This window comes from Triticum urartu, chromosome 2 (genome assembly GCF_003073215.2).
Source record: "Triticum urartu cultivar G1812 chromosome 2, Tu2.1, whole genome shotgun sequence".
NCBI classification, from domain to species: domain Eukaryota; kingdom Viridiplantae; phylum Streptophyta; class Magnoliopsida; order Poales; family Poaceae; genus Triticum; species Triticum urartu.
The window spans coordinates 430,991,381-431,135,559 of record NC_053023.1 but is presented as its reverse complement, the minus strand read 5'-3'; positions in this window follow the sequence as shown (position 1 = coordinate 431,135,559).

The following is a 144,179-nucleotide window of genomic DNA, read 5'->3' as shown; positions in this document are numbered from 1 at the left end:
CAGAAAGGGGAGCAAAGGCGAGAGGGGAGGGACACGCGAGGACCTCACCGAGCAACCTCACGCCTGCCGATGCACGGACCCGGCGACACACCAGAGAGCGGCTCCTGATTCTCGAGATAAGTCACCACCCGGAAGCACCAGCTACCGTGGCACCATACCCGCACCTAATGCAATCCTGTGTTAGTGACGCCGCTCTCCTTTCTCACCGAACGACGGCTGCTTGAGCGCCAAAGGGGACCTCCTGAGCATCGCGACTCAGGGGCTCTTACGGACCCCGGGTCGCTCACCTCCTGGCCTTGACCACGGCATCGCGACCTAGCATACCAGCGACGGCTGAAGCCGCCTTGGGACTGGGACCTATCGGTGCAGAGCACCAAGCCCTCATGAGGTTCGAAAGGGAGAACTGAGCTAAGACAAAATGAGCAACTCGCACAATTCTACGACAAGGGTTATATTAACAAAACAGGATCACAGGCACCTTACAAGCCCCCATGGGACGTGTCTTTGATTCCTCACAGGGAACATATCCTAAAAGGATGCTAACTACATGCGCCCCTACAAAAGACGCCATCATCAACAGTGGGCCGTCAAGCACCGGCGCCAACCCCATCCAGATCAGAGTCGGCGACGGCCTGACGAGCCCGCCCTGCTCCAGGAGCGGCGCCGGCTCGGGGGCTCGTAGCTGTCGTCGCTCGTCTCCGGAGTCGCGAAGAGCTCGCCGGAGTCGCTGGAACCTCCGACGCCTCCGCCGCTTGAGGAGCCGCCAAGGGAGCGGTTGGCGGGCCCAGTCCTCGCCGTAGCACGGTCCTGACCACCTCTCCCGGGGTAGCACTCCAGCCGGCGCCCGTTAGCATCGAAGACCTTGAAGAACATCACCGAAGCACCGTCGTACTCCAAGTGGATCGCGAGGGCGCCTCTTGTCCTGCAAACCCGGGCGATTTCGCTCCAGCCTCGAGTCATGAAGACCTCGCCCGGGGCAACGACCATGACCTCTGCCTCAATCGCGAGGGTGCTGCAGCCAGTGTGCTGCAGCCAAAGCTTCAGGAGTTCTCCCTGCGGGATGATGGAGGCGAAGAAGGGAGGAAGGCGAATCCAAGACTGAGGAGGCATGGCGGCATGGAGCACGAACTCTCGGGAGGAGCCCTCGGTGTGGACCCCAGGGGGGACGACCCACACCTTCGTGACCTATCGGCGCCGACGGCGGCGCCGCCCGTGGCGATCGGCATCGACTCCTTCAGAGCCCTCGATGTGGGCGTACAAGGGAAGCGGGAACCCCGGCGGTGGCCGCTTGCACCAGGGCCTTGACACCACCTGATGGACCCCCTCGTCCCGGCTGCAGAGGGCGAGCCGTTTCTTCGGCGGGAGCGGGTCTGGTTTCTCTCGGGGAGCCTTTCCCTTCTCTGCCGCCGAGAACCGGTGGATCGGAGCCATCGTAGCAAGACGGAGCAAGGACCGGGAAGAAGGAGAAGCAAGAAAGGATGGACTGGAAGGGCGCGCGCCGTTCCGTACTTACGGCCGGCAAAGGCCAACCGCCGACCTTCACGATCGCAGGTAATCATGACCTGCTTTGCATGCAGGGACTTGTCCAGTCCGTGAAGTTGCCGAGGCACCGTGGGAAGTGGAGGCGCCCACGTCCAATCGACCGCCACATGGCGCCCAAGGCCGCAGACTGTTAGGGCCCACGGTGCTTCGCTCTTGCCCTTTCGCCTCCCTGCACGGCCAAGTCCGGGCGCGCCTTGGGCCCGGGGCCTACTGTCAGCGTTCAGGGAACGGGTTTCCCCAGACTTTCCTGCCTGCGGCCTGCGGCGTGGCTCGAGGAGGGGCCCAGCACGGCCCATCTTCATCAACACAGACCCAAGACCCTCGCGAGGGGCCAAGCCTCGCGGGGCGGGCGACACGGAGCTTCCTCAGGCACGGCCTCATCAGGCTGGCTCGCAAGGAGGCGGAGAGATCAAGGCGGGGTACCTCACGAGGTGCCTGTGACGCAAGCCATGACGACCAAGGGTGCCAGGTGGGCGCCAGCCCGCGCAGTGTCCTCCTTTCCTCTTTGGTGCAAAGGGAGCAAGCGCAGGCGAGAGCATCAAGCAAAGGCACCCGTTTCGATGCAACGAGACCAAGAGCGGCCCAATGGCAGGAAGGAAGTCATTGTGGAGCCCGAGCCAGCGTCACCACCAGAGCCTTTGGTAGGCGAGGACCAACTTTAGTCAGGATAAGTGTACCAGATGTTCCCCTTCAAAATGGCCAATTGTTGGCGCCCTTCCCGCTCAATATTTGGGAAGAGGCCCAGGGCCTTTGCCTATAAATAGGACTAGCCACCCATAGGAGAAAAGAGATCGGAGATCGGAGATCGGATCGAAATCGGAGGGAGAATCGAGATGGGAGAGTGAGAGAAGGGCGACTGAACTCCTCCTAGCAGTTCATCCCCCAAGCCAAGAACAGACCCTCGCGAGGCTGTTCTTCCTTGTATTGCTCATCATCATCAGCCCAAGAGGCAATCCACCACACCACACAATGGAGTAGGGTATTACACCACAACGGTGGCCCGAACCAGTATAAACCCTGTGTCTCTTGTGCTGTTCTTTCCATAGCTTACATCTTAGCGAGGCGGAGGGGTGCAGGTAGGTAGAAGGCGAAATCTCCGCGCGCACCCTAGTGTTCGAACCTCAAGGGTCTGCCGGTACCCGAAATCCGACATCATTCCTCGTCGTTGTTTTCTGTGGGTGTATCCACCATGTATATATCGTGGCTGTCCAGCGCCGTGTGGGCGGTGGTTCCTCTTTCTCTCCTGCATCGTCGTCCATACCGTCGATGTCTTCAGAGTCGAAATCAAGCATGTCGGTTAAGTCATTGACACTGGCTATTAAGTGGGTGGTGGGTGGGGAATGAATTCCTTCGTCGTCCGCTTCCCACTCGAGCCGGACATAGTGCGGCCGAGGGTCTCCTGATAAGGAGAGAGACCTCAATGAATCTAGCACATCGCCCAAGGGCGAGTGCTGAAAAATATCTGCAGAGGTAAACTCCATGATCGGCGCCCAATCAGATTGGATAGGCACGGACGCAGGTGGTTCGGAGCCCGTGGCCGGGGAAGAATCCAAGGGTCCGGTAACACATGTCTTATTGGAGGTGAAGTCAGTATTCGGCTCTATCGCCGCTGAGTGTGCGGCTTCCGTGGCGTGGTCCAACCACCCGTCCTGGGACGGCACGATCTGCTCTGGATTGAGGGCCAAATAGCCACAGCTGTGATCTCCCGAACACCGTCCGACAGCAGAGCTAAGTCATGCTCGTCGTGACTGTGCGACGCACCTAACCTGGGCTTGAATCCGCCAAAGATCAAGTCTCCGTGGATATCGGCAGTATAGTTCAAGCGTCCAAACCTGACCTGATGGCTAGGGGCGTAGCTCTCGATCTGCTCCATATGGCCAAGCGAGTTGGCCCGCAGTACGAAGCCGCCGAATACGAAGATCTGTCCGGGGAGAAAAACCTCACCCTGGGTCGCATCGTTGCCGATGATCGAAGGAGCCATCAAGCCTTTATCGTGACGGCATAGTGGAACTCTCAATGAAAGCACCAATGTCGGTGTCAAAACCAGCAGATCTCGGGTAGGGGGTCCCGAACTGTGTGTCTAAGGCTGATGGTAACAGGAGGCGGGGGACACAATGTTTACCCAGGTTCAGGCCCTCTCGATGGAGGTAATACCCTACTTCCTTCTTGATTGATCTTGATGATATGAGTATTACGAGAGCTGATCTACCACGAGATTGTAGAGGCTAAACCCTAGAAGCTAGCCTATGATTATGATTGTTCTTGTCCTATGGACTAAACCCATCGGTTTATATAGACGTCGGGGGGGGGGGGGGGGGGGGGGGGGCTAGGGTTACACAGAGTCGGTTACAAGGGAGGAGGTCTACATGTCCGAATTGCCAAGCTTGCTGTCCACGCAAAGGAGAGTCCCACCTGGACACGGGACGAAGTCTTCAATCTTGTATCTTCATAGTCCAACAGTCCGGCCAATGTAAATAGTCCGGCTGTCCGAGGACCCCCTAATCCAGGAATCCCTCAATAGCCCCGCCCTGACATGTGGCTTGCACGGTAGGGCTAGACGAGGTGTGTCAGGGCACTCGTGAGCCAGCGCGGGACTCACGAGGCCCTACCTCAAGGCGGGTTGCGCCTGGTCTTGGTTCTTCATGGCTGTGGAGTTCCTGCAAGATGGTTAGGAAACATGCGCCGAATGAATTTCCTGAGGTTATCGCACGAGAAGGCCAAGCACCAACAACCCTAGGAGGTGACGTGAACGGGGCCGGCCCGCCAGACAGAGCTCAGTCGTTGGATTTATCGACGCTGCAGGGACGGGCCAGAGCACAGACGCCGTGCCTAGCCTTCTTATGTGAAGGATCCTAAAGAAAGATGATCGGCGCGCGGCTCCCATGGTGGGTGACTATCGAGAAGGTGATAATCGTAGATAGATTATGCATGAAAAATGAACTAGCTTAGGTAAATGCAAGAATGATACATGCCACTGGGTCGGACCCGAGCGGTCTGGGGATGATGCAGCCCGAGGGGCGCCCCCAGCTGGGTGAACTAAAGATGCAAGTGGATACATTCCGCAGGGACAAACCCATGCGGCCTGGGAATGATGCAGCCCGGGGGGTGCTCCCAGCTAAATAAACTTGGAAAATGTCACCTAGTTTGGTTGTCGAAGGAGTGTTGGGGTAGCTGAAGACACTTGGCGAAGGGGTTGCTCCTCACAAGCCACCGAGACCCTGAGCCTCGGGAGGCCCTGAGGGTCCAGGTGGCTCCTCGAGGACCGTCTCTATCTCCACCAGGACTGCGTGATGCATGGCCTCCTGACCTGCCAGGATGCTCCACATGTTGCGCTGGAAGGAGGCTGCCACGCTCGGCAGGCCAAACGGCATGCGAACGTAGCTGTGAGGTGGACCATCACACCGCCCAGCACGCGAAGGCGAGTAGCGCTCCTGAGATGCGGCCCTGTTCAGCCCTAGGATGTCGATGCAGATGCGTAGCTCACCACCCTCGGTCGGGTGGGGAGCTACACCAGGTGGGCGGTGGTCGCCGTGTACTGCCCTTGCTTCCTGAAGCTCCTGAATGGTCTTGACGATGAACTCCTGAGCGCCGGGCGCTCCTCACTCGGTGCCCTCCTGAGGGAAACGTGTCGCGAAACACGCCTCCACGTGGTGCCCGAGCGCCTCCCTCGTGATGCTAGCTAGGTCTGAGCCCTCCAGAAGAGATCCCCCGAGCCTTGCCCGAGCAGAGCGCCGGGCGCGCCTCCCTATGCGAGGGAGGGAGGCGCCCCAGGCACGGGCGCCGATCCTAAGGTGGCACCGCTGGAGGCACCGCTCCCCTAAGGCCCAGTGTGGGGTAGCTGCTTCTTCTTCTTGTGGCTGGCCTCAGGAGGGTACTGCACATACGAGCTGCCAGGGTCTCCGATTGCTGCAGCTTGGATGGCGCGCTTGAGGGAGCAAACCACGTCTCTTTCTTCGCAGGGGACTGTGATGTTTCTGCCGCTTCCCGGCATCTTGGGGACATTGTAGCCATGGTGGGTGACTGCCATGAATTTGGGTAAGCTGGGTACCCGAGGATGGCATTGTACGGTAGGCGGATGTGGGCGACGTCAAAGTCGACGAACTCGGTGTGGTAGTTGTCGCACTGACCAAACGTGACAAGGAGACGAACTTGCCCTATCGGGGTGGTAGATCCGTCAGTCACTCCTCAGAAAGACTTGGTGGGCTGGAGCTGATCCTATGGCACTTGAAGGCTATCGAATGTCTCGACGGATAGGACACTGAGCCCTGCGCCGCAGTCGATGAGGGTCTTGGTGACTTGGACAATGCTGATGACGAGTGAACAAAGCATCGGGAGAATGTCGGCGGTTGCCATGCATTTGAGCTAGTCCGCCGAGCTAAAGGTTATGGTGTACTTGGACCATCTGAGCGGGCACGTGGCCTCAAGCTTGGGGAGGGCTGCATTCACCTTGCGAGTGAACTGCTTGAAGATGTGCTAGGAAGCTGGGGCCTGAGCGCCACCCAAGATGCAGGCGATGGCGTGTGGCTCCTGGAAGCCCCCAGCCCCTTCATCCTATTGGTGGTCGTCGTTCCTCCTTGGTGGTGGCGGCAACGGAAGGAGACCAGGATTTCCCTGAGGACGGTCCTCGCGAGGCTGGACCCTCTAGGCGTCCTCACAAGGCTGATCCTGCCAGCGGTCCTCGCGAGGTTGGTCGCACCACTCCTGGCGGGGCCTGTGGTCGTCCCAACATCCTCCAGCTCGTCCACCTCCTCGGCCGTAGCCCCGGTCGTTGCACTCGGGGTGTCGACCGAAGCATCCATCTCGGATGGCCCTGAGCTCTTGACAATCGTTGGTGTTGTGGCTGCGCACGTTGTGGAAGGCGCAGAACGTACGGCTGCCCTTGGACGACTAGGGAAGGTCTCGGCCGCGCTTTGCGTCTGGCTCTGCCGCGAGTACGGCCACCCCTTTGCGCTTCACGTCCTTGACCTTGGCCTTCTTCTCCTCTAGACCCACAGCAGGGAGCTCGAGAAGGGAGAGACGCTCGGGATCTTGCACACTTGGTTGCTATGTTGAACAGCTCCAAAGTCGTGCACAGCTCCTCATGGATGGCGAGCTCCTCCTTCATCTTGATGTTGTGGACGCCATCGGAAAACGCTGAGATGATGGCCTCGTCCATCACCTTGGGGATGTTGAGGCGCACGCTATTGAAGCGCTGGATGTACTTCTGCAGGGTGTCTCCCGGCTGTTGCTTGATGCATCGCAGGTCACCCGCGGTCGGGGGGCGGTCACGAGTGCCCTGGAAGTTGGCGACGAAGCGGTCGCGCATCTCACCCCAGGAGGAGATCGAGCCCGGGGGCAGGATCAGGAGCCATGAGCGGGCTCCGTCCATGAGAGCCATGGGGAACCAATTCGCCATGAACTCTTCGTTGCCATTGGCCGCCTCGATGCTCAGCTCATAGAGCTGCAAGAACTCCGCAGGGTCTTGGGTGTTGTTGTAGCGAGGAGGCAGATCTGGCTTGAACTTGCCCGGCCAGAAGACGCTATGCAGCTCAGGAGTGAAGGCGGGGCTACCTGTTGTGGCCACCGAGGCCCGTTGTGGAGGCGGAGCTTGATCTTGGTGTCCTCGCGCCGCCACGGCAAGTGGCGCATGGCCCTGCTGTGGCAAGCGATCCTGACGTGGCGGAGTTGGGAGCAGTGGAGCGTTTTCTTGTGGCCGGGGAACCTCTTGACAGCTCCCTTGTTCGTTCGCGGGTACACAGCACGGTGGATCACGCTGCGGGACCGCACATCTTGGAGCCAGGATGCTGTCTTGACGCGGAGGGGGTGGAGGCACTCGATGAGACGTGCGTCTCGACGTGAGGGCGCCGTATTGATGCAGACAGGGCGGAGGCGCTCCGTGACCCACGTCTCCTACAGCCGGGGGCGGGCGAGGCAGCGAGAGGGATGGTGCAAGAGAGCCCCCGACGGCGCTGACGAGCTGGGTGATGCGGTCCAACCAGTCCTCGTAGAGGTCGTCGACCGGGTGGTAACGCAGGAGCTCGCGTGCCATGAGCAGCGCGGCTAGCACATCTGTGGGTGCACGGTGGGCGTGAGACGATGAGCCGGCCGGAGTCATCGACGGGGTGGCGGTACGGCCGTCTCGCCGCACGTACGGGTCAGTGAGGAAGCTTGTTGCTCGTTTGCCGCCAGGCTGGTAACGGCATTGACGGCGGGTGACAGAGAACGGCGGGGAGGCCCGCCGACAGGGGCTGTCTGAGTGACATGGGTGGCGAGAGCGGCCCGGCGCTCAGTGCGGGCCCGACGAGCTTCAGCCATGAACTCGGTGGAGTGGCGAAGCGCGGGTTGACAAAGGGGAAAGTTTCAGCGCACCCCTACATGGCGTGCCAAATGTCGGATTTCGGGTTTCGGCAAAACCCTTGAGGTTCAAACACTGGGGTGCGTACGAAGATCTCTTCCCCTCTAGCTCACACACATCATGATCTCACGGCCTAGCTCGACGAACCCAAACAACAAAAGACACAAGAATTTATACTGGTTCGGGCCACCGATGTGGTGTAATACCCTACTCGAGTGTGGTGTGGTGGATTGCCTCTCGGGTTGAGGATGAACAGTTACAAGGGAAGAACAGCCACCTGAGGAGAGGTGCCCTTGTGCTTGGTGAGCTTGTGTGGTTGAGGATGATCTGGATCCTGGATTCTGGTCTCGATCGGATGATCTCCCTCCACTATGGTGGTGGCTAGTCCTATTTATAGAGGCCCTGGTCCTCTTCCCAAATATTGAACGGGAAGGCATCCCACAATGGCTAAATTCGAAGGGAGACAACTAGTACAAGTTATCTTGAATAAAGGTGGTCTTCGCCTGCCAAAGGCTCTGGTGGTGACGCCGTCTTGGGCTCCACAGTGACCTCCATCCTGCCGTCCTGCTGGTCTTGGTCTTGTTGCACCGATATGGAAACCTTTGCCTGATGCCTCGGGACTCCTCGCCTGCGCTTGCCCCCTTTAGCACCAAAGAGGAAACGAGGACACTGTGCGCGTTGGCACCCGCTTGGCCTTGCTCGTCATGGCTTACGTCACAGGGACCTCGCGAGGTGTCCCTCGCCTTGATCTCTCCGCCCCTCGCGAGTCGGCCTGGTGAGGCCGCCCCTGAGGAGATCTTGCGTCGTCTGCCTCACGAGGCTTGGCCCCTCGCGAGGGTCTTGAGTGTTTGCTAGTGAAGATGGGCTGTACGGGGCCGCTGGTGGAGCCATGCCGCGGGCCGCAGGCAGGCAAATCTGGGTACCCCCGTTCCCAGGACGCCGACAAGTTCCAATAGGGACATGTCAATGTTGTTTCTTGCATTATCCTACTCATACTCTGAACAATGCTGATCTTACATTAACAATGCCTGTCCTTTTTTATATGATGTAGTGTCCCTACAGTTACTACCCTTTGTAATCACACCACCTTTGGCAAAAACAGGGAAGCACAACTAGTTCCTCACTCGATCAGACGATGGCAAAAGACAGATGATCATTCGCACACATGAACCAGAAAAGTTATATTGCAAAAAACCCACTGTGTACAAGCACCGTGAAATACGTGAGTATCTGGACAGTGTCTGTTACATCTATGAGCAGGATACCAGCTTGATGGGGCCTTCAGGATATTTGAGTTGGAGGCGGGTAAACTGCCTTGGTTCACACTCTCTGTTTCTTAGACTCAGTTATCCGATTAACCAGGAGATCACCATTGCCAAGGACCTTGATGGCAGACAGGCTCTATTTTCTATGGAAAACTATGTCTACACAGCGACACCTAGGAGTTCAGGAGCAAACTCCCCTGATTGTCAACGATACAACCTGCTGCCAAAAGAAGGTGAGAATGACAAAGGCATCTTGATTAACTTTGATCCTTGGTTGTGTCGAGTTCGATAGGCAGTGATGTGGTTCAAGACTATAGGTTGATAGGTAATTGGGCTATTTCATCGAAAGGGTGGAGTACTGGTGTCCCCGGATCACTGATGGCTGAAGCGGGGCTGCAAATTATGATGGTGTTGGATCATCCCTCTTCGAATGACTTGTCGTCTTTGTTGCTTGTTCTGGATGGGTAGTTCTGTCTTTTGTTATCCATATTCCTTGTCATTTGGTCATCCTCGTCTATGTCACTCTTATTATGTAATAGTTGCCTCTATTTAGAATGTCATTCTCGTCTGGATCACGAGAGTCTGAGCGATGCAGATGGGTGCGTTTTGGTGGTGTAGCAAGACTTCTTATGAACTATCATGTCTTGCTGTTTATGCCAGTAATAGCCACTAGTTAGTGTTTGAATGATGTATATATCGTTGTTTCGAACTATTTATTGTCTCGAACTGCTGGTGGGCTAAATGAGGGCATCACCATTCTACAGTGTTCATAGTATATCTCCTTTTTTCAAGTTATAATTTGAGCTTATTGTCTTTTCGATGATGTACACTTGTTTGGGCAAGTGAGGTGTCATTGAATATGGGCTGAGTAGTAATGGAATGCCAAACAGGTCAATTGTGACTCTCAGGTCGGGCTCTCAAAAGATCCACACACAAAAATGGTCGGGCTGTCAAAAAAAGAATATGGACTCTTTGGCCGAGATGTGGGCGCCACCGGTGTTTTCGTGAGATTGCACGCCGAGAGCATATTGGCGCGTGTTCAAAATTCATGCTACCTTTTCATCCCCAATCTCCCGCCCCTCCCCCACCTCTAGAATCTCCAGTTCCCCCAAATCCCCCTCCTGTACTCCTTGTACTCAAGCGCGGTATCATGTCACCGGTCCACGCAGATCTCTGAGTGGGAGATCCTGAGGTCCGTCCTGCCTTCGGGCGCTGTGTGCTGTCGCTCAACAGTGGCATGGCGGCACTTGGCGACCAATTTGCCGGGGCTACCTCTTGAGCATGTGTTGGTTTTCCCTTGAAGAGGAAAGGGTGATGCAACAAAGTAGCTTAAGTATTTCCCTCAGTTTTGAGAACCAAGGTATCAATCCAGTAGGAGACAACGCACAAGTCACCTAGTACCTGCACAAACAATCAAGAACCTTGCAACCAACGCGATAAAGGGGTTGTTAATCCCTTCACGGTCACTTGCAAAACTGAGATCTAATAGAGATATTAAAGTAAATATTTTTGGTATTTTTGTTATATAGATTGGAAAGTAAAGATTGAAAAATAGTAAACGAGATGCGATGTAAATAAAAGAGATGTGATATAATAGGGAAGAGACCCGGGGGCCATAGGTTTCACTAGTGGCTTCTCTCAAGATAGCATGTATTACGGTGGGTGAACAATTTACTGCCGAGCAATTGATAGAAAAGTGCATAGTTACTGAGGGGGTCCTGGATTAGGGGGTGTCCGTATAGCCGGACTATACCTTCGGCCAGACTCCTAGACTATGAAGATACAAGATTGAAGACTTCGTCCCATGTCCGGAAGGGACTTTCCTTGGCGTGGAAGGCAAGCTTGGCGATACGATATGTAGATCTCCTACCATTGTAACTGACTCTGTGTAACCCTAGCCCTCTCCGGTGTCTATATAAACTGGAGGGTTTTAGTCCATAGGACGAACAACAATCATACCATAGGCTAGCTTGTAGGGTTTAGCCTCTCTGATCTCATGGTAGATCTACTCTTGTACTACCCATATCATCAATATTAATTAAGCAGGACGTAGGGTTTTAACTCCATCAAGAGGGCCCAAACCTGGGTAAAACATCGTGTCCCCTGCCTCCTGTTACCATCCGGCCTAGACGCATAGTTCGGGACCCCCTACCCAAGATCCGCCGGTTTTGACACCGACATTGGTGCTTTCATTGAGAGTTCCTCTGTGTCGTCACTTTTAGGCCCGATGGCTTCTCCGATCATCAACAGCGATGCGATCCAGGGTGAAACTTTTCTCCCCGGACAGATCTTCGTATTCGGCGGCTTTGCACTGCGGGCCAATTCGCTTGGTCATCTGGAGTAGATCGAAAGCTACGCCCCTGGCCATCGGGTCAGATTTGGAAGTTTGAACTACACGGCCAATATCCGCGGAGACTTGATCTTCGACGGATTCGAGCCACAGCCGAGCGCGCCGCACTGTCACGATAGGCATGATTTAGCTCTCTCGCCGAACAGCACCCTGGAGGCCACACCTGTGTCCGCCTCGACCCCTAGCTCAGAGCCGATCACACCAATCGAGGATGGGTGGTTGGACACCGCCTAGGGGGCTGCAATCTCTACAACGATCTAGCCGAACACCAGCCCTATTCTCTGCGAAGCCCGTGACTCCAAGGAGCCGGACTCCTCTCCTGACTCCGAGCCCTCTGCGCCCCTACCGATCGAACCCGATTGGGCACCGATCATGGAGTTCACCGCCGCGGACATCTTTCAGCACCCGCCCTTCGGTGATATTCTGAATTCACTAAAGTCTCTCTCTTTATCAGGAGAGCCCTGGCCGGACTATGACCGGCAGGATTGGGATGTGGACGACGAAGAAATTCGATGCCCACCCACCACCCACTTCGTAGCCACTGTCGATAATTTAAATGACGTGCTCGACTTCGACTCCGAAGACATCGACGGTATGGACGACAACGTAGGAGACGAACATGAACCAACACCTATAAGGCGCTGGACAGCCACCTCATCTCATGATGTATACATGGTGGACACACCCAAAGGAAGCGACAACGAGGAACACAGGGATGCAACGAGGAATCATTCACTCGAAAAGCAATCAAAGCGGCAACTTAAGCGCCGGTCCAAGCCCTGCCTCGACAGAGACAGCAGCCATACAGATCCAGCCATAGAGCATGATGAGCCGGCGGACGACAAACATGCCTTCGAGCAAGCGTCCGAACAGGGCAACTTGGATAAACAAACCGAACGGCCCGTCCCCAGCGAAGACAACAGTCCGGACGACCTTACGCCGGATAAAGTCATGGAGCAGAAGAACCTCCACAAAAGGCTCATCGCCACTGCGCATAGCCTGAAAAAGCAGAAGCAGAAGCTAAAAACTACGGAAGATGCACTCAGAATCAGATGGAGAAAAGTACGCAACACCGCAGATAAATATGCCGGCAGTCGGTGCACAAAAAGCTATCCAAAGCGAAAGCTACTACCTGAATTTGAGGAAGAGGCCTTAGAGCCCCCGCAGTCAAAAAATATGAAAGGCATCCGGTCGAATGGACGACCGCATGGCCAGCATGGAGCGGCAAGCGGCGCCGCACACAAGCCAACACGCGATCCACCAAAGGATCCGCATCAAAAAGACGGCCCAGCCAGAGCTATATACGGGCCAAGAAAGCAAGCTCTAGTAAGCAATGCAACACAACAAATATACGAACATCACGGCACACCCAAATACAGGGGTGCCGCACACCCCCTATGTTTCACCGATGAGGTGCTGGACCATGAATTTCCAGCAGGATTCAAGCCCGTAAACATAGAGGCGTACGACGAAACAACAGACCCTAGGGTCTGGATCGAGGATTATATCCTCCACATACACATGGACGGAGGAGATGACCTCCACGACATAAAATACTTACCCCTCAAGCTTAAAGGGCCAGCCCGGCATTGGCTCAAAAGCCTTCACGAAAACACCATTGGAAGTTGGGAAGAGCTTGAGGATGCTTTCCGGGCAAATTTTCAAGGGACCTATGTCCGCCCTCCGGATGCAGACGATCTCAGTCACATAACTCAACAGCCCGGAGAGTCAGCCCGGAAATTCTGGAAGAGATTTCTTACCAAAAACAATCAGATAGTCGACTGTCCGGACGCTGAAGCCCTAGCAGCTTTTAAGCACAACGTTCGAGACGAATGGCTCGCCAGACACCTCGGCCAAGAAAAGCCAAGAACAATGGCCACATTAACAAGCCTCATGACCCGCTTTTGCGCAGGAGAGGATAGCTGGTTGGCAAGATGTAGCACCAGCGACCCAAGTACATCCGAAGTTAGGGATGGAAACGGAAAACCCCGATGCAGCAAGGACCAGCGCCGGAATAAGGGAAACAGCCCAAAGAGCACGGCGGTCAACGCCGGATTCAAAAGCTCGTAGAAGAATCAGAGAAAGCCGCCCCTCAAGGATAAGAGGGACGAGCTATCCAACTTAAACAAAATCTTGGACAAGATATGTCAAATACACAATACTCCCGGGAAGCCTGCGAACCATACCCACAGAGATTGTTGGGTTTTCAAGCAAGCCGGCAGGCTCAACGCCGAACACAAGGGGCTCGACACACCGAGCGAGGACGACGACGAACCCCACAAGCAGAGCACCAGGAAACAAAAGGATTTCCCACAAGAAGTCAAAACAGTAAACTAACTTCACATGACAAACAGAACGGCGCCACCAGAGATACGCGCCGTACGGCCTATCCCAAAGGGGTCTCGCCATTGGTTGTTAAAACCAATCACCTTCGACCATCAGGATTACTCTAGAAGTATCCGGAACGCAGGCTGGACTGCCTTGGTATTAGATCCAATAATAGGCGGACTCCGCTTTACAAATGTCCTGATGGACGGCGGCAGTGGTCTAAACCTGTTATACCAGGACACAATCCGCAACATGGGGATAGACCCAACAAAAATTTGCCATAGCAAAACCTCCTTTCAAGGGGTAACGCCAGGCCCGGATGCCCGCTGTATGGGTTCTCTCTGGCTAGAAGTTATGTTCAGCTCCACCGATAACTTCCGTCACGAACAGCTAACTTTCCACATCGCCCCATTCTCAAGTAGCTATCAAGCACTGCTGGGACGTGAAGCTTTCGCCCGCTTTAACGCAATACCGCGTTATGCATCTCTTATGCTTAAGATGCCCGGTCCATGAGGCATCATCTCGTTAAAGGGAAAACATTGAGTGTTTCCCCCACGCGGAAAATAGTGCGGCTGCCTTGCCAGCCCCACAATAAAGTGGCTTCACCAGCCAAAGCATCTAAACAGGTCGTCAAGACCACGGACACAGCTAGACGAGTCCGGCATAAACATACAATTGATAAAGGCTTAATAGCCGTGTACCCCTGTACTAGGGGCTCCCCGCATATAAAACAAGAGACAATAAAGCTCAATTTTACCCATTTCGATTTATACTTCGTTTATTTAGTATAACTTATGTTCGGCACAATCTTTCTTTAACTAAGTTCCTCTCTTTTACGGATGAACACCGTGCTACGCCCGTCCAGGCGCAGACGTGCAGCAGGGACCCGTTCCAAGGATTCTTTTCTAAGACCCTGCGTAAACCTTTTTTACTGTCTCTTGTTGATACACATCCCCCGGTTTCTTGATATAACCAATGGAGGAGGCTGGCGTTTTGGCATGTGGCCACGTCAGAATTTTGCGCGTACCTGGACACTAGGGGCTTATTACTAAGGGCGTTATCCCGCCCGCCCTCATAAAGACGAATACCTTAGGGAGTGTTCGGCGTCGCGAGTTTGGCCTTATATGCATCAGCTCCGAATCATGTCTTTGGTCAAATGTTGGGTTTGCCCGGCTCCTGTGTTTTGCTACCTTACGTTCTGCTCTATCGGCTAAGGCGACACCAGGAGAACTACTGCGATTGTGCCCCGGTTCGGCCAGGCGAGCACCTCAGTAGAGAAAGCCAAAAACTGACTGTCATGATATAGCGTGAGACTGGTCAACCACTCGATGACTTACCGGAATTTTTAGGATTCCTCCGCATTAACGAAGGACCGTTTCCCGGCCAGGCACATACGCGCCCCGAGTTCAGGCGAGCGCAGGCGCCACTAGGGGCTATATAAGTAGCCTCACTGTCAAACTCCTATGGCTAAGTGAAAGTGATAAAGCATCATGTCCGATTGCCTAGTTCGCTGCGCTATCACCTCCTTTGTAGGACCAAGACATTGGATCAAGTGTGAAAATGCGCCTTCTGCGAACACCCCCACATTATGTGCGTGGGGGCTGAAGCCGACGACTGCCATCTTTCAGATTATATATACATATATGTTAAACGGCCGCACAGGAGGTATATAATACTTGCAGGCACAAGTATAAAAAGCTTCTACAATTTATCAAAATATTGTTTTACAATAATATATGCTATTCGAATATAGTATCCTTCGAGCACTGCGTCTCTATTAAACGGCGCCTTGCAGAACTTCCTGAAAATAGTGCTCGGCAGGTACTCGGCTTCCATCCGAGTCTGGGGATGCAACATCGGTGGCTTCCATTTCCGCCCAGTATGTCTTGACACGGGCAAGAGCCATCCGCGCACCCTCTATGCACGCTGACCTCTTCATCGCATTGATATGCGGGCCGCACCAAGGAACTACTGCACCAAGTTGAAATAACTTTTCGGCTCTGGCCTCTCTGGCCACAGATGACTCATGACATACTTCATGGCGAGTCCGGACAACCTATTTAGCTCGGCCCATTCGGCCAAACGATCGGCTAATGACAGTGGACGCTCTGGATTGTGGAACTGCGACCAGAAGAGCTTTTCCACTTCGCGATCTTCTTGATCTCGGAAGTGTTCGGCCGCATCTGCGGCACTCGCTGCTAAATCCAGATAGGTGTCCGCCGTACTCCACATCTGGTCTAACGGAGCATGTTTAGGATCACAGAACTTCCTCCGCAGCATAAAGGGCTTTCCAGCCGCGATCTCTCCGGCCTGACGCAGCTCCTCCTTCATAGCTCTCATCGCAGAGCGAGCATCCTTGGCATCGGCACAGCCTTCTTCAGGTCCGTCTGTTCCGCCCGATCTTCTTTTTCAAGAAGCTTGCAACGGTCAGCAGCGTTCTTCAGCCTCACGGCCATCTCGGCCATTTCCTTCTTGCTTCGGCAGTGAGCAGCCTGTTCGGCTTTCAGCTCTTCAATTGCCTTTCCGGCAGCCGCATCACTTTTCCTGGCTTGCTCCTTGGCTCGGGCAAGTTCCGCCCTGAAGATTCTCCATGGCAGCAGCACCATCTGCATCAAGCGCACACATTGTAAGATACTGGCATAAAGCTCCTCTTACCAGGTGCCGCCAAGGAATTACATACCTTGTGCCTCGTCAAGCCGCTTGTTGACAAACGCGATGTCGGCATTTGCCACGTCAAGTTGCCGCTTTAGCTCGGCAAATCCGTCAGTCCGGCTGGCCGCCGGACACTTCGCCACCAACGTATAAAGGCGGCATATTATACCTGGGATTATGATCCTCTATGCGCCGTCACTTTTGACAACACACAGAGTCTCAGGGGCTACTATCTACACAGGGCGCATCTTAGTTATGCGCAACTATCCAAAAATGGTACATTATTTCGCGTACCTCAAAACTTGTCAGTAAACTCCTGACGGTCCTCGTGCAATCCGCTCTCCGCGGATGAAATCCTCTCAATCACCGTACCCATCAATGCACGGTGCTCTTCTGAGATAGATGCTTGCCCTAGCAGATCCTTCAGCTCCCCCGACCGCGCACCAGACGGTGCAGGACTCGTCCGATGGCCCTTTTCGAAGGCCGGACGCGGAGGGCTTTGAGGGGCCATATGACTACCTTCTGGCCCCGCCGGATTCGAAGAAACCCTCCGCGACCATACCTCAGGGTCGCCCGCCTCGCAAGGCGGTACGGCAGGGGGAGGCTTTCCGCTCTCCATCGTCTCCGAAAGAAGTTCCCTCGAAGACGAGCTCTGCTGAGAAGGGCTAAGGTCTAAGCTGCAAGGTAAGTTTCCGATTACTTTTCTCAGATACAAAGCAGGGATTCCTCTCGTTTCTTAAAAAGAAAACTCCTCTCTACTTATGGCTCGGTGGAGGGCTGATATCCTTGAGGGCATAATTCGGCCGAAGTTTCCCCCAGCACAGGACCCTCTGGCGAAGATTTCTTCCCCCTCTTTAAGGCCATGGTCTCCGGGTCTTCAGAGGCGGTCCTCTTCTTCCCCTGAGGAGAGGAATTTTCGATTCCTCCCTTCCGGACAACCTCCTTTGAGGAGGCTGTAGCTCCCTTCTCCCCTCCCTCGCTTCCCTTTGAAGGCATAGCCTCCAACATCCTGACTAGCACGGGACCCGGCGTGGTCTCGGGGAGGGGGGCCGGACACCTGATTAGCTTTGCTTTCGCTATCCACTCATGTTTAAGGGACAACTCTTTTAGGAGCAATTTTATGATAGATATACGGATAGCGAGTCCGGGCACAAGCTACTTACTTGAGTATCCGGACGATTGCAGCTCAGACCTGCGTCCTCCGTAGAATCCGGACACACTGCTTGTGGTCTGAAGAACAATTTGTACATCTCCACGGGCGTCATGCCAAGAAAATGTTGGAGAACTCGTGGTCCCTCCGGGTTGAACTCCCACAGGCAGAGGGGGCGATGTTTGCAGGGCAGAACTCGGTGAATTAACATAGCCTGCGTCACCACGACCAGACTGATGGCTCTTTCTAAGAGATCTCGGATGTGGCCCTGCAACAGGGGCACATCCTTTGCCGGCCCCTAGTCCAGCCCCGTATTGACCCACAATGCCAGTTGTGGCGGGGGACCCGAGCGAAAGGCAGGTGGCGCCACCCACTTAGGGGCCCTGGTAGTGGTGATATAAAACCACTCTCGTTGCCATAAGCTGGACTCCTCTTGAAAAGAGCCGTCGGGCCATGGAGTACCAGCATTCTTGCTTATAAGAGCACCTCCACACTCCGCGTGCCGTCCCTCGACCATCTTCGGCTCTACTTTGAAGGTCTTGAGCCATAGTCCGAAGTGAGGAGTGATACGGAGGTAGGCTTCACACACAATGATGAATGAGGAAATATGGAGGATGGACTACGGGGCTAAGTCGTGAAATTCCAGCCCATAATAATACATGAGCCCCCTCACGAAGGGATCCGTTGGGAAGCCTAGCCCCCGAAGGAAGTGAGACATGAACACCACACTCTCACCGGGCTTGGGAGTGGCAATGACCTGCCCTTGAGCAGGCAGCCTATGCGAGATTTCGCCCGTCAAGAACCTGGCCTCTCTCAACTTCAGCACGTCCTCCTCCGTGATGGAGGAGGGCATCCATCGGCCTCGAAGGTCGGAACCGGACATTGTCGAAGGTCCGAAGCGCCTGAAATCTGGAGCCTTGGGTGTTGGAACTCGAGGTGAAGGGTGAACTCGTTTGAGATTGAAAGAAAGGAGTAAGGCCTTGGTCTTTTTATAAGAGGTTGAATACCAAGGGCCTTCCCCGTGACCGTTTGGGACTCGCCTTTGATCGAGAAAATATACCAACGGGTATGGTTGGGTTAACCACGCCCGTATTGATGAGAATCCCGGAATAAGGGGACACGATCTCTGCTTTAACAAGACGTGCCAAGGAAACCGCCTCGCTAAACGCGCTGAGGTAGAACAATAAAACGATTCGAATAAAGACTTGGCCGTGGTGTCATGTCACGCTACGGAATACGTTAGCAGATTAGATTTGTGTAAATATTATTCTCTCTATGGCAATATGTGGAAACTTATTTTGCAGAGCCGGACACTACCTTTGTGTTCAAAATCTTCTATGAAGTACTTGGAGGAGGAACCCGCCTTGCAATGCCGAAGACAATCTGCGCGCCAGACTCATCGTCATTGAAGCCTGGTTCAGGGGCTACTGAAGGGAGTCCTGGATTAGGGGGTGTCCGGATAGCCGTACTATACCTTCGGCCGGACTCCTGGACTATGAAGATACAAGATTGAAGACTTCGTCCCGTGTCCGGAAGGGACTTTCCTTGGCGTGGAAGTCAAGCTTGGCGATACGATATGTAGATCTCCTACCATAGTAACCGACTCTGTGTAACCCTAGCCTTCTTCGGTGTCTATATAAACCGGAGGGTTTTAGTCCATAGGACGAACAACAATCATACCATAGACTAGCTTCTAGGGTTTAGCCTCTCTGATCTCGTGGTAGATCTACTCTTGTACTACCCATATCATCAATATTAATCAAGCAGGACGTAGGGTTTTACCTCCATCAAGAGGGCCCAAACATGGGTAAAACATTGTGTCCCCTGCCTCCTGTTACCATCCGGTCTAGACGCACAGTTTGGACCCCCTACCCGAGATTCGCCGGTTTTGACACCAACAGTTGCGAAGATATCTAAGGCAATGATCATGAATATAGGCATGCACATCCGTGTCAAGTAAAAGAACGATTCTGCGTCTACTAATGTTACTCCACACATCGACCGCTATCCTAGCATGCACTAGAGTATTAAGTTCATAAGAGCGGAGTAACGCATTAAGCAAGATGACATGATGTAGAGGGATAAACTCAAGCAATATGATATAAACCCCATCTTTTTATCCTCGAATGACAACAATACAATACGTGTCTTGCTGCCCCTACTGTCACTGGGAAAGGACACCGCAAGATTGAACCCAAAGCTAAGCACTTCCCCAATGCAAGAAAGATCAATCTAGTAGGCCAAACTAAACCAATAATTCGAAGAGACTTGCAAAGATATCAAATCATGCATATAAGAATTCAGAGAAGAACCAAATAATATTCATAGATAATCTTGTTCATAAGTCCACAATTCATCGAATCTCGGCAAACACACCGTAAAAGAGTATTACATCGAATAGATCTCCAAGAACATCGAGGAGAACTTTGTATTGAGAATCAAAGAGAGAGAAGAAGCCATCTAGCTAATAACTATGGACCCGAAGGTTTGCGGTAAACTACTCAATCTTCATTGGAGAGGCAACGGTGTTGATGTAGAAGCCATCCGTGATCGATTCCCCCTCCGGCAGATCACCGGAAAAGGCCCCAAGATGGGACCTCAGGGTACAGAAGGTTGCGGCGGTGGAAAAGTGGTTTCGTGGCTCTCCCTGATGTTTCTAGGGTATAAGAGTATATATAGGCGAAAGAAGTACGTCGGTGGAGCTACGAGGAGCCCACGAGGGTGGGGGCTCGCCTACCCCCCTGGACACTCCCTCCTGCCTCGTGGCTTCCTCGTGGAGTTCCAGACTTCGACTCCAAGTCTTCTGGATTGCTTTCGGTCCAAGAAAGATCATCGCGAAGGTTTCATTCCATTTGGACTCCGTTTGGTATTCCTTTTCTGCAAAATTCTAAAATAGGCAAAAAAAATAGAAACTCGCACTGGGCCTCCGATTAATAGGTTAGTCCCAAAAATAATATAAAAGAGCATATTAAAGCCCATTAAACATACAAAACAGATAATTTAATAGCATGGAACAATCAAAAATTATAGATACGTTGGAGACGTATCAAGCATCCCCAAGCTTAATTCCTGCTCGTCCTCGAGTAGGTAAATGATGAAAATAGAATTTTTGATGTGGAATTCTACCTAACATAATTATCAATGTAATTTTATTTATTGTGGCATGAATTTTCAGATCTGAAAGATTCAAGACAAAAGTTTAATATTGACATAAAAACAATATACTTCAAGAATACTAACAAAGCAATCATGTCTTCTTAAAATAACATGGCCAAAGAAAGCTATCCCTACAAAATCATATAGTCTGGCTATGCTCTATCTTCATCACACAAAATATTAAATCATGCACAACCCCAATGACAAGCCAAGCAATTGTTTCATACTTTTGAATGTTTCTCAAACTTTTTCAATCTTCACGCAATACATGAGCGTGAGCCATGGATATAGCACTATAGGTGGAATAGAGGGTGGTTGTGGAGAAGACAAAATGGAGAAGATAGTCTCACATCAACTAGGCGTATCAATACGGCTATGGAGATTGCCCATCAATAGATATCAATGTGAGTGAGTAGGGTATGCCATGCAACAGATGCACTAGAGCTATAAATGTATGAAATCTCAACAAAAGAAACTAAGTGGGTGTGCATCCAACTTGCTTGCTCACGAAGACCTAGGGCATTTTGAGGAAGCCCATCATTGGAATATACAAACTAAGTTCTATAATGAAAAATTCCCACTGGTATATGAAAGTGACAAAATAAAAGACTCTCTATCATGAAGATCATGGTGCTACTTTGAAGCACAAGTGTGGAAAAAGGATAGTAGCATTGTCCCTTCTCTCTTTTTCTCTCTTTTTTGGGCCCTCTCTTTTTTTGGCCTCTTTTTTTCCTCGTCCGGAGTCTCATCTGACTTGTGGGGGAATCATAGTCTCCATCATCCTTTCCTCACTAGGACAATGCTCTAATAATGATGATCATCACACTTTTATTTACTTACAACTCAAGAATTTTACAAAGAGATCTTATAGATCTGCAGACCACCTAAATTGTCTATCCATTATTTTGCTTTGGCAGTGATCACTTGCGCTTCATTTGGACATTATCACGTGTTCGTTGTGGTAAGCTCAACCATTCCATATTCTTTCGGATCGCATAGTTAGCTGCATGGAATCACTCGTAGATATATCATGTATGCCTAAACGCAATACGTGATACATGGTGGATTACCACAAATACTGCGCATGAGGAGCAATCATGGATGCGTGAGAATATATGTTAAATGAAGGTTCTAAGGTAATGTCTATTACGAAACGGTAATCGGTGTAGAAAATTTTTGCCTCTCAGCAATATGATCTCGGATATTGTCTGTATGGAAATGAGTAAACCTATAAATAGCGTATAGGCATATGGGTGGTGTTTGAGGAAGGTAAATAGGTGCAGTTACAACTTGGTTAAATATCAGAGGCATTGTGACAGATGAGGAAAGGATGATGGAAGACTATGGATTCGGCCACAAGTCAAGATGATAGGACATAAAAGGGCGAAAGTTTGCTCGCGGATAACTAAGAGGAGGCAGAGGGGGCTCCCAGATAAATAGGTGTAGCAAAACAAAGAGAGAAAAGAGAGCAGAGTGGAGGGAGTGCGTATAATAATGCATGTGAACTACTACACATTATTCTCTCGTAAGCATACTCACATTAGGGGTATTTCATAAAGTAAACCATGGATCTCATGATAGAGAGTTCTTATGTGCAATGATACTACTATTTATTATATCTCGGAAGACTCAGAAGTCTATGCGTCTACTGCTATCTATCAGAGAGCTGTGGGACTTTGATTAATTATTTCGCGTAGAAGATAAGAAGACCCATCAGCGCCTTTCCGCAATAAAATGCCCTAGGTCTCCGGCCAGGAAGCAACGCTCATGGACCACCATCACGCGTAAGGATCTGAATTCATCTAATTATAGTATCTTGCTAGCAGGGTACTTCATACACACATTTTAATAACGTCTTCTCTCTGTTGCAATCCGGTCATGACACTTGTCGCAATTCCCCTCTAAACGGGCCACAATTCAACTAAGAGACTCTATCTATATTGATGGGGACACAAGTATTATCCCGTAGCCGTTGATACGTCTACTAAGATGTATCGCATACGAGAAACTCATTCACTTTCTCACCATTTATTGCTTCATGTCTACCTGACAACCACCCTCTCTATTCCACAATACTTAATTATCACTCCATACTGCAGATACTTCTAACAACAGCATCATCCTATATTAAGATGTCGCAGAAGACTAGTCAATCAGATAAAGTAGTATTTTGTACCATCAAGCTACACTATATAACATTATTGGGAAGACTGTGTTTCATTGTGAGTTGTTATATGCATGACTCTAAATCATTTTGTCGTGATGATTAGGAATATTAGCCATCCAGCACCTAGACATACATGATAGAGTGACTTTGTGAATGTGATGATGCCTTGATTTAGGCGCAGTGTGGAGACATATTGTATCTTAGCCTCAAAAGACTTGAAATATATATTAGATTTGGTAAGTCTATTGGTAAAGTGTGATTTCAATAAATTTCTATTAGAGAATGACTGATAGAACCATCCTACTCCTCAGGTGGGCTAACTAATTCATGCCCAACAGATAAATGTAGATTAGAAGTTCACCATTGAAAGATTAGCTATAGTTAGGATCCGATTAATATCTCTCAACGCTACATGAAAGATAAATAATAGTCTTGAGATATTGCACTATCATAGATGTTATTGCTACTAATTAATCAGTTACCGAGGAAGTTCATAGGGCAATGTCATCTCCCACGAAGGTGTGTACAACAAGTATGATTGTGGTACTAAAAAGCGAAGAATCAAATAATACAAGATGCTCCAAGCAAAACACATATCATGTGGTGAATAAAAATAAAGCCTCAAGTAAAGTTGCCGATAGACGAAGACGAAAGAGGGGATGCCTACCGGGGCATCCCCAAGCTTAGGCTTTTGGTTGTCCTTGAATTTTACCTTGGGGTGCCTTGGGCATCCCCAAGCTTAGGCTCTTGCCACTCCTTATTCCAAAATCCATCAAACCTTTATCCAAAAACTTGAAAACTTCACAACACAAATCTTCAATAGAAAATCTCATGAGCTTCGTTAGTATAAGAAAATAGACCACCACTTTATGGTACTGTAATGAACTCATTCTTTATTTATATTGGTGTTAAACCTACTGTCTTCCAACTAATCTATGGTTCATACCCCCCGGTACTACTCATAGATTCATCAAAATAAGCAAACAACATACAAAAACAAAATCTGTCAAAAACAGAACAGTCTGTAGCAATCTGTAACTTTCGAATACTTCTATAACTCCAAAAATTCTGAAAAATTAGGACGGCTTGAGCAATTTGTACATTGATCTACTTTAAGTGGAGTAGGTATTTTATGGCTCTCTGGTAAAAAATGAAAATCAATTTCATGAGCGTAAAAGTTTATGTTTTTTCAGCAAGATCAAGCAACTATCACCCAAGAAGATCCTAAAGGCTTTACTTGGCACAAACACTAATTAAAACATAAAAACAGAATCATAACATAAGCTAGATGAATTATTTATTACTAAGCAGGAGCAAAAAGCAAAGAACGAAAATAAAATTGGGTTGCCTCCCAACAAGCGCTATCGTTTAACGCCCCTAGCTAGGCACAAAAAGAAGAATAGATCTAGGTGTTGCCATCTTTGGTATGCAATCCATAAGTGGCTCTCATAATAGATGCATAAGGCAATTTAATTTTCTTCCTAGGAAAGTGTTCCATGCCTTTCCTTAACGGAAATTGGAATCTAATATTTCCTTCTTTCATGTCAATAATAGCACCAATCGTTCTAAGGAAAGGTTTACCAAGAATAATAGGACATGTAGGATTGCAATCTATATCAAGAACAATGAAATCTACGGGCACCTAATTCCTATTTGCAACAATAAGAACATCATTAATCCTTCCCATAGATTTCTTAATGGTGGAATCTGCAAGATGCAAATTTAAAGAACAATCATCAAATTCACGGAAACCTAGCACAACACACAAGGTTTTTGGAATCGTGGAAACACTAGCACCCAAATCACACAAAGCATAGCATTCATAATCTATAATCTTAATTTTAATAGTAGGTTCCCACTCATCATAAAGTTTTGTAGGGATAGAAACTTCTAGTTCAAACTTTTCTTCATAGGATTGCATTAAAGCATCAACGATATGTTTAGCAAAATCTTTATTTTGATTATAAGCATGAGGAGAATTTAACATGGATTGCAACAAGGAAATACAATCTATCAAAGAGAAATTATCATATTTAAATTCCATGAAATCCAAAATAGTGGGTTCATTGCTATGTAAAGTTTTGATCTCTTCAATCCCACTTTTATTAATTTTTGCATCAAGATCTAAAAACTCCGAATCTATGGGACGCCTTTTAACTAAACTTGACTCATCTCCAGTCCCATCTTTATCAGGATTCATATTGGAAAACAAAGATTTAATAGGAGTCACATCAATCACTTTTAGATCTTCATCATTATTATCATCTAGATCTTCAGGTTTAGAGGCCATCTTATTAACTAAGGTGGCTTGCTTATCCGAAATTTGGCCTACTAAATTTCAAGATGAGCAAACTAAGATTTCAAACCATAAAATTCTTCAGACATATCATCGAGCTCTTTATTCATGTACTCCATAAAACTTTTTTGTTCTTTAAGCTCATTTCTGAAGAAATTATTATGCTCAAATTCCAAAGACATAAAGCTTCTAACGTTGGTTTTCAATTTCTTCCAACCTTCTAAGGTGAGTATCATCGTTTTTTGGCAGAGCCATCTAAGCAAACAGGCACACTAACACCCAAGAACACAAGAAGCAAGCAAAAAGAGACGAACGGAAGAGGGGTGAAGAAAAAGCAAAGGTTTTCGAAAATCGTTTTAGAAGTGGAGGTGAGGAAAACGTGAGGTGAATGGCAAATAATGTAATGCGAGGGAGAAGAGTTTATGGTGGTTACTTGGTATGTCTTGACTTGGCGTAGATCTCCCCGGCAATGGTGCCAGAAATCCTTCTTGCTACCTCTTGAGCTTGGGTTGGTTTTCCCTTGAAGAGGAAAGGGTGATGCAGCAACGTAGTGTAAGTATTTCCCTCAGTTTTGAGAACCAAGGTATCAAACCAGTAGGAGACAATGCACCAGTCACCTAGTACCTGCACAAACAATCAAGAACCTTGCAACCAACGCGATAAAGGGGTTGTCATTCCCTTCATGTTCACTCGCAAAAGTGAGATCTAATAGAGATGGTAAAGTAAATATTTTTGCTATTTTTGTTGTATAGATCGGGAAGTAAAGATTGCAAAATAGTAAACAAGATGTGATGTAAATAAAATAGATGTAATATAATAGGAAAGAGACCCGGGGGCCATAGGTTTCACTAGTGGCTTCTCTCAAGATAGCATGTATTACGGTGGGTGAACAAATTACTGCCGAGCAATTGATAGAGAAGTGCATAGTTATGAATATATCTAAGGCAATGATCATGAATATAGGCATCACATCCATGTCAAGTAGATCGAAACGATTCTGCAGCTACTACTATTACTCCACACATCGACCGCTATCCAGCATGCATCTAGAGTATTAAGTTCATAAGAGAGGAGTAACACATTAAGCAAGATGACATGATGTAGAGGGATAAACTCAAGAAATATGATATAAACCCCATCTTTTATCCTCGATGGAAACAGTACAATATGTGCCTTGCTGTCCCTACTATCACTGTGAAAGGACACGCAAGATTGAACCCAAAGCTAAGCACCTCTCCCATTGCCAGAAAGATCAATGTACTAGGCCAAACTAAACCGATAATTCGAAGAGACTTGCAAACATATCAAATCATGCATATAAGAATTTAGAGAAGAACCAAATATTATTCATAGATAATCTTGTTCATAAATCCACAATTCATCGGATCTCGACAAACACACCGCAAAAGAGTATTACATCGAATAGATCTCCAAGAACATCGAGGAGAACTTTGTATTGAGAATCAAAGAGAGAGAAGAAGCCATCTAGCTAATAACTATGGACCCGAAGGTCTGTGGTAAACTACTCACGCTTCTTCGAAGAGGCAATGGCGTTGATGTAGAAGCCCTCCGTGATCGATTCCCCCTCCGGCAGATCACCGGAAAAGGCCCCAAGATGGGATCTCATGGGTACAGAAGGTTGCGGCGGTGGAAAAGTAGTTTTGTGGCTCTCCCTGATGTTTCTAGTGTATAAGAGAATATATATAGGCGAAAGAAGTACGTCGGTGAAGCTATGAGGGGCCCAGGAGGGTGGGGGTGCACCTATCCCCCTGGGCGCGCTCTCCTACCTCGTGGCTTCCTTGTGGAGTTCCAGACTTAGATTCCAAGTCTTCTGGATTGGTTTCGGTCCAAGAAAGATCATCGAAGGTTTCATTCCGTTTGAACTCCATTTGGTATTCCTTTTCTGCAAAACTCTAAAATAGGCAGAAAAAACAGAAACTGGCACTCGGCCTCCGGTTAATTAGTTAGTCCGAAAAATAATATAACAGAGCATATTAAAGCCCATTAAACATCTAAAACAGATAATATAATAGCATGGAACAATCAAAAATTATAGATACGTTGGAGACGTATCAGCCGGCAAAGTGCTGATGGTAACCATCAACGGCGACCTTCCTCCCGTCTCGCCAGACAACCTTGTCAAAGCTCTTGGCATAGCGCACAGCATCCAAATAAGTGACTTGCTCGTCGAAGTCTGTCCTCCATCGGCTGATTTCTTCATCAGGTTCTAGACAACTTTCGAGTGCAGTCATGTGTTCGAATTTTCCTGGCGTTTGTTCTACGATGGCGCTCTAGTGAGCTTTGATCGGTGGCACTCAGGATGGGGCTCGGTGCCCTCTGAGCTTGAGTTTTTAACAAAGCTTACCTTCCATGGCATGCCTCGACGTGCTTGGAACAGTGAGTCCATGAATGAGCTTATCAACAACCTTGGAGGTGAGCTCTTAAGTATGTTTGTTCCTCCAGACAGCTGGGCTCTGACGGTTATGGCATGGATGAAGAATCCATCCACCGTACCGAAGGTGATTGGTGTTGAGATACTGGTGCAGGAACAGGGGTTGTACTATTCGTCACCACCAAGGCCACCGCGGACCATGTTAGGGACCTACCTGTATCGACTGTTCATGCATGTTGAAGAAGTGGTCCATCCATCAAACAAAGTCATGTCACCGCCGCTGGTGCCAGGGTCCGTCGACAACGTCGTCAACATCAGACTTTCCCCGTGTTGCTCGGAACGATGGATGGCACAGGGCCTACTCCATCACACGGCGGAGGCCACTGCTTCTTTGGGAGATGAGGCAGGGTTGGCTGCCTATTTGTGCTCTAATTTGAGGTAGCAACTGAATCTTGTCAGATACTAGTTAAATCCGAGCTATGGGTGTGAAGCACTGATGTGCGAGTACATTTGATTGTGACATGTTCTATTTTTGTACCTGAACGTTTTTTTGACAGGGTTGTACGTCAACTTAATGTGCTAGCAAAACTTATTGTGTTGTTTGTTTGTTTTCTTTGCACAACATTCAAGATATTTCCCCGTCATTGATAAAGACGATGAACCATTATGTACAGGTTCGTTGGTTTCAACATAGCCCTACTCGTTGCGATCCACTGCTTCCACCCTAATTCTGCCGCCTGCATTAAATTTTTGTGTGCAAGTTCAGTGTGCTAGTATGATGTTATATATGATTATGTCAACTATATAAGTTTTACTGAGCATCAGCAATGCATATGGCTGAATGATGTATTTCTAGCATCGACCAATGGGTCTCTCTCTCTCTCACACACACACACACACACAAGTGGGACCCGTTGAATTATTTTTTTCGCTCGTGACAACTTTTAATTAGGTTCGACTATACTCTAACTTTTTTCTTAAGTTATTAATTGAGCTCAGCGACTTCAAAAAGTTGTACAAAAGCCTTGTTTGGGCCTTTCTGGCGTCGCTGAATGTGGGCTGAGTAGCCATGTAAAGTTGTACTGTACTACACATGCCTTTTTTTGAACATCAGCAATGCAACAGGGTCGCCAGTTGTACACAATATCCAGGTCAATTTGTTATTCTCCGTCCCGCTGGGCTTCCAATCTTTCCTAGGAGGGATGCATTAGGCTTAACAATAAAATGGGTTTTAAGAAATAATAAATTGGATGTGATTATAAAACTGGGCAATAACTATATAAAAAAGCACCAAACACATAATTAGTTTTTTAAAAAAATATTATTTTTGGATATTGAAAATTTTAATTTCATTACTTGTTGCGTGCGCAATATTTCATTGGATTTTTACGTAATACAGATTTATTTTGAAATTATATTTAATCTGACTAGAAATTTCGGGATAAATATATTTCAGATCCAATCAAAATGTGGGAAGTTTTATTGAATTATGTTTTGAGCGGTTGGTTGAAATTATTAATTGTTGTCCTAGTTAGAAAATGGGTTGTACTTTTAACAAACTGTAAATGGGCTATCGTAAATTCCATTTGAATTCAAAAATGGGTTATACATTTTCTTACAAATCGCAACTGGGCTATATGTTCTCTGCCACACACTTGTGGGCCTACTAAGTTGACGCGTCCCCCAAAAAAACTAAGTTGACGCGTATGCAAGGCTTTGTCAACTTATGGTAAACACACGGTTCTAGCAGCACTGGCCGTTGGATGTCCATCCAACGGATGCGTGCTTCTTCTTCAATCCCAGATATTCTTGCTTCAGCCGCCCAAAAAATGATTCCTCTCGCTGGCATCTGGGATGCACCATTTCGAAGGCTGACCTGTGGTCCTACTAAGTTGACGCAAACCAAGGGCTTTGTCAACTTAGTCAATATAAACAATTCTAGCTTCAGTTACCATACGATGTGCATCCAACAGCCGTCGTGCTTCTTCAACCTCTGGTCTTCTTGCTCCAGCCGCCCAAACCAGCGCCGGCTGTGCTGCCTACTCCTGCTTCCCATGTCCGGCTGTGCAGCCACCGCTGGCCATGCCATTCCTCTATACTCACCCACAACTCCTATTATTCTCTGGCGACGGCAGCCTCACATCACAGCCGAAGCAGTCAACCCACATACTCCCCTCCACGTGGGCATCCACTGCCGCGTCTTCCCCGGCTCTGCATCGTTCCCTTCCTAGGCCTCGCCATCGTCCACCACCTTGGTGCTCTCGGCGCGGCGTGGTCAATGTGGTCAACGAAGGACAGCCATCGGAAGAGGACTTTAGGCGGTGAGGCTGACAGCTGGACCAACCAGCTACATCTTCAAACACAAGGAAGTGCCTCCTTATCACTCGCAAAATAAAAATGATTCCTTCCCCTGATAGCTGGGACCGACCAGCTATATCTTCACACGCAAGGAAGTGCGTCCTTATCCTCCCTGACCGCTGGGACGCACCCGGTCAGAGCATATGTAGCGTTGTCTATCTGGTCGCGAATGTGTACGCACATACTAGTCAATTGGTCTCTCTGCAAGTAAGAACCATGGCTGAGTAAGTAGCGGCACGTGTCATTGTAGAGCACCCGACATAACAGTTCACGCAGTCCCATCTAAGTCCTGTACACATACGTACAGCCACATGGCAAAAAATACGGCCATGTACATACATACGGGTGGGGTCTCGAGTGCGTACTCACTCATATATATGGGCTTGTGTACATGGAGAGGCAACGGACGATAGCAACGGCGTCCTGTTCATCGGGTAGCGAACCGGCTGGGTCGGAACGGAGAAACATCGTCCTGTTCATCGGGAGGCAACTGACTGGGTCGGAATGCGTCGGGTTCATAGGGAGCCAACCGGCTTGGACGGAACAACCATAACGGGGTCTGGCGTACCACATAAATGAGGAAACGGCCTTGTGTTCGACCGGCCATGGTCGAAACGGGATCCTGTTCATCGGGAGGGGTCTGGTGTACCATAAAACGGAGGAAACAGACTTCTCTTGGACCTCCTACGATCGAAACAGGGTCCTGCTGATCGGGAGGGGTGTGGCATACCGCAAAATGGAGGAAACGGACTTGTGTTGGAGCGCTACGGTCGAAACAGGAGTCTTGTTCATCGGGAGGGGTGCGGCGTACCGGAAAATGGGACTCCATGGGCTACCGTTCATCTCCATCGTCGACCTCCTCCAGCCTCCACGGGCTATTGTTCATCCACTGTCGACCTCCTCCAGCCTCCACATGCGATTGTTCTCCACGGGCTCCTGTTCCTCTAGCCTCCACCTGTGATTGTTCATCCACGGGCTCCTGTTCATCCAACCTCCACCGCTCCTCCACCGGCTACTCCTCCACAGGCCCTCTCCACAGGGTCATGTTCAACCACCCCTCCACAGGCTACTATTCATCCAACCCTCCAGGTTCTACTACTCAACCAGCCCTCCACGAGGTCCTGTTCATCCAGCCCTCCACGGGGTCCTGTTCATCCACCCCCAACCGGCTCGATCGTGGTCCTGTTCATCCAGCGGCAACGACCTCTACAACCACAGGGTCCTGTTCATCCAACCCCCCACTGGGAACTATTCATCCACCCCCCCAACAACGCTCACTATTCATCAAGAGGCAGCAGGTTTGATCAGCTTCAGTTAGCAGAAGTAGCGAAGGAATCGCTCAATCGGGTTCAGTTAACAGCCAGGGATCGATCGCTCGGGTTCAGTAACACATAGCATGTAGTGCAATCGATTGGGTTTAGTAGGCGAACGCCTCACTCAGGTTCAGTTAGAGCACAACGCCTCGCACACACACGCATACGTGTACGAGAGAAATGCGCAAACCTCCGTGCATCGCTTGGCCCCGACCACCCACCGCAACCGGGAACTCCCTGATATTCTCCTCGCCCTCGCTTCTACCATAGTTTTTCCGTCATGGGCGGCCCAAAGAATGTCATGCAGCTGTGTCTCCGGCCCGCCCAGGACGAAAAACCCATTTTTCTATCATGACTTTTTGTCATAGAAGTAGGATCCCACCACATCTATGATGATATCGGGTTTTGTCACAATTATCATCATAGAAGTGTCATAAGCATGACAGAAGTTTTCTTCGTTCGGCCAAAAATGTCATGGATGTGTCTTTTTTTTGTAGTGCAGAAAATGGTCCCTAGATGGGATCTCACATGTACAGAAGGTTGCGGCAGTGGAAAAGTGTTTTCATGGATGTCTCTGGTGGTTTGGGGATATATAGGAATATATAGGTGAAAGAATTCGTTCAGGAGGTGCACGGGGGGCCCGCAAGGGTGGGGGCACGCCCTACCCCCTGGGCGCGCCCTCCGTCCTTGTGGCAGCCTCGTGGCTCCTTCGACTTCATCTCCAAGTCTCCTGGTTGTCTTCTGGTCCAAGAAAAATCATAGCGAAGGTTTCATTCTATTTGGACTCTGTTTGGTATTCCTTTTCTACAAAACTCTAAAATAGGGAGAAAACAGGAACTGGTACTCTGCTCTAGGTTAATAGGTTAGTCGTAAAAATAATATAAAATAGCATATTAATGCATATAAAACATGCAAAATAGATAGCATAATACCATGGAACAATAAAAAATTATAGATACGTTGGAGACGTATCACAGCGCAGGCCCAAGTTGGTCCTGCCCGATGACAACTCGGACTCCACTAAGTGGTTCGAAGCTTCCGAAGAGGTTCCTCGGAGGAACCCCAGGGTGAAGCCCCTTCCCAAAGGTATGGATCTGAAGACTCTTCGGGTGTTCGTTTCATTAGTTTATAACTGATTGTAAGCATATGTTTCGTATCCTAGCCCGCCACACGACTTCCTCATTGATCAAGTATCAGAGGGGAACTCTCCGCCAGCAATCTCCACAACTTAATTGGAGGCTGCCAACAACATCTCGAAGCTTCACCACAATGGAATGTGGCTCTGAGGTGACGTCAACTGTCTAGGGTGCTCAAACACCAAACGGTAACAAGATCCGCAAGGGATTAGTGGGGGAATCAAATTTCTCTTGGTGGAAGTGTAGATCGGGGCCTTCTCAACCAACCCCTAGAAAATCAACAAGTTTGATTGGATAGGGAGAGAGATCGGGCGAAAATGAGCTTTGGATCAACAAAGGAGTTTGGGAGAGGAAGAGGTGCGTCTTCTCGAGGAAGAAGATCCCGTTTTATATGGGGGCAAATCCAATCGTTATCAACTTCTCAGCCCGCAACCAAGCGGTACTACGGCTCCCTACAGGATGCACATGAGAGAGTGGAGGAATAGGGGAGAACAGAGGAACAAGTGGTGGTAGGGGCGGTACTACCTCCTATAGGCGGTACTACCGCCTCTACTACCGCTCCTACTTCTGCCTATTCTCTATGGGCAAATAGGTAGCACGGTAGAGACCTGGAGGTACTACCGTAAAACCCCACACAAAAAACCGAGCCCCCAACCATGAGCAGTAGTATGAGCGGGACTAGCAGTGATACTACCGCTATTGCCCGCGGTACTACCGCTTGCAGCACTCCACTACTCCTACCGAACACAAGATGGACAACTCCAAAGAGGCGGAAAGTGGCGATGGTTGCAAGATGAAAGTGTACGTGTTGATTCCACCCAAACCTTTCCGAATTGGACCCTATCTTGATAGTATGGTTTTCCCTACAACACAAGTCCACCAAAAAGAAGCGCAGGAAAGAAAAAAACCGTCTTCACTTGAGACTTCGAGGGGCACGAATCGTCTTGTGCCATATGCTTGAAAGTCCGAAATGCTCAATGCACATGATTAGTCCGCAGACACATTGTCATTAATCACCAAAACCCCTTAGGGAGAAATATGCCCTAACAATATCCCTCTTTTTGGTGGATTGATGACAACGCGGGATTTGCACAAATGCTGTAGCAAAGTGGTGTGCAAACCCACAATCTACAAAATATAGACGGGCTCCCCCCAGATGTGGGCACTACTTCAGATATTCTTTGGGATGCAAGGTACACTCATATAGGATCCACACACCCCCTATATTTTATAGATCAAGCAATACTTGCTCAAACATAACAAGAAGATAGTAGGCAAGTAATATCATGTGAGCATACGTATAAGAGCATAATCATAGGATACATCTCACATGCGATTAATAACATATAGACTTGACATAAATTGATAGAGATAGGATAGCTCATATGTCTCACACCATATGGTCTCGAACACAAAGGACAACCACAAACCAAAGCAAACAAAAGAGTTCGAGCGAGGAAAGCAATAGCAAATAAGAGAAACACACTCGACTCACGACATACCGCAAATCCCTAAACTCTCTCCCCCTTTGGCATCGAGACGCCAAAAGGGCAGAGAGTACACCTCAGAACGAAGGTGGTGGAAACACTCCAAGACATCACCAACCGTGCTCCTCCTCCTCAGACTCCTCTGCAGTAGGTGTAGGGCCCCCAGTGCCCTCATCAGAATTGGTCCACGGATAGTGCACTCTGACCCAAGACTCCTCATCGGTGATCTTCTCCTCGGAGCCATTTGAAACAGTGAGGCCAACCAGCCCCATAATAGCCTTGTCACAACAAGAGGCCTTGTTTGCATCCACGTGAGCCTTGTACTTTCCCTTGGCCTGGAGGAAAAGCTGTTGGGGAACGTAGTACCCTCGTAAACCGAAAACGGAAGCTTTTAGTAACGCGGTTGATGTAGTCTAACGTCTTCACGATCCAAACGATCCAAGTACCAAATGTACGGCACCTCCGTGTTCAGCACACGTTCAGCACGATGACGTCCCTCGAGCTCTTGATCCAGTAGAGGGTCGATGGAGAGTTTCGTCAGCACGACGATGTGGTGACAGTGTTGATGATGTGATCTGTGCAGGGCTTCGCCTAAGCACTATGACAATATGACCGAGGTGGTAAACTGTGGATGGGGGAACCGCACTAGTCTATGACAATTGATGTTGTGCCTTTGGGGTGCCCTCTGCCCATGTATATAAAGGAGGGGGGAGGAGGAGGCCGGCCAAGGGGGAGGCGTGCCAAGGGGGGGGTCCTACTAGGACTCCAAACCTAGTAGGATTCGGCCCCCTCCTTTCTTTCCAACGGAGAGGGGGAAAGGAGGGAGAAGGAAAGAGGGGGGCTGCACCCCCTCCCCTTGTCCAATTCGTATTGGAGCAAGAGGGGCGCGCCCCGCCTCCTGAGGCCTGCCTCCTCTCCTCCACTATGACCCATTAGGCCCAATAAGTTTCCCGGGGGGTCCGGTAACCTCCTGGTACTCCGAAAAATAACCGATCTTCTTCGGAACCATTCTGGTATCCGTATGTAACCTTCCAATATATCAATCTTTACCTCTCGACCATTTCGAGACTCCTCGTCATGTCCATTAACTCATCCGGGACTCCGAACAAACTTCGTTCATCAAAACACATAACTCATAATACAAAACGTCATCAAACGTTAAGCGTGCGGACCCTACGGGTTTGAGAACTATGTAAACATGACCGAGACACATTTCCGGTCAATAACCAATAGCGGAACCTGGATGCATATATTGGCTCCTACATATTCTACGAAGATCTTTATCGGTCAAACCGCATAACAACATACGTCATTCCCTTTGTCATCGGTATGATACTTGCTCGAGATTCGATCGTCGGTATCATCATACCTAGTTCATGAAGGAAATATGCCCTAGAGGCAATAATAAAGTTATTATTTATTTCCTTATATCATGATAAATGTTTATTATTCATGCTAGAATTGTATTAACCGGAAACTTAGTACATGTGTGAATACATAGACAAATAGAGTGTCACTAGTATGCCTCTACTTGACTAGCTCGTTGAATCAAAGATGGTTAAGTTTCCTAACCATAGACATGAGTTGTCATTTGATTAATGGGATCACATCATTAGAGAATTATGTGATTGACTTGACCCATTCCGTTAGCTTAGCACTATGAGATCATGCAACTCCCGAATACCGGAGGAACACTTTGTGTGCTACCAAACGTCACAACGTAACTGGGTGATTATAAAGGTGCTCTATAGGTTTCTCCGATGGTGTTTGTTGAGTTGGCATTGATCAAGATTAGGATTTGTCACTCCGATTGTCGGAGAGGTATCTCTGGGCTCTCTCAGTAATGTACATCACAAAAAGCCTTGCAAGCAATGTAGCTAATGAATTAGTTACGGGATGTTGCATTACGGAACAAGTAAAGAGACTTGCCGGAAACGATATTGAACTAGGTATTGAGATACCGACGATCGAATCTCCGGAAAGTAACATACCGATGACAAAGGGAATAACGTATACCTTTATGCGGTTTGACCGATAAAGATCTTCATAGAATATGTAGGAGCCAATATGAGCATCCAGGTTCCTCTATTGGTTATTGACTGGAGACATGTCTCGGTCATGTCTACATAGTTCTCGAATCCGTAGCGTCCGCACGCTTAACGATCAGATCAGTATTATGAGTTAATGTGTTTTGATGTACCAAAGGTAGTTCGGAGTCCCGGATTTGATCACGGACATGACAAGGAGTCTCGGAATGGTCAATACGTAAAGATCGATATATTGGTAGCCTATATTTGGACAACAGAATGGTTCCGAGTGGTTCGGGCATTTTTCCGTAGTACCGGGAGGTTACCGGAACCCCCCGGGGAGTATATGGGCTTTAGTGGAATAGAGGAGAGGGAAGGGAAAATATGGAGGCACGCCCCCAAGCCCAATCCAAATTGGGAGGGGGGCTGCCCCCCTTTGCTTCCTCCCTCTCTCCTCGTTCCTTCCTCTCCTACTCCTACTTGGAAGGGGGGAATCCTACTCCCAGAGGGAATATGACTCCACTAGGGCGTGCCATAGAGAGGGTCGGCCCTCCCCCTCCTCCACTTCTTTATATACGGGGGAGGGGGCACCCCATGGACACACAAGTTGATCATTGATCTTTTAGCCGTGTGTGGTGCCCCCCTCCACCATAATCCACCTCGGTCATATCGTAGCAGTGCTTAGGCAAAGCCCTGTTCCGGTAGCATCATCATCATCATCGTCATCACGCCGTTGTGCTGATGAAACTCTACCTCGAAGCTCCACTGGATCGTGAGTTTGCGGAACGTCACCGAGCTGAACGTGTGCAGATTGCGGAGGTGCCGTACCTTTGGTGCTAGATCGGTCGATTATGAAGACGTACGACTACATCAACCGTGTTTTCATAACACTTCCTCTTATGGTCTACGAGGGTACGTAGACGATGCTCTCCCCTCTTGTTGCTATGCATAACCATGATCTTGCGTGTGTGTAGGATTTTTTTCGAAATTACTGCGTTCCCCAACAGTGGCATCCGAGCCAGGTTTATGCGTAGATGTTATATGCACGAGTAGAACACAAATGAGTTGTGGGCGTGGGTATATACATATTGTTTGCCGTCACTAGTTGATTCTTGATTCGATGGCATTGTTGGATGAAGCGGCCCAGACCGACATTACGCGTACGCTTACGCGAGTCTGGTTCTACCGACGTGCTTGGCACACAGGTGGCTAGTTAGTGTCTGTTTCTCCAGCTTTAGTTGAATCGGATTCAATGAACAGGGTTCTTTCTGAAGATCAAAAAGCAATCACTATACCGCATTGTGGTTTTTTGATGCGTAGGTAAGAACGGTTCTTTCTCAGCCCGTAGCAGCCACGTAAAACTTGCAGCAACAAAGTAGAGGACGTCTAACTTGTTTTTGCAGGGCTTGTTATGATGTGATATGGTCAAGACGTGATGAGATATAAGTTGTTGTATGAGATGATCATGTTTTTGTTGAAGTTATCAACAACTGGCAGAAGCCTTATGGTTGTCTCTTTATTTCATAAGATGCAAGCACCAAATAATTGCTTTACTTTATCGCTATGCGATAGCAATAATTGCAAGAGCAATAGTTGATGAGATGACCTTGTGATGACACGTTGATATAGATCAAGATGATGGAGATCATGGTGTCATGCCGGTGACGATAAAGATCATGACGGTACTTTGGAGATGGAGATCAAAGGCGCAAGATGATCATGGCCATATCATGTCACATATTTTGATTGCATGTGATCTTTATCCTTTATGCATCTTATTTTGCTTAGTTCGGCGGTAGCATTATAAGATGATCTCTCACTACATTTCAAGGTATAAGTGTTCTCCCTGAGTATGCACCATTGCGACAGTTCGTCGTGCCGAGACACCACGTGATGATCGGGTGTGATAAGCTCTACGTTCACATACAATGGGTGCAAGCTAGTTTTGCACACGCGGAATACTCAGGTTAAACTTGACGAGCCTGGCATATGCAGATATGGCCTCGGAACACTGGAGACTGAAAGGTTGAGCGTGAATCATATAGTAGATATGATCAACATAGTGATGTTCAGCATTGAAAACTACTCCATCTCACGTGATGATCGGACATGGTTTAGTTGATTTTGATCACGTGATCATTTAGATGACTAGAGGGATGTCTATCTAAGTGGGAGTTCTTAAGTAATATGATTAATTGAACTTTAATTTATCATGAACTTAGTCCTGATAGTATTTGCATAACTATCTTGTAGATCAATAGCTCGCGATGTAGCTCCCTATTTATTTTTGATATGTTCCTAGAGAAAAACTATGTTGAAAGATGATAGTAGCAATGATGCGGAATGGGTCCATGATCTGAGGATTAGCCTCGTTGCTGCACAGAAGAATTATGTTCTTGATGCACCGCTAGGTGACGGACCTATTGCAGGAGCATATGCAGACGTTATGAACGTTTGGCAAGCTCGGTATAGTAACTACTTGATAGTTTAGTGCGCCATGCTTTATGGCTTAGAACCAGGACTTCAAAATGTTTTGAATGGCACAAATCATATAAGATGTTCTAAGAGATGAAATTGGTATTTCAGACTCATGCCTGAGTTGAGAGGTATGAGACCTCTGACAAGTACTTTGCCTACAAGATGGGGGAGAATAGGTCAACCAATGAGAACGTACTCAGATTGTATGAGTACTACAATCACTTGAATAAATTGGGAGTTAATCTTTTCCAGATAAAATAGTGATTGACAGAGTTCTCTAGTCACTATCGCCAAGTTACTAGAACTTCGTTGAAATATTATATGCAAGGGATGGCGAAAACGGTTCTCGAGCTCTTTGTGATGCTGACATCGACGGAGGTAGAAATCAAGAAAAGCATCAAATGTTGATGGTTGACAAGACCACTAGTTTCAAGTAAAAGGGCAAGGGAAAGAAAGGGAACTTCAAGAAGAATGGCAAGCAAGTTGCGACTCCCATGAAGAAGCCCAATGCTAGACCCAAGCCTAGAACTAAGTGCTTCTACTGCAAAGGAAATGGTCACTGGAAGTGGAACTGCCCTAGATACTTGGTGAATAAGAAGGATGGCAAAGTGAACAAAAGTATATTTGATATACATGTTATTGATGTGTACTTTACTAGTGTTTATAGAAACCCCTCAGTATTTGATATTAGTTCAGTTGCCTAAGAGTAGTAACTCGAAACGGGAGTTGCAAAATAAACAGAGACTAGTTAAGGGCGAGGTGATGATGTGAGTTGGAAGTGATTCCAAGGTTGATAAGATCACCATCGCACACTCCCTTTACCTTCGGGATTAGTGTTGAACCTAAAATAAATGTTATTTGGTGTTTGCGTTGAGCATAAATATGATTGGATCATGTTTATTGCAATACAGTTATTCATTTAAGTCAAAGAATAATTGTTGTTCTATTTACATGAATAAAACCTTCTATGGTCATACACTTAATATAAATGGTTTATTGAATCTCGATCGTAGTGATACACATATTCATAATATTGATGCCAAAAGATGCAAAGTTGATAATGATAGTGCAACATACTTGTGGCACTGCCGTTTAGGTCATATTGGTGTAAAGCGCATGAAGAAACTCCATGCGGATGGACTTTTGGAATCACTTGATTATGAATCATTTGAGCTTGCGAACCATGCCTCATGGGCAAGATGACTAAGACTCCGTTATCCGGAACAATGGAGCGAGCCACTGACTTATTGGAAATAATACATACCGATGTATGCGGTTCGATGAGTGTTCAGGCTCGTGGTGGGTATTGTTATTTTCTGACCTTCACAGATGATTTGAGCAGATATGAGTATATCTACTTAATGAAACACAAGTCTGAAACGTTTCAAAAGTTCAAAGAATTTCAGAGTGAAGTGGAGAATCATCGTGACAAGAAAATAAAGTTTCTATTGTCTGATCATGGAGACGAATATTTGAGTTACGAGTTTGGTCTTCAATTAAAACAATGTGGAACAGTTTCACAAATTCGTGCCACCTAGAACACCACAACATAATGGTGTGTCCGAACATCATAACCGTACTTTATTGGATATAGTGCAATCTATGATGTCTCTTACTGATTTACCACTATCGTTTTTGGGGTTATGCATTAGAGACAGCTACATACACATTAAAAAGGGCACCATCTAAATCCGTTGAGACGACACCGTATGAACTTCGGTTTAGCAAGAAACCTAAGCTGTCGTTTCTTAAAATTTGGGATTGCGATGGTTATGTGAAAAAAATTCATCTTGATAAGCTCAAATGCAAATCGGAGAAGTGTGTCTTCATAGGATACCCAAAAGTAACTGTTGGGTACACCTTCTATCACAGATCCGAAGGCAAGATATTCGTTGCTAAGAATGGATCCTTTCTTGAGAAGGAGTTTCTCTCGAAAGAAGTGAGTAGGAGGAAAGTAGAACTTGATAAGGTAATTGTACCTTCTCCCGAGTTGAAAAGTAGTTCATCATAGAAATCAGTTCCAGTGATGCCTACACCGATTAGTGAGGAAGTTAATGATAATGAACATGAAACTTCAGATCAAGTCACTACCGAACCTCATAGGTCAACCAGAATACATTCCGCACCAAAGTGGTACGGTAATCCTGTTCTGGAAATCATGTTACTAGACCATGACAAACCTACAAACTATGAGGAAGCGATGATGAGCCCAGATTCTGCGAAATGGCTTGAGGCCATGAAATCTGAGATAGGATCCATGTATGAGAACAAAGTGTGGACTTTGGTTGACTTGCCCGATGATCAGCAAGCCATAGAGAATAAATGGATCTTCAAGAGGAATACGGACACTGATAGTAGTGTTACTATCTACAAAGCTCGAATTGTCAAAAAAAATTTGACAAGTTCAAGGTGTTGACTACAATGAGATTTTCTCACTTGTATCGATGCTTAAAAGTCTGTCTGAATCATGTTAGCAATTGCCGCATTTTATGAAATTTGGCAAATGCATGTCAAACCTGCATTCCTTAATGGATTTATTGAAGAAGAGTTGTATATGATGCAACCAGAAGGTTTTGTCAATCCAAAAGATGCTAACAAAGTGTGTGAGCACCAGTGATCCATTTATGGAGTGGTGCAAGCATCTCGGAGTTGGAATGTACGCTTTGATAGTGTGATCAAAGCATATAGATTTATACAGACTTGCGGTGAAGCCTGTATTTACAAGAAAGTGAGTGGGGGCACTACAGCCTTTCTGATAAGTATATGTGAATGACATATTGTCGATCGGAAATGATGTAGAATTTTTTGGAAAGCATAAAGGAGTGTTTGAAAGAAGTTTTTTCAAAGAAAGACCTCGGTGAAGCTGCTTACATATTAAGCATCAAGATCTATAGAGATAGATCAAGACGCTTGATAAGGTTTTTCAATGAGTACATACCTTGACAAGTTTTTGAAGTAGTTCAAAATGGAACAATAAAAGAAAGAGTTCTTGCCTGTGTTGCAAGGTGTGAAGTGGAGTAAGACTCAAAACCCGACCACGGTAGAAGATAGAGAGAGAATCAGAGTCATTCCCTATGCCTCAGCCATAGGTTCTATAAAGTATGCCATGCTGTGTACCAGACCTATTGTATACCCTGCCCTGAGTTTGGCAAGGGAGTACAATTTTGATCTAGGAGTAGATCATTGGACAACATTCAAAATTATCCTTAGAGGACTAAGGAAATATTTCTCGGTTATGGAGGTGATAAAGAGTTCGTCCTAAAGAGTTACGTTGATGCAAGCTTTGACACTGATCTAGATGACTCTAAGTCTCGATCTAGATACATATTGAAAGTGGGAGCAATTAGCTAGAGTAGCTCTATGCAGAGTATTGTAGACATAGAAATTTTTAAAATACATACGGATCTGAATGTTGCAGACCCATAGACAAAACTTCTCTCACAAGCAAAACATGATCACTCTTTGGGTGCTAATCACATAGCGATGTGAACTAGATTATTGACTCTAGTAAACCCTCTGGGTATTAGTCACATGGAGATGTGAACTAATCACATAAAGATGTGAACTATTTGTGTTAAATCACATGACGATGTGAACTAGATTATTGACTCTAGTGCAAGTGGGAGACTGAAGGAAATATGCCCTAGAGGCAATAATAAAGTTATTATTTATTTCCTTATATCATGATAAATGTTTATTATTCATGCTAGAATTGTATTAACCGGAAACTTAGTACATGTGTGAATACATAGACAAACAGAGTGTCACTAGTATGCCTCTACTTGACTAGCTCGTTGAATCAAAGATGGTTAAGTTTCCTAGCCATAGACATGAGTTGTCATTTGATTAACGGGATCACATCATTAGAGAATGATGTGATTGACTTGACCCATTCCGTTAGCTTAGCACGATGGATCGTTTAGTTTGTTGCTATTGCTTTCTCCATAAATTATACATGTTCGTATGACTATGAGATCATGCAACTCCCGAATACCAGAGGAACACTTTGTGTGGTCCCAAACGTCTCAACATAACTGGGTGATTATAAAGGTGCTCTATAGGTGCCTCTGATGGTGTTTGTTGAGTTGGCATGGATCAAGATTAGGATTTGTCACTCTGATTGTTAGAGAGGTATCTCTGGGCCCTCTCGGTAATGTACATCACAATAAGCCTTGCAAGCAATGTAGCTAATGAGCTAGTTACAGGATGTAGCATGACGGAACGCGTAAAGAGACTTGCCAGTAATGATATTGAACTAGGTATTGAGATACCGACGATCGAATCTCGGGCAAGTAACATACCGATGACAAAGGGAGCAACGTATACAGTTATGTGGTTTGACCAATAAAGATATTCGTAGAATATGTAGGAGCCAATATGAGCATCCAGGTTCCGCTATTGGTTATTGACCGGAGACATGTCTCGGTCATGTCTACATAGTTCTCGAACACGTAGGGTCCGCACGCTTAACGCTCGATGACGATTGGTATTATGAGTTTATGTGTTTTGATATACCGAAGGTCGTTTGGAGTCCCAGATTTATCACAGACATGACGAGGAGTCTCGGAATGGTCGAGAAATAAAGATCGATATATTGGAAGCCTATATTTGGACATCGGAATAGTTCCGAGTGGTTCGGGCATTTTTTCGGAGTACCGGGAGGTTACTGGAACCCCCCGGGGAGTATATGGGCCTTTTTGGGCCTTAGTGGAATAGAGGAGAGGGAAGGGAAAAGAGGGAGGTGTGCCCCCAAGCCCAATCCGAATTGGGAGGGAAGCCAGCCCCCCTTTCCTTCCTCCCTCTCTCCTCCTTCCTTCCTCTCCTACTCCTACTTGGAAGGGGGGAATCCTACTCCCGGAGGGAGTAGAATTCCCCTAGGGCGCGCCATAGAGAGGGTCGGCCGTCCCCCTCCTCCACTCCTTTATATACGGGGGAGGGGGCACCCCATGGACACACAAGTTGATCATTGATCTTTTAGCCATGTGCGGTGCCCCCGTCCACCATAATCCACCTCGGTCATATCGTAGCGGTGCTTAGGCGAAGCCCTGTTCTGGTAGCATCATCATCACCGTCATCACGCCATCATGCTGATGAAACTCTCCCTCAAAGCTCTACTGGATCGTGAGTTCGTGGGACATCACCGAACTGAACGTGTGCAGATCGCGGAGGTGTCATACCTTCAGTGCTAGATCGGTCGATCGTGAAGACGTATGACTACATCAACCGCTTTGTCATAACGCTTCAGCTTACGGTCTACGAGGGTACGTAGACAATACTCTCCCCTCTCGTTGCTATGCATCACCATGATCTTGCGTGTGTGTAGGAAATTTTTCGAAATTACTGCATTCCCCAACAGTTCAATCTCGTTACCAACAAGTCTCTTTACTCGTTCCGTGATGCATCATCCCGCAACTAACTCATTAGTCACATTACTTGAAAGGCTTATAGTGATGTGCATTACCTGAGGGTCCAAAGATACCTCTCCGATACTCGGAGTGATAAATCCTAATCTCGATCTTTGCCAACTCAACAAACACCTTCCTAGACACATCTAGAGCATCTTTATAATCACCCAGTTACGTTGTGACGTTTGATAGCACACAGAGTGTTCCTCCGGTATTCGGGAGTTGCATAATCTCATACTCAGAGGAATATGTATAAGTGATGAAGAAAGCAATAGCAATAAAACTAAACGATCATTATACTAAGCTAACGGATGGGTCTTGTCCATCACATCTTTCTCTAATGATGTGATCCCGTTCATAAAATGACAACACATGTCTATGGTTAGGAAACTTAACCATGTTTGATTAACGAGATAGTCAAGTAGAGGCATACTTGATACGTCTCCAACGTATCTATAATTTTTTATTGTTCCATGCTATTATATTAACAATCTTGGATGTTTTATATGCATTTATATTCTATTTTATAAGATTTTTGGGACTAACCTATTAACCCAGAGCCCAGTGCCAGTTTCTGGTTTTTCCTTGTTTTTGAGTATCACAGAAAAGGAATATCAAACGGAGTCCAATTGACCTGAAAATTTACGGAGATCATTTTTGGACTCGAAGAAGCCCACGGAGCATCGGAGGTGGCCCGAAGAGTCCCGAGGCCAACACGAGGGTGGGGGCGCGCCCTACCCCCCTAGGCACGCCCCCCTATCTCGCGGCCGCCTCGTGGAGCCCCCTGACTTGTTCCCGGCGCCAACGCCTCTTTTATATCCCCAAACTTTTAGAAAAAAACCTAGATCGGGAGTTTCGCTGCCGCAAGCCTCTATAGCCACTAAAAACCAATCGAGACCCAGTTTCGGCACCCTGCCAGAGGGGGGACCCCTCACCGGTGGCCACCTTCATCATCCGGCGCTCTCCATGATGAGGAGGGAGTAGTTCACCCTCGGGGCTGAGGGTATGTACCAGTAGCTATGTGTTTGATCTCTCTCTCGTTTTCTTGATTTGGCATGATCTTGATGTATCATGAGCTTTGCTATTATAGTTGGATCGTATGATGTTTCTCCACCTCTATCTCCTTGTGATGAATTGAGTTATCCGTTTGAAGTTATCTTATCGTATTTAGTCTTTAAGGATTTGAGAACACTTGATGTATGTCTTGCATGTGCTTATCTATGGTGACAATGGGATATTCATGTGATCCACTTGATGTATGTTTTGGTGATCAACTTGTGAGTTCCGTGACCTTGTGAACTTATGCATAGGGGTTGGCACACGTTTTCGTCTTGACTCTCCGGTAGAAACTTTGGGGCACTCTTTGAAGTTCTTTGTTTTGGTTGAATAGATGAATCTGATATTGTGTGACGCATATCGTATAATCATACCCACAGATACTTGTGGTGACATTGGAGTATCTAGGTGACATTAGGGTTTTGGTTGATTTGTGTATTAATGTGTTATTCTAGTACAAACTCTAGGATAGATCGAACGGAAATAATAGCTTCGTGTTATTTTACTACAGACTCTTGAATAGATCGATCAGAAAGGATAACTTTGAGGTGGTTTCGTACCCTACAATATTCTCTTTGTTTGTTCTCCGCTATTAGTGACTTTGGAGTGACTCTTTGTTGCATGTTGAGGGATAGTTATTTGATCCAATTATGTTATTATTGTTGAGAGAACTTGCACTAGTGAAAGTATGAACCCTAGGCCTTGTTTGAACGCATTGCAATACCATTTTCGCTCACTTTTATCATTAGTTACCTTGCTGTTTTTATATTTTTTAGATTACAAAAACCTATATCTACCATCCATATTTTTTGCATCCCATCTCGGAGCAACCGGTTTACCATGCATTGCCAGCCCAGAGACCATGTCTTCTGGCAACACACAACATCTTGGTACAGAAAAAACCGCTTTATTGATGCTAGCGGATCAAAGTTTATATTACAACAGGTAGCGAGGCCAAGCGACACACACGGTGTGGCTGAAAAATATGTACATTATTTAGTGAATATAAGGGCCTCGATCATAACAACTACACGGCAGCGGAAGAACGTCGTAGCGGAACTCCATAGCACAGGGACACCGATGTGGACACGATCTAGACTCGGACAACGCTTCTTTCCAACAAGACTTTCCTGAAATCTGGCATGACATGCCAGGTCAGTACATTGAATGCACTTGCAAGCTCACAACAGACATAAACATAATGACAAACAATATCATGATAATTAACCAATTATTAATAGTGCAACAACATAACCAACATGTTGTGAACATGCCCTTGTGAGGAAAAACCTCTCGGACTGACTTACCAATGGTGATCGTGCTTGGATCACAAACGTACCAACCTCAAAGTCTTAACTATGAATATCTCGTGATCTTTCCGGCGACCACAACCACGACCAATATTTGGTCTAAAACTATGATCCTTTCGGCGATCGCAACCATGACCAACACTTGGTCTTAACCAACCCGATGACCTTCCCGCCATCATCAACAGTGCAGAGTTTATAACTTAGTGTGCAAGATTATTAAATGTTGACCCATGGTGTGACCTACTTTCGAGCGTGTCTGTAACCATGGACTCGGCTATTGATAGATTAATACACTCTGCAGAGGTAGCGCACTGTACCCACACCACGGAACCCATGGCCATGCACTCCCATTCGGGTGGACCAACGGCATTCCGACGAAACCCCTCCATTGCTATGACACTCTCCCGGCCACTCCGACTCACTCCCCACCGGGGTAGTCCTGGGTGGGCCTGTGTCTACCAAAGACACAACAACCACCGTCGTGGCCAAAACATAAACTGTCCCACACGGGGACACGGTACCAAAAATCTCAACAACGGGCACACAAGATTATGTCTGCTTACCGGGCTAGGGTACCGCACGCCCATAACCTTCCCTCGTTGGAGGCACTGGCCAGAGGCATGACAACGGACCGAATAAAGGCCTTCCCATAAAGGCAAATGTGGTAGCACTGGGAAAAACTCGATTCAGTGGCACCATGACCCGGTCAACGATATATTCAAGTTGAGTTATTATCAGGTTCAACTTAAAGTGAAAATAAGCGGTGTCATAATATGCCATGAAATGCAACACTAACATATGCATCACATACCAACGGAAATGACTGAGTCAACTATCTCCACACTAAGCATAAACATCAAAAACTCATGACACTTCTCTGGTTAGGATTAAACCTTACTTTAAACAGAATCTTTTCTAGCAAATTTATCATTTTTCTCATGCAAGAAAATAACTCCATATAATTACTTATATCCATAACTATATTACTCTTTCATAACAAACTTTAATTCTAGTTTCTTTACCAACTTAGTTAGCTTTAAAATTTCGGTAAATCAAGCATATTAACTTAAACAAGCAACTAATAGATTATAAATAACATAAGAGTGATTTAAATGCATGGATTAAATCATTAATTCAAGTAGGAAAATCACAAATATTGTAATGGCACCATGAAAATGTTGATGTGGCTTGCCTTAGTGCAGATGAGGTTCACAAGCCTCCTGGTGATCCTCAAGACAAGCCTCACCCTCTAAAAATAATTATAAACACAAAAAGAAAACATCAAGAACCCTTCTAAAATTCACCAGAAAATCTAGACAGCAGGGGAAAAACCCATTTTAGGTGAGCTACTATATTTCTTTACGAAGAACACAATGCAAAAAGAATCAATTCATTTGGACTTACGGTTAAAGAGTTTTGGCTGTTTGAAGCTCTCTGGAAAAATATGAAATTTGAATTTAAATAAAAACAGACTAGGGGTGAAATCTAAGGCGTAAAGCCTCGGGGCGCCACCACTCGTACCGCTTCGCGCGCGTACTAAGTGGCTGACTAGCGGGCCCCTATCAGGACCGGGTTTTTGGGATATTAATTTCCCAGAAAATGGCCCTTGTGCTCACCAGCCCCGGGATTACTGTTTGCTGATGAGACACCAACTTGATACAAAAACTCCAAGCAAAACATAAAATGTGTAGTACAAGACCATTTTGGCCTATGAGTACAACAAATGGTTTCTAGTGGTTGATGGCGGAAGCGGTTTGGGCATCATCAACGTCTATGGGACTCCATTTCCCACTGGAACAACTGACCTGGATAACTCCTATCTTCACGAGGCTGCTATCACCATTTGCGTAGGTTCCGGGGTTGTCATCACGACGCTCCTCTCCACGCCAGAAATCTGGCCAAGACAATAGCCAGGGGCAAGCCAGTGAGTACTTTTGAATGTACTCGCAAACATTATGAACACAGGTATAATATAACAAATGATGATCATGCTCTGAAATATTTCATGATCACAACATTAGTCACGAAATGAAAATCCATGATGCACGCAAGTGGGTTATTCATTTACAACATAAATCTGCAATAAGAGAGTAGGAATAGAATGCACCGATCGGGTGTGTGAAGCGACGCCTCGAAGGTATAATAATATAAAGCATGCCTCAGTCGTGCGTCTGAGCGACACCACATAAAGGGCTTATAAATAAAAGATGTAACAAGCATGCCACAGTCAGGCGTCTGTGCGACACCACATAAAGGGCTTATAAATTAAATGGATAACAAGCATGCCACAGTCAGGCGTCTCTGCAACACCACATAAAGGGCTTATAAAGTAAATGAATAACAAGAATGCCACAGTCGGGCGTCTCTGCGACACCACATAAAGGGCTTATAAAGTAAATGAATAACAAGCATGCCATAGTCGGGCGTCTCTGCGACACCACATAAAGGGCTTATAAAGTAAATGAATAACAAGCATGCCACGGTCGGGCGTCTCTGCGACACCACATAAAGGGCTTATAAAGTAAATGAATAACAAGCATGCCACAGTCAGGCGTCTCTACGACACCACATAAAGGGCTTATAAAGTAAATGAATAACAAGCATGCCACAGTCGGGCGTCTCTGCGACACCACATAAAGGACTTATATGAGAATTAATCACAGTGAATATCCAGGAGGTAGAACCGTCCCAAGGACACTCAATAACTCAAATAATGTAAATGGTTATTCCATAAAAATAGTAATCATAATCATCATGAGTCATAAGACATGATCCATGTTCTGGTTTAGCAATCTTTTCCTCCGAAGACCGACACTTGACCCATCCCATACTGTAGTCCTTAACCATAAACACGGCTATTCGAATAGATATAATCTCTGCAGAGGGAGTACTCTTTACCCACGAGTAACGGATTCCTTTAGTCCATCGGGACCAATTCTGTCTACGGTCTTTTAATTGACAACACACCTGACTGCACACCACCCTAACTTACTGGTGTCTCGAATCACCCACGACACCCGTTAAGCGAAACTCTAAGTGGGGAGGCTACAACCTCGACTAGCATGGGATCACAAAAATTATAACGCGCGCAAACTAGGGGAGTTACCCCCTTCGGCTCCAACCGAAACACCCATGCCCCCGGACCAGGTGGCATGCCAACCGGATGCAGGCGGTATCTTCCACCATGGCCTCTCTGTACGGTGTGCGCTAGGAAGGGGTTGATAACTGATTGAACTGTACCCTACCTATGGTAGGGACAAGTGGTAGTACGAGACAAGTAGGGGAGTTACTAGAATAAGACTCGATCTTTGGTCGACTCAGGAGGTTAAAGCATTACCTGCATGATAAGCATAAGAAGTATATTTCATACCAATCAGATAGAATCACCGCTCATCGTACCCCACCATGCCTTACCGGACATAACCGTCTCGACGAAGAACTAGGGACAAGCTCATGTCTACCCAAGAGAGAGGCTTTCCAGGATTCCTTTCGATGGACATGAAAGGCATAAGAGGGTGATTACTATCAAATTTTAACCGCAAGAAATCTTCATTTGCGCACTCATGAGTATGATCATATCGGCACATAAAATAACGAATACTTCGTGTCAAGATGGTGTTGTAACCGTATCAAACAACACACAACAAATATTGTGCCAAGGTTCAGAATGCTTGCCTTCAAGAGTATGCAAGTGGGGGTGCACTTTTTGAAAGTTGTTTCCCTCTCCAAAATCCTATTTAAGAGAAATTCAAATTAACATATAGTTTCAAAACAGTACAAAAAAGTTGTTTGAAATTTTTTCAAATAAACTAGACAAAATTTGAGAAACAACAGAAAAAGAATCAAATCAATTGGACTTATATTTAAAAAGTAATAGCCAGTCAAAGTTTAGTCAAAACTCTGTTTTTAAATAAAACAGAAAAAGAAAACGTTTCGAATAAGGATACGTTTTCGAGACGGAGGAGACGTACTTCTAGGTTTACGCCTCCACTTAAACTAGCGCGGGCCGGCTCGGGGTCACTAACAGTGGGTCCATGGGGCCCAATGGTCATGTTTGACTAGTCGCCCGCGCCTCCCTCTCCTCTGGCTGAGCAGAGGCGGGGCTTCGACGATCACCGTCGACGAACGGCGGCTTCCCACGACATTTCGAGTACAGGGATGGTTCCGCCAGTCCAGGGCGGTCCTCCCGGTGGTCGACAAGCTGGCGGGGACGAAGGGAGTCGCCGGCAGCGAGCTCTACGGCGGACGGCGTCTCGAGAGGATTTGGGGTTTCAAGCTACGGTGGTTCTTGATCGCCTTTCAAAGGTGGGGTGGCTCCGCAAGGTTCAGGGGAGTTGAACAGTGGCACCGGATGGACGGGGGAGGTCCTACTTGCGACGAATTGAACCGGAGCGTGGCGGCGGCCGAACTAGCCGGAGATGAGGAAGACGGCCTCCCTCCATTGATGGCTGGCTATGGGGGGCGCTAGTGAGATGGCTTGAGGCTTCCTGGGGGTCTGGACGAGCTCGGGGCTCCTTTTTATAGCGTGACTAGGTCGGTTCCATGGCGGTCGTGGATAGGATCGACGGCGGCAGTGGATAGGAACAGCGAACCACCATTCTGTAGCTTGAAGCGCAACGTATCGAGGCTGGGGATGACGGCAGAGGCTAGCAGACGAGCGGGCACTGCTTCAGGGGTGAGCTAGCGAGCGAGAGTGGCTCGGGCGACGCCATCCAGGGCAGGAGCCTGCTATGGCCGGCCGCTAGCTGCCATGGCCGACCTGATGGCGGCACTGCGGGGCACTAGGGGCGGCCTGGAGGGTTCTGGTGAGCGGGCGAGGCCGGGGCACGGCCCTGCGGGCGAGCAAAGGCCAGGGGCGCGACGCAGCGGCTCGGCTGCGCGCGCGTGCAAAACGTGCGCTCTGGGCGCCCAGAGCACGCATGCTACGTGCTCATCGAAATGCCAATGTGTGTTAGAGAGCTCGAATGATGCTGGAAGTAAACAGGTCTAGGTTAGTGGTAGATAGGAGTTTAGTGGACAAGCTGGTTAGGCAAAGCAAGCAGGTCCAATGTGCAAACTAAAAACTATGCAAATATGACCATGCACACAAGGTGCTTGACAGAATGCCAAGGGCATCTAGGCAACTCTTGGGGTGGCCAAAAACTCCAGATCAAAGTCTCTTTAGATGGAAGTGATGCTGGCAAGGTTAGTTGGGAAAAACTAGAAACTTGTTAGTGCAAGTTTTTAAGAAAACCAAATCTGGACAGAAAGTAAAGGGCATCATTGCATGGACCAAAATACTCCAATGGTTCCACTCTCCTGGAATTAAGGGTTTTGAAGGGTGGTTTGTAAGCAGGAAAAAGCTCATGGGCACTAGAGCAAAATAAACTAGGGTTGCAGTAGAAAATGCCAAACTGGACCAGAGAGCAAAAGAGGATGGTTTGCTCAAAATTTTCAAAGAACATTAATGGGTTTTTGCATAAAGTTGAATTAGACACTACTACTAACATCCCCTAATTTGGTGGAAGCTTTAAGGAAATATTTAAATAGGTTGTAGTGCAATTTTACAAACTGGATCAGATTTCAAAATTTGGGGTAGAGCTCAAAATTTCCAAATGAATAGAAGAGATTTTTGCATAAAAGTGATGTGGGAGCATCCCAAGACATCTCCAAATTTTGGTGAAACTTATAACCAATTTTACCAAAGGGTTGTAGTGCAAAAGAGGCTCCAAAACTTATGAAAAATCATTTTTAAAGAAATAAAGCTCAGGGAAAATAATTATGCAAATAAATCAACTGATAAAATAAATGTTTTTCTTGAGAGGGTAAACAAGTCCAACAATATTTTTGAAAGGTTTTCACTTGGGGTGAACACTCCACAATATCAAGGAAAAGAGTGGTTCTGAAATCAAAAGATAATTCCAAAAAAATTGAAAATTTAATTTCTTGGCAAAATTTTAATAAACATATCATGGTTAAAAATTTTGGGGTGTTACAACACTACCCTCTTAAGAAAAATCTCGTCCTCGAGATTGGCTAAGGGTTTCTTTGAAAAAGAATTACTCTTACTATCTCAAAGTAATATCACAAAAATAACCATCCTACTCATGCAATAAAATGTTGCTACAATGAATAGGCAAAGAAGTGGTGCAAAACTACAGTGTGGAATACTGGCGCTGCGTGGAAAAATCCATGGTTGGGGAAAACAAGAACTTTATACTTTTGATTACAGAAAATTTAGAATTAAATTCTAAATTTCAAAAATACGCTGGTCGCACCCGAGAGCACAGTGCTCTCTCTGGCTGACGGGTGGACACGGGGCCCACTGTCAGTCTCTTCTTCTACCTCTGGCTCTCTCTTCTTCCTCTCTCTCGCGCGCTTTCCCGCGCTTTCTCCACCGGCGACGTCTAGCGCGTAGGGCATCTAGGCCGTACTGCGGTAGTGCGCGGCGTGCTAGCTACCGGTGCGGCGTGCACTCACCTCGCAGGCCAGTGCGCTGAAGGCACTGCTCGCGGATTCGCCTCCGAACACCGGCGATCGAGCGACGAGCGGCGCTGGTGGACTTCGCCCACCGTACACCTATCTAGAGCTATAAAATGACCTAGGTGCTCCTTTCTTCTTCCTCGCACCTGCCATTGCTTCTCCTTCTCCTTCCTTCTCCTCCATTTCTGCATGCAGGAGCTCGAGACGAGGCTCTAATGGCGGAGGTGATGCCGGACTGGTACATGATCCTGGTGTGCGGAGGGTTGGCGACGTTGCTGGGGTTCTCCCTGCTTTTGTGCGCGATGATCCTCGATGATCATCGTGATGCTGCTGCTCGAGTGTTAGCTCTCCGCGGCGGCGGCGATCATGAGGATTAGGTGCTGGTGTCGGGTGCTAACTGCTGTCGGTGTGCTGCAGGCAACTTGCACCCGATTAATAACCCACAAATCTTTCCTTCAGAGATTGTGGTGTGTTAGGGAGGAAATCAGTTAGATGCAACATGTGCACACGGATTTGCTATTAGTGCACGCGGTCGAGTGGTTGGGGTTCTGAGTCTGCCGTTGTGGTGCTGCGTGAATAAAAATCTATGTCGTGAAGAGACATATGCTACAACAACTCAGAAAAAATCTCACTTCAGAAATTACCGAGAGTGAAATTAGTTAATCAAAATTTACAGCGGTAAAAACTACTCACATTAATTGAAACCAATTATTTAATTCGTTGCACAAATTTAGGATACCACGCATACGTTGCAACACATAAATAAAGGGTGGGACAATAAACATAGCAGTGACATCTACAATGAAAAAGGCAAAAGTACAGGGTCCTGAGAAAACGTCTCTGGCACTAGGGCACACTCTTCTTCTATTGGGGGAAGTGGATTGACTAGTCGATGAATGCGTCTCTCCTGGTCGGGCCTCAGTGGCCTGCCAATGGCGATCTGAGGGTTTAAATCAGCGAGGCTCTGGAGATAACCCATTACTCGCTGGGTCAAACGCTCTTGAGCGATGACATACTGGGCAAAGTTGGCCAGTACTGGGTCTCTCTCGATGCGTCCATCGGGAAAAGATGTTACTTCTCCAGGTGTTGCATGACTTGGGAAGTAATAATACCCTCGTTCGCTGGCATAGGGTACCGTGAATCGAAGGCGAGCAAGCGCTTCGTACGCAGCAGCTTCTATGGCCATTTGCGGAGTCGGCATAGATTTCCCCATGAAGGATACTTCCACTGGGTCTTGGCTTGGGTTTGCGGGAGGAATGTGCACTACTGCCCAATACTTCAAAGTGGAAGGGGTGATCCTCGATTTGAGCAACTCGTACTGGGGTGGATGGATAGAACTCATGGTACTGCAGGTAAAGTCCCACAATATTTTAACAAAACTACCTAGGGTTGCATCTGGAGTTCTCAGATAAATACTAGGGCTCGGCATGGCAAGAGAGTTGTGCACAAGGTGAGCGGTACTTGGCAAGGTCGCGAGGTGGCCTTTTATACGGCATCTGGGCTGGGTCATTTATCACGGTGGGGGGCAACTAGTTTGTCAGTTCTGCTCTATGGGGCCGGGGTTGATGCCACATATACACATATCTCACAAGAGCGACATATTACTGTGGGTGTCGTCGGGGTGGTTTTTGGTAGCTACGCCCGGAATTAAAAAAATGCAGTCGTACGCCAACATACTTATATATGGCTATTATTTAAAATAGGGGCGCATAAGCAGACAGTATTTAATTATGGCGATACAAGATCACACAATTACAGGGAGTGGACATACTAAGACTCGGTACTACTCGAGTGACTTAGTCTACCTCGTTTATATCCAAGCGGGCATGCCTTGTGGACGCCGAGGCTTCTCCACGGGTTTCACCATCGGGGTTAGCTGGAGGGGGTTGAGGACCTGCAGGGTCGGGGTAGCGATGATGACCATCGCGGGGGTTGTTGGCCACGATCCCGTTGGAGCGTGTTCCCAAAAGGCGACGAAGCACTTCTGGGGACACCAAAGTGTTTTGGTCGATGGCTGGGGCAGACCTCAAGGACTCGATCGGTTGTCCGAACAGTACGACTGGGTTATCGACATCGAGCTCATATGCTCTTCTTGCCGGGGCTCGGTGAATCAGTTCTCCACGGGCTGCGATCAGATCAAGGGTGATTTGATCGAACAGTTCCTCTAGTGCACTTACATAGCGCACCAGATGCAACAATGCAGGATCCGTCTCGTGATCTCCGTTGGCAACCTGGGATGGTCTACCATATTCATCACGGCTGGGGTAGTAGTAGAACGAGCGACAGTTAACTCTGGGTGACAAGTGCCGGAGTTGAACTATAGCCTCTCGAGCAGCTAGTTGGATGGCTTGTGGCTCAAAGGAAGTTGTCCATCCGGTGAACCTGTAGGGGTGTTCTGGCGATAAACCTCTACCATAGACGTGCACAGTGGCCCAGAATTGACGGCTCTCACCGCTCATGGGCCCTTGGTAGACGACATATTCTGGGGGCTCTTCTAATGCAAAGGCACGGCGGGTGAGGTTTTCTAGCACGGTCACAAAACCTCCAAGGTTGGTTGCTGTGGTCTCATTGTGAACAACGGGTCCAGGCATTTTAGCTCAGTTTGGGGTTGAGGTTGTGATGTGTTGGATTGAGGCTAGCGTGCCCTATTTATAGAAAAAGGGGACGGAGTCTTCCTTTGCACGCTTGCGAATGAGACATTTTAGGTGTCGGTCACTGGCGTGTGATCGACAGGCTAGGCTGATACGTTAGGCACCGACTGCCAAAAGGTGTCGGGGTCACTGTGTGGCTATCTTACATGAGAAGCTTGGCCGGGGTTAGGTTAAGGTCTGGTGGGTTGATTTACCTAGGTTTATTGACCTGGCCAAGATAGGAGTAGCCAATGGTTAGCCTGGCTCTGATACCAAGGTTGCCAGGACTGGGTTTTCAGGATATTAATTTCCCAGAAAATGGCCCTTGTGCTCACTAGCCCCAGGATTAATGTTAGCTGATGAGGCACCAACTCGATACAGAAACTCCAAGCAAAATACAAAATGTGTAGTACAAGACCATTCTGGCCTATGAGTACAACAAATGGTTTCTAGTGGTTGATGGCAGAAGCGGTTTGCGCATCATCAGCGTCTATGGGACTCCATTTCCCACAGGAATAACTAACCTAGATAACTCCTATCTTCACGAGGCTGCTATCACCATTTGCGTAGGTTCCGGGGTTGTCATCGCGACGCTCCTCTCCATGCAAGAAATCTGGCCAAGACAATAACCAGGGGCAAGCCAGTGAGTACTTTTGAATGTACTCGCAAACATTATGAGCACAGGTATAATATAACAAATGATAATCATGCTTTGAAATATTTCATGATCACAACGTTAGTCATGAAATGAAAATCCATGATGCACGCAAGCGGGCTATTCATTTACAACATAAATCTGCAATAAGAGAGTAGGAATAGAATGCACCGATCGGGTGTCTGAAGTGACGCCTCAAAGGGATAATAATATAAAGCATGCCTCAGTCGTACGTCTGAGCGACACCACATAAAGGGCTTATAAATAAAAGATGTAACAAGCATGCCACAGTCGGGCGTCTGTACGACACGACATAAAGGGCTTATAAAGTAAATGAATAACAAGCATGCCACAGTCGGGCGTCTCTGCGACACCACATAAAGGGCTTATAAAGTAAATGAATAACAAGCATGCCACAGTCGGGCGTCTCTGCGACACCACATAAAGGGCTTATAAAGTAAATGAATAACAAGCATGCCACAGTCGGGCGTCTCTGCGACACCACATAAAGGGCTTATAAAGTAAATGAATAACAAGCATGCCACAGTCGGGCATCTCTGCGACACCACATAAAGGGCTTATAAAGTAAATGAATAACAAGCATGCCACAGTCGGGCGTGTCCGCGACACCACATAAAGGGCTTATAAAGTAAATGAATAACAAGCATGCCACAGTCGGGCGTCTCTACGACAACACATAAAGGGCTTATAAAATAAATGAATAACAAGCATGCCACAGTCGGGCGTCTCTCTGACACCACATAAAGGGCTTATATGAGAATTAATCACAGTGAATATCCAGGAAGTAGAACCGTCCCAAGGACACTCAATAATTCAAATAATGTAAATGGTTAGTCCATAATAATAGTAATTATAATCTTCATGAGTCACGAGACAAGATCCATGTTCTGGTTTAGCAATCTTTTCCTCCGAAGACCGACACTTGACCCATCCCAGACTGTAGTCCTTAACCATAGACACAGCTATTCGAATAGATATAATCTCCGCATAGGGAGTACTTTTTACCCACGAGTAACGGATTCCTTTAGTCCGTCGGGACTAATTCCGTCTACGGTCTTTTAATTGAAAACACACCTGACTGCACACACCAGCCTAACTTACCGGTGTCTGGAATCACCCACGGCTACAACCTAGACTAGCATGGGATCACAAAATTTATAACGCGCGCAAACTAGGGGAGCTACCCCCTTCGGCTCAACCAAAACACCCATGCCCCCGGACCAGGTGGCATGCCTACCAGATGCAGCCGGTATCTTCCATCATGGCCTCTCTGTACGGTGTGTGCTAAGAAGGGGTTGACAACTGACTGGACCGTACCCTACCTATGGCAGGGACAAGTGGTAGTACGAGACAAGTAGGGGAGTTACTGGAACAAGACTCGATCTATGGTCGACTCAGGAGGTTAAAGCATTACCTGCATGATAAGCATAAGAAGTATATTTCATACCAATCAGACAGAATCACTGCTCATCGTACCCCACCATGCCTTACCGGACATAACCGTCTCGACGAAGAACTAGGGACAATCTCGTGTGTACGCAAGATAGAGGCTTTCCCGAATTCCTTCCGGTGGGCATGAAAGGCATAAGAGGGTGATTACTATCAAATTTTAACCGCAAGAAATCTTCATTTGCGCACTCATGAGTATGATCATATCGGCACATAAAATAACGAATACTTCGTGTCAGGATGGTGTTGTAACCATATCAAACAACACATAACAAATATTATGCCAGGGTTTAGAATGCTTGCCTTCAAGAGTATGCAAGTGGGGGTGCACTTTCTGAAAGTTGTTTCCCTCTGCAAAATCCTATTTAAGAGAAATTCGAATTAACATATAGTTTCAAAATAGTACAAAAAAGTTGTTTGAAAAGTTTTCAAATAAATATGAAAATAAACTAGACAAAATTTGAGAAACAACAGAAAAAGAATCAAATCAATTGGACTTATATTTAAAAAGTTATAGCCAGTCAAAGTTTAGTCAAAACTTTGTTTTTAAATAAAACAGAAAAAGAAAACATTTCGAATAAGGATACGTTTTCGAGACGGTGGAGACGAACTTCTGGGTTTACGCCTCCACTTAAACCAGCGCGGGCCGGCTCGGGGTCACTAATAGTGGGTCCATGGGGCCCACTAGTCAAGTTTGACCAGTCGCCTGCGCCTCCCTCTCCTCTGGCCGAGCAGAGGCGGGGCTCCGACGATCGCCGTCGACGAACGGCGGCTTCCCACGGCATTTCCAGTGTAGGGATGGATCCGCCAGTCCATGGCGGTCCTTTCGGTGGTCGACAGGCTGGCGGAGATGAAAGGAGTCGCCGATGGCGAGCTCTGCGGCGGACGGCGTCTTGGGAGGATTTCGGGTTTCGAGCTACGGTGGTTCTTGATCGCGTTTGAGAGGTGGGGTGGCTCCGCAAGGTTCAGGGGAGTTGAACGGTGGCACCGGATGGACGGGGGAGGTCCTGCTTGCGATGAATTGAACCGGAGCGTGGCGGCGGCCGAACTGGCCGGAGATGAGGAAGACGGCCTCCCTCCGTTTATGGCTGGCTATGGGGGCGCTAGTGAGATGGCTTGAGGCTGCCTGGGGGTGTGGACGAGCTCGCTGCTCCTTTTTATAGCGTGACTAGGTCGGTTCTGCGGCGGCCGTCGATAGGATCGACGGCGGCAGTGGATAGGAATGGTGAACCGCCGTTCTGTAGCTTGCAACGCGATGTGTCGAGGCTGGGGATGGCGGCAGAGGCTAGCAGACGAGCGGGCACTGCTTCAGGGGCGAGCTGGCAAGCGAGAGTGGCTCGGACGGCGCCATCCATGGCAGGAGCCTGCTGTGGCCAGCCCCTAGCTGCCATGGCCGACCTGACGGCGGCGCTGTGGGGCTCCAGGGGTGCCCTGGAGGGTTTTGGTGAGCGGGCGAGGCCGGGCGCGGCCCTGCGGGCAAGCAAAGGCCAGGCGCGCGACGCGGCAGCTCGACTGTGCGCGCGTGCAAAACGTGCGCTCTGGGCGCGCCTAGAGCACGCATGCTACATGCTCGTCGAAATGCCAACGTGTGTTAGAGAGCTCGAATGATGCTGGTAGTAAATAGGTCTAGGTTAGTGGTAGATAGGAGTTTAGTGGACAAGCTGGTTAGGCAAAGCAAGCAGGTCCAATGTGCAAACTAAAAACTATGTCAAATCTGACCATGCACACAAGGTGCTTGACAGAATGCCAAGGGCATCTAGGCAACTCTTGGGGTGGCCAAAAACTCCAGATCAAAATCTCTTTAGATGGAAGTGATGCTGGCAAGGTTAGTTGGGCAAAACCAGAAACTTGTTAGTGCAAGTTTTTGAGAAAACCAAATCTGGACAGAAAGTAAAGGCATCATTGCATGGACCAAAAATACTCCCATGGTTCCAGTCTCCTAGACTTAAGGGTTTTGAAGGGTGGTTTATAAGCAGGAAAAAGCTCATGGGCACTAGAGCAAAATAAACTAGGGTTGCAGTAGAAAATGCCAAACTAGACCCGAGAGCAAAAGAGGATGGTTTGCTCAAAATTTTCAAAGAACATTAATGGGTTTTTGCATAAAGTTGAATTCTACACTACTACTAACATCCCCTAATTTTGGTGGAAGCTTTAAGGAAATATTTAAATAGGTTGTAGTGCAATTTTACAAACTAGATCAGATTTGCAAATTTGGGGTAGAGATTTTTGCATAAAAGTGATGTGGGAGCATCCCAAGACATCTCCAAATTTTGGTGAAACTTATAACTAATTTTACCAAAGGATTATAGTGCAAAAGAGGCTCCAAAACTTATGAAAAATCATTTCTAAAGAGATAAAGCTTAGGGAAAATAGTTATGCAAATAAATCCACTAATAAAAGAAATGTTTTTCTTGAGAGGGTAAACAAGTCCAACAATATTTTTGAAAGGTTTTCACTTGGGGTGAACACTCCACGATATCAAGGAAAAGAGTGGTTCTGAAATCAAAAGATAATTCCACAAAAAAATGAAAATTTAATTTCTTGGCAAAATTTTAATAAACAAATCATGGTTAAAATTTTTGGGGTGTTACTGCCCCGCTAGTCAAGTGAGGGGGAGAGGGAGAAAGAAACAGAGGACGGCGCGGCTTCGCCGGAGCACACGCCGGCGACGAGGGATTCTTGGCGAAAATGAGAGGGAGGGATCAAGAGAGGAGACGGTGGCGCACCTGCCCGTACCTGTAGAGAAGCTAGGGGTGGTCGGACGGCGTCGGAATCAACCTCTCTTGCGGAGGCAGAGAGCGGAGGTCGCCGGAGACGAAGACGACGACGAACAGAGGCGACTCTAGGGGGCTCCAACCAGGCGGAACAACACCACCGGAGAGCGGTGGAGGTCCTGGAAGGGTTGCCCAGGCGTGGGAGGTGCTGGAGCTACGGAGATGACCCGAGGGGATCGCCGGCGAGCTCGAGCTCAGGGAGGGCGGCCCACGGCCTGCCCGGCCGGGCTACGGCTACCTACGAGATTGTGGAGTGTGTGGGAGGTGTGGATGGTGCTCGAGGAGGCTGGGGAGGGCTCCATTTATAGCCGAGCGTCGAGGGGGGTTCGAGCTCCGCTCGTGGACACCTGGAAACGACACCCGGTGACAAACGGCGTCAGCAAGAGGGGGAGAAGGCAACGCAGCTCACGCTGGGACTGTGGGCGAAGGGGGGCGAGCATAGGGGCACTAGGTGACGACGAGCATAGTGCGCACCGCATTGTTACGTTGGCCGGACAGCGCCCCTGCTCGCTGCGGCGAACTCCAGCGTCGGCGAGCGCCAGGAGGGAGTTAAGAGAGCTTGGACGAAGATTGTGGCAAAGTTTGGCAAGGCTAGGCAGTCAGGGAAGCGAGCACGCGAGCAACAGAGGCTCGAGCAAGACTCAGAGCGCGTCGGCACGCAGGTTGGCATTGTGTACATGCGTGGACACCGCCTGAACTCTGCCCTCAGGCTGACCTATGTTCGAATTTCATGTCTGGCTTGTTGTTCGTGGTAGTTTTGAAGATTACCATGCTTTGATTTGGACCCAGACGCAGTAGGATAGATTTCAACCGCCTAGTAAGTTTTTGATCAGTAACTTTGAGAGCTTACTGTGGTCAAACGGCTGGGAGTTGAGGGCTGGGCTTTGGAGGTTAGCAATCATCTACTAAGGTGATGATGCACAAGAAATATCAACCACAATGGAGCAAGTAAAATGGTAGTTGCTATAGAAACCACCATTTCTGCCTAGAACAGAAAATATTTTCTGTAGCAAAAATATTCCAAAAAGTTATGCAATATTTTTGCTTAGGAAGGTGCCCTATGGTTGAAAGAATATTTTTGAATTTTCTCAGATTTTTGTGGGAAAGAAAAATATGGGTTGCTTTGGAGCACACTGAGTTAGCTAGGGTTTAAGAGAGGGAAATGAATATTTTTCATTTAAGAAAAATATTCCAATTATTATTTTGAGGTGAACCAGAGAGGGAATGATAGTTAGAGAGGGAAATGGGACACTTGGGTGAAAGCCAAGGGGTACCCAAGTGTTTAAGTCCAAATGAAAAGGTTCAAAACTCCAAAATTCAAATTCAAACCAACGGAAAATCAGGAAAAGAAAAGAGGGCAAAAACCAGGCTGTCACAAACCTCCCCCACTTAGAATGAATCTCGTCCTTGACATTTGGATGCTTGGGAAAACCATTCTGGATAATGGGCCTTTAGAAATTCTTCCCGTTCCCACGTTGATTCTGACTCTGTGTGATGCTCCCACTGAACCTTGTAGAACTTCCTTACTTTGCTACGAGTGACCATTTCCATCTGATCCAAAATTTTAACCGGTTTCTCTTCATATGTTAAGTCCTTTGACAACTCTATTTTAGTCATAGCAGTCTTTTTCTCAGGCGGCGATATGCATTGCCTCAACTGGGAAACATGAAACACGTTGTGCACGTCTCACAATTCAAGGGGTAGTTCCAACTGATATGCAACAGTACCCACTCGTGACATAACTGGAAATGGACCAATAAATCTGGGTGTCAGCTTTCCACGAGTCTGGAATCTCTTGATTCCTTTCATAGGAGTGACTTGGAGGTATACGTGTTCTCCAGGTTCAAAACTGATCTGGCGGTGCCTTGCATCATAATAACTCTTCTGTCGCGATTTGGCCAATTGCAACCTATCTCTGATTTCCTTAACTTGTTTCTCAGCTTCCATCATGATATATGTTCCGTAGATACGGCTATCTCCAGTTTGAGACCAATTTAATGGTGTGCGGCACTTACGGACATACAAAGCCTCATATGGTGACATCTTTAGACTGGTCTAGAAGCTGTTGTTGTAAGAGAACTCGACATCCGGCAGGAAGTCTTCCCATTTAGGTCCTGGGGCCAAAGCACATGCTCGCATCATATCTTCGAGTATTTGGTTTACCCACTCTATCTTTCCATCAGTCTGAGGATGATAAGAGGTACTGTATTTCAGCACTGTCCCCAAGGCTTGATGGAGACGTGACCAAAAAGCATAGGTAAAAAGTGAACCTCGGTCAGAAGTGATGGTTCAGTGTACTCCATGCAGACTGACTATTATGGATACATATAGATGAGCAAGTTGATCCGCTCGATATGTGGTTCTGATCGGGATAAAGTGAGCAACCTTGGTTAAGGTGTCCACTATGAGAAGATTGCATCATTGCCTCGCTGAGTCTTAGGTAGTCCTGTGATGAAATCCATGTAGACATCATCCCATTTCCATTTTGAAATGGGCAGCAGTTGGAGAAGTCCGGCTGGCTTCTGATGCTCCACCTTCACCTTGTTATATATGTCGCAACAGGACACAAAATAGGCAATGTCTTTCTTCATTCCATCCCACCAGAATATTTGTCGAAGGTCTTCATACATTTTCGTACCTCCATGGTGAATGGAATACGAATATTCGTGTGCTTCTAACAGGATTTTCTGCTTTAACTCTGTTTGATTGGGTACACAAATCCTTCCACGGAAGCGGATGGTGCCAAATTGATCCTTCGAGAAATCTGAAGTCTGTCCTGCTACCATATTCTTGGCACGTTTCTACAGGACGGTGTCAGCTGGCTGGGTCTTGCGGATCTCTTCCTCAAGTGTGGAGGAAACTTCCAAAATATTACCAAGTCTGGCATCAACTATGACCAGGTTGAGATGAGCAATCTCCTCTTGAAGTTCAGGAGGCAAGGATTTCAATATGACATTTAGGCTGACGGGCTTTTGACTGAGTGCATCGGCGACCACGTTGGCCTTACCCGGGTGGTAATTTATTCCAATGTCATAATCCTTGACTAACTCAAGCCATCTTCGTTGACGGAGATTTAAATCCGGCTGAGTAAATATATACTTGAGACTTTTGTGATCGGTAAAAATTTGGCACCTCTTCCGATGAGAGTGTCTCCAAATTTTTAGAGCATGAACCACCGCGGCCAATTCCAGATCATGAGTAGGATAATTTCCCTCATGGGGTTGTAGCTGTCGTTATGCATAGGATACTACCTTGCTGTGTTGTATAAGTACGCATCCAAGTACTTGTCTGTAGGCGTCACAGTACACATCAAAACTCCGGTAGATATCAGGAAGAGTCAACACAGGTGCAGTCGCCAGCCGTATCTTTAGCTCATTGAAACTTTTCTCACAGTCCTCAGTCCATTCAAACTTCTTATCCTTTTTGAGAAGCTCCATCATGGGTTTAGCAATCTTGGAAAACCCTTCAATGAAACAACGGTAGTAACCAGCTAATCCAAGAAAACTCCGGATCTGGGATATGGTTGTGGGTGGAAACCAATCGAGAACATCCTTTACTTTTATCGGGTCCACGTCTATACCTTCGGCGGATAGCACATGTCCAAGAAATCCAACTTGCTTGAGCCAAAATTCGCATTTACTGAATTTGGCGTATAGCTGATGGTCGCGGAGTCGTTGTAACACTGCTCTGAGGTGTTCTTTGTGATCTTGTTCACTTCTTGAGTAAATAAGTATGTCATCGATGAAGACTACCACGAACTTATAGAGGAAGTCCATGAATACTTTGTTCGTCATATGCATGAAGAAGGCAGGAGCATTGGTGAGACCAAAGGACATAACTATATATTCATAAAGACCGTATCGAGTGGTAAATGCAGTCTTAGGAATATCTTCCTTTTTAATCTTGAGCTGATGATATCCTGTCCGTAAATCAATCTTGGAGAATACCTTTGCCCCACTGAGCTGATCAAACAAGTCATCAATCCTTGGCAGAAGATATTTGTATTTGATGGTGACATCATTCAGCCGCCGACAATCCACACACATGTGGAGGCTGCCATCCATTTTGTCCATGAAGATAGCAGGCGATCCCCATGGTGAAGAGCTGGGATGGATATATCCTTTCTTTAGCTCCACTAATTCTGATGAGGGCATCCGGTAATACTTCTTGTATAACGGTGCGGTTCGGGGCACAAGATCTATTGCGAACTCAAGCTCTCGATCTGGTGGCTTTCCTGGGAGCTCTTCTGGAAATACATCAGGAAATTCACTGACCACAGGAATTAATTCTAATTCAGCCACAGCGGTGAAGACCATTTCTTTCTTGGGTATGCTTTTGCGAGCATAGAATTTGGTATTCTGCCCCTTCTGACTGGTCAAAGTGGCTTCTCGGGTCATGCAATTTATGCATACTTGATATTGAGTCAGCCAATTCATACCAAAGATAACATCCAGCTTAGCAAACTCAATAATTATCAAAGAAGTTGAAAAGCACACACCGTTGATATTGATTTCCTGATTACGACAGACCAGATTGCTCGTGATTAAGGATCCCGGGGTTTGTACCAACATATTCTTGCCCAAAAGCGAACAAGGAAATTTGTTTTGGGCAACAAAACTCTGAGAAATAAAAGAGTGGGAAGCCCCAGAGTCAAATAAAATTACTGCAGGCATGTTATTAACAGAAAACATACCAATGACGACTTCGGGGTTCTATTGGGCTTCATCTGCGGAGACGTGATGAACGTGCCCAGTGATGTTTTGCTGGTTCGGGCATGATTCCATAAAGTTTACTTATGGCCTAAATAGAGCATTCACCTTGCTGTTCTTGGGACACTGCCTGGCATAATGTCTGGTTTGCCCACAACTAAAGCAAGAATTGTTGTGCTGGCGCTCCTCGTGCACTAGATTGGTCACGACATTCTTGACTTGGGTGGTGGTCTTGTTAACATTCTGTTGCCAATTGGGCTTGTATTCCACCTGAGTCTGCTGCCAGGTCCGAGCCTTTTGCACGGGTTGCCCATCCTTATTTGGCTCAAACTTGTGCTTGTTCACCAGAGTTTGGAAATCTGGGAAATCAAACATACTGAGGGTACACCGGAGTTGCGGGTTTAATCCACCAAGAAATCTGTCAATCTTTGTTTCTTCAATGGCCACGTCATAAAGGGAGTAACGTGACAGATGATTGAATTTTTGCAAATATTCACCCACAGACTGATTTCCTTGGAGGAGCACGAGAAATTCACGCTGCTTAGTCTTCATAATTCTAGTAGGGAAATGATATTTCCGGAACTAATCCTTGAATTTTGACTAGGTGATTTCTTCATCAGCAGGCCATATGGCTTTTATATTTTTCCCCCATATGGCAGCAGCGCCTTCAAGATAATGAGTTGCAAATGGAACTTTATCATCTTCTTCAGTACGAGCAATCTCAAGTTTCCTCTCAATGGTTCGCAACCAATCATCTGCATCCAAGGGGTCAATAACCTGACTGAAACTGGGAGGCTTGGTCCTCTGAAAATCTGACAGCTTGGAGTGATGACCGTTCCGATTTCCATTCTTTCCAACCATAGCTTTCACACTTCTTGAAATTTCAATCATATCATTATTTCGTCTTTCCTCAAACATACGCAGAATTTGCTCGATGGAGGGTGGATTTGGCGGTGGAGGCGGTGGTGGAACGTACGGATCGAGGGAGTGTCCTGCCTGTCGTGCGGAACGACGAACAGGGGTACCCTCGCGAACGTTGCTACTGCTGCCTCCCCACGACATCCTATTGTGATTTTTCCAAAGACAACGCAACCGAGATGAGAAACATTCAAAATGATTTTGGGAAAAGCCAGCAACAAAAACCCGGGAAAACCCGAAATGATGAAGAAAATATGGCGAATAAAATAGAGTTCCAACATAATTATACATAGACTCATACATGGAAGATAAACAACATGCCAGGTTCAACTACTCTCATACATGAAACGAAACCTCATGACTTGTACGACTACACTCGTACACCATCCTGACGACTGCGAATACTCAGAAGCTCTACTGCTCTGCTGGTGCTGCGGGGTCCTCTCCTGAAGCGGACTCGGATCCTGAACTGACGAGGTTAACTGATACCTCCGGGTTAAAGGTAACACGATGACGCTGCCTCGAGGGCTCTCCCTCAGGGGCAGGTGTAGGGTGAAGCATCGGGGCTACAAGAGTAGTGAGAAGTGAAACCCACTCAGCAGGGGCACTGAGAGGATTCATGGTCGCGGCGCCTGAGCTACTCGGAGGAGTAACCGGTGAAACAGGGGAGCTAGAACTGGCTGGAATATAAGGAGTAAATCCCAGGGAGGATGGAGCAGTGGCATACCTAGTAGAGACCAAAGCAGAGGCTAAAGCAGTATGAGCGCGATTCAGCTCTCGAGCCAGCTCGTGGATCATAAGATAGCTAGCGGTGATATAACGAGCAAGGTGGCTAGCAACACTATCAGACTCCGGATCAATGATAGGGAAATGGACACGGCCGCTATCGTGCTGAGAAGGATAGTAGTAGAAACCTGGGTGGTTCTGCATCCGGACCTCATTGTAACGAAGCTTGACAAGGACCTCGAATGCAGCAAACTGGACAGCCTGGGAAGCGGTAGAAGCGTAACCGGTCCGAGAGGTACGAGTGTAAGTGCTAGAATCGGAACTGGTGCGTAGAGTGATCACTACGTGATACTCATACAGTGAGTCAGCTAGACGCTCCCTGTACACACGATAAACTGGATCGTCACCGAGGGGGTACAGCCGACGCCACACATTGCGAAGGAGATGCGGCGACGTGAATGGCATCAGCTGCAACAGGCACGGCTACGGCACCGGAGCCATCTACACTCACAACCATTAGTAGGTTATCATAAAAATAAAACAAGTGCATGCAATGCAACAACCAGCTACAAATGCTATCGGCACTCAACTTAAACTCGTATCTAACGTCTAGTTAACACATCATAGTCTAGCATGGCTGTCGGTGTCAAAACCGGCGGATCTCGGGTAGGGGGTCCCGAACTGTGCGTCTAGGCCGGATGGTAACAGGAGGCAGGGGACACGATGTTTTACCCAGGTTCGGGCCCTCTTGATGGAGGTAAAACCCTACGTCCTGCTTGATTGATATTGATGATATGGGTAGTACAAGAGTAGATCTACCACGAGATCAGAGAGGCTAAACCCTAGAAGCTAGCCTATGGTATGATTGTATGTTGTGATTGTTGTCCTACGGACTAAAACCCTTCGGTTTATATAGACACCGGAGAGGGTTAGGGTTACACAAGGTCGGTTACAAAGGAGGAGATATCCATATATGTATTGCCTAGCTTGCCTTCCACGCCAAGTAGAGTCCCATCCGGACACGAGACGAAGTCTTCAATCTTGTATCTTCATAGTCTAACAGTCCGGCCAATGGAGATAGTCCGGCTATCCGGAGACCCCCTAATCCAGGACTCCCTCAGTAGCCCCTGAACCAGGCTTCAATGACGATGAGTCCGGCACGCAGTATTGTCTTCGGCATTGCAAGGCGGGTTCCTTCTCCGAATACATCACAGAAGAACTTGAAAACGAGGATAGTGTCCGACCCTGCAAAATAAGCCCACATATCGCCGTAGAGAGAATAATATTTTCGCAAATCCAATTTGCTAACTTGTTTTGGCAGCATGACGTTATGTCATGGCCCGGTGATTATTCGAACCATTTTTCTTCAACCAGCTCCACACATAACGCGAGGCGGTTTCTTGACACGTCTTGTCAAAGCAGAGATCATGTTCCCCCAATTACGGGATTCTCATTAATGCGATCGTAGGTAACTGTTGTGGTATTCTCACGGGGGGTGCAAGACGACATATGCCACAAGGTGGCTTCGTGTGAGGGCAAGACTGCTGCCGGAATATCCAGGGACGGGTATGCGAGTATCACGCGCTAGTTTACCCAGGTTCGGGGCTCTCCGGAGAGATAACACCCCTACTCCTGCATGTCTGAGTATATGTGGTATATCTGGTACATAGTGCTCCTGGAGCTGTATCTTGGGCATGCGTGCCCATGGCCGGGCGGCCGTATGAACTAGTGGCCATGCCTGGCCGTGAGTGAGCTTGGGTGCTCATACATGTGTGTGTGTGTGCTAGATAGCTATCTTGCTAGCCAGCATGCATACGTGAGAATCCATCCCCTGATGGATGGATGGATGGGGCTAGCTTATATAGGCATGGCTAGCTTGATATGTAAGCTATGTGGTTAGCTTAGGAAGTAAGCTAGGTAGTGGTATGGGAACAAGGGGGCATGGTGGGTGTCATCCTTGTCCCCTGGGTCACTTCATAAATAGTGCCCAGGGACAAGGGACACTGTACATGATGGCTGGGGTGACACGTGAACAGTGTCGGGTATGGTCGTCACGCCGGGTCGTGCCAGGCTGCAGTTAACTTCAGGCAGTCGGCCTGGTGGAGGAGTCGGCAGCCAGAAGTCGGCCTGGTGGAGGAGTCGGCAGCCAGCAGTCGTCCTGGTGGAGGAGTCGGCAGCCACTAGTCGGCCTGGTGGAGGAGTCGGCAGCCAGCAGTCAGCCTGGCGGAGGAGTCGGCAGCCAGCAGTCGGCCTGGCGGAGGAGTCAGCAGCCAGCAGTCGGCCTGGTGGAGCAGTCGGCAGCCAGCAGTCGGCAGGCAACAGTCGGTCTGGTGGAGCTGTCAGCAGCCAGTAGTCAGCCGCCGGCCAGGTAGTTGGACTGAGGGGCTTTGCTAGCCTCGATGTCTTGAATTCTTGTCTCGCCGTCTTCGGGGTATCCATGTCCAATTACTTCGACAGTAGCCCCCAAGCCTCCGGGCAACTTGGCAAAGTTGGGCGGAGGTTTTTTGGCGAGTGTTCATGGAAATGATCATGAAAAAGACAAAGTTAGTTCAAGCAGATATATCAAATGTTTGCTTCAGCATTGCAATTTTTATGCGGAGGGTGCCGACTCGGTTTCGTTCGAGCCCCCCTAAATCTTTTTCGTGTTCCCTCCGCCTTTTGGCTTGTGCTCTTGCTCGCCGGACAGCCGCTCTGCGGTCTGTGGCTGAGAGTTGGCCGCAAAGTGGAGTGTACAGTACTCAGACTCCGGGAGTGGATTTAACCGAGAAAATACTTATAAAGGAAATGGTCGGGTCGCCCGAAGCATTTTTCTTCCCGGACGTTTTTCGTGTGGGTGGCCTCCAGTGCTCACTCTTCCTAGTTGGACAGCTGGTCTGCGATCTGTGACTAAGAGTGGGCCTTTGGTACCGCGCATGGTACTAAGCCGTCTGCGGGGACTAACATCTCAGGCCAAGCGGCCAGCCCCCGAGCCAACTCTGGCTGGCGCCGGGGCGAACAGTGATGCAACTGTACTAAAATGCGGAGACAGCCCTCGAGCATCGCTCGGGGTTATCCGTGATTGCGTGGTGCAAAAAATATGCGGGTGAGGAGCTCACATTCGTTTTCGTGTTGCCGAGGCGGAGTTGGGAAGACAGCCGGCGCGGCTCGGCGCTTGCGGAGCCCGCCGGCGCTCCCACTGTGTGTAGCATTCGAGCCTTCGGGTGCTCGAAGGGGTCCAGGCTCGACCGGCCAGGCGGCGATCCATCTTCCAGCGCCTATCTTCTTCTTTTCCTCTTCTGCCGGCTGCTCGGAGCCAGACAAAACTCTCCTCTTATTTGCAATCTTCTGTGGGAGCGCGCCAGCGCACCCACTGGGTGTAGCCCCCGAGATTCGGGCCGACTGCTGAGCAGTCAGGCCGGATCTCCCGGCAACTATTCCGTCTTCTTCTTTGCGGGGGCGCGTCAGCGCACCTGCTGGGTCTAGCTCCCAAGATCTGGGCCGATTGCTGTGCAGTCGGGCCGGATCACCCGGCAACTACTTTGTTTTCTTCTTCACGGGGGCGCGTCAGCGCACCCGCTGGGTGTAGACCCCGAGATCTGGGCCGACTGCTGAGCAGTCAGGCCGGATCTCCCGGCAACTATTCCGTCTTCTTCTTGGCGGGGGCGCGTCAGCGCACCTGCTGGGTCTAGCCCCCGAGATCTGGGCCGACTGCTGTGCAGTCGGGCCGGATCACCCGGCAACTACTTTGTTTTCTTCTTCACGGGGGCGCGTCAGCGCACCCGCTGGGTGTAGACCCCGAGATCTGGGCCGACTGCTGAGCAGTCGGGCCGGATCTCCCGACAACTACTTTGTTTTCTTCTTCGCGGGGCGCGTCAGCGCACCCGCTGGATGTAGCCCCCGAGATCTGGGCCTACTTCTGAGCAGTCGGGCTGGATCTCCCGGCAACTACTTTGTTTTCTACTTCGCGGGGGCGCGTCAGCGCACCCGCTGGGTGTAGCCCCCAAGATCTGGGCCGACTGCTAAGCAGTCGGGCCGGATCTCCCGGCAACTACTTCGTCTTCTTCCTCGCGGGGGCGCGTTAGCACACCCACGGGGTGTAGCCCCCGAGATTCGGGCCGACTGCAGAGCAGTCGGCCCGGATCTCCCGGAGACTATTCCGTCTTCTTCTTTGCGGGGGCGCGTCAACGCACCCGCTGGGTGTAGCCCCCGAGATTTGGGCCGACTGCTGAGCAGTGGGGCCGGATCTCCCGGCAACTACTTTGTTTTCATCTTCGCGGGGGCGCGTCAGCGCACCCGCTGGGTGTAGCCCCCGTGATCTGGGCCGATTGCTGAGCAGTCGGGCCGGATCTCCCAGCAACTACTTTGTTTTCTTCTTCGCGGGGGCGCGTCAGTGCACCCGCTGGATGTAGCCCCCGAGATCTGGGCCGACTGCTGAGCAGTCGGGCCGGATCTCCCAGCAACTACTTTATTTTCTTCTTCGTGGGGGCGCGTCAGCGCACCCGCTGGATGTAGCCCCCAAGATCTGGGCTGACTGCTGAGCAGTCGGGCCCGATCTCCCGGCAACTACTTTGTTTTCTTCTTCGCAGGGGCATGTCAGCGCACCCGCTGGGTGTAGCCCCCGAGATTTGGGCCGACTGCTGAGCAGTCGGGCCGGATCTCCCGGCAACTACTTTGTCTTCTTCCTCGCGGGGGCGCGTCAGCGCACCCGCGGGGTGTAGCCCCCGAGATTCGGGCCGACTACTGAGCAGTCGGGTCGGATCTCCCGGCAACTACTTTGTCTTCTTCTTTTTCTTCTTAAGCCGACTGGGCGGGCGAACCCCGACCCAGCAGTCGGGCGCTTTGCAGCCGGCCAGGCAGCCAGCGGTCGAAGGCACATCTGGCAGTCGGACGCACACTTTTTTTTCTTTTCGCCAGTCGGCTGTGGGCAGTCAGCCCTTGGCTTTTTTAGCCGGATCATGGGCAGCCGGCCCTTTTCTTTTTCTCGCAGCCGGCCTTCAGCAGTCGGACACAGCTCTTCATCTTTTCTTCGGTTTTGGGTAGCCGGCCCTTGACTTTGATTGGGCAGCCGGCTGAGGCGGGCGGCTGGAGCGGCGACCAGCAGCCGTCCTGGGGTGGGCGTTCGGAGGCGGATGGAGCCGAACCAGGCCGGGCGCGGGGCGGCACCAGGGAGCCGGACGCGGCCGGGCTCGAGGCGGAGCAGGCACGCGTGCGCGGGCCTGGCGTGGCCGGCTGGTGCGAACAGTCGTAGGTTGGCAGGGGAGGAGCCGGCTGTTGGGCGAGCCGGCACGCGGGAGGAGCGGTGACGGGTGCGGCCGGCGATGGGAACGACCGGGCGCAGAGTAGCAGGCGAGGGGCGGTCCAGAGGCGGCCCAGGCGCGCGTGGAGAAGGGCGGCTCAAGCCGGACTGGGGCGCAGTCGGATCGGATGAAGGACCCACCCGGGGGAGGCGAGGCTGCAGCCGGCGTGAGAGATCCGCAGCCGGCCCTGGCCGGGTGCGTAGAGGAGGCGGAGGCCGGATACAACCGGAGCGGGGCGGAGGCCGGCGGCTCGGGAACCCGGCGGAGGCGGGGCCGCGGTAGGCTAGGCGCAAGAGCCGGCGTCCGTGTGCGGGGCCGAAGCAGGCGGAGCCGCGCGCGCGACAGAGCGGAGCAAGCGACGCGGAGGACGGACGCGGACAGCGGTGGAGCCGCAGTCGCAGGCATGGAGGAGTTGTGCGTCAGGGTCAAACCGGAGGAGGAGAAGGGCGCCCGAGCCGGATCTTGGCGGTGCGAGGCCTGCGGACGCGGGCCGGAGCCGCGACGCGCGCGAGCGGAGGCAGGTGCCAGTGCTGGCCATCTACGCGCACACGAGCCAAGCTAGCTAGCTAGCTCAACTAAATGGATGTCTCAGTAGGCTCTGCTAGCTAGCTTGCTGGGCATGAGTACAGGCACGCATAGGGACGGAAGTGGCCAGTGGAACTGCGCAGGGAGGCGCGGGCGAGACGAGGTCGGAGCCGATGACCAGCGTGCACGAGGACGATGAGGCCAGGCACGGGGAGAGTAACGCAGGGGCCGTGACGGCGGCCGGCGTCGTGGTGGTGGTGATGAATGGGGTGATGCCCACGACGAGGGCGCACCGTCCCGCCCGGTCGCTCAGGGGGTGGGTCGATGTCGAGCCCTCGAGCGCGATGGAGAGATGACGGCGACGTCGCGGCAGAGATGACGAAGACGGCGAGGCCGATGGCGAGGACGCGCCGCCCATCGCGGCCACTCCGGGGGCGCGTCGATGTCAAGCCCCCAACCACTATCGGAGAGACGGCGCGACGCCGCGGTGGTGAAGACGGAGATGGTCCCGCCCGGACATCGAAACTAGCAGCAGCGCGGTAGCATAGTACCGCCCCACGGTGGGCGCCAAATGTCGTGGTATTCTCACAGGGGGTGCAAGACGACATATGTCACAAGGTGGCTTCGTGTGAGGGCAAGACTGCTGCCGGAATATCCAGTCAACTGCTGCGCCTCAACTCATTTCGGGGACACGTGAACAGTGCCGGGTATGGTCGTCATGCCAGGGTCACGCCAGGCTGCAGTTGACATCGGGCAGTCGGCCTGGTGGAGGAGTCGGCAGCCACCAGTCGGCCTGGTGGAGGAGTCGGCAGCCAGCAGTCGGCCTGGGGGAGGAGTCGGCAGCCAGCAGTCGTCCTGGTGGAGGAGTCGGCAACCAGTAGTCGGCCTGGCGGAGGAGTCGGCAGCCAGCAGTCGGCCTGGCGGAGGAGTCAGCAGCCAGCAGTCGGCAGCCAGCAGTCGGCCTGGTGGAGCAGTCAGCAGCCAGCAGTCGGCAGCCAGCAGTCGGTCTGGTGGAGCAGTCAGCAGCCAGCAGTCAGCCGTTGGCCAGGTAGTTGGACTGAGGGGCTTTGCTAGCCCCGATGTCTTGAATTCTTGTCTCGCCGTCTTTGGGGTATCCGTGTCCAATTACTGCGACAGTAACCCCCAAGTCTCCGGGCAACTTGGCAAAGTTGGGCGGAGGTTTTTTGGCGAGTGTTCATGGAAATGATCATGAAAAAGACAAAGTTAGTTCAAGCAGATATATCAAATGTTTGCTTTTAGCATTGCAAGTTTTATGCGGAGGGTGCCGACTCGGTTTCGTTCGAGCCCCCCTCAATCTTTTTCGTGTTTCCTCCGCCTTTTGGATTGTGCTCTCGCTCGCCGGACAGCCGCTCTGCGGTCTGTGGCTGAGAGTGGGCCGCAAAGTGGAGTGTACAGTACTCACACTCTGGGAGTGGATTTAACCGAGAAATACTTATAAAGGAAACGGTCGGGTCGCCTGAAGCATTTTTCTTCTCGGACATTTTTCGCGTGGGTGGCCTCCAGCGCTCACTCTTGCTAGTCGGACAGCCGCTCTACGATCTGTGACTAAGAGTGGGCCTTTGGTACCGCGCACGGTACTAAGCCGTCTGCAGGGACTAACGTCTCAGGCCAGGCGGCCAGCCCCCGAGCCAACTCTGGCTGGTGCCGGGGCGAACAGTGATGCAACTGTACAAAAATGCGGAGACAGCCCCCGAGCATCGCTCGGGGTTATCCATGATTGCGTGGTGCAAAAAATATGTGGGTGAGGAGCTCGCATTCGTTTTCGTGTTGCCGAGGCGGAGTTTGCCGAAGACAGCCGGCGTGGCTCGGCGCTCGCGGAGCTCGCCGGAGCTCCCACTGTGTGTAGCATTCGAGCCTTCGGGTGCTCGAAGGGGGTCAGGCTCGACCGGCCAGGCGGCGATGCATCTTGCAGCGCCTATCTTCTTCTTTTCCTCTTCTGTCGGCTGCTCGGAGCCGGACGAAACTCTCCTCTTATTTGTAATCTTCCGTGGGGGCGCGCCAGCGCACCCACTGGGTGTAGCCCCGGCGACTATTCCGTCTTCTTCTTTGCGGGGGCACGTCAGCGCACCCGTTGGGTCTAGCCCCCGAGATCTGGGCCGACTGCTGTGCAGTCGGGCTGGATCTCCCGGCAACTACTTTGTTTTCTTCTCCGTGGGGGCGCGTTAGCGCACCCACTGGGTGTAGCCCCCGAGATCTGGCCCGAAGCATTTTTCTTCCTGGACGTTTTTCGCGTGGGTGGCCTCCAACGTTCACTCTTGCTATTCGGACAGCCGCTCTGTGATTTATGACTAAGAGTGGGCCTTTGGTACCACGCACGGTACTGAGCCGTCTGCGGGAACTAACATCTCAGGCCAAGCGGCCAGCCCCCGAGCCAACTCTGGCTGGCACCGGGGCAAACAGTGATGCAACTGTAATAAAATTTGGAGATAGCGCCCGAGCATCGCTCGGGGTTATCTGTGCTCTTGCGGTGCAAAATATGCGGGTGAGGAGCTCACATTGATTTTCATATAGCCGAGGCGGAGTTTGCCGAAGATAGCCGGCGCGGCTCAACGCTTGCTGAGCGCGCCGGCGCACCCGCTGGGTGTAGTCTTTAAGCCTCCGGGTGCTCGAAGGGGGTCCCAGCCGGTTAGGCTTGGCCGGCCAGGTGGCGAGGCGACTTGCAGCTCCCTTTCTTCTTCTTTTTCTCTTCTGCCGGCTGCTGACAGCCGGACAAAACTCTTCTCTTGTCTGCAATCTTCCGTGGGGGCGCGCCAGCGCACCCACTGGGTGTAGCCCCCGAGATTCGGGTCGACTGCTGAGCAGTCAGGCCGGATCTTCCGGCAACTACCTTGTCTTCTTCTTCGCGGGGGCGCGTCAGCGCACCCGCTGGGTGTAGCCCCCGAGATTCGGGCCGACTGCTGAGCAGTCGGGCCGGATCTCCCGGCAACTACTTTGTCTTCTTTTCTCGCGGGGGCGCACCAGCGCACCAGCTGGGTGTAGCCCCCGAGATTCGGACCAACTGCTGAGCAGTCGGGCCGGATCTCCCGTCAACTACTTTGTCTTCTTCTCTTTTTCTCGTCAGCAGGCTGTGCGCAGCCGGACCGGCTCGTCGGTCGGCCAGGCAGCGAAGAGGGCAGAGGAACCATCCGGCCGAGCGGCAATGCAGGCTGTTGACCAGAGCAGTCGGCTGGACTACAGTCTGCAAAGTCGGATCCTCCTTTTTTTGTCTGACTGCATGAGAGCAGCCGGATGCCACCAGTCGGCCACTTTCTTTCTCTTTCTTTTGCAAAACAGCCGGCCCGTAGAGATTTCTCCACCCGGCCACTAGGCAGTTGGATTTTTTGTTTTTTTCTCTTTCTTCTTTTATCTCTGTTCTCGTAGTCGGTGACAGAGGATGCGGGTGCAGCCGGCCACGGTGCTTGAGCCGGCTGAGCAGCCAGCCGGATGCGGGGAAGGGGGAGCTGGCCCCGGAGCGGGTGGCCGGGCAGGGGCGTCGGCGGGGCCCCAAGCCGGCGCGGGGCGGAAGAGGCCCGCGGCCGAACTGGCGGGGTCGGCGAGCGGCGAGCCGGCCCGGCGCATGCGTGGGAGGCGGAGCCGGGTCGGTGGCAGTGGAGCTGGTGGACGAGAGCCGGCCGGGTCGGAGCCGGAGGCGGCGCGGGCGGCAGGAGGCCGGGCGGAGCCAGCAGCCGGCACGGGCGGCAAGAGGACGGGCGGAACCAGCAGCTGGCGCGTGGGGCAGGAGGCCGGGCGGAGCCTGCAGCCGGCCCAGGCGGGAGCCGGCCATGGGCATGGTCCGGATCGTGAGCGCACACGGGGAGGCTGTGTGGACGTGGCGCAGCAAGCCTGAGGGGCGCGGGGGCGCCGAGGCGGAGAAGGCGGGGCCGGCACAGAGGAGCCGGCATGGAGCCGGACGCGGCCGGGCTCGGCGAAGCGGCCCGGAGCCGGTGCGGGGAAGCTGGCGGAGGCGCGGCCGGTCGCGCGCACGGGGAGGGGTTGCGGAAGGGCGTCGGGCGTGCTGTGCGGGGCTCCCTCTAGACGGCGCACGGGAGGGCGAGGGGCGTTGGACAGCGGCCAGCTGCTCGGCTTGGCATCCGGAGATGGTGGCCGGGCCGCGCCCGACAACCTGCGGGGGAGGACCCGGGCCTGAACACGGCAGTGGGGTAGCACTCAAGAGCGGTGGCAACTTGGCAAGCTGTAGGGCAGTGAGCATGGCCGGAGGTGGCACATGGGAGGAGGAGGTCGAGCTGGAGGCCGGCCCAAGCCGCGGGCGCGTGGGGAGAGGCGCTGCAGGGCAAGGTGCAGCCATGGCAGGGCGTCGCGCGGGAGGAAGCGGGCGTGAGTGCAGACGGCAGCAGCATATGAGCTAGCGGCTAACACACTTGTGTCTGGATGATGATATTTGTTTCGCATCTAACCAATGTACGGGTAGTGTATGACTGTGATTTGACCGTTGTTTGACATGCATCTAGCTAGCTTGTAGAGATGGTATGTGGAGGAGAGAACGCGCGTTCGAGCCGGAGCAAGGCGCAAGAGCAGGCGCGAGCGGTGCGTGGATGGACACGGCCGACCGAAACGAGGCCCCGCGCGCGGCGCACGCGGACCGGCGGCCGGCGTCGCAACGGTGGTGATGTCGAAGGCGGCGAGGCCGACGGCGAGGACGCGCCGTCCCGCGCGGCCGCTCCGGGGGCGGGTCGAAGTCGAGCCCCCGAGCGCTACCGGAGAGACGGCGCGATGCCGCGGTGGTGATGGCGAAGTTGGTCGCGCCCGGACTGCGAAACCAGCAGTAGCACGGTAGTATAGTACCGCCCCACGGTGGGCGCCAAATGTCGTGGTATTCTCACGGGGGGGGGTGCAAGACGACATATGCCACAAGGTGGCTTCGTGTGAGGGCAAGACTGCTGCCGAAATATCCAGGGACGGGTATGCGAGTATCACGCGCTAGTTTACCCAGGTTTAGGGCTCTTCGGAGAGATAACACCCCTACTCCTGCATGTCTGAGTATATCTGGTATATCTGGTACAGAGTGCTCCTGGAGCTGTATCTGAAAGCAGTGCCACAGGCATCTGGTTTCATATATGCGAGTATGTGGCATGCTCTAGTGGCCGGCCATGCTCATGGCTCATGGCCGTGAGCATGTGTATGCTTATGCGTGTGTGTGGATGGCTTGCTAGCTAGCTCTCTTGCTAGCTAGGTTGCTTGTGTGTGTGCGTGAGTGTGTGAGTCCATCCCCTGATGGATGGATGTGTGCCTATATATATAGGAGTTGGCATGGGTGGTAGTGGCTTTGAAAGTGCAACTATCCCTAGGTGGTTTTGGTAATTCATAACAACATATAGCTCATTGAGCTAATGCTATTCCAAGATGACTATTTCAGGAAAGCTCAATGATTGGCATGGCATGGATGTGAAAGTGGAACCCTCAAAATGCTAAGGACAAAGGATTGGCTCAAGCTCAAAAGCTCAAGACTCTTCATTTTATATTTTAGTGATCCAAGATCACATTGAGTCTTTAGGAAAAGCCAATACTATCAAGGAAGGATGAGGTGTTGCTTAATGAGCCTCTTGCTTCATGTGCTTAGTGATATGCTCCAAAACCCTCAACTACTTTCCCATATCCACATATGACCTAAACCCAAAGCCAAACTCGGCCCTACCGATTCTTTCAACCCGGCGCCACCAAGTTTCATATGTCATAGCCACTGCCAAACCCTAAGCAAATCGGTTCTACCGATAGGGATCTCGGTCTCACCGAGATGGGATTGCAATTTCTCTGTTTCCTTTTCGTAACTTTTCGGTCTCACCGAAAGAGCGGATCGGTCCCACCGAGATTGCAATGTAAACTCAGTGTTTCCTTTTTGTAACTTTTCGGTCTCACCGAAAGAGCAAATCGGTCCCACCGAGTTTGCCTGACCAACTCTCTGGTTAGCTAATTACCAAAATCGGTCTCACCGAGTTTGTGTAATCGGTCTCACCGAGATTACGTTATGCCCAAACCCTAACCATATCGGTCCTACCGAGTTGCATGTCAGTCCCACCGAAAATCTCTAACGGTCAGTAGGTTTACCTTTTCGGTCCGACCGAGTTTTTGATTCGGTCCCACCGAGATTGGAAAACTGTGTGTAACGGTTGGATTTTTTGTGGAGGCTATATATACCCCTCCACCTCCTCTTCATTCGTGGAGAGAGTCATCAGAACACATACACAATTCCAACTCATATGTTCTGAGAGAGAACCACCTACTCATGTGTTGAGACCAAGATATTCCATTCCTACCATATGAATCTTGATCTCTAGCCTTCCCCAAGTTGCTTTCCACTCAAATCTTCTTTCCACAAAATCCAAATCCTATGAGAGAGAGTTGAGTGTTGGGGAGACTATCATTTGAAGCACAAGAGCAAGGAGTTCATTACCTACACACCATTTGTTACTTCTTGGAGAGTGGTGTCTCCTAGATTGGCTTGGTGTCACTTGGGAGCCTCCGACAAGATTGTGGAGTTGAACCAAGGAGTTTGTAAGGGAAAGGAGATCGCCTACTTCGTGAAGATCTACCGCTAGTGAGGCAAGTCCTTCGTGGGCAATGGCCATGGTGGGATAGACAAGGTTGCTACATCGTGGACCCTTCATGGGTGGTTGCTTCTTCGTGGACCCTTCATGGGTGGAGCCCTCCGTGGACTCGCACAACCATTACCCTTTGTGGGTGGAGCCCTCCGTGGACTCGCGCAACCGTTACCCTTCGTGGGTTGAAGTCTCCATCAACGTGGATGTAGGATAGCACCACCTATCCGAACCACGGGAAAAACATCCGTGTCTCCAATTGCGTTTGAATTCTCCAAACCCTTCCCTTTACATTCTTGCAAGTTGCATGCTTTACTTTCCGCTGCCAATATACTCTTTGCATGCTTGCTTGAATTGTGTGATGATTGCTTGACTTGTCCTACAATAGCTAAAATCTGCCAAGAACTAAAATTGGGAAAAGGTTAAGTTTTTATTTGGTCAAGTAGTCTAATCACCCCCCCTCTAGACATACTTTCGATCCTACATCGCTTTGGTCTCCATTTTCCAGAAAGTAATGTGATGCCTCCTGTGCAGCCGTTTGTGTGTATATAACCTGAAAGATTGCAGTCGTCGGCTTCAACCCCCACGCATATAATGCGGAGGTGCTCGCAAAAAATGCGTGTTCACAATTAACCCAACGTCTTGGTCCTATTAAGGAGGTTATAGCGCAGCGGAACGAGGCAACCGGACTATAATGCTTTAACACTTTCACTTAGCCATAGGAGTTTGACAGTGGCCGGAAAACAGCCCCTCGTTAAAGAAGAGGAATTCTAACATTCCGATAGGTCATCGAGTGGTTGACCAGTCTCACGCTATATCATGACCGTCGGTTTTTGGCTTTCTCTACTGAGGTGCTTGTCCGGATGAACCAGGGCCCAATCGCAGTTGTTCTCCTGGTGCTGCCTTAGCCGGTAAAGCAGAACGTAAGGCACCAAAACACAGGAGCCGGGCAAACCCAACATTTGACCAAAGACAATGATTCGGAGCTGATGCATATAAGGCCAAACTCGCGATGCCGAATACTCCCTAAGGTATTCGGTCTTTATGGTTTAAATCGGGCCTAAATAGTGCCCTTTGTAAGAAGCCCCTTGTGTCCAGGTACGTGCATTATTCTGACGTGGCCACATGCCAAGACGCCAGCATCCTTCTCAATTGTACTGAGAATTCGAGGGATGTGTATCAACAAGAGACAGTAAAAAAGGTTTACGCAGGGTCTTAATCTAAAAAGAATCCTTGGAGCGGGTCCCTCCTGCACGTCTGCGCCTGTGTCTCCGTTGTGCTGTATCCTGGACGGGTGTAGCACGATGATCATCTCTAAAAGAGAGGAACTTAGGTGAAAAAGTTGTCGTGCAAAAAGATAGTTTTTAAAGAAACCATGTATAACTAAAAATGAGTAGAAATTGCCACTTGTCTATGCGCATTGAGCCCCTTGTATTTGTAATAGGGGTGTGGCCATCAATCCGGTACAAATAACATATAGCAGCGCTGGACTCGTCTAACCGCGTCCGTGGTCTTGACGACCTATCAAATGCTTTAGTTGGTGAGGCCGGTTTTAGTGTGCGGCTGCCAAGGCAGTCGCATTCTCTTCGGCGCGCAAAGATCGCTTAATACTTCCGTTCACTGTAATGATGCCGCGTGGACCGGGCATCTTGAGCGTCAGGGAAGCGTAATGTGGTATTGCATTAAAGCGAGCAAAAGCTTCGCGTCCAAGTAGTGCTTGATAGCCACTTTGGAACAGAGTGATGTGGAAGGTTAAATGTTTGCTACGGAAGTTATCGGGGAAGCCGAATAAAACCTTTAGTAGCAGGGAGCCCGTGCAATGAGCCCCTGGCCCTGGCGTTACTCCTTTAAAGGTAGTATTGCAATGGCAAATTTTCGTTGGGTTTATCCCCATTTCGCGGATTGTATCCTGGTATATCAGGTTGAGACTGCTGCCACCGTCCATCAGGACTCGTGTGAAGTGGTATCCGTCGATTATTGGGTCTAATACCAAGGCAGCCCATCCTACACGCCGGATACTTGATCAGTAATCACGATGGTCGAAAATGATCAGTTGAGACGACCAGTGGCAGGGCTCCGCGGTGATAGGCCCTTGGGCAAATTTTTCTGGGAGTGCCGTTTTGTTTCTCCCCTTGATCACGTGTAACATGTTTACTGTTTTGACTTCTGGTGGAAATTTCTTTTGTTCCCCGGTGTCTTACTTGAGAGGCTCATTCTCGTCTTCGCTTGGTGCATCCTCCCCCTTGTGTACGGCGTTGAGCTTGCCGGACTGCCTGAAGACCCAACATTCTCTATGAGTATGATTAGCGGGTTTACCAGGGGTGCTATGGATCTGACATATTTGGTCCAGAATTTTGTTTAGGCTGGACAGTTCGTCTCTGGCGCCTTTAGAGGGCGGCTTTTGCTGACCTGGCCGAGAGCTTTTGAATCCAGCGTTTACTGCCGTGCTCTTCGTGATGTCTTCTTTGTTGTGGCATTTTTTATTGTTGTTGCGCCGTGATTTCTCGTTTCCATCTCTAACTTCGGATGTACTGGGGTCGCTGGTGCTGCATCTGGCTAGCCAGCTGTCCTCACCCGCGCAAAAGCGGGTCATGAGGCTTGTTAATGCTGCCATTGTTCTCGGCTTTTCTTGGTCGAGGTATCTGGCAAGCCATTCGTCACGGATGCTATGCTTAAAAGCTGCCAAGGCTTTGGCGTTCGGACAGTCGACAATTTGGTTCTTTTTAGTAAGAAACCTGTTCAAAGTTTTCGGGCTGACTATCCGGGCTATTGAGTTATATGACTCAAATCGTTCGTGTCCGGAGGTCGAACATAAGTCCCTTGAAAATTTGCCCGAAAAGCGTCTTCGAGCTCTTCCCAGCTTCCAAAGGAGTTTTCGGGGAGGCTTTTAAGCTAGTGACGAGCTGGCCCTTTGAGCTTGAGGGGTAAGTACTTGAAGGCGTGGAGATCATCTCCTCGAGCCATATGGATATGGAGGATATAGTCCTCAATCCAGACCCCAGGGTCTGTTGTTCCATCGTATGCCTCTATGTTTACGGGTTTGAATCCCTCTAGAAATTCATGGTCCAACACCTCGTCGGTGAAACATAGGGGGTGTGCGGCCCCCCTGTATCTGGGTGTACCACATTGTTCGGATGTTTGTTGTGTTACATCATATGCTGGGGCGCGCTTGTGTGGTCCATAGATGGATCTGGTTGCGCCGTCCTTTTGGTGCGAGCCCTCGCGTGGATCGCGTATAGGCTTGTGGGTGGCGTTGTTGGCCGCTCTATGTTGGCCGTGAGGTCGTCTATCTGTCCAGGTGGCCATTTTTATCTGGCCAGCGCTCTGTGGGTGGTGGTTCATCTTCGCCTCCCGCATCATCGTCCATACCGTCGATGTCTTCGGAGTCGAAGTCGAGCATGTCGGTTGATTCGTCGACAGTGGCTATTAAGTGGGTGGTGGGTGGGCGTCGAATTTCTCCGTCGTTCGCATCCCAATCCCGTTGGCCATAATCCGGCCAGGGCTCTCCTGACAAAGAGAGAGACCTTAGTGCATTCAGAATGTCGCCGAAGGGCGAATGCTGAAAGATATCCGCGGCGGTGAATTCCATGATCGGCGCCCAATCGGATTCGATTGGGAGGGGCGTGGGCGGTTCGGAGTCAGAAAAAGAGTCCGGCACCTTGGAGTCACGGGCTGCGCATAGGATTATGCTGGTGTTTGGCTCGATCGCCATTGAGACTGCAGCCCCTGAGGCGGTGTCTAACCACCTGTTCTCAATTGGCGCAGTTGGCTCCGAGCTAAGAGTCGGAGCTGATGCGGGCGCGGCCTCTGGGGTACTGTTTGGCGGCAGAGCTAGGTCATACCCATCGTGACAGTGCAGCGCGCCCGGCTGTGGCTCCAATCCGTCGAAGATCAAGTCTCCGCGGATATCGGCCGTGTAGTTCAAACTTCCAAATCTGACCTGACGTCCAGGGGCGTAGCTTTCAATCTGCTCCAGAAGGCCAAGCGAATTAGCCCGTAGTGCAAAGCCGCCGAACACGAAGATCTGTCCGGGGAGAAAAGTCTCACCCTGGACCGCATCGCTATCGATGATAGTAGGAGCCATCAAGCCTAACAGCGACGACATAGAGGAACTCTCAATGAAAGCACCAATGTCGGTGTCAAAACCGGCGGATCTCGGGTAGGGGGTCCCGAACTGTGCGTCTAGGCCGGATGGTAACAGGAGGCACGGGACACGATGTTTTACCCTGGTTCGGGCCCTCTTGATGGAGGTAAAACCCTACGTCCTACTTGATTGATATTGATGATATGGGTAGTACAAGAGTAGATCTACCACGAGATCAGAGAGGCTAAACCCTAGAAGCTAGCCTATGGTATGATTGTATGTTGTGATTGTTGTCCTACGGACTAAAACCCTTCGGTTTATATAGACACCGGAGAGGGTTAGGGTTACACAAGGTCGGTTACAAAGGAGGAGATATCCATATCCGTATTGCCTAGCTTGCCTTCCACGCCAAGGAGAGTCCCATCCGGACACGAGACAAAGTCTTCAATCTTGTATCTTCATAGTCTAACTGTCCGGCCAATGGAGATAGTCCGGCTATCCGGAGACCCCCTAATCCAGGACTCCCTCAGTGGCCTACAGTCAGCGCGGCTCTGATACCAAGCGTTGTGGCACCCCGGCTCAGAGCAACCGGTTTACCATGCATTGCCAGCCCAGAGACCATGTCTTCTGGCAACACACAACATCTTGGTACAGAAAACGACTGCTTTATTGATGCTAGTGGATCAAAGTTTATATTACAACAGGTAGCGAGGCCAAGTGGCACACACGGTGCGGCTGAACAATATGTACATTATTTAGTGAACATAAGGGCCTCGATCATAACAACTACGCGGCAGCGGAACAACGTCGTAGCGGAACTCCATAGCACAAGGACACCGATGTGGACACGATCTAGACTCGGACAGCGCTCCTTTCCCACAAGACTTTCCTGAAATCTGGCATGAAACGCTAGGTTAGTACATTGAATTTACTTGCAAGCTCACAACAGACATAAACATAATGACAAACAATATCATGATAATTAACCAATTATTAATAATGCAAAAACATAACCAACATGTTGTGATCATTCTCTTGTGAGGAAAAACCTCTCGGACTGACTTACCAACGGTGATCGTGCTTGGATCACAAGCGTACCAACCTCAAAGTCTTAATTCCGGTGACCACAACCACCACCAATATTTGGTCTAAAATGATGATCCTTCCGGCGATCACAACCACGACCAACACATGGTCTTAACCAACCCGATGACCTTCCCGCCATCATCAACAGTGCAGAGTTCATAACTTAGTGTGCAAGATTTATTAAATGTTGACCCAATTGTGACCTACATTTGAGTGTGTCCGTAACCGTGAACTCGGCTATCGATAGATTAATACACTCTGCAGAGGTCGCGCACTGTACCGACACCACGGAACCCATGGCCTCGCACTCCCATTCAGGTGGACCAACGACATTCCGACGAAACCCCTCCATTGCCATGACACTCTCCCGGCCACTCCGACTCACTCCCCACAGGGCTAGTCCTGGGTGGCCCCGTGTCTATCAAAGACACAACGACCATCGTCGTGGCCAAAACATAAATTGTCCCACACGGGGACACAGTACCAAAAATCTCAACAACGGGCACACAAGGTTATGTCTGCTTACCGGGCCAAGGTACCGCACGCCCATAACCTTCCCTCATTGGAGGCACCAGCCAGAGGCATGACAACGGACCGAATAAAGGCCTTCCCATAAAGGCAAATGTGGTTTCCCTAGGAAAAACTAGATTCAGTGGCACCATGACCCGGTCAATGATATATTAAAGTTGAGTTATTATCAGGTTCAACTTAAAGTGAAAATAACCGGTGTCATAATATGCCATGAAATGCAACACTAACATATGCATCACATACCAACGGAAATGACTGAGTCAACTATCTCCACACTAAGCATAAATATCAACAACTCATGACACTTCTCTAGTTAGGATTAAACCTTACTTTAAACAGAATCTTTTCTAGCAAATTTATCATTTTTCTCATGCAAGAAAATAACTCCATATAATTACTTATATACATAACTATATTACTCTTTCATAACAAAATTCAATTCTTGTTTCTTTACCAACTTAGTTAGCTTTAAAGTTTCTGTAAATCAAGCATATTAACTTAAACAAGCAACTAACAGAATATAAATAACATAATAGTGATTTAAATGCATGGATTAAATCATTCATTCAAGTAGGAAAATCACAAATATTGTAATGGCACCATGAAAATGTTGTTGTGGCTTGCCTTAGTGCAGATGAGGTTCACAAGCCTCCTGGTGATCCTCAAGACAAGCCTCACCCTCTAAAAATAATTATAAACACAAAAAGAAAACATCAAGAACCCTTCTTAAATTCACCAAAAAATCTAGACACTAGGGAAAAATCCCATTTTTGGTGAGCTGCTAGATTTCTTTACAAAGAATAAAATGCAAAAAAAATCAATTCATTTGGACTTATGGTTAAAGAGTTTTGACTGTTTGAAGCTCTCTGAAAAAATATGAAATTTGAATTTAATTAAAAACAGACTGGGGGTGACGTCGAAGGCATAAAGCCTCGGGGCACCACCACTCTCACTGCTTCACGCGCGTACTGAGCGGCTGACTAGCGGGCCCCGCTAGTTAGGTGAGGGGGGGAGGGGGAAGAAACATAGGACGGCGCGGCTTCGCCAGAGCACACGCTGGTGACGAGGGCTTCTTGGCCAAAACGAGAGGGAGGGCTCGACAGAGGAAACGGAGGCGCACTTGCCCGTACTCGTAGAGTAGCTAGGTGTGGTCGGACGGCGTCGGAATCAACCTCTCTAGCGGCGGCAGAGATTGGAGGTCGCCGGAGACGAAGATGACGGCAAACAAAGGTGACTCCAGGGGCTCCAGCCAGGTGGAACAGCACCACCGGAGAGCGGCGGAGGCCCTGGAAAGGTTGCCCAGGCCTGGGAGGGCATGGAGCTACGGAGACGACCCGAGGGGATCGCCGGCGAGCTCGAGCTCGGGGACGGCGGCCCACGGCCTGCCTAGCCGAGCTACGGCTACCTACGAGATTGTGGAGTGTGTGGTAGGTGTGGATGGTGCTCGAGGAGGCTGGGGAGGGGTCCATTTATAGCCGAGCATCGAGCGGGGTTCGGGCTCCCGTGGTGGACACCTGGACACGGCACCCAGCGACGAACAGCGTCAGCGAGAGGTGGAGAAGGCGACGCAGCTCACGCAGGGACTGTGGGCGAACGGGGACGAGCACAGGGGCACTGGGCTGATGATGAGCACAGTGCACACCGCATTGTTACGTTGGCCGGACCGTGCCCGTGCTCGCTGTGGCAAGCTCCGACATCAACGAGTGCTAGGAGGGAGTTAAGAGAGCTTAGACGAAGATTGTGGCGAAGTTGGCAAGGCTAGGCAGTCGGGGAAGCAAGCACACAAGCAACAGAGGCTCGGGCGCGACTCAGAGCGCGTCGACACGCAGGTTGGCATCGTGTACACACTTGGTCAAAGCGTGAACTCTGCCCTCAGGCTGACCTAAGTCCAAATTTCATGTCTGGCTTGTTGTTCGTGGTAGTTTTGAAGATTACCACGCTTTGGTTTGGACCACAGACGCACTAGGATAGATTTCAACAGCCTAGTAAGTTTCTGATAAGTGACTTTGAGAGCTTACTGTGGTCAAATGGCTGGGAGTTGAGGGCTGGGCTTTGGAGGTTAGCAATCATCTACTAAGGTGATGATGCACAAAAAATATCAGCCACAATGGAGCAAGTAAAATGGTAGTTGCTGTAGAAACCACCATTTCTGCCTAGAACAGAAAATATTTTCTATAGCAAAAATATTCCAAAAAGTTATGAAATATTTTTTCTCAGGAAGGTGCCCTATGGTTAAAAGAATATTTGTGAATTTTCTTAGATTTTTTTGGGCAAGAAAAATTGGGGTTGCTTTGGAGCACATTGAGCTAGCTAGGGTTTAAGAGAGGGAAATGAATATTTTTTATTTAAGAAAAATATTCCAATTATTATTTTGAGGTGAACCAGAGAGGGAATGATAGTTAGAGAGGGAAATGGGACACTTGGGTGAAATCCAAGGGGTACCCAAGTGTTTAAGTCCATATGAAAAGATTCAAAACTCCAAATTTCAAATTCAAACCAATTGAAAATCAGGCAAAGAAAAGAGGGCAAAAACCAGGCTGTCACAATATTGCACTTGTATCACCATCTCTTCGCCGAACTAGTGCACTGATACATCTCCGACCTATCTATAATTTTTGATTGTTCCATGATATTATATTATCTGTTTTGGATGTTAATGGGCTTTATTTTACACTTCTATATTATTTTTGGGACTAACCTATTAACCCAAGGCGCAGTGCAAATTGCTGTATTTTGCCTATTCCAGTGTTTCGCAGAGAAGGAATATCAAACGGAGTCCAAACGGAATGAAACCTTCGGGAGCATGATTTTTGGAACAAACGTGGTCCAGAGGACTTGGAGTGGACGTCAAGAAACGAACAAGGTGTCCACGAGGCAGGGGCGCGCCTACCCCCCCCCCCCCGGGGAGCGCCCTCCCCCCTTGTGGGCCCCTCGTGGCTCAACCGACCTACTTCTTCCTCATATATATGTTCACATACCCTGAAAACATCCAGGAGCACCATGAAACCCTAAATCCACCATCGCAACCTTTTGTACCCAAGAGATCCCATCTTGGGGCCTTTTCCGGAGCTCCACCGGAGGGGGCATTGATCACGGAGGGCCTCTACATCAACTCCATGGCCCCTCCGATGATGTGTGAGTAGTTTACTTCAGACCTTCGGGTCCATAGTTATTAGCTAGATGGCTTCTTCTCTCTCTTTGAATCTCAATACAAAGTTCTCCTCGATCTTCTTGGAGATCTATTCGATGTAACTCTTTTTGCGGTGTGTTTGTCGAGATCCGATGAATTGTGGGTTTATGATCAAGTCTATCTATGAACGATATTTGATTCTTCTCTAAAATCTTTTATTCATGTTTGGTTATCTTTGCGAGTCTATTCGAATTATAAGTTTGGTTTGGCCTAATAGATTGATCTTTTTTGCAATGGGAGAAGTGCTTAGCTTTGGGTTCCATCTTGTGGTGCTCGATCCCAGTGACAGAAAGGGAAATGACACGTATTGTATTGTTGCCATCGAGGATAAAAAGATGGGGTTTATATCATATTGCTTGAGTTTATCCCTCTACATCATGTCATCTTACCTAATGTGTTACTCTGTTCTTATGAACTTAATACTCTAGAAGCATGTTGGATAGCAGTCGATGTGTGGAGTAACAGTAGTAGATGCGGGTAGGAGTCGGTCTACTTGTCACGGACGCGATGCCTATATACATGATCATGCCTAGATATTCTCATAATTATTCGCTTTTCTATCAATTACTCGACAGTAATTCATTCACCCACTATAATACTTATGTTATCTTGAGAGAAGCCACTAGTGAAACCTATGCCCCCCGGGTCTATTTTCCATCATATAAGTTTCCAATCTATTTTACTTTGCAATATTTACTTTCAATCTATATCGTAAAAATACCAAAAATATTTATCTTATCATTATTATCTCTATCAGATCTCACTCTCGTAAGTGACCATGAAGGGATTGACAACCCCTTTATGGTGTTGGTTACGAGGTTCTTATTTGTTTGTGCAGGTATGAGGGACTTGCGTGTGGCCTCCTATTGGATTGATACCTTGGTTCTCAAAAACTGACGGAAATACTTAGCTACTTTGCTACATCACCCTTTCCTCTTCAAGGGAAAACCAATGCAGTGCTCAAGAGGTAGCAAGAAGGATTTTTGGCGCCGTCACCGGGGAGTCTACGCACAAGTCAAGACATACCAAGTACCCATCACAAACTCTTATCCCTCGCATTACATTTTTTCCATTAGCCTCTTGTTTTCCTCTCCCCCACTTCACCCTTGCCGTTTTATTCGCCCTCTTTTTTCGTTCCCCTTCTATTTTCTAGTCTGCCTCTTTTTGCTTGTTTCTTGTTTGCTTGTGTGTTGGATTGCTTGCTCGTCACGATGGCTCAAGATAATACTAAATTGTGTGACTTTTCCAATACCAACAATAATCATTTTATTAGCACTCCGATTGCTCCTCTTATCGATGCTAAATCTTGTGAAATTAATGCTACCTTGCTGAATCTTATCATGAAAGATCTGTTTTCCGGCCTTCCTAGTGAAGATGCCGCTACCCATCTAAACAACTTTGTTGATTTCTGTGATATGCAAAAGAAGAAATGTGTGGATAATGATATTGTTAAATTGAAGCTATTCCCATTTTCTCTTAGAGATCGTGCTAAAACTTCATTTTCGTCTTTGCCTAAAAATAGTATCGATTCACGGAATAAGTGCAAAGATGCTTTTATCTCTAAGTATTTTCCTCCCGCTAAGATCATCACTCTTAGAAACGATATTATGAATTTTGATCAACTTGATAATGAACATGTTTCACAAGCTTGGGGGAGAATGAAATTAATGATAAGTAATTGCCCTACACATGGTTTGAATCTTTGGATGATTATACAAAATTTTATGCCGGATTGAACTTTGCTTATAGAAATCTTTTAGATTCGGCCGCAAGAGGCACTTTTATGGAAATCACTTTAAGAGAAGCTACTAAACTCCTAGATAATATTATGTTTAATTATTCTTAATGGCATACTGAAAGATCTACTAATAAAAAGGTGCATGCTATAGAACAAATCAATGTTTTGAGTGGAAAGATGGATGAACTTATGAATTTTTTTGCTAATAAGAGTGTATCTTCTTATCCTAATGATATGCCTTTGTCTACTTTGATTGATAATAATAATGAATCTACGGATGTGAATTTTGTTGGTAGGAACAATTTTGGTAATAACGCGTATATAGGTAGTTTTCCTAGTAATTCCTCTAATAATTATGGTAATTCCTACAACAATTCTTATGGAAATTATAATAAGATGCCCTCTGATTTTGAATCTAATATTAAAGAGTTTATTAGTTTGCAAAAGAGTTTCAATGCTTTGATTGAAGAAAAATTGTCTAAGATTGATGAGTTGGCTAGGAACGTGGATAGAATTTCTCCTGATGTTGATTCTTTGAAAAATAGATCTATTCCACCTAAGAATGATATCAATGAGTCTCTCAAAGCAATGAGAATTTCCATTGATGAGTGAAGAGAAAGAACCGCTAGGATTCCTGCTAAAAAAGATTGCTTTGTGAAAGCGTGTTCTTCTAGTTTCCATGATAATAAAGATGAAGATCTGAAGTTATTGATGTGTCCCCTATTAAATCTTTGTTTTGCAATATGAATCTTGATAATGATGGGACTGGAGATGAGTCAACTTTAGTTAGAAGGCATCCCAATGATTCGGAGTTTTTAGATCTTTATGCAAAAATTGATAAAAGTGGGATTGGAGAGGTCAATACTTTAAGTACCAATGAACCCACTATCTTGGATTTCAGGGAATTTAATTATGATAATTATTCTTTAATAGATTGTATTTCCTTGTTGCAATCCGTGCTAAATTCTCCGCATGCTTATAGTCAAAATAAAGCTTTTACTAAACATATTGTTGATGCTTTAATGCAATCTTATGAAGAAAAGCTTGAATTGGAAGTTTCTATCCCTAGAAAACTTCATGATGAGTGGAAACCTACTATTAAAATTAAGATTAAAGATCATGAATGCTTTGCTTTATGTGATTTGGGTGCTAGTGTTTCAGCGATTGCTAAAACTTTGTGTGATTTGCTAGGTTTCTGTGAATTTGATGATTGTTCTTTAAACTTGCATCTTGCATATTCCACCATTATGAAACCTATGGGAAGAATTAATGATGGTATTATTGCTGCAAATAGGGATTATGTGCCCGTAGATTTCATTGTCCTTGATATAGATTGCAATCCTACATGTCCTATTATTCTTGTTGACCTTTTGTTAGAACGATTGGTGCAATTATTGATATGAATGACGGGAATATTAGATTCCAAATTCCGTTAAGGAAGGGCATGGAACACTTTCCTAGAAAGAAAATTAAATTACCTTATGAATCTATTATGAGGGCCACTTATGGATTGCATACCAAAGATGATAATCCCTAGATCTATCCTTGCTTTTATGCCTAGCTAGGGGCGTTAGCGCTTGTTGGGAGGCAACCCAATTTTATTTTTATTTCTTGCTTTTTGCTCCTGCTTAGTAATAAATAAATTATTTAGCTTCTGTTTTGGTTTTGTTTTTTGTGTTTAATTAGTGTTTGTGCCAAGTAGAACCGTTGGGAAGACTTGGGGAAAGTCTTGTTGAACTTGTTGTAAAAAACAGAAACTTTGTTTAATTAGTGTTTCTTGCTTTTTGGTTCTTTTTAGTAATAAATAATTAATCTAGCCTCTGTTTAGATGTGGTTTTATGATTTTAATTAGTTTTTGTGCCAAGTAGAACCTTTGGGAAGACTTGGGGAAAGTCTTTGCGATCTTGCTGTAAAAAATAGAAACTTTAGCGCTGACGAGATTTGCTGCCATTTTTACTGGAGAGTGATATTTAGTTAATTCTTTTTGAATATGATTAATAGATAATCACGTCCAGCAATTTATTTTAGAATTTTTGGGGTTCCATAATTGTTCGAAACCTACAGATTACTACAGACATTTCTGTTTTTGACAGATTCTGTTTTTCGTGTGTTGTTTGCTTATTTTGATGAAGCTATGGCTAGTAATAGAGTTTATGAACCATAGAAAAGTTGTAATATAGTAGGTTTAACACCAATATAAATAAAGAATGAGTTCATTACAGTACCTTCAAGTGGTGGTTTTTTTTCTTTTACTAACGGAGCTCACGAAATTTTCTTTTAAGTTTTGTGTTGTGAAGTTTTCAAGTTTTGGGTAAAGATTTGATGGATTATGGAACAAGGAGTGGAAAGAGCCTAAGCTTGGGGACGCTGTAACGCCCCGAGACCGATGTGCCAGGTGTCTTCCAGTTATTCGCTATGTTGCCTTGTCTTTTGTTTGCATGTTGCATCTTGTCATGTCATCATGTGCATTGCCTCATCATGTTTTTCAAAACTTGCATCCGTCCCGGTCTCCTCGTTCTTTCCGTTGTCCGTTCTGACCCCAGATACACATGCACGCGCCCGCGGCACCTCCGAAATACTATTTTATAAGTGGCTGAAAAATGTTCTCGGAATGGGATGAAAGTTGGCGTGTGGCCTTATTATAGTGTAGATAGACCACCTGTCAAGTTTCATTGCATTTGGAGTCTGTTTGATACCCCAACGGATAACTATCTCGGCAGTATAGCCGGTCTTTTCATCGGACGTTTTCGGTCTCCGGAAATAGTCGTCGGGCCTCTCCCTCTTCTCTTCTCTCAGCTCGAGCCCTTCTGCACAGCCCACAAATTCAAACCGACCCCTCGCATGCGTGTCCGAAACTTCCCCGGACCCGACCCGGACAGTTGTCACCGTTGGGTCCGTATCATCCCCAAACGTCTACAAAACATCTCCGTTTTGTTAACTGGGCTCCCTACCTATTTTCTCAAACCGTCTGATTTCAATCGGAGGGACTAGATCACCCCTACCCAATTCTACTAGTTGTATATAATGGGGCAACCCTAGATTTTAGGCAGGCTGTCCCATCCACCCCAAGCCGCCGCCACTCCTCCTGTCTCTTCCTCCTCGGGTGCATCCCCGATCCAAAATCCCCTCCTCGCTTTCACCACCAAACCAACCCGAGCCAGCCACCTCTCCTTCCACTTAGCATCTCCATCGGGATACATCCCGCATCCTCCCCTGTCCAATGGAGCCGCCAACAACCTCATCCTCCATGGGGATCCACCCCGATTCCCTTCCAACAAACCACCTGTGCCCGAGCCTCCCCTCGAGCTCCTTCTCCTCATCCAACCGTAGCGCGTGCAGCCTTCCCCCCCCCCCCCCCCCCCCCCCCCCCCCCCCCCCCCCCCCCCCCCCCCCCCCCCGCACCCTCACCTCCGTCCGGTCAGCCACGCTGCCGGCGGACCCGCAGATGAGCATCGCCGCCCGTCTCCTCTTTCTCCCCCCTTTTCCTCTCTTTCCTACTCTAACCTCTTTCCCTCGTTTGATTTCTTCTCTGCCAGGAAACGAACGGGGTCGCCCCTAATGTCGTGGCTGCCGGCGACCGAAGCAGCCGCGTGTCCTCTCCTTTCCGTCCTTGCTGTCCCCGTCGCCTGATCACACTCCCGCACATGACGCCCCTGCACCGAACCTGCTGCTGCTCTGTATCAGTCCATCCCCGCGCCGACCTTCACTGCTTCCATGCTGTTCTTCGCCTCCCGGAGCAAGTCCCTGCACCGTCCCCTTCTGTTTCGTCATCGCACGCAGGGAGGACGACCCCAGCGCCTGGTCTCACTTCACCATTGACTGCGCCCCCTTCCACTTTGTTCGATCCAGCCGTCCTCGACCTCCGCAGCCTCCTCCTTGACCAAGACCTCCGCCTCATCGAGTGATGTCGCCGCGCCAAGTCCCCTGCATCGAGCCGCCGCCCTGCTGCCAAGTTCCGCCGCTGCCGCTGCAAGTCCCACGCCGCTGCGAAGGAATGGCTACGTTGCTGTCGCCGTGATCTGACTCGTCGAATGGATCGACAAGACCCTGCAAGCGCCCCTCCCATGGCGCCTTGGCCTCCTCTGCTTCCCACGTCGCCGGAGTCCATCGAGCCCGATCCGCCGCCGCGCCCTACATCACCTGAAGCCGCCCCGCGTCTCGCCTCCTCTGTCTGCTTCCTCTGCATCGAGCGAGGCCAGGAAACCGCCCCCACGTTGACTTCTAGTCGAGAGGCTCCAGTCGGCCTCGTCCAGATCTTCCAGGCCCAACATCGCGAGTTTCCCTCCAAGGCCCAGCGCCTGCAGGAGCTGGGCTTGGCCCATGGTGAGGGCACCCCGCGCCACTCTTTTTTTTCTTCTTTCTTTCATTCCCCTTGTTTGGCCAGTCTGCTGTTTTTCAGCCCATAGATGTGTTTTTAGTTTTGTGATTTTACTAATTTTTCCTTCACATGCATAATTACAGAATATGCCATCACTTTAAAAATGCTCACACCTAAATAACCGTGCACGGGATTTAAACAAACTTAATATGTAACTTGACTAGAATTTCATGTAGTTTCACAATATGCCACTTTCATGCATGTTTAAAATGTTAAAATAGATGTTTGCATCAATTTTCTCATATGCCATGCTAAAATGCTTTAATTCATAACTTTTTAACCGTAGCTCCAAATTTAATAATCTTTATATGTAAATGGGGTAGAATAATGCATAGTTTAACATGGTGACATCTCTTTGCATGTTTAACAACTCTAAAATATGCTTTAGGGCAGAACATTTCCAAATCTCATATATATGCTCATGAGGATTTCTAAGCACTTGTTGCTTGTTGTTCCGGCCTCATTTAAATTTGCCTAGATAGGTAGTTTTCATATGCTCCACCTCTTGCCATGTTTAACAACATTTAATATTGTTGGGTACCTAAACAAGAGTGAACTAAATAAGTTACGTGGTGTCCCGTTAATATGCAAAGGAGTTGCATATTGAGCTCCACTTAATTTGTAGGATTGTTTGTGCACTTTGCCATGCCATGCTTCATTAAACCGGACATGCATCATTCTTGATTGTGCATCATGTCATGTTAATGTGATGGTTGTTTATTATGTTGTTTGCTTCTTTCCAGTGTTTCTCCTTCGGGTTAGTTCCGTTAACGTCGCGTTGGTGAGGATCCGTTTGAATACGTCCGTTTGTCTTCTTCATGGACTCGTTCTTCTTCCTTGCGGGATCTCAGGCAATATGACCATACCTCGAAATCACTTCTATCTTTGCTTGCTAGTTGCTCGCTTTATTGCTATGCGTATGCTGCGATACCTACCACTTGCTATATCATGCCTCCCATATTGCCATGAGCCTCTAACCCACCTTGTCCTAGCAAACCGTTGTTTGGCTATGTTACCGCTTTGCTCAGCCCCTCTTATAGCGTTGTTAGTTGCAGGTGAAGATTGGAGTTTGTTCCATGTTGGAACATGATTATTGATGGGATATCGCAATATCTCTTGTTTAATTAATGCATCTATATACTTGGTAAAGGGTGGAAGGCTCGGCCTTATGCCTGGTGTTTTGTTCCACTCTTGCTGCCCTAGTTTCCGTCATACCGGTGTTATGTTACTTGATTTTGCGTTCCTTACATGGTTGGGTTATAATGGGAACCCCTTGACAGTTCGCCTTGAATAAAACTCCTACAGCAAAGCCCAACCTTGGTTTTACCATTTGCACTAACAACCTATCACCTTCCCTTAGGTTCTGCAGACTCAAGGGTCATCTTTATTTTAACCCACGCCCCCGGGCCAGTGCCTCTCTGAGTGTTGGTCCGAAATGGCCGGCCTGCGGGGCCACCTCGGGGAAACTTGAGGGTTGGTTTTACTCGTAGCTTGACCTATCCGGTGTTGCCCTGGGAATGAGATATGTGCAGCTCCTATCAGGATGTCGGCGCATCGGGCGGCTTTGCTGGTCTTGTTTTACCATTGTCGAAATGTCTTGTAACCAGAATTCCGAGCCTGGTCGGGTCTTCCTAGGAGGAGGAATATCCTTCGTTAACCGTGAGAGCTTGTGATGGGCTAAGTTGGGACACCCCTGCAGGGTTTTGAACTTTCGAAAGCCATGCCCGCGGTTATGGGCAGATGGGAATTTGTTAATGTCCGGTTGTAGAGAACTTGACACTTGACTTAATTAAAATGCATCAACCATGTGTGTAGCCGTGATGGTCTCTTTCCGGCAGTGTCCGGGAAGTGAACACGGTGTTGGAGTTATGCTTGGACGTAAGTAGTTTCAGGGTCACTTCTTGATCACTTCTAGTTCACGACTGTGCTTTTCCTCCTCTTCTCGCTCTCTTTTGCATAAGTTAGCCACCATATATGCTAGTGCTTGCTGCAGCTCCACCTCATAACTTTTACCTACCCATAAGCTTAAATAGTCTTGATCGCGAGGGTGTGAGATTGCTGAGTCCCCGTGACTCACAGATTACTTCCAAAACCAGCTTGTAGGTGCCGATGAAACCGCGCAGGTGACGCAACCGAGCTCAAGGAGGAGCTCGATGAAGATCTTGTTCATTGGTTGTTTTGGTTCCAGTTGAAGAGTAGTGGAGCCCAGTTGGGGCGATTGGGGATCTTTTGCATTAGGGGTAGTCTTCTTTTATTTTGGGTCCCATAGTCGGACCTTGATTGTATCTGGTTGATGTAATGCTATATTTATGTATGGTGTGAAGTGACGATTGTAAGCCAACTATGTACCTCTTTCTTATTCAGTACATGGGATGTGTAAAGATTACCCCTTTTGCGACATTACCTACAATGCGGTTATGCCTCTAAGTCGTGCTCCGACACATGGGAGATATAGCTGCATCATGGGTGTTACAAATTGGTAATCAGAGCCTTCCCCGACTTAGGAGCCCCCTGCTTGATCGAATCGCTGTTGTTGTTGAGTCTAGAAAAAAAAGTTTTGAGGCATAGGATTATATACATCGGAGAGTAGGATTCTTTTTACTCCTCAGTCCCTTCGTCGCTCTGGTGAGGCATCCTGACGTAGAGTTTTGACTCTTCTCTTCTCAAATTAAATGAAATTTTTTTAGGATCACGCGGGTATCTTGGAATCGTTCTGATGGTTTTGTGACGAGAACATTGTTCTTGGCGCCTCCTGACAATTAGGGGTTGTGGCAGTGTCCCGGGAAGTTGAGCTCTGAGGTGTTGTCGTCACAAATTTTATCATTGCAGTTCTGGAATACCTGAGTTTCGCCGATATTGAAAATCTCTTTTATGCAGTTGTTGGTGAGATAACCTCGACGCCACCTAGTACTGGGGCGGGAGTTTGGGAGTATTGCCATAACTCGTATAACGGATGCTTTTTGAAGGTTGAGGTAAATGATTTATGAAGGTTTCTTGGTTATGTGTTGAAGGATGGATACAGCTGGATGTAGGATTTGCTAGTTTTGGGTGAGATATTATGCTTCCCCTGTATCCCAACACCTGATTGCATAACCGGAAAGTTTTGGGAGTTTATAAGTGGGAATTCAAGTAGCTCCTAGGATATCTTTCCGAAAGATGTATGATATGAAATTGGGGTTCGACGTCTAGTGGTCCGCCTATCCACGGTTGGTTTTATAGTGGTCTCGTTGTGTCTTAAAGAGTCCTTGGCTATGCTGACTCGGGGACGCTTCGTATGTCATGTGCACTGCCTTGTACATGATGGTGCTGTACGATCGAGCCTGTGTGGGCCCCACCACGAAAACTTTGGACGAAATCTCTATCATATGTTTGTTCCGGCTTATTTTGCAAGCCAATCCTTTTGTTTTTGTCTTGAGTTGTGGTATTCGAGTTGCTTCGAAGTCAAATGTTGATTCCATACCTTTCCTAAGTGGTGTTCTCATATTTCTATGTGAATACTAATCCTTCTTGATCATCGAGATTGTGTTATCAATCCTTTTCAACCGGCGTGTTTCTCTTCAAGTGGATCCGATCATTTCAACATCAGCAAGATCAATTATCATTTCTTCTCAACGGTGTTTGCTTCATCCATCCTAAATTGCCTTTGTTTTTCCCCCCCCCCCCCCCCTTTTTTTTTCGGGGCTCACATTTCTTAATCAAGTATCCATCTTATCGATGTGAAGTCTCTTCGCTCTTCTCAGTCAATGTTCTTATCCGATGGTTCTCATGAAGATGCTCCACAAGTTTATTATTCTTCCTGCTCTTTTATTCTCTGGTGGATTAAATTCAAGCTTTGTTGATCCTTTTTCCTTGTTTCAAATACCTTCTCATGCCGGTGCACCTCATGTTCATTCTTTTCTCGCTATTCAATTGTTTCTCAGTGCTCAAGGTATCTCGAAAATTCGTGTTTCCACTCTACATTCGTTCAAACTCTTTCGAGGATGTTATCTCATTCAATCCATTTATTTCAGCCGGTGCAATCTCTCTTTCGGGCAATCGTTCAAAGGTGTATCTTTCAGTGGGCCCTAACCCACAGGTCTTTTCCCAGGATCTTACCTGGCTCTTCTAATTTTACAGAAGCTATCCTCAGATTTTATTTCAAAGTTGACATAAGAATGAATCATCATAAGTCATATGCCTTTCTCCAAGATCTTTCATATTCTTTTCACCGTTAGATCAACCTTTCTATTCGTCATCCCGGAGTATCTCAACAACTCATGGTGGTGTTTCTCGTCATCATTCTCAATTTTCCAAGACCGAAGAAGAGTTTCTCTTAAATCTTGCTCCATTCTCTTAAAGATTCATGGTTCTAGCTTATTGTCATCCTCTCATAATTGTTTTTGATTGTGACAATTCTTTTCACCCTTCTGGAGTAATTCAGGAGTCTTTTCAATTTGATTCTCCGGAGCCCATCATTTCAGAAGACTTGTTCATTCTCAGCTTTTAGCTATCATTCTCTAAATCTTACCGGTGCATCGTTCAAGTATTCTCCAATCAGTTCTTGATCTCTTCGTTCTCTTGTATCTAAACTCTCTCTTGTATTTTCATTCGTTTGCTAATTCTTACCGGTGATTCATCCCTTTACTTCATTCATTTATAATTCTTATGGTGGTTCGTTCAAGAGTTCTTCTCCTTCGTTGTCATACAGATTCATTCGTTCTTCATCCTAGCGGTGGATCATCGAAGACTTTCTCAAGTAATGCTATATCACTCTTAATCCTTTCTACGAGAATAAGTAGTGTGCCATATCCTTTGTTTGTCATCTATTCAATTGGTGAGGGATAAGCATAATGTAATTCTTATTCTTGTTTCATCGAGTGAATTCAATTCCTTATTCCGGAGGTTCATCAAAATTCTTGTTTTCTTTTGTTCATCTTTCTTTTACGGAGTTCCAAGTTTCCACTTTATCTTGTCGCAAAGATCCATCTAAATCATCGCAAGGCTTCACCTTGTGTTTTCAACTTCTCTTTCCTTTTGTTTGATCATCCTTTTATTACTAGAGTTCCTCATGGAGGTTCATCAAGGACTTAAAGCCTTTTTGAAGTGTTCATCAAGATTGTTTTCAAAGAAGCTCAAGTATTCTTCATCTTGCAATCCGGAGTGCAATTCTTTCTTCCGTATCATTGGAGGTGGTATTATGTCATTCTTGATAACTTGAGATCATGTTTCATGATTCACAAATTATCAAGAATGAGATATTTTAAATCCAGCAATCTAGTCATTGGAGTTATCTTGGGTTATATTTCACCTAAAGCCTTCCCTAAGGATTGTTGCTATTATGGTGCTTACAAATGACCCAAGTTCTTTATCCTCCCGGTGAAATAGTTTCTCGTGTCCTTGTTCATATCAATCAAATATATTGTTTTCCGTTAGTGGCAGAATTTCACCTCAAATTTTAAGATGTCTTCCATAATCCCACATCAAGCTTATCCTCTCGTTGTTGTTTTTTTCCAACAACTCCGTTCGACCCTTCTCCTAAAGATGCTTTCAAGCTCATTCGAGGTAGAAGATATTGTTTCTCCTCCGTTCATTCCATTCCATCCTCTCATTTCTTCCAGAGGCATGGTGATGTTGCTCTCTTCGACTCATCATCTTGTTTTGTCAAGATCATGTTTCTTTCTTTTGCTTATCCATTTATCCGGAGTGTTGTGCCCTCTGCACAAGTTCTTTCCATCTTATCAAGTTTCATATCACTTTTCTAACAGAGTGTTGTCCGAATTTGTTCTTCCTTGTTCCTCTTTTCTAATGGAGAGTTATCAACTTCGTTCATCTCAGTTGTATTCTTTTCTCGAAATGGCTTAACCTTTCAAGGTTCTTTGGTTTCACTCATTTGTCAAATAAGCAACTTAGTTTTACCTCTTCTCTTTCTCTTCCGTTTTTCCCTCCTGTGCCATTCTAGATCTCGGGACGAGATCCTCTCATAGTGGTGGAGTGTTGTAACGCCCTGAGACCGATGTGCCAGGTGTCTTCGAGTTATTCGCTGTGTTGCCTTGTCTTTTGTTTGCATGTTGCATCTTGTCATGTCATCATGTGCATTGCATCATCATGTTTTTCAGAACTTGCATCCGTCCCGATCTCCTCGTTCTTTCTGTTGTCCGTTCTGAGCCCAGACACACTTGCACGCGCCCGTGGAACCTCCGAAATATTATTTTATAAGTGGCCGAAAAATGTTCTTAGAATGGGATGAAAGTTGGCGTGTGGTCTTATTATAGTGTAGATAGACCGCCTGTCAAGTTTCATCGCATTTGGAGTCTGTTTGATGCCCCAACGGATAACTATAGCGGCAGTATAGCCGGTCTTTTCGTCGGATGTTTTCGGTCTCTGGAAACAGTCGCCGGGCCTCTCTCTCTTCTCTTCTCTCAGCTCGAGCCCTTCTGCACAGCCCACAAATTGAAACTGACCCCTCGCATGCGTGTTCGAAACTTCCCAGGACCCGACCCGGACAGTTGTCACTGTTGGGTCCGGATCATCCCCAAACGTCTACAAAACATCTCCGTTTTGTTAATTGGGCTCCCTACCTATTTTCTCGGACCGTCTGATTTCAATCGGAGGGACTAGATCACCCCAACCCAATTCTACTAGTTGTATATAATGGGGCAACCCTAGATTTTAGGCAGGCTGTCCCATCCACCCCAAGCCGCCGCCACTCCTCCTGTCTCTTCCTCCTCGGGTTCATCCCCGATCCAAAATCCCCTCCTCGCTTTGACCACCACACCAACCCGAGCCAGCCACCTCTCCTTCCACTTAGCATCTCCGTCGGGATCCATCCCACATCCTCCCCTGTCCAATGGAGCCACCAACAACCTCATCCTCCATGGGGATCCACCCCGATTCCCTTCCAACAAACCACCTGTGCCCGAGCCTCCCCTCGTGCTCCTTCTCCTCATCCAACCATACCACCTGCAGCCTCCCCCCCCCCCCGCCTCCGTCCGGTCAGCATCGCCACCCGTCTCCTCTTTCTCCCACTATTTTCTTCTCTTTCCTCCTCTAACCTCTCTCCCTCGTTTGATTTCTTCTCTGCCAGGAAACGAATGGGGTCGCCCCTGATGCCATGGTCGCCGGCGACCGAAGCAGCCGCGCGTCCTCTCCTTTCTGTCCGTGCCGTCCCCGTCGCCTGACCGCGCTCCCGCACATGACGCCCCTACACCGAACCTGCTGCTGCTCTGTATCAGTCAATCCCCGCGCCGACCTTCACTGCTTCCACGCCGTTCTTCGCCTCCCGGAGAAAGTCCCTGCGCTGTCCCCTTCTGTTTCGTCATCGCACGCGGGGAGGACGACCCCAGCGCCTGGTCTCGCATCACCGTTGACTGCGCCCCTTCCACTTCGTTCGATCCAGCCGTCCTGGACCTCCATAGCCTCCTCCTCGACCAAGACCTCCGCCTCATCGAGTGAAGCCGCCGTGCCAAGTCCCCTGCGTCGAGCCGCCGCCCTGCTGCCAAGTTCCACCGCTGCCGCTGCAAGTCCAACGCCCCTGCGAAGGAATGGCTACGCTGTCATCGTCGTGATCTGACTTGTCGAATGGATCGACAAGACCCTGCAAGCGCCCCTGCCATGGCGCCCTGGCCTCCTCTGCTTCCCACGTCGCCGGAGTCCATCGAGCCCCATCCGCCGCCGCGCCGTACATCGCCTGAAGCCTCCCTGCGTCTCGCCTCCTCCGTCTGCTTCCTCTGCATCGAGCGAGGCCAGGAAACCGCACCCGTGTTGACTTCTAGTCGTGAGGCTCCAGACGGCCTCGTCTAGATCTTCCAGGCCCAACATCGCCAGTTTCCCTCCAAGGCCCAGCGCCTGCACCAGCTGGGCTTGGCCCATGGTAAGGGCACCCCGCGACCCTCTTTTTTTCTCCCCCCCCCCGTTGGGCCAGTCTGCTTTGTTTCGGCCCATAGATGTTTTCTTAGTTCTGTGATTTTACTAATTTTTCCTTCACATGCATAATTATAGAATATGCCATCACTTTAAAAATGCTCACACCTAAATAACCGTGCATCGGATTTAAACAAACTTAATACGTAACTTGACTAGAATTTCATGTAGTTTCACAATATGCCACTTTCATGCATGTTTAAAATGTTTAAGTAGATGTTTGCATTAATTTGCTCATATGCCATGCTAAAATGCTTTAATTCATAACTTTTTAACCGTAGCTCCAAATTTAATAATCTTTATATGTAAATGGGGTAGAATAATGCATAGTTTAACATGGTGGCATCTCTTTGCATGCTTAACCACTCTAAAATATGCTTTAGGGCAGAATATCTCCAAATCTAATATATATGCTCATGAGGATTTCTCCGGACTTGTTGCTTGTTGTTCCGGCCTCATCTAAATTTGCCTATATAGGTAGTTTTCATATGCTCCACCTCTTGCCATGTTTAACAACATTTAATATTGTTGGTACCTAAACAAGTGTGAACTAAATAAGTTACGTGGTGTTCCGTCAATATGCAACGGAGTTGAATATTGAGCTCCACTTAATTTGTAGGATTGTTTGTGCACTTTGCCATGCCATGCTTCATTAAACAGGACATGCATCATTCTTGATTGTGCATCATGTCATGTTTATGTGATGGTTGTTTATTATGTTGTTTTATTCTTTCCGGTGTTGCTCCTTCGGGTTAGTTCCGTTAACGTCGCGTTGGTGAGGATCCGTTCGAATACGTCTGTTTGTCTTCTTCATGGACTCGTTCTTCTTCCTTGCGGGATCTCAGGCAAGATGAGCATACCCTCGAAATCACTTCTATCTTTGCTTGCTAGTTGCTCGCTCTATTGCTATGCCTATGCTGCGATACCTACCACTTGCTATATCATGCCTCCCATATTGCCATGAGCCTCTAACCCACCTTGTCCTAGAAAACCGTTGTTTGGCTATGTTACCGCTTTGCTCAGCCCCTCTTATAGCGTTGTTAGTTGCAGGTGAAGATTGGAGTTTGTTCCATGTTGGAACATGATTATTGTTGGGATATCACAATATCTCTTGTTTAAATAATGCATCTATATACTTGGTAAAGGGTGGAAGGCTCGGCCTTATGCCTGGTGTTTTGTTCCACTCTTGCCGCCCTAGTTTTCGTCATACCGGTGTTATGTTCCTTGATTTTGCGTTCCTTACACGGTTGGGTTATAATGGGAACCCCTTGACAGTTTGCCTTGAATAAAACTCCTCCAGCAAAGGCCAACTTTGGTTTTACCATTTTCACTAACAACCTATCACTTTCCCTTGGGTTCTGCAGACTCAAGGGTCATCTTTATTTTAACCCCCCCTGGGCCAGTGCTTCTCTAAGTGTTGGTCCGAAATGGGCAGCCTGTGGGGCCACCTCGGGGAAATTTGAGGGTTGGTCTTACTCGTAGCTTGACCTATCCGGTGTTTCCCTGAGAACGAGATATGTGCAGCTCCTATCAGGATGTCGGCGCATCGGGCGGCTTTGCTGGTCTTGTTTTACCATTGTCGAAATGTCTTGTAACCGGGATTCCGAGCCTGATCGGGTCTTCCTGGGAGAAGGAATATCCTTCGTTGACCATGAGAGCTTGTGATGGGCTAAGTTGGGACACCCCTACAGGGTTTTGAACTTTCGAAAGTCGTGCCCGCAGTTATGGGCAGATGGGAATTTGTTAATGTCCGATTGTAGAGAACTTGACACTTGACTTAATTAAAATGCATCAACCGCATGTGTAGCCGTGATGGTCTCTTTCCAGCGGTGTCCCGGAAGTGAACACGATGTTGGAGTTATGCTTGAACGTAATTAGTTTCAGGGTCACTTCTTGATCACTTCTAGTTCATGACCATGCTTTGCCTCCTCTTCTCTCTCTCTTTTGCGTAAGTTAGCCACCATATATGCTAGTGCTTGCTGCAGCTCCACCTCATACCTTTTACCTACCCATAAGCTTAAATAGGCTTGATCGCGAGGGTGTGAGATTGCTGAGTGCCCGTGACTCACAGATTACTTCCAAAACCAGCTTGCATGTGCCGATGAAACCATGCAGGTGACGCAACCGGGCTCAAGGAGGAGCTCGATGAAGATCTTGTTCATTGCGTTGTTTCAGTTCCAGTTGATCAGTAGTGGAGCCAAGTCGGGGCGATCGGGGATCTTTTGCATTAGGGGTAGTCTTATTTTATTTTGGGTCCCGTAGTCGGACCTTGATTGTATCTGATTGATGTAATGCTATATTTATGTATGGTGTGAAGTGGCGATTGGAAGCCAACTATGTACCTCTTTCTTATTCAGTACATGGGATGTGTATAGATTACCCCTCTTGCGACATTGCCTACAATGCGGTTATGCCTCTAAGTCATTCTCCGACACGTGGGAGATATAGCCGCATAGTGGGTGTTACAGATGCCCAAGGCACCCCAAGGTAAAATCCAAGGACAACCAAAAGCCTAAGCTTGGGATGCCCCGGAAGGCATCCCCTCTTTCGTCTTCGTCCATCGGTAACTTTCCTTGGAGCTATATTTTTATTCGCCACATGATATGTGTTTTGCTTGGAGCATCTTGTATGATTTGAGTCTTTGCTTTTTAGTTTACCACAGTCATCCTTGCTGTACACACCTTTTGGTAGAGACACACATGAATTTGAATTTATTAGAATACTCTATGTGCTTCACTTATATCTTTTGAGTTGGATAATTTTTGCTCTAGTATTTCGCTTATATCTTTTAGAGCATGGCAGTGGTTCTATTTTATAGAAATAATTGATGTCTCATGCTTCACTTATATCATTTTGAGAGTCCTTTAGAACAACATGGTAATTCACTTTGGTTATAAATTTTAAATTCTAAGAGAAGTTGGATGCTCGATAGTTGTTTTGAGATATAAAGGTGGTAATATTAGAGGTGTGCTAGTTGAGTAATTGTGGAATTGATGAATACTTGTGTTGAAGTTGGCAAGTCCCGTAGCATGCACGTATGGTAAACGTTGTGTGACAAATTTGAAGAATGGGGTGTTCTTTGATTGCTTTCCTTATGAGTGGTGGTCGGGGACAAGCGATGGTCTTTTCCTACCAATCTATCCCCATAGGAGCTTGCGCGTAGTGCTTGGTTTTGATGACTTGTAGATTTTTGCAATAAGTATGTGAGTTCTTTATGACAAATGTTGAGTCCATGGATTATACGCACTCTCACCCTTCCATCATTGCTAGCCTCTTCGGTACCGTGCATTGCCCTTTCTCACCTTGAGAGTTGGTGCAAACTTCGCCGGTGCATCCAAACCTCGTGATATGATACGCTCTATCACACATAAGTCTCCTTATATCTTGCTCAAAACAGCCACCATACCTACCTATTATGGCATTTCCATAGACATTCCGAGATATATTGCCATGCAACTTTCCACTGTTCCATTTATTATGACATGCATCATCATTATCATATTTCTTTGCATGATCATGTAGTTGACATCGTATTTGTGGCAAAGCCACCATGCTTAATTTTTCATACATGTCACTCTTGATTCATCGCAATCCCAGTACACCGCCGAAGGCATTCACATAGAGTCATATCTTTGTTCTAGATATCGAGTTGTAATATCGAGTTGTAAGTAAATAAAAGTGTGATGATCATCATTAGAGCATTGTCCCATGTGAGGAAATAATGATGGAGACTATGATTCCCCCACAAATCGGGATGAGACTCCAGACGAAAAAAAAGAGGCCATAAAAAAGAGAAGAAGGCCCAAACAAAAAAAGGGAGAAAAAGAGAGAAGGGACAATGTTACTATCCTTTTTCCACACTTGTGCTTCAAAGCAGCACCATGATCTTCATGATAGAGAGTCTCTTATTTTGTCACTTTCATATACTAGTGGGAATTTTTCGTTAAAGAACTTGGCTTGTATATTCCAATGATGAGCTTCCTCAAATGCCCTAGGTCTTTGTGAGCAAGCAAGTTGGATGCACACCCACTTAGTTTCTTTGATGAGCTTTCATATATTTATAGCTCTAGTGCATCCGTTGCATGGCAATCCCTACTCCTTGCATTGACATCAATCGGTGGGCATCTCCATAGCCCATTGATTAGCCCCGTCAATGTGAGACTTTCTCCCTTTTGTCTTCTCTCACAACCTCAATCATCATATTCTATTCCACCCATAGTGCTATGTCCATGGCTCGCGCTCATATATTGCGTAAAAGTTGAAAGAGTTTGAAAAGACTAAGTATGAAACAATTGCTTGTTGGAAATATGCCCTAGAGGCAATAATAAATTGGTTATTATTATATTTCCTTGTTCATGATAATCGTTTATTATCCATGCTATAATTTTATTGATAGGAAACTCAAATACATGTCTGGATACATAGACAACACCATGTCCCTAGTAAGCCTCTAGTTGACTAGCTCGTTGATCAATAGATGGTTACGGTTTCCTAACCATGGACATTAGATGTCGTTGATAACGGGATCACATCATTAGGAGAATGATGTGATGGACAAGACCCAATCCTAAGCCTAGCACAAAGATCGTGTAGTTCGTATGCTAAAGCTTTTCTAATGTCAAGTATCATTTCCTTAGACCATGAGATTGTGCAACTCCCGGATACCGTAGGAATGCTTTGGGTGTATCAAACGTCACAACATAACTGGGTGACTATAAAGGTGCACTACAGGTATCTCCGAAAGTGTCTGTTGGGTTGGCACGAATCGAGACTGGGATTTGTCACTCCGTGTAAACGGAGAGGTATGTCTGGGCCCACTCGGTAGGACATCATCATATGCGCAATGTGACCAAGGAGTTGATCACGGGATGATGTGTTACGGAACGAGTAAAGAGACTTGCCGGTAACGAGATTGAACAAGGTATAGGGATACCGACGATCGAATCTCGGGCAAGTACAATACCGCTAGACAAAGGGAATTGTATACGGGATTGATTAAGTCCTTGACATCGTGGTTCATCCGATGAGATCATCGTGGAACATGTGGGAGCCAACATGGGTATCCAGATCCCGCTGTTGGTTATTGACCGCAGAACGTCTCGGTCATGTCTACATGTCTCCCGAACCCGTAGGGTCTACACACTTAAGGTTCGATGACGCTAGGGTTATAAAGGAAGCTTGTTTGTGGTTACCGAATGTTGTTCGGAGTCCCGGATGAGATCCCGGACGTCACGGGGAGTTCCAGAATGGTCCGGAGGTAAAGATTTATATATAGGAAGTCCTATTTCGGCCATCGGGACAAGTTTCGGGGTAATCGGTATTGTACCGGGACCACCGGAAGGGTCCCGGGTGGGGCCACCTATCCCGGAGGGTCCCATGGGCTGAAGTGAGAAGGGATCCAGCCCAAAGTGGGCTGGGGCGCCACTTCCCCTAGGGCCCATGCGCCTAGGGTGAAAGGGGAACCCTAAGGAAGAGTCCCAAGGAGGGAAGGCACCTCCTAGGTGCCTTAGGGGGGAGGGAAACCTCCCCTGGCCGCCGCCCCCTAGGAGATTGGATCTCCTAGGGCTGGCGCACCCCCCCTTTGGGATCCCTATATATAGTGAGGGTAGGAGGGCCTCTTGAGACACACCTTTGGCTTTGGTGCAGCCCTCCCTCTCTCCCAAGTCCTTCTCCTCTCCCGTGGTGCTTGGCGAAGCCCTGCAGGATTGCCACGCTCCTCCACCACCACCATGCCGTTGTGCTGCTGTTGGATGGAGTCTTCCTCAACCTCTCCCTCTCTCCTTGCTGGATCAAGGCGTGGGAGACGTCACCGGGCTGTACGTGTGTTGAACGCGGAGGTGCCGTGCGTTCGGCACTTGGTCATCGGTGATTTGAATCACGACGAGTACGACTCCATCAACCCCGTTCACTTGAACGCTTCCGCTTAGCGATCTACAAGGGTATGTAGATGCACTCTCCTTCCCCTCGTTGCTAGTCTCTCCATAGATAGATCTTGGTGACACGTAGGAAAATTTTGAATTTCTGCTACGTTCCCCATCAGTGGCATCATGAGCTAGGTCTATGCGTAGTTTCTATGCACGAGTAGAACACAAAGTAGTTGTGGGCGTTGATTTTGTTCAATTTGCTTGCCGTTACTAGTCTTATCTTGATTCGGCGGCATCGTGGGATGAAGCGGCCCGGACCGACCTTACACGTACTCTTTCGTGAGACCGGTTCCACCGACAAATATGCACTAGTTGCATAAGGTGGCTGGCGGGTGTCTGTCTCTCTCCCACTTTAGTCGGATCGGATTCGATGAAAAGGGTCCTTATGAAGGGTAAATAGCAATTGGCATATCACGTTGTGGTCTTTGCGTAGGTAAGAACCGTTCTTGCTAGAAACCCATAGCAGCCACGTAAAACATGCAAACAACAATTAGAGGACGTCTAACTTGTTTTTGCAGGGTATGCTATGTGATGTGATATGGCCAAAGGATGTGATGAATGATATATGTGATGTATGAGATTGATCATGTTCTTGTAATAGGAATCACGACTTGCATGTCGATGAGTATGACAACCGACAGGAGCCATAGGAGTTGTCTTTATTTATTTATGACCTGCGTGTCAACATAAACGTCATGTAATTACTTTACTTTATTGCTAACCGTTAGCTGTAGTAGTAGAAGTAATAGATGACGTGACAACTTCAAGAAGACACGATGATGGAGATCATGATGATGGAGATCATGGTGTCATGCCGGTGACAAGATGATCATGGAGCCCCAAGATGGAGATCAAAGGAGCTATATGATATTGGCCATATTATGTCACTATTTGATTGCATGTGATGTTTATCATGTTTATACATCTTATTTGCTTAGAATGACGGTAGTAAATAAGATGATCCCTCATTAAAATTTCAAGAAGTGTTCTCCCCTAACTGTGCACCGTTGCCACAGTTCGTCGTTTCGAAGCACGCCGTGATGATCGGGTGTCATAGATCCTTACGTTCACATACAACGGGTGTAAGACAGTTTTACACATGCAAAACACTTAGGGTTAACTTGACGAGCCTAGCATGTACAGACATGGCCTTGGAACACAGAAGACCGAAAGGTCAAGCATGAGTCGTATAGAAGATACGATCAACATGAAGATGTTCACCGACGTTGACTAGTCCGTCTCACGTGATGATCGGACACGGCCTAGTTGACTTGGATCATGTAATCACTTAGATGACTAGAGGGATGTCTATCTAAGTGGGAGTTCATAAGATGAACTTAATTATTTTGAACATAGTCAAAAGGATTTTGCAAATTATGTCGTAGCTCGCGTTTCAGTTCTACTGTTTAGATATGTTCCTAGAGAAAAATTAGTTGAAAGTTGATAGTAGCAATTATGCGGACTAGGTCCGTAAACTGAGGATTGTCCTCATTGTTTCATAGAAGGCTTATGTCCTTAATGCACCGCTCAGTGTGCTGAACCTCGAACGTTGTCTATGGATGTTGCGAACATCTGACATACACATTTTGATAACTACGTGATAGTTCAGTTAAACGGTTTAGAGTTGAGGCACCAAAGATGTTTTTGAAACATCGCAAAACATATGAGATGTTTTGAGGGCTGAAATTGGGATTTCAGGCTCGTGCCCACGTCAAGAGGTATAAGACCTCCGACGTTTTTTTTCTTAGCCTACAAACTAGGGAGAAAAGCTCAATTGTTGAACTTGTGCTCAGATTGTCTGAGTACAACAATCGCTTGAATCGAGTGGGAGTTGATCTTCCAGATGAAATAGTGATGGTTCTCCGAAGTCATTACCACCAAGCTGCTTGAGCTTCGTGATGAACTATAACATATCAGGGACATATATGATGATCCTTGAGATATTCGCGATGTTTGACACCACGAAAGTAGAAATCAAGAAGGAGCATCAATTGTTGATGGTCAGTGAAAACACTAGTTTCAAGAAGGTCTAGGGCAAGAAGGGATACTTCATGAAACGGCAATTCAGCTGCTGCTCTAGTGAAGAAACCCAAGGTTGAACCCAAACCCGAGACTAAGTGCTTCTGTAATAAGGGGAACAGCCACCGGAGCAGAATTACCCTAGATACTTGGTAGATTAGAAGGCTGGCAAGGTCGATAGAAGTATATTGGATATACGTTGTGTTGATGTGTACTTTACTAGTACTCCTAGTAGCACCAGGGTATTAGATACCGGTTCGGTTGCTAAGTGTTAGTAACTCGAAATAAAAGCTACGGAATAAACGGAGACTAGCTAAAGGTGAGCTGACGATATGTGTTGGAAGTGTTTCCAATGTTGATATGATCAAGCATCGCACGCTCCCTCTACCATCGAGATTGGTGTTTGCGTTGAGCATAGACATGATTGGATTATGTCTATCGCAATACGGTTATTCATTTAAGGAGAATAATGGTTACTCTGTTTATTTGAATAATACCTTCAATGGTCTTACACCTAAAATGAATGGTTTATTGAATCTCGATCGTAGTGATACACATGTTCATGCCAAAAGATAGTAATGATAGTACCACCTACTTGTGGCACTGCCACGTAAGTCATATGGGTATAAAACGCATGAAGAAGCTCCATGTTGATGGATCTTTGGGCTCACTCGTTTTTGAAAAGTTTGAGACATGCGAACCATGTCTATTGGTATGTATGCAAATGGACCGTTTGAACTCACTTGATTTTGAATCACTTGAGACATGCAAATCATACCACATGGGCAAGATGACTGAAAGCCCCGGTTTCAGTAAAATGGAACTGGAAAGCAACTTGTTGGAAGTAATACATTTTGATGTGTGCAGTCCAATGAATGCTGAGGCATGTAGTGGATATCGTTATGTTCTTACTTCACAGATGATTTGAGTAGATGTTGAGTATATTTACTTGATGAATCACGAGTCTGAATTATTGAAAGGGTCAAGTAATTTCAGGGTGAAGGATCGTCGTGGCAAGAGGATAAAAGATCTATGATATGATCATAGAGATGAATATCTGAGTTACAAGTTTGGCACAGAATTAAGACATTGTGGAAATTGTTTCACAACTAATACAGCCTGGAACACCATAGTGTGATGGTGTGTCCGAACATCATAACTGCACCCTATTGGATATGATGCATACCATGATGTCTCTTATCGAATTACCACAATGGTTTATGGGTTAAGCATTAGAGACAACCACATTCACTTTAAATAGGGCACCACGTAATTCCGATGAGATGACACCGTATGAATTATGGTTTAGAGAAACCTAAGCTGTCATTTCTTAAAAGTTTGGGGCTGCGACGCTTATGTGGAAAAGTTTCAGGCCGATAAGCTTGAACCCAAAGCGGATAAATGCATCTTCATAGGACAACCCAAAAACAGTTGGGTATACCTCCTGTCTCAGATCCGAAAGCAATAAAGGATTGTTTCTAGAATCGGGTCCTTTCTCGAGGAAAAGTTTCTCTCGAAAGAATTGAGTGGGAGGATGGTGGAGACTTGATGAGGTTATTGAACCGTTACTTCAACTAGTGCATAGAAGGGCACAAAGAGTTGTTCCTGTGGCACCTACACCAATTGAAGTGGAAGCTTATGATATTGATCATGAGACTTCAGATCAAGTCACTACCAAACATCGTAGGATGACAAGGATGCGTACTACTTCAGAGTGGTACATAACCCTGTCTTGGAAGTCATGTTGCTAGACAACAATGAACCTACGAGCTATGGAGAAGCGATGGTGGGCCCGGATTCCGATAAATGGCTCGAGGCCATATAATCCGAGAGAGGATCCATATATGAAAACAAAGTCTAGACTTTGGAAGAACAACTTGATGGTCGTAAGGCTGTTAGGTACATATGGATTTTAAAAGGAAGACGGACAATGATGGTAAGTATCACCGTTAAGAAAGCTTGACTTGTCGTTAAGATGTTTTCCGACAAGTTCAAGGAGTTGACTACGGTGAGACTTTCTCACTCGTAGTGATGCTAAGAGTCTGTTGGAATTATATTAGCGATTACTGCATTATTTATGAAATCTTGCAGATAGGATGTCAAAACATTGTTTCCTCGACGATTTTCTTGAGGAAAGGTTGTATGTGATACAACCGGAAGGTTTTGTCAATCCTGAAAGATGCTAATAAGTACGCAAAGCTCCAGCAATCCTTCTAAGGACTGGAGTAAGCATCTCGGAGTTGGAATGTATGCTTTGATGATGATCAAAGATTTTGGGTTTATACAAAGTTTATGAGAAACTTGTATTTCCAAAGAAGTGAGTGGGAGCACTATAGAATTTCTGATAAGTATATGTTGACATATTGTTGATCAGAAATGACATAGAATTTCTGGAAAGCATATAGGGTTATTTGGAAAGTGTTTTTCAATGGAAAGCCTGGATTAAGCTACTTGAACATTGAGCATCAAGATCTATAAGGATAGATCAAAACGCTTAATAGTACTTTCAAATGAGCACATACCTTGACATGATCTTGAAGGTGTTCAAGATGGATCAGTCAAAGAAGGAGTTCTTGCCTGAGTTGTAAGGTATGAAGTTAAGACTTAAAGCTCGACCACGGCAGAATAGAGAGAAAGGACGAAGGTCGTCCCCTATGCTTAAGACATAGGCTCTACAGTATGCTATGCTGTGTACCGCACCTGAAGTGTGCCTTGTCATTAGTCAGTCGAGGGGTACAAGAGTGATCCAAGAATGGATCATAGGACAGCGGTCAAAGTTATCCTTAGTAATTAGTGGACTAAGGAATTTTCTCGATTATGGAGGTGGTAAAAGAGTTCGTCGTAAAGGGTTACGTCGATGCAAGCTTAACACCTATCCGGATAGCTCTGAGTAGAGATACCGGATACGTATAATGGAGCAACAATTTAGAATAGCTCCAAGTAGAACAGTTATTTGGAATAGCTCCAAATAGAGCGTGGTAGCTACATCTAGGAGATGACATAGAGATTTGTAAAGCACACACGGATCTGAAAGGTTCAGACCCGTTGACTAAAACCTCTCTCACAAGCAACATGATCAAACCCAGAACTCATTGAGTGTTAATCACATAGTGATGTGAACTAGATTATTGACTCTAGTAAACTCTTTGGATGTTGGTCACATGGCGATGCGACCTGTGAGTGTTAATCACATGGCGATGTGAACTAGATTATTAACTCTAGTGCAAGTGGGAGACTGTTGGAAATATGCCCTAGAGGCAATAATAAATTGGTTATTATTATATTTCCTTGTTCATGATAATCGTTTATTATCCATGCTATAATTTTATTGATAGGAAACTCAAATACATGTGTGGATACATAGACAACACCATGTCCCTAGTAAGCCTCTATTTGACTAGCTCGTTGATCAATAGATGGTTACGGTTTCCTAACCATCGACATTAGATGTCGTTGATAACGGGATCACATCATTAGGAGAATGATGTGATGGACAAGACCCAATCCTAAGCCTAGAACAAAGATCGTGTAGTTCGTATGCTAAAGCTTTTCTAATGTCAAGTATCATTTCCTTAGACCATGAGATTGTGCAACTCCCGGATACCGTAGGAATGCTTTGGGTGTATCAAACGTCACAACATAACTGGGTGACTATAAAGGTGCACTACAGGTATCTCCGAAAGTGTCTGTTGGGTTGGCACGAATCGAGACTGGGATTTGTCACTCCGTGTAAACGGAGAGGTATCTCTGGGCCCACTCGGTAGGACATCATCAAATGCGCAATGTGACCAAGGAGTTGATCACGGGATGATGTGTTACGGAACGAGTAAAGAGACTTGCCGGTAACGAGATTGAACAAGGTATAGGGATACCGACGATCGAATCTCGGGCAAGTACAACACCGCTAGACAAAGGGAATTGTATACGGGATTGATTAAGTCCTTGACATCGTGGTTCATCCGATGAGATCATCGTGGAACATGTGGGAGCCAACATGGGTATCCAGATCCCGCTGTTGGTTATTGACCGGAGAACGTCTCGGTCATGTCTACATGTCTCCCGAACCCGTAGGGTCTACACACTTAAGGTTCGATGACGCTAGGGTTATAAAGGAAGCTTGTTTGTGGTTACCGAAAGTTGTTCGGAGTCCCGGATGAGATCCCGGACGTCACGGGGAGTTCCGGAATGGTCCGGAGGTAAAGATTTATATATAGGAAGTCCTATTTCGGCCATCGGGACAAGTTTCGGGGTAATCGGTATTGTACCGGGACCACCGGAAGGGTCCCGGGGGCCCACCGGGTGGGGCCACCTATCCCGGAGGGTCCCATGGGCTGAAGTGAGAAGGGATCCAGCCCAAAGTGGGCTGGGGCGCCACTTCCCCTAGGGCCCATGCGCCTAGGGTGAAAGGGGAACCCTAAGGAAGAGTCCCAAGGAGGGAAGGCACCTCCTAGGTGCCTTGGGGGGGAGGGAAACCTCCCCTGGCAGCCGCCCCCTAGGAGATTGGATCTCCTAGGGCTGGCGCACCCCCCCCCTTTGGGATCCCTATATATAGTGAGGGTAGGAGGGCCTCTTGAGACACACCTTTGCCTTTGGTGTAGCCCTCCCTCTCTCCCAAGTCCTTCTCCTCTCCCGTGGTGCTTGGCGAAGCCCTGCAGGATTGCCACGCTCCTCCACCACCACCATGCCATTGTGCTGCTGTTGGATAGAGTCTTCCTAAACCTCTCCCTCTCTCCTTGCTGGATCAAGGCGTGGGAGACGTCACCGGGCTGTACGTGTGTTGAACGCGGAGGTGCCGTGCGTTCGGCACTTGGTCATCGGTGATTTGAATCACGACGAGTACGACTCCATCAACCCCGTTCACTTGAACACTTCCGCTTAGCGATCTACAAGGGTATGTAGATGCACTCTCCTTCCCCTCATTGCTAGTCTCTCCATAGATAGATCTTGGTGACACGTAGGAAAATTTTGAATTTCTGCTACGTTCCCCATCATTGCTTGCCTTGTCATCGGGGTTGTGCATGATGGGAGCATTTTGTGTGACGAAAATGAAGCATGGCCAAACTATATGATTTTGTAGGGATAAGTTTTCTTTGGCTATGTTATTTTGATAAGACATAATTTCTTGATTAGCATACTTGGCGTATTACTATTTTTATGTCAACAATAAACTTTTATCTTGAATCTTTCGGATCTGAACATTCATGCCACAATAGAGTAAAATACATTGAAGAACATGCTAGAAAGAATTCCACATCAGAAATTTGGTTTTTACCATTTACCTACTCAAGGACGAGCAGGAATTAAGCTTGGGGATGATTGATACGTTTCCAACATATCTATAATTTTTGATTGTTCCATGCTATTATATTATCTGTTTTGGATCTTAATGGGATTTATTTTACACTTTTATATTATTTTTGGGACTAACCTATTAACCCAAGGCCCAGTGCAAATTGCTGTTTTTTTTGCCTATTTCAGTGTTTCGTAGAAAAGGAATATCAAACGGAGTCCAAATGGAATGAAACATTCGGGAGCGTGATTTTTGGAACAAATGTGATCCAGAGGACTTGGAGTGGACGTCAAGAAACGAATGAGGTGTCCATGGGGCAGGGGGCGCGCCTACCCCCATTGGGCGTGCCCTCCCCCTTGTGGGCCCCTCATGGCTCAACCGGACTACATCTTCCTCCTATATATGTTCACATACCCCGAAAACATCCAAGAGCACCACGGAACCCTATTTCCACCGCCGCAACATTCTGTACCCAAGAGATCCCATCTTGGGGCCTTTTTCGGAGCTCCTCCGGAGGGGGCATCGATCACGGAGGGCCTCTACATCAACTCCATGGCCCCTCCGATGATGTGTGGGTAGTTTACTTCAGACCTTCGGGTCCATAGTTATTAGCTAGATGGTTTCTTCTCTCTCTTTGAATCTCAATACAAAGTTCTCCTGTATCTTCTTTGAGATCTATTCGATGTAAATCTATTTGCGGTGTGTTTGTCGAGATCCGATGAATTGTGGGTTTATGATCAAGTCTATCTATGAACAATATTTGATTCTTCTCTGAAATATTTTATGCATGATTGGTTATCTTTGCAAGTCTCTTCGAATTATCAGTTTGGTTTGGCCTACTAGATTGATCTTTCTTGCAATGGGAGAAGTGCTTAGCTTTGGGTTCAATCTTGCGGTGCTCGATCCCAGTGACAGAAAGGGAAACGACACGTATTGTATTGTTGCCATTGAGGATAAAAAGATGGGGTTTATATCATATTGCTTGAGTTTATCCCTCTACATCATGTCATCTTACCTAATGTGTTACTCTGTTCTTATGAACTTAATACTCTAGATGCATGCTGGATAGCGGTGAATGTGTGGAGTAATAGTAGTAGATGAAGGCAGGAGTCGGTCTACTTGTCACGGACGTGATGCCTATATACATGACCATGCCTAGATATTCTCATAATTATTCGCTTTTCTATCAATTGCTCGACAGTAATTCGTTCACCCATCGTAATACTTATGCTATCTTGAGATAAGCCACTAGTGAAACCTATGGCCCCCAGGTGTATTTTCCATCATATAAGTTTCCAATCTATTTTACTTTGCAATCTTTACTTTCAATCTATATCATAAAAATACCAAAAATATTTATATTATCATTATTATCTCTATCAGATCTCACTCTCGTAAGTGACTGTGAAGGGATTGACAACCCCTTTATCGCGTTGGTTGCGAGGTTCTTATTTGTTTGTGTAGGTACGAGGGACTTGCGTGTGGCCTCCTACTGGATTGATACCTTGGTTCTCAAAAACTGAGGGAAATACTTATACTACTTTGCTACATCACCCTTTCCTCCTCAAGGGAAAACCAACGTAGTGCTCAAGAGGTAGCATGCACCTATACGATTTACCATTGTATTGGGTGTGTTGAGGACACAAGAGACTATTTGCTATTTGGTTGCAGGGTTGTTTGAGAGAGACCATCTTCATCCTATGCCTCCCACGGATTGATAAACCTAGGTCATCCAATTGAGGGAAACTTGCTACTGTCCTACAAACCTCTGCATTTGGAGGCCCAACAACGTCTACAAGAAGAAGGTTGTGTAGTAGACATCAAGCTCTTTTCTGGCGCCGTTGCCGGGGAGGTTAGCGCTTGAAGGTATATCTTTAGATCTTACAATCAAATCTTTTAGTTTCTTGTTTTATCACTAGTTTAGTCTATAAAAGAAAACTACAAAAAATGGAATTAAGGTTGCCTCATATGCTTCATCTTTTTAATGTATTTCTTGAAAATAAGGATTCCGATAATTGTGCCAAAGTGTTAGAAGAAGAATGTATTAAACTGTTTGGCACTAAATCTTTGAATGATGAGCATGATTACAATGTTGTTAGTATGAATCCTTTGAATATCCATGATGCTAATGATATGCAAAGCCACAAGCTTGGGGATGCTATGTTTGATGAAGATGATAGTTTTAGTCCCCCATGTTTTGATGAGAATATTTATTATGATGAAAGCATGGCTCCTATTTATGATGATTATTTTGATGAAAGTGGGTTTGGAAGAGTGTCAGCATTAGGAAGTAATGATCCCACTATTTTGGACGGTGTTGAATCTTATTTTGATAATTATGAAAGTGGATTTGGAGAGGTCATGACTTTATTTAGTGATAAATCCACTATTTCGGAAGAGGTTCCAATTGATTATGAGAACAAAGTTGCTATATATGATGATTATTGTGATGAGATGTATGCTATAAAGAATAATGATATCCATGGAACATGTCAACATGATTTTAAATTTCAATTGGATTATGCCTCACATGATAGCTATTTTGTTGAATTTGCTCCCACTATTCCGAATGAGAAGAATTTTGCTTATGTGGAGACTAGTAAATTTTCTATGCTTATGAATCATGAAAAGAATGCTTTATGTGATGATTATATTGTTGAATTCATTCATGATTCCACTTAAAAGTATTATGAGAGAGGAACATATGCTTTTACATATTGCAATAATATCAAGTTTCCTCTCTATGTATTGAAAATCTTGAAGTTTTGCTTGCCTTACCTTCCTAAGAAAGTTGATTCTTGTTCCCACAAGTTGTTTGATCACAAATTCACTATGCATAAGAAGTGGGTTAGGCTTAAATGTGCTAGTCATATTCTTCATGATGCTCTCTTTATGTTTCAATTCTTATCTTTTATGTGAGCATCATTGAAATCATCATGCCTAGCTAGGGGCGTTAAACGATAGCACTTGTTGGGAGGCAACCCAATTTTATTTTTGTTCTTTACTTTTTGTTCCTGTTTACTAATAAATAATTTATCTAGCCTCTGTTATGATAGTGTTTTTTATGTTTTAATTAGTGTTTGTGTCAAGTAAAGCCTTTAGGATCTTCTTGGATGATTGTTGTTTATCTTGCTAATTAAAACAGAAAGTATGCGCTCACGAAAATAATTTTCATTTTTACCAGAGAGTGATAAAATACCAATTCCAGCTGAAGTAGATCAATATACAAATTGTACTAGTCGTCCTATTTTTTCAGAATTTTTGGAGTTACATAAGTATTCTAGAGTTACAAATTATTATAGAAGGTTTTGTTTTTGACAGATTCTGTTTTCTATGTGTTGTTTGCTTATGTTGATGGATCTATGAGTAGTATCGGAGGGTATGAACCATGGAGAAGTTGGAATACAGTAGATATTACACCAATATGAATTTAGAATAAGTTCACAACAGTACCTAAGTGGTGATTTATTTTCTTATACTAACGGAGCTTGCGAGTTTTCTGTTAAGTTTTGTGTTGTGAAGTTTTCAAGTTTTGGGTAAAGATTAGATGGACTATGGAACAAGGAAAACTAAGAGCCTAAGCTTGGGGATGCCCCGGATGGCATCCCCTCTTACGTCTTTGTTCATCGGTAACTTTACTTGGAGCTATATTTTTATTCACCACATGATATGTGTTTTGCTTGGAGCGTCATTTTATTTTATTTTGTTTTGCTTGCTGTTTGAATAATATCCCAAGATCTGAAATTCTTGAATGTTAGAGAGTCTTCACATAGTTTCATAATTATTCAACTACTCATTGATCTTCACCTATATCTTTCGGAGTAGTTTGTCGTTTGGTCTAGTGCTTCACTTATATCTTTTAGAGAATGACGGTGGTTTTATTTTGAAGAAATTATTGATCTATCATGCTTCACTTATATTATTTTGAGAGTCCTGAACAACATGGTAATTTTCTTTGATTATAAAATTAGTCCTAATATGATGGGCATCCAAGATGGGTATAATAAAAACTTTCATATAGAGGGCATTAAATACTATGAGAAGTTGGATACTTAATAATTGTTTTGATATATAAATATGGTAATATTAGAGTCGTGCTAGTTGTGTAATTGTGAAATTGAGAAATACTTGTGTTGAGGTTTGCGAGTCCCGTAGCATGCATGTATGGTAACCGTTGTGTGACAAATTTGAAGCATGAGGTGTTCTTTGATTGCTTTCCTTATGAGTGGTGGTCTGGGACGAGCGATGGTCTTTTCCTACCAATCTATCCCCCTAGGAGCATGGCGTAGTCCTTTGGGTTTGATGACTTGTAGACTCTTGCAATAAGTATGTGAGTTCTTTATGACTAATGTTGAGTCCATGGATTATACGCACTCTCACCCTTCCATCATTGCTAGCCTCTTCGGTACCGTGCATTGCCCTTTCTCACCTCGAGAGTTGGTGCAAACTTCGCCAGTGCATCCAAACCCCGTGATATGATACGCTCTATCACACATAAGCCTCCTTATATCTTCCTCAAAACAGCCACAATACCCACCTATTATGGCATTTCCATAGCCATTCCGAGATATATTGCCATGCAACTTTCCACCGTTCCGTTTATTATGGCACGCTCCATCATTGTCATATTTCCTTGCATGATCATGTAGTTGACATCGTATTTGTGGCAAGGCCACCATTCATTTTTCATACATGTCACTCTTGATTCATTGCATATCCCGGTACACCGCCGGAGGCATTCACATGGAGTCATATTTTGTTCTAAATATCAAGTTGTAATCCTTGAGTTGTAAGTAAATAAAAGTGTGATGATCTTCATTATTAGAGAATTGTCCCATGTGAGGAAAGGATGGTGGAGACTATGATTCCCCCATAAGTCGGGATGAGACTCCGGATGAAAAAAATAAAAGAGGCCAAAGAAGCCCACCAAATAAAAAAAAGAGAGAAAGGCCAAATAAAAAAAGGAGAAGGTCCAAAAAATGAGAGAAAAAGAGATAAGGGGCAATGTTACTATCCTTTTTCCACACTTGTACTTCAAAGTAGCACCATGATCTTCATAATAGAGAGTCTCCTATTTTGTCACTTTCATATACTAGTGGGAATTTTTCATTATAGAACTTGGCTTGTATATTCCAATGATGGGCTTCCGCAAAATGCCCTAGGTCTTCGTGAGCAACCAAGTTGGATGCACACCCACTTAGATTATTTTGTTGAGCTTTCATACATTTATAGCTCTAGTGCATCAGTTGCATGGCAATCCCTACTCCTCGCATTGACATCAATTGATGGGCATCTCCATAGCCCGTTGATTAGCCGTGTCAATGTGAGACTTTCTCCTTTTTTGTCTTCTCCACATAACCTCCATCATCATATTCTATTCCACCATAGTGTTATGTCCATGGCTCGCGCTCATGTATTGCATGAAAGTTGAAAAACTTTGAGAATACTAAAGTATGAAATAATTTTTTGGCTTGTCATCGGGGTTGTGCATGATGGGAGCATTTTGTGTGACGAAAATGAAGCATGGCCAAACTATATGATTTTGTAGGGATGAGATTTCTTTTGATATGTTATTTTGAGAAGAAATAATTGCTTGGTTAGTATGCTTGAAGTATTATTATTTTTATGTCAATATTAAACTTTTGTCTTGAATCTTTCGGATCTGAACATTCATGCCACAATAAAGAAAATTACATTGAAAATTATGTTAGGTAGCATTCCACATCAAAATTTTTTTTTTATCATTTACCTCCTCGAGGACGAGCAGGAATTAAGCTTGGGGATGCATGATACGTCTCCAACGTATCTACAATTTTTTATTGTTCCATGCTATTATATTATCAATCTTGGATGTTTTATATGCATTTATATGCTATTTTATATGATTTTTGGGACTAACCTATTAACCTAGAGCCCAGTGCCAGTTTCTGTTTTTTTTCTTGTTTTTGAGTATCGCAGAAAAGGAATATCAAACGGAGTCCAATTTACCTGAAAATTAACGGATTTCATTTTTGGACCAGAAGAAGCCCACGGAGCATCGGAGATGGACCAGAAGAGTCCCGAGGCCACCACGAGTGTGGGGGCGCGCCCTACCCCCCTGGGCGTGCCCCCCTACCTCATGCCTGCCTCGTGGACCCCCCGACTTATTCCCGAAGCCAACACCTCTTGTATATCCCCAAACTTCCAGGAAATAACCTAGATCGGGAGTTCCGTCGCCGCAAGCCTCTGTAGCCACCAAAAACCAATCGGGACCCTGTTCCGGCACCCTGCCAAAGGGGGGATCCCTCACCGGTGGCCATATTCATCATCCTGGTGCTCTCCATGATGAGGAGGGAGTAGTTCACCCTCAGGGCTGAGGGTATGTACTAGTAGCTATGTGTTTGATCTCTCTCTCTCTCTCGTGTTCTTGACTCGGCATGATCTTGATGTATCGCGAGCTTTGCTATTATAGTTGGATCTTATAATGTTTCTCCCCCTCTATCTCCTTGTGATGAATTGAGTTTTCCCTTTGAAGTTATCTTATCGGATTGAGTCTTTGAGGATTTGAGAACACTTGATGTATGTCTTGCATGTGCTTATCTATGGTGACAATGGGATATTCACGTGATCCACTTGATGTATGTTTTGCTGATCAACTTGCGAGTTCCGTGACATCGTGAACTTATGCATAGGGATTGGCACACGTTTTCCTCTTAACTCTCCGGTAGAAACTTTGGGGCACTCTTTGAAGTTCTTTGTGTTAGTTAAATAGATGAATATGAGATTGTGTGATGCATATCATATAATCATACCCATGGGTACTTGAGGTGACATTGGAGTATCTAGGTGACATTAGGGTTTTGGTTGATTTGTGTCTTAAGGTGTTATTCTAGTACGAACTCTAGGATAGATCGAATGGAAAGAATAGCTTCGTGTTATTTTACTACGGACTCTTGAATAGATCGATCTGAAAGGATAACTTTGAGGTGGTTCCGTACACTACAATAATCTGTTCGTTTGTTCTCCGCTATTAGTGACTTTGGAGTGACTTTCTCTTGCATGTTGAGGGGCTGTTATATGATCCAACTATGTTATTATTGTTGAGAGAACTTGCACTAGTGAAAGTATGAACCGTAGGCCTTGTTTGAACGCATTGCAATACCATTTTCTCTCACTTTTATCATTAGTTACCTTGCTGTTTTTTATATTTTCATATTACAAAAACCTATATCTACCATCCATATTGCACTTGTATCACCATCTCTTCGCCGAACTAGTGCACCTATATCTACCATCCATATTGAACTTGGCGCTCTGCAAATATCGAAGCCAATAGACTCTAATGCAAGATGTTTGGACTTGGCCCTCCGCAAATATCGAAGCCAACCCAAATTATGAAGTGGTATGCAAATCGATTTCTACGTAAATCACACCCAACCGTCTGAGTTTCCTTCTCACCTAAATCAACATGGTTAGTAATTATTATTACTATGAACTCACTTTGTCAGCTACAATCTTCATATGCACATTATCAATTGACAACTACTTTTTCAATCCTTTTGAAGCAGTGTGTTTTAATCCTTTTCAAGTGAAAATGCCTGGGAATACAGGAAGCTGAGAGACTTCAACAAGAGACCAAAACTGGTATTTTTAAGTGAAAGTAACAAGAACATGGGATATAATCAAACCTACAACTGATGAACTTACAAGCCTTGATGTGATCTTGATGGATGAACAGGTTTATGCTATACATATTTAATTGCGGACTATTCTATTGTTCCAAAAACAATCGATAAGTGAGTCTTGATGTGATCTTAACAGATGAGCATGTTTATTCTATACAATTTTAAATGCACATTATTCTATGGCTCAAACAATAGCCGATAAGTATATATTTTAGTTATTTTGATAGAGGACCAAACAACTCATGCTACCATACGTAAAAATTGGATAGATACTTATAGATCAAAGGATAATTGAGAAATCTATTTATCAATTTAGCAATATTAAGGTTGTGGAAGGCACAAAATATGACCCACTGAACAATGATATTAGATTAATTTTTGCGTACAAAACTAAGGGAAAGGAGGTGAAAGGATCAAAAGTATCATCGGAAGATTTTCCTAATTACTAGAGTTTGCTACCAAGGACATACTACAATAACAAGCGTAAAAAGATAAACAAGGCTCAGGTATGTCATAGGTGTAAATCAGATTTTGGGCTAATCCATCATTCTAACTATGTGGTAATTAATCACAAAATTAACAGATGTAGGATTATTGGAAGTTTCTCAAAATTACTACTTTGAGTCTCATACCAAGGACATACTACAACAAGAAGCATACAAAGGTAAGCAATGCTTAGGTATGTTACAATTAAAAATCAGATTTCGGTTTAATCAATCATTCTAACTATGGATAATTAATCACCAAAATGATAGATGTCATCGGACTACTTAACCAAATGAAGCATGTGGAACAAAAAAAGGAAAAAAAACCGGTATATACCTGTGATATTGAATTTCTAATACCATAGTAAGTGCAGGGTGTATATCAGTGTCTTAAATTTTAATTATACTTCTTCCATTGTGTCCAGCATCAAATTTTTAGGCTTAACATTTTGGGCTGAAACCAAAGTTATGATATGGGAATTTTTACTTATTATTTGAATGAATATGTAATCCAAAATCAAACTGTCTTGCAGTGACCTAAACAATGGTGCAAACTGCAAACATTGAATGGTAAGTCCAATAATTTAAAAAACTAAAATATGTAATAGATTAATTGTTGATGGGTTTGTGCCTAAAGTCAAGAGGTAACACAAGAATACATACGAATCTACTTCTTCACAAGTATGAAACACTATCTATTCTGATATACTAATAACCATTGATGTAAAAGTCATACATACATTGCATAATGATGAAGACTCAGATGCTTGATGTCTGTCATCTAACGAAACATTTATGCCTGGCTTGAGATGTTGTACTTGAACAAAAAAGCCAAGGAGGTAAAGACACATTTAATTCATTAAAATAAATAACGATTATCTTTTCTGTTTTTCCTCACTGATTTATCTTGCAGTATGCCAATCAGTTGATAGATGACAAAGTGGACACCATGTTGGAACAAGAAACGAAGAAGCAACACATGCCAGCTAAAAGGAAGATTGATTTTCCCACCATACGCACTTTTAGATTTTTACGCATGTATTATTTTTAAATTCATTTCATTTTACAGTCATAGAATAAGATGGATAATTACAGCCTAGGAAAACAAAGAAACTATCCATAAATTAATGTATAAGTTGCTTATTAATTAAATAGTAAGGTAGACTAATGTATACACAAAGATTTAGGAAGATTACTTGACATTGACCAGGATAAGAAGGAAACTTATTAGGAAATAACAGTGCAAAATGTTAACACTATCGAAAGCACATCATATTGTAATTTTTGGAAGACACACAATTTTGACAGCTATTTTCCTAGGTAATAAACACCTATACATCATACAGCCTTTTCAGTTTAATAAAACCATTAATAGATCTTCAATATCATCTGCATCACCAACAGATATAAAAATGAAACCATTGCATGTCAATTAACAGATATGAACCAAATTAAGGCCTTCTTGCTAGGACATGGTAACAATAAATAAAAGAATAAAACACTTTATAGTGGAGAGCCATGGATAAACGGGAAGACATAATATACCATTATATAGCAATATTGGTTCCTATGGGCACAAAAGGTTGCCGAATCCAGAAAGAAAAAAGGTGTACAACCATAAATGTACTGCCCTGCAACATTTATAAAAGTGGCAGGAACCTTAATTGAGGCCTCAAAACTCTACCATTAGACAATAAGATTCCAGAAGCAAGATTCAAAACAATGGGTGTGTATACTTCAGATGCCTTGCATCCATGTGTTCACCATATACCATTGCCTCTATGTGGTAATTATGCAAGAATCCAGAAAGAATACTAGCCCCACGGAAATCACTGAACTTTATAACTTAAACTGCAACTAGGCACATGCATGTCTCACATCAAGCTGATGCCTTTGCTATTTGGCTGAGTAAAAGTGCATGTAAACCTCCTTTTTTACTATGCATCACTAATTAGATGGAAGAATCGCTTGCTAGGTTGAGATCAACTTAATTCAGGCAGGTCCATATGTTTTCCTTACTTCGTTCTCTGCTGCAAAATTTAGAGGACTAAATATAAGTGTCATTTTCCACAACGAAAGTTGTGGTATGAGTATTGTTTACTAGCAATGTAATGATAAAAAAACTTATTTTGATTTCTAGATCATTCCCCTTCACCAAAACTTATATGATTGCAGTAACACTTACATTTGATAGGACTCCAGATAACACCAACAATGAATAGGACAACAAGTAACAAGCCGCCTGCGAAAGCTGCTTCACATCCCTACTCCGTGAGATCCCTCGCTACCTTTGCACCACCAACATCCAAAGCACCCGCCGATGGCAAGTATAAGCAGCACAACCCAAATTCTCCTTGGCGATCTATGTGGCCATTTCTCCAGACTGGACGAGGTTGCCGACATCCGTGCACTCACCTAGCCACACGCGCCACCACCCCATGGAAACAAAACTCAGAGAAAAGAAAGGACATGTAGATCTGGGATAACCTGGGTATTAATTTCCTAGTGGCCAACGGTGACATCTTCCTTCGCCGGCGGCAAATCGGAAGAAATGTCAAACAAGGATGAGGACTCAGGAACCTGGTGGGGATTGTACGAGAGCAGGGGATGGTTCTTTCTTTTTAGAGAGACTAGTAAACATGCCCGTGCGTTGAAACAGGAGAAAAAAATACCATGCCTATATCCCAATAAGCATGGCTCAAGACTCCTAACAGATCCACGTCCTCCAATTTGACATGACGTCTGACCGTGTCACCACTTATCGTTCTTCCCACCTTCACGGACAATGACCGTGATGCCCACCTGATAACAATGCGTCAAATGTAGTCAATCCTAAGGCGATGGGTTCACCACCGCATGTCACAATCATTGTGTCCATGCAAGAAAATGTTCAAAATTTTAACAACTAATCTCGGCAAGCTAGACATGCGGGTTGCCCTTCTCGACCTACTCCTTGCACCTAGTCCATACACCTCCCCTCATACTTCTACTCTCCTCTGTATGAACAAGCAATTATTGCCATGAATCAGGGTTGGCCCAGTTGAAGAGGTGGATCATGGTACATCATTGGAGGTGAAAGTCTCGTCGATGACGAAGTGGAGGGAAGGGTGTAGATGCTGGACGTCACATGGAGAGATATGACTCGGGTGTTCCTACTTCCCTTTGTAGGAGAGGATGTGTAGTGCCTCATTGACAACGGCATAGTGAGCGCCAACCATGGTTTATCTCGCTGTTTTTTCTCATTTTTTTGTTTTCTATTTTCTTTTATGTTTCTTTTTTTCTTTTTTCTTTTCCTTATTTTTTTGTTCATAGTTGTTTTGAAATTTAAAATATTGTTCGGAATGCCAAAAAATGTACTCATTTAAAAAAAATCACAACTTCCAAATTGTTCGCATTTAAAAAATGCATATATTTTCGAGAAAAATGTTCTTGTTTTCAATAATTTTACACTTTTTAAAAAGTGTGTTCCTTTATATGTTTACAATTCAAACTTTGTTCAGCATATATCACAAAAAATTTCAATGTAAATTTAAATATCGTTCATCGTATGTATGTTCAATGTGTATTTAAAAATTGATCAGTGTATATTACAAAAAAATCAATATATATTTAAAAATTGTACAAAGTGTATTTAAATATTTTTCAGCATATATCACAAAAATGTTCAATGTGTATTTAAAAATTGCTCAGAGTATGCCACAAAAATGTTCAATGTATATTTAAAATTGTTCATCATATATAAGAAATTCAACATTATATTTGTAATTTCAACATTTATTCTTTTTTCAATAATTTTTCATTTTTTAAAGTTTGTTTGTATTTAGAAATTTATTCACAATTCTCAAACATTATGAAAATATTTTAAGGAAAATTGTTGACATTTTCCAAGAATATTTTAAGGATCGTACGTCTGCACCGTTGGATTCACCTTGATCGAACGACGATCCTCATCCCTTTCGACAACACATGTACATGTTTTCAAATAGCCCCTCCAAAAAGTGTTTTCAAATAGCACACGGTTCACACACGAAAGCCGTGTGCCTACCAAACCGTGGCCGATGCCCCACGGATCGTACGTCTGCACTGTTGGATGCTCCCAGATTGAACGACAATCCACATCCCTTTCGACAGGAAATGCAGTCCAGCTAGGAATTGATTTATATGAAAACATGCACGGTAAATGCCAAAAAATGTATTACATATAGCACATGAGACCTGAAATGCGCCAGCAAATCAAACCCGTGGTAAAATTGTGATTGGTTTACATGCGAAAAATTGAGATGAGAAACGATGAACTCACATCTTCATTTCAAAATTAGTACGTCTTCATTTCAAACAAAATTATTCTGTTTGTGCACATGAGCGCTTAGAGGCAACCATTTGCATAGGCCTTTTCGCGCGCGCGGCGACCGGGGATATATTTCACCCTTTTCACCTAGGCCGCCAACACCCCCCCACCGTCTGCCCACGTTTCACTCAACTAGTCCACCCAATCTCCTTCGCCAACTCCTCCCTCCCCTAGATCCATAGCAGAACCCTCTCCGTCGCCGCCGTGCTCACCTCGGCCGTGTGCTCGCTCTTCGGCGTCAAGCCTACCTCCACTGTCATTCCCAACATGCGGTGGCCCATGCCTCGCCGTCTTTGTTTGCTCGCCAGCCACCCTCGAGCATATCGATGCAGTAACCCTCGCCTCTCCTGTGGTCCAGCCGGGTTTGCATTAAGAATCTTGTTAGTTACTGCTCTCCATCGCGGTGAGGCATATTTCCACGCAATCCCTCTTCCAATTTCGATCCGTATGTTCCCAAATTGACTATAAAATAATGGAGAGCGTATATATGTTCATTATCTACCATCCTTACTACATATAAGCTGTATTTGTTCCAATAAGTTACTCCCTATTTACAGATCACGGGCGCCCAAGTCACACAAACTTAACTAATTAGCCATACATTTTCCAAATTATTGCATGGCATGTTTAGAAAGCTTGATACCAAGTTGTTAGTTTTATGCTTATCCTCCTTTCCTGAGTTTCGCATGTGTTCTCTGTAGATGCCGAGTAGCAGCAACATCACTCATTCGGGCCATGTATCATCATCTAATTCGGACAACCCTAGGTCTTCAGTAGATTGTGAGGGATCAAGTAGTCTTGAACGGGATAGAGCTACAGCAATTACCCTTCCTGTTAGGACACGGAGGAACATGATGACCCACAAGTATAGGGGATCTATCATAGTCCTTTCAATAAGTAAGGGTGTCAAACCCAACGAGGAGCAGAAGGAAATGATAAGCAGTTTTCAGTAATGTATTCTCTGCAAGCACTAAAATTATCGCTAACAGATAGTTTTGTGATAAGCTAATTCGTAATGGGTAACAAGCAATAAAAGTAAATAATATGCAGCAAGATGGCCCAATCCTTATTGTAGCAAAGGACAAGCCTGGACTAACTCTTATATAAAGGAAAACGCTCCCGAGGACACATGGGAATTATCGTCAAGCTAGTTTTCATCACGCTCATATGATTCGCGTTCGGTACTTTGATAATTTGATATGTGGGTGGACCGGTGCTTGGGTACTGCCCTTCCTTGGACAAGCATCCCACTTATGATTAACCCCTCTTGCAAGCATCCGCAACTACAAAAGAAGTATTAAGGTAAACCTAACCATAGCATGAAACATATGGATCCTAATCAGCCCCTTACGAAGCAACAAATAAACTAGGGTTTAAGCTTCTGTCACTCTAGCAACCCATCATCTACTTATTACTTCCCAATGCCTTCCCCTAGGACCAAATAAGCATGAAGTGTCATTTAGTCGACATTCACATGACACCACTAGAGGAGAGACAACATACATCTCATCAAAATATCGAACGAATACCAAATTCACATGACTACTTATAGCAAGACTTCTCCCTTGTCCTTAGGAACAAACGAAACCACTCACAAATTATGTTCATGTTCATAATCAGCGGGGTATTAATATGCATAAAGGATCTGAACATATGATCTTCCACCAAATAAACCAACTAGCATCAACTATAAGGAGTAATCAACACTACTAGCAACCCACAAGTACCAATCTGAGGTTTTGAGAAAAGATTGGATACAAGAGATGAACTAGGGTTTGAGATGAGATGGTGATGATGAAGATGTTGATGGAGATTGACCCCCTCCTGATGAGAGGATCAATGGTGATGATGATGGTGATGATTTCCCCCTCCCAGAGGGATGTTTCCCCGGCAGAACGGCTCCGTCGGAGCCCTAGATTGGTTCCACCAAGGTTCCGCCTCATGGCGGAGGAGTTTCGTCCCGTGAGCTTGCTTATGATTTTTTCAGGGCGAAAGACCTCATATAGCCAAAGATGGGCACCGGAGGCCTGCTAGGGGGCCCACGAGGTAGGGGGTGTGCCCAGGGGGTAGGGCGCGCCCCCACCCTCGTGGATGGTGGGTGGCCCCCCTTTGGTGCTTCCTTCGCCCAATATTTTTTATATATTCTGAAACTGACTTCCGTGGAGTTTCAGGACTTTTGGAGTTGTGCAGAATAGGTCTCTAATATTTGCTCCTTTTCTAGCCCAGAATTCCAGCTACCGGCATTCTCCCTCTTCATGTAAACCTTGTAAAATAAGAGAGAATAGGCATAAGTATTGTGACATAATGTGTAATAACATCCCATAATGCAATAAATATTGATATAAAAGCATGATGCAAAATGGACGTATCAACTCCCACAAGCTTAGACTCACTTGTCCTCAAGCGGAAGCCGATATAGAAAAATATGTCCATATGTTTAGAGATAGAGGTGTCGATAAAATAAAATACGTACATGAGGGCATCATGATAATTCTTAGAAAAACAACATATATATATATACATATTGTCATATGATTTCTTATGCTAAAGTCACAATTCATTCACAATTTCAAGTATGAATCAGAAACTTCATTGAAAACTAACAAACTATAATCTCAGTCTTTGAAGCAATTGCAATTTATCATAACATCGAAAAGAGTCAATATAAGAGCTTTTCGGCAAGTCCACATACTCAACTATCATTTTGTTTTTCACAATTGCTAACACTCACGCAATACTTACGGGTATGGAGTTTTAATCGGGCACAGAGAAAGATAGGGGCTTATAGTGTTGCCTCCCAACCTTTTACCTCAAGGGTAATGTGAACAATAATAGTTCATGAAAACTCATGTCTAATTAGCTATATATATCAGGATCTTTCCAACACACAGTGCTTGCCAAAGGACAAAATGTAAAAAGGAAAGGTGAAGATCACCATGACTCTTGTATGAAGTATAAGACAAGAATAAAAGATAGGCCCTTCGCAGAGGGCAACAGAGGTTGTCATGTGTTTTTATGGTTGGATGCACGAAATCTTAATGCAAAAGAATGTCACTTTATATTGCCACTTGTATATGGACCTTTATTATGCAGTCTGTCGCTTTTATTTCTTCCACATCACAAGATCGTATAAAGCTTATTTTCTACACACTAATAAATCATACATATTTAGAGAGCAATTTTTATTGCTTGCAACAATGACAACTTACTTGAAGGATCTTGCTCAATCCATAGGTAGATATGGTGGAATCTCATGGCAAAACTGGGTTTAAGGATATTTGGAAGCACAAGTAGTATCTCTACTTAGTGCAAAGAATTTGGCTAGCATGAGGGGGAAAGGCAAGCTCAACATGTTGGATGATCCATGACAATATAGTTTATTTCAGATGTAAGAAAACATAAGACATTACGTTGTCTTCCTTGTCCAACATCAACTTTTTAGCATGTCATATTTTAATGAGTGCTCACAATCATAAAAGATGTCCAAGATAGTATATTTATATGTGAAAACCTCTCTTTATTTATTACTTCCTATTAATTGCAGTGATGACCAAAACTATGATTTTCAACTCTCAACAACTTTTATTCATCAGACTCTTTATATATGAAGTTATTACTCTCCATAAGATCCATATGATCTCTTTATTATTTCTATTCTTACTTTTATTCCCTGAAGTTCATAGCAAGATAGCAAAGCCCTTGACTCAACACTAATCTTTATTATATATAGCTCATGGACTCGATTACATAGAAAGATCATAAAGCAAAACTCAAAACTAGATCATACTAAAACTTTATTCTACTAGATCAAGATATAACCAAAAGGATCGAACTAAGAAAAACGGCAAAGATAAAAGTGTGATGGTGATACGATACCGGGGCACTCCCCCAAGCTTAGCAGTTGCCAAGGGGAGTGCCCATACCCGATACTCAATTATCCTTTGGTGGTAGTGATGATGGAGTTGTTGGTGATGTAGGCTTGTCGTCCATCTTCCAAGGCATAGGCTCACCATCATAGAAAGAAGATTGAGTCTCCGGGATCCTCGAATCTGCAGCCAAACTCATCCTCTTGAATATATGTTCATACTCATAGTTTTGGTGTCGGGGGTTGGGTGCGACATATGCCAATGGATGGCTTATCATGGTGGGGGCAAGTAGAACGTCGCCGGTGCCTGGAAACGGGATGAGGCGTAGACACGAACGCCGTCGTACTTTACCCAGGTTCGAGGCTCTCCTAGGAGATAACACCCCTAGTCCTGCTATGCGGGGTCTCCGCATGATCACTAAGGAAAAGTGAGTACAAAGGTGCTCCTCGAGCTGTATCTATGGACAGGATGAGGCTAGGCTGGCTCTCCCTCTTCTCTAATGTCTGGTTTAGTTCTAATGAATCGGAACCCTTTGCATGGGTGCCCCGGGGGGTTTATATAAGCCTACCCCCCAGGGGTACAATGGTAAATTGTAGGGACGCAGGAACCCATTGTCAGTCTCTTCGCCTGCGGGCCCTCCTACCGACTGCTGGGGCCCGCCGATTGGTGGGCCCAGCCAACTGGCCGGGTACGGAGCCGACAGGCCGCACCTGCCGCTGGCGGGTCCTGCCGGCTGCTGATTACTATAGCCGTGCCTCTAATGACGCAGGCTTGGTCATGGGGTCGTGGCTACAGTCCTGCCGCCTAGCAGATGATTACTGTAGCCACTCCCCGTCTCGTCTGGTTAATGGCGCGGGAAACCAGTAGGATGGGCAGGCCGACTCCTGGAGGCCGGTTCCCTACTGGTCCGACTTGGTGCGCTCTCGCCGTCTTCTATACTCTCACTGATTGGTGGGGCCCGTCTTTCGTGGATCGTAATGTCAGATGTCGTGGGTACAGGACTCCGCCCACTGTTCCTGGCGTCAGGGATGGCATGGCACAGTGCTGTGCCGTCCGGAGATCTCCACTGGTACGGCGCACTGTGCTTTGGCCATCCCTCAGAAAAAGGGGAGGGAGTGGGCTTCACTGTCGCCACTCCCTGTCCCATCCCCCCTGATGAGGGCATGGGCTTCGTTGTCATCGTGGGCCGACTTCCCGCGGCCGGCGACTCCGGAAGCCGCCAGTCAGAGTCAGCCGGTCTCGATCTCATCTGCAGGACTCGGACGCTTATGGGCAGCCGGCCGTTCCTTCAGCCGCCCTCCCGAAGCCGGCTCTCCGTCCATGTCTTGAGGGGCGCAGTCAGCCCCGAAGTCTTGAAAGGCTATGGGCTTCGGGTTAGCCTACCCGTGACCCATTACTCCGACAGTAGTCCCCAAAGCTGATGAGGCGCCGCGATTAATCAGCCGAGGAGCCTCAGTAGCTTCATTCTCCGAGTATTCGTGGTGACTCCGCCGGGCCGGCTGGTAGGAGTCGGAGTCGCCTGACTTTGACTTGTCCGAAAATGCCTTCGAATCCCCTGGCGGAAACTCAGTAGCGTATGAGCTAAGCTTCCTGACCGCCACCCACTCTATGCCCACCAGGTGGTAACCAGTGGCCGGGCGAGCCCGCCTACCCATCCGTGAGATGGGACATGTCTGCAGGCGGGGCCCGCCACTACCATGCCTCAGCACGCGAGCGGATCCGCTACGGCCGTGGGGGGCGATTGAGGTTCCCACGGAGTTACCGCGCGCAGTAACTGTAACACCCTTGATGCGGCTATAGCTCCCACGTGTCAAGGCACGACTTAGAGATATAATCGCATTGAAGGCATATGTCGCAAGTTAGGCAATCTTCACAAACATCCCATGTAATATAACAATAAAAGGGGAGATAACATAGTTGGCTTACACTCGCCACGTCAATCAAGTACATAAATAACATTACATCAACCAAACACTCATGGCCCGACTACGGCGCCAAAATGAAAGAGAACCCAACATGCGACACGGTCCCAATCACCCCCAACTGGGCACCACTACTGATCATCGGGAAAGGAAACATAGTATCATTGAGAGTCTTCGTCGAACTCCCACTTGAGCTCATACGCAGCTCCTGGAGCGGAATCATCAGGCCCTGCATCTGGTGTAATAGTAATCTGTGAGCCACAGGGACTCAGCAATCTCGCACCCTCGCGATCAAGACTATTTAAGCTTATAGGAATGGCAAGGTAAAATATGAGTGGAGCTGCAGCAAGCGACTAGCAAGTATGGTGGCTAACTTATTCGCAAAGGAGAGCGAGAAGAGGAGGCAAAGCACGAGCGAGAAACTAGAGAACAACCTGCGCAAACATTACTCCAACACCGTGTCCACTTCCCGGACTCCGCCGAGAAGAGGCCATCACGGTAACACACTGAGTTGATTCATTTTAAATAATTAAGGTTCAAGTTATCTACAACCGGACATTAACAAATTCCCATCTGACCATAACCGCGGGCACGGCTTTCGAAAGTTCAATCCCTGCAGGGGAGTCCCAACTTAGCCCATGACAAGCTCTCACGGTCAACGAAGGAATAGACCTCCTCCCAAGACGTTCCGATTAGACTCAGTTTCTCGGTAATTCAAGACACTTCGACAGGTTAAAACAAGACCAGCAACACCGCCCGAATGTGCCGACAATTCCCGATAGGAGCTGCACATATCTCTTTCTTAGGGCACACTCAGATGAGCGCTCCATACAACTAAAACCAAACCTCGAGTTTCCCCGAGGGGGCGCTGCACAGGACTCTAGTTTGGACCAACACTCAGAGGAGCACTGGCCCGGGGGGGTTAAAATAAGATGACCCGCGGGCTCCGGAAACCCGAGGGAAAAAGAGGCTAGGTGGAAAATGGTAAGACCAAGGTTGGGCATTGCTGGAAAAGCTTTAATCAAGGCGAACTATCAAGGGGTTCCCATTATAACCCAACCGCGTAAGGAACGCAAAATCCGGGAACATAACACCGATATGACGGAAACTAGGGCGGCAAGAGTGGAACAAAACACTAGGCGAGAGGCCGAGCCTTCCACCCTTTACCAAGTATATAGATGCATTAAGATAATAAGATAATATAATGATATCCCAACAAGAAAATAAATGTTCCAATAAGGAACGGCCTCCAATCTTCACCTGCAACTAGCAACGCTATAAGAGGGGCTAAGCAAAGCGGTAACATAGCCAATCAACGGTTTGCTAGGACAAGGTGGGTTAGAGGTTTGACATGGCAATTTGGGGGGCTGGCAAGCAAGTGGTAGGCATCATAGCAATGGCATAGCAAAAGAGCGAGCAAACTAGCATAGCAAAGATAGTAGTGATTTCGAGGGTATGATCATCTTGCCTGCACAGTTGTCAGAGTTGACTGGATCCTCCCAAGCAAACTCAATGGGCTCCTCGTTAGCGAACTCTTCTCCCGGCTCTAACCAAACAAGACAAACAAGAAACAAGGATACAATCAACCATGTGCAAGCTCAAACAATAAGATGCAATGATGGTATGCTATGTGGGATGCGATGCGGGATGCAAAATGCAAGATATGACAGGAAATGCATGAACCTGGCCTCAACATGGAAATCCAAGTGTGCCACTGGAAAGATGAGATGAGATCGCTTGAAAACGATATAAAGGACGCCGGAATCGGAGTTACGGTTTGGAAATGGCAAGCGATTCAAAAATGACACCGGTCTGCGATTTATAGCACGTAGGCATCTAAATGCAATGAGATGAACATGCTACAGCACCCAAACATGACAACAAAATACATGGCAGGTATGTACACAAGATTCTTAACAAAAGTCTAGCACTGAGCTACGGCCAAATCATCCATTAACAGGTTCAAACAAGCATGGCAAAAACGCAAATGGTAAAACAGATCTCAGACTTGAACATGACAACAAAACAGATCATATAGCCCTCTTCGGAGCAACAAAATAACATGCTAGAGGACCTGAACATGACAAAGAAAGACATGGCATGGAGCTACTCAACAAGCTTAACAAAAGTCCCTTAGTGACCTTGAGCCAAAAGGGATCACAAAATATACTAACAAGCACACGAACATAGCAAAAACATAATCAGTTTTCAGACTTAGTGAAAAACTGGGACATGCTGAAACCTAACTCACGAAGGCATATTTACGAGCTCGATGCACTCACCACGGTGCAAGTCATGGCAATACAAGCATACATCCATTAAGAAGGCACAAAATTATAGCTATACATGGCAAGAACAATGGCATAGATGCACGGATCAACTACAATAACATCGGCAAAATCGTAAACAAGTTGACGATCTGCCCAGATTCACAACGAAGCAAAAGTAGAGCTTGATTGACTCAAGCTAGGGTGCTCCATAATTGCAAACAAAGACATGGATGGATAGAGCATAACAAGATTAACAAAACTCCTTTACTGATCATCCTCAAAAGAGGCACGGATCAGTAGGAAATAGCATGAACATATGGCATCGTGAACTAAATAATCCCAGGACTTAGTGAAATTACTAAGTCCCTGAAAACAGAATTAGCTAGTGCACCACTTTGCAAGCTTGCACAAGTCATCGCACACATCCTAAAAATACATGGATTGCACCTCTAGAAAGATGAAAAAACCTTTAACAAAACATATGTAGAACTCACGGGCATACCATGCACACAATAATCATGGCAAAAATGACAAAAGTCTAAGATGAACTAGCAGATCTGCCAATTAACTCACGAAGCCTCCTTCTAACAGCATTTAGGGCACCAAGATGAGCTCAAATGAAAATGATGCAATGGAATGAAATGATGTACTCTCTGTGATGAACATTTTGATATGCTATACGCCCAAATCGGAGCTACGCATGCGGAGATATCACAGGTCAAAGATAGCACAAAAATTAGGGTTAGGAGGAGAAAAGTCAACCGTCAAATTTCAGATCTTAGATCTGCACGCTTCCCGAGGCTCGCCGGCGCGCACTGTTCACCGGAGCACGGAAGTCGAGGTTCGTCGGAGAGGAAGAAGACCGGGGCGGCGCCGGTGAGGTCGGAGGAGGCCAGAGCGGCCGGACGGTGGAGGAGGCGGCGGCCGGCGCGGTGGCGCGCGGCGGCCGGGCGGTGGCCCCCGGCGGCGGCGGACACCGGAGCTGAGGGAGGCGGCGGCGACCGAGGCGAGGAGGCGCGGGGGCGGCTCAGGCTCGCGGGGCCCCGATCTGGGCCTCCCGGGCCGCGGCGGCGGCGAGGTGGCCATGCCACGTGGCGGTGAGCCACTGGCTGCAGGCGACGGCGGGCGTCGGGTCGGACACGTCCGGCGCGGGTCGCACACGTGCGGCGTGGCGGAGAGGGATTTAGGGTTTCGGGGAGAGGGAGAGATCCGAAATTCGGAGGGTCCTATTTATAGGCATAAGTGGAGCTAGGAGAGTCCAAATGAGGTGTGGTTTTCGGCCACGCGATCGTGATAGAACGCTCTAGGTGATGGAGCAGAGTTTGGTGGGTTTTGGGCCAAATTAGAGGGGTGTTGGGCTGCAACACACACGAGGCCTTTTCGGTCCCTCGGTTAACCATTGGAGTATCAAACGAAGTCCAAATGACACGAAACTTGACAGGCGGTCTACCGGTAGTAAACCAAGGCCGCTTGGCAAGTCTCGGTCCAATCCGGAAATGTTTAATGCCCACACACGAAAGAAAGCTAGAAATGGCCACCGGAGGAGAACGAAGCGCCGAAATGCAAAACGGACAACGGGGAAAATGCTCGAATGCCTGAGACGAACACGTATGCAAATGCAATGCACAAGATGACATGATATGAGATGCATGACAACGACAACAACACACGGAGACAAAGACCCGAACCCGAGAAAATAAAATAACTTAACACCGGAAACGGCAAGAGTTGGAGTACAAATTGGGTAAGTTACATCCGGGGTGTTACAGTAACATTGTGCGATAAACGTGGGGGGCGTGGGGTAGTGGGTGATGAAGCCATGTACCTAGGGTAGGGGCACGGACCTGTCCAAGGAGCCCTACCCTAGGACATCCCTAGGATAAGTCACCTTTCAATCGACTTGAAGGTATCCCACTCGACGGATTCAAGACACTCGACCAGAAAGCTATCACTCGACCATGAAGCCAACCACTCGACCGCCAGGAGACCTATAGTCACTCCGCAGGCAAATGGTCAGCTGTTAAGTAGTCTTTATGGTCATTATAGCACTTTATTAGGGGCGTTACCATTAACGCCCAACCTTAAATGTACCTTAAACCCTGCATTACTGAGGGCAGGAGGGGGCCGGCGAACTCTATATAAGCCACCCCCCTCCTCAGTATGGAGGGTTCGCACCCCTGTTATTCACATGCCAGTAATCCAGTCGACCGCCTCCGGGCACCGAGACATAGGGCTGTTACTTCCTCCGCGAAGGGCCTGAACTCGTACATCTTGGTGTGTTTACAACTTCCCAATAGCTGAGATCTAGCCTCTCCATACATACCCCGCTACATCACTGTCAGAGTTAGAACCATGACAGTTGGCGCCCACCGTGGGGCAGGAATTTTAGCGCCTGATTGGAGAAGTTGCGATTTTTCTGATCCCTTTGATCATGGTTTCATGCGGAGTTTTAGTGGAGGGCCGCGAGATCCGCCTCGGCGCGCTCACGTTCATCGCCGACGAGTCCACCTGGCTTCAGGAGGCGCCACTCGACATCGACGCGCTACCCGTCTGCGGTGCGACGCATTTCCACGCATGAGTTCGTGGCGTCCTCCTGCGGAAGCCGTCGGCCCAGTATCGGTCGGCCCCCGTATCGTCTCCCCACTCTGTCTCCCACCGGCGCAAGCGCTCCTGTCGGTCGAGACTTCAGAGGTGGGTGAGGCATGCCGTGGCTCACCAGTCGGCCGCCCCGCAAGTCGCGGCAATCAAGCCCGACGAATCCCTCTGCGGCCTGTTCGACCTGTCGACTGGCTCCGCGGAGACCGCATCCGAGTGCGATAGCAGCGACCCAGCGGCTGAGATCCTGGCGGTCGATGGAACGCACAGTCCTCCCAGTTTCCCTCGCGTTGATGGAGGCGCGGGTGGGGGCGACCTGTCGCATCCCCACGATGAGTATCTCCCCGAACCTCTCACATCATTACAGCGAGAGGAGCTTCGCCGCCGGAACACGGATGCACTCCACACTCCTATCGTCGGAGAGACCCCCGAGGCCCGGGCCTTGGAGGACGTGCGCTTGGCTAACTTGGCCGAGCGCACTCGACTGGAGAATCTCCAGCAAGCACTCGACGAGCAAGCGCGTCAGCGGGCTCCCGAGTCTAGTCGACGTTAGCTCTTCCCGCCGACGCAGGTATACCGAACCCCAGTTCGGAATTTGGCCGCCGCGGCCCGTATAGCAGAATCGATTCAGCCCTCCCAGTCGGAGGCTGGTAGGGGCTTGTTGCAGATTAGAGCGTTGCTCCGGGCGGTGGGAAACTAGAATTCCGCTGTTTCTCAGTCGCGGAATAGAATCCACAGTCGATCCGTTGCAACAGATACAGTCCAGTCGGCTCACAGCCCGCGGTCGCCCCTGAGGCGTGAGGGACGTAGCGACCGGCATGATCAGTACAGAAGGAATGAGAAGTATGATCACCGATCCGATCATGATGATCGACGTCGAGTGCCAACCCCTCCCCCGAGGAGTGGGTCATATGCGCCTCGACATCGAGATGACAGGCGCCCTCATAGTGTTGGGCAGAGGATTCCCGTCGACCCCAGGGACCCAGGCTTTGACGCGAGATCTGTCCTCGTTCAAGGCTTGGTTGACAGGAACAGGGCTCATCAGGAAGGCCAGAACAGAGATGCGCCCGCCAGCAGCAGAATACGTGTTTCAGGGCCAGAGTGTTTCAGTCGAGCCATCAGGGCCGCGGTGATTCCTCCCAACTTTCGGTTGGCGACTGGATTCAGCAAGTTCACCGGTGAGTCTAAGCCTGACACTTGGCTCGAACATTACCGAGTGGCTGTACAGATTGGCGGTGGCAATGACAAGGTGGCTATGAAGCATTTGCCTCTCCTGTTAGAGGGTTCGGCCAGAGCGTGGCTGAATCAGTTAGCACCCAGCAGCATCTATACTTGGGAGGATCTCTCTCGAGTGTTTGTCACAACCTTTGAGGGAACATGCAAGCGACCCGCAGGCCTTACAGAATTGCGGTCTTGTGTGCAGAAGCCAAGTGAAACTCTGAGGGATTACATCCAGAGGTGGATCACTTTGCATCACACAGTTGAGAACGTACTGGATCACCAAGCAGTTTGTGCCTTTAAAGAAGGCGTCAAGAACAGAGAGTTGAACCTGAAGTTCGGTCGGACCGGAGAAATGTCCCTGAATCGGATGATGGAAATTGCCACCAAATACGCTAACGGAGAAGATGAAGATCGACTCCGGATTGGCAAGCAGAAAGCAGTCGCCCAGGAAACCGGAGGCAATTCCAGTCGGAAGCAGAAGCGGAAGGCCGAGCCGGCCGCCCCTGGGGAGGCCCTGGCCGCAACCCAGGGAAATTTCAAGGGAAAATCCAAAGGCCCCTGGAAGCCCAAGAAAGTCAAGGATCAAGATGGAAATGATGTTTTGGATCTGCCATGTCGCATCCACACCAAGAAAGATGAGGAGGTTAATTTTATTTACCCAAAGCATACCACTCGACAGTGTCGGCTCCTGATCCAGCAGTTTCAGGGCAAACAGTCCAAAGATAAGGAAAAAGAGTCGGACAGAGTTGAGGACAAGGAAGACAGTGACGATGGATACCCCCAAATCAATTCCACCCTGATGATTTTTGCTGATGTCGAAAGCAAAAGTCGACTAAAAGTCATTAACCGTGAGGTGAATATGGTTGCTCCGGCGACACCCAGTTATCTGAAGTGGTCTGAGACTGCCATCACATTCGACCAGTCCGATCACCCTACGCACATTGCCACCCCTGGGAGGCAAGCTTTGGTGGTCGACCCAGTTGTCGAAGGCACTCGACTGACCAAAGTCCTGATGGATAGTGGCAGTGGCCTGAACATATTGTATGCTGAAACATTGAAAGGGATGGGCATTCCGATGTCCAGGCTCGGTGCCAGCAACATGAGCTTCCATGGAGTCATTCCTGGAAAGAAAGCCGAGTCACTCGGCCAGATTTAGCTGCAGTCCAGCACTCGCCTAAGTTCTCTCACTTAGAGACTTAGCTGCAGTCCGGCACTCGCTTATGTTTGAAAAAATCCTACCGAGTGGAGAGCGATCCTCCCACTCGGGGGCTTAGCTGCAGTCCGGCACTCACCTAAGTTCTCTCACTTGGAGACTTAGCTGTAGTCCGGCACTCGCCTAAGTTTGAAAAAATCCTACCGAGTGGAGAGCGATCCTCCCACTCGGGGGCTTAGCTGCAGTACAGCACTCGCCTAAGTTCTCTCACTTAGAGACTTAGCTGCAGTCCGGCACTCGCCTAAGTTTGAAAAAATCCTACCGAGTGGGGAGCGATCCTCCCACTCGGGGGCTTAGCTGCAGTCCAGCACTTGCCTAAGTTCTCTCACTTAGAGACTTAGCTGCAGTCCGGCACTCGCCTAAGTTTGAAAAAATCCTACCGAGTGGAGAGCGATCCTCCCACTCGGGGGCTTACCTGCAGTCCAGCACTCGCCTAAGTTCTCTCACTTAGAGACTTAGCTGCAGTCAGGCAGTCGCCTAAGTTTGAAAAAAATCCTACCGAGTGGAGAGCAATCCTCCCACTCGGGGGCTTAGCTGCAGTCCAGTACTCGCCTAAGTTCTCCCGCTTAGAGACTTAGCTGCAGTCAGGCACTCGCCTAAGTTTGAAAATATCCTACTGAGTGGAGAGCAAACCACCCACTCGGGGGCTTAGCTGCAGCCCAGTGCTCGCCTAAGTGTTTAAAAATCCTACCGAGTGAGAGCAAACCTCCCACTCGGGGGCTTAGCTGCAGACCAGCGCTTGCCTAAGTACAGGACACAACCCAATCTGCAAGGACGACGAGGTGCAAATCGACTGCTACCTTCTCCTTCAGAGCTGCACCACAAATACAAAAGTTATTTCGAGTGAAGATCGAGTTCCACTCGACGGATCATCCATGAAGTTATTCAACGATAAATCCAATTCAGATAAGACCTAAAGGTCCCAGACCTCAGGCCAAAGCAATCGAGCCCTCAGCTCGACGGAGTTTAACGGTTACAAAATCCACTCGGCATTCCGAGGCAAATTTAAAGTGGAGCTCAAAAGTTTTTTACTCCTCAGGTGGAGGACTGGAAGGGGCAACGAACTCGTCCAAGTCGATCCCGTCTGCAATACGGGTGGTAGCAGCGATGAAAGTCTCCATGAAATCTTGAAAGTTGTGCTTCTGGTATTGGCAACTTGGATGGCGGCCAGCTTCTCTTCTCGTGCCTCCTTGCAATGGACGCGGACCAGAGACAGAGCCACATCAGCGCCACACCGAGCAGAAGACTTCTTCCACTCCTGCACTCGGTCAGGGATTCCGTTAAGTCGAGTCATCAGAGACTCGAGATCGTTTTGGAGCGTAGCCTCTAGCCAAAGTGCCGGGTCGATCCATGACATGGCAACCTTCAGTCGAGCCATGTAGTCCACGACGCCGTCAATGCGAGATTCCAGTCGGAGCAGATTCATGGCAGCTTCATCTTTCACGGGAGAGTTGGTTGGATCCAAACCTGTTTCGATCCGCCCAGTCTCCTCTTCAAAGTTCTGGCAAAGCTCTGCATACATGATCCAAGGATAAGTCAATTTTCATACAGTTCCGGCAAAGCCCAGTCGGAACTGAATGTGCACCTTCAAGCTTGATGTACAACTTCTTGGCGAGGCTCCTCAAGTAGCTCTCCAGGTCGTCCCTCTTGCGAGCGATGCCTTCCATCTTCTCGTTCAGGGTGAGGTTCTCCTTCTTCCAACGTGAACACTCCCTGTTGGCTTCATTCAGAGCGGTCTTCAGCTTGGTATTCTCTTCTTCTAAGTGGTCGACCGAAGCCAGCTTCTGTACGGCCAGAGCGGTCTTGTCATCAGCCTCCTTACGGGCAGCAGCCAAGTCCTGAACCTTCTTCGCCAGATCTTCGTTCAGTTTTTCTACAAAGAAATGATGATTGAATCGAAAATAGCAAAAGGGTACTCAAGCCTAAAAACTAACCAGTCGACAAAGTCGTCTTACCTGCGGCGCCGTCTCTGACCTTCTGCAGCTCTGTTCTGGCCAGCTCCAGATCAAGGTTCAGTTGAATCTTCTGCTTCTCCAACTCAGTATAGCGAGCTACAAGTTCGCAGGATTTCTGTAAAAGCAAAATCAGTCGACATACGTCCAAGATAAGTTGCTTCCGAGTAACTAAGAGACAATGACGACGTTTCTAAGGCCACAGCCAAATCAAAAACATTCGACAGTAGTCTCGGGGACTACACCCAGTGGGTGCACTCAGCGTGCCCCCACTGGTTCGACCAAAAAAAAGAGATCTTCGGGGAAAAACCGAGTGAAGAAATACAGCTACAGCAACACAATGTAAAGACTACAGTCGACTGCCAGCAGTCCACCGTAGTCTCGGGGACTACACCCAGTTGGTGCACTTAGCATGCCCCCACTTGTCCAAGAATTGGCAGACACACCCAGTGGGTGTACAGATATAGATACAAAAGATCTTCGGAAAAGAGACTCTTCAAACAGCATATCATAACAGACCAAGTGTTGAGTCGACTGACCTGGACGTTGCTTTGAAGAGCCGAACTCGCGTCATAGGCTGCTTGGCTGGCCTCCCGAGCCATCTTCACTTGCTCCATCATGATCCCCGCCGGGCGTATAGCCTCCTTTGCAGCAGCCGCTTGGTCCTCAGGGATGGGGTACGCAGAAAAAAGCGAAGGTGGATCCGCAGTCGATGCCGAAGGCCGCACGCTCGTCAGAGGAATGGCGAAAGTCACAGAAGCCCGAGTGGTGTCACCACCATCCCGAGCCATGGCCTCAGACGCCGGAGCAGGTTGGGGGGTCTTGTCAGCCGTCGACCTCTTGTTCCTCCTCATTCTCAGCGGTTCATTGTCGTCGTCATCCGGGAGGTCGAGAACATGAGGAGGGGATACAAAGGAAATGTTCAATCAACCAGGGTTGCAATAAATGTTTAGTCGACTCAAAGCGGAACGTCAATAATCGTACTAGGGTAGGAGGTAACAGCATCCTCCATCTCTTGGTCGTCGTCCTTGGCGGAGATCTCAGAAGTAGCAGCACTGCAAGCCTCAAAAGTCAGTCGGTTGGTTCAATGGATCGACCAAGGATCCGTCCACGGTCGACAAAGGATAAGTAGTTTTATTATTACCCAGAAATGGTGGGGACGGCCATCTTCATCTTGGGCAGAGCCTTGGACGGCTTGGACGGCGCTGCGCGCGGGTGCTTGGGAGCCTTTCCAGTCGGCGTAGGAGAAGAGGTCCGAGGGCGTTTCGACGACTGCCCAACAGGAGCAGTCGCACTACCACGCTCCCGCGCTGGATCGTGTGTGAGCTTGGATCGCCCCTCCGGGTGGGGGGGTTCAACCTCCTCCTCCTCCTCTTCGCTGGAGTCGATGTCGTCGCCTCCCTCTCCTTCACCGTCGGACTCCCACTCGCCTTGATCGTCCCCGCTCTCACCTCCGCTCGCCTCCCCTTCCTCAGTTGGCCCCTGTGCCCCATTGGGCGTCGAGTACATCTCAGTAGTCGCCTGAAAAACAACAGACAAGACAAAGGTCAATCGACCAACTCAAAGAAGACCAATGAAGAAAAACAAGACCTCAGTCAGGAGC